The 110,054-nt window shown below is 38.5% G+C and overlaps 12 protein-coding genes, 1 long non-coding RNA gene and 2 pseudogenes across 18 annotated transcripts; 6 read left to right on the top strand and 9 right to left on the bottom strand.

Moving 5' to 3' along the window:
• Positions 1 to 16,247: 16,247 nt before the first annotated feature.
• Positions 16,248 to 21,121, bottom strand: LOC121801150. Its single transcript, XM_042200599.1, has 9 exons — positions 20,638 to 21,121; positions 20,361 to 20,555; positions 20,057 to 20,274; positions 19,800 to 19,975; positions 19,190 to 19,281; positions 18,762 to 19,046; positions 18,559 to 18,659; positions 17,877 to 18,345; positions 16,248 to 17,008 (listed from the first exon to the last, which is right to left on the bottom strand). The coding sequence occupies exons 1-9, from the start codon at positions 21,119 to 21,121 to the stop codon at positions 16,248 to 16,250; spliced, it is 2,781 nt and encodes a 926-aa protein (XP_042056533.1).
• A 322-nt stretch (positions 21,122 to 21,443) lies between these two features.
• On the bottom strand, positions 21,444 to 24,003 carry LOC121800140 (protein STAY-GREEN homolog, chloroplastic-like). Its single transcript, XM_042199725.1, has 4 exons — positions 23,793 to 24,003; positions 23,166 to 23,351; positions 22,922 to 23,089; positions 21,444 to 22,023 (listed from the first exon to the last, which is right to left on the bottom strand). Exons 1-4 carry the CDS (start codon positions 23,889 to 23,891, stop codon positions 21,775 to 21,777), a joined length of 702 nt encoding a protein of 233 aa, XP_042055659.1. The 5' UTR covers positions 23,892 to 24,003; the 3' UTR covers positions 21,444 to 21,774.
• A 3,576-nt stretch (positions 24,004 to 27,579) lies between these two features.
• Positions 27,580 to 34,049, bottom strand: LOC121800142 (agamous-like MADS-box protein AGL19). 3 transcript variants are annotated; one of them, XM_042199726.1, is made up of 7 exons: positions 33,057 to 34,049; positions 32,147 to 32,228; positions 29,532 to 29,599; positions 29,353 to 29,452; positions 28,741 to 28,788; positions 28,574 to 28,615; positions 27,580 to 27,952 (listed from the first exon to the last, which is right to left on the bottom strand). In XM_042199726.1, exons 1-7 carry the CDS (start codon positions 33,236 to 33,238, stop codon positions 27,851 to 27,853), a joined length of 624 nt encoding a protein of 207 aa, XP_042055660.1. In that variant the 5' UTR covers positions 33,239 to 34,049; the 3' UTR covers positions 27,580 to 27,850. The 3 variants fall into 3 exon arrangements, with proteins under 3 accessions (XP_042055660.1, XP_042055661.1, XP_042055662.1); XM_042199727.1 differs by having other exon boundaries at positions 32,147 to 32,225; XM_042199728.1 differs by lacking the exon at positions 29,353 to 29,452 and having other exon boundaries at positions 28,741 to 28,782; positions 29,516 to 29,599.
• A 1,696-nt stretch (positions 34,050 to 35,745) lies between these two features.
• Positions 35,746 to 38,615, bottom strand: LOC121800139. Of its 4 annotated transcripts, none has more exons than XM_042199722.1 (6): positions 38,466 to 38,602; positions 37,744 to 37,876; positions 37,410 to 37,567; positions 37,169 to 37,300; positions 36,508 to 36,909; positions 35,746 to 36,129 (listed from the first exon to the last, which is right to left on the bottom strand). In XM_042199722.1, exons 3-6 carry the CDS (start codon positions 37,550 to 37,552, stop codon positions 35,991 to 35,993), a joined length of 816 nt encoding a protein of 271 aa, XP_042055656.1. In that variant the 5' UTR covers positions 37,553 to 37,567; positions 37,744 to 37,876; positions 38,466 to 38,602; the 3' UTR covers positions 35,746 to 35,990. The 4 variants fall into 4 exon arrangements, with proteins under 4 accessions (XP_042055656.1, XP_042055658.1, XP_042055655.1 ...); XM_042199724.1 differs by having other exon boundaries at positions 37,410 to 37,561; XM_042199721.1 differs by lacking the exon at positions 37,744 to 37,876 and having other exon boundaries at positions 38,466 to 38,615.
• A 114-nt stretch (positions 38,616 to 38,729) lies between these two features.
• On the top strand, positions 38,730 to 44,261 carry LOC121800138 (ubiquitin carboxyl-terminal hydrolase MINDY-1-like). The gene is made up of 12 exons (XM_042199720.1): positions 38,730 to 39,049; positions 39,557 to 39,675; positions 39,856 to 39,962; positions 40,179 to 40,266; positions 40,621 to 41,620; positions 41,754 to 41,808; positions 41,901 to 41,982; positions 42,636 to 42,716; positions 42,801 to 42,905; positions 42,974 to 43,020; positions 43,453 to 43,603; positions 43,959 to 44,261. Exons 1-12 carry the CDS (start codon positions 38,881 to 38,883, stop codon positions 44,034 to 44,036), a joined length of 2,082 nt encoding a protein of 693 aa, XP_042055654.1. The 5' UTR covers positions 38,730 to 38,880; the 3' UTR covers positions 44,037 to 44,261.
• A 9,706-nt stretch (positions 44,262 to 53,967) lies between these two features.
• On the top strand, positions 53,968 to 57,085 carry LOC121801148 (phospholipase D beta 1-like). The gene is made up of 8 exons (XM_042200598.1): positions 53,968 to 54,861; positions 54,930 to 55,043; positions 55,116 to 55,310; positions 55,396 to 55,707; positions 55,773 to 55,920; positions 55,998 to 56,323; positions 56,399 to 56,596; positions 56,792 to 57,085. The coding sequence occupies exons 1-8, from the start codon at positions 53,968 to 53,970 to the stop codon at positions 57,083 to 57,085; spliced, it is 2,481 nt and encodes an 826-aa protein (XP_042056532.1).
• Positions 57,086 to 64,096: 7,011 nt separating this feature from the next.
• LOC121801326 (bifunctional dTDP-4-dehydrorhamnose 3,5-epimerase/dTDP-4-dehydrorhamnose reductase) lies at positions 64,097 to 66,444 on the top strand. The gene is made up of 2 exons (XM_042200796.1): positions 64,097 to 64,626; positions 65,755 to 66,444. Exons 1-2 carry the CDS (start codon positions 64,177 to 64,179, stop codon positions 66,205 to 66,207), a joined length of 903 nt encoding a protein of 300 aa, XP_042056730.1. The 5' UTR covers positions 64,097 to 64,176; the 3' UTR covers positions 66,208 to 66,444.
• A 760-nt stretch (positions 66,445 to 67,204) lies between these two features.
• LOC121800521 (cucumisin-like) lies at positions 67,205 to 71,070 on the bottom strand. Its single transcript, XM_042200087.1, has 9 exons — positions 70,982 to 71,070; positions 70,812 to 70,900; positions 70,601 to 70,698; positions 70,376 to 70,516; positions 70,191 to 70,290; positions 69,596 to 70,106; positions 69,191 to 69,519; positions 68,795 to 69,120; positions 67,205 to 68,700 (listed from the first exon to the last, which is right to left on the bottom strand). Exons 1-9 carry the CDS (start codon positions 71,063 to 71,065, stop codon positions 68,036 to 68,038), a joined length of 2,343 nt encoding a protein of 780 aa, XP_042056021.1. The 5' UTR covers positions 71,066 to 71,070; the 3' UTR covers positions 67,205 to 68,035.
• LOC121800522 lies at positions 70,317 to 71,367 on the top strand. Its single transcript, XR_006050526.1, has 2 exons — positions 70,317 to 70,434; positions 70,580 to 71,367. It is a non-coding gene; the product is annotated as an uncharacterized LOC121800522 (long non-coding RNA).
• Positions 71,368 to 72,284: 917 nt separating this feature from the next.
• LOC121801725 lies at positions 72,285 to 72,456 on the top strand (annotated as a pseudogene).
• A 1,845-nt stretch (positions 72,457 to 74,301) lies between these two features.
• On the top strand, positions 74,302 to 77,327 carry LOC121801147 (annotated as a pseudogene).
• Positions 77,328 to 77,387: 60 nt separating this feature from the next.
• On the bottom strand, positions 77,388 to 80,605 carry LOC121800137 (sucrose-phosphatase 1-like). The gene is made up of 7 exons (XM_042199719.1): positions 80,464 to 80,605; positions 79,064 to 79,147; positions 78,693 to 78,992; positions 78,464 to 78,565; positions 78,046 to 78,240; positions 77,666 to 77,956; positions 77,388 to 77,533 (listed from the first exon to the last, which is right to left on the bottom strand). The coding sequence occupies exons 3-7, from the start codon at positions 78,849 to 78,851 to the stop codon at positions 77,453 to 77,455; spliced, it is 828 nt and encodes a 275-aa protein (XP_042055653.1). The 5' UTR covers positions 78,852 to 78,992; positions 79,064 to 79,147; positions 80,464 to 80,605; the 3' UTR covers positions 77,388 to 77,452.
• Positions 80,606 to 80,729: 124 nt separating this feature from the next.
• On the bottom strand, positions 80,730 to 84,842 carry LOC121800136 (hydroxymethylglutaryl-CoA synthase-like). Its single transcript, XM_042199718.1, has 12 exons — positions 84,583 to 84,842; positions 83,849 to 83,955; positions 83,088 to 83,220; positions 82,816 to 82,959; positions 82,459 to 82,617; positions 82,234 to 82,307; positions 82,081 to 82,156; positions 81,921 to 81,976; positions 81,748 to 81,835; positions 81,497 to 81,637; positions 81,241 to 81,390; positions 80,730 to 81,157 (listed from the first exon to the last, which is right to left on the bottom strand). The coding sequence occupies exons 1-12, from the start codon at positions 84,643 to 84,645 to the stop codon at positions 80,966 to 80,968; spliced, it is 1,383 nt and encodes a 460-aa protein (XP_042055652.1). The 5' UTR covers positions 84,646 to 84,842; the 3' UTR covers positions 80,730 to 80,965.
• A 10,188-nt stretch (positions 84,843 to 95,030) lies between these two features.
• On the bottom strand, positions 95,031 to 96,104 carry LOC121801146. Its single transcript, XM_042200597.1, has 2 exons — positions 95,562 to 96,104; positions 95,031 to 95,480 (listed from the first exon to the last, which is right to left on the bottom strand). The coding sequence occupies exons 1-2, from the start codon at positions 96,102 to 96,104 to the stop codon at positions 95,031 to 95,033; spliced, it is 993 nt and encodes a 330-aa protein (XP_042056531.1).
• A 2,362-nt stretch (positions 96,105 to 98,466) lies between these two features.
• Positions 98,467 to 100,377, bottom strand: LOC121798343 (molybdenum cofactor sulfurase-like). The gene is made up of 2 exons (XM_042197284.1): positions 99,308 to 100,377; positions 98,467 to 99,215 (listed from the first exon to the last, which is right to left on the bottom strand). The coding sequence occupies exons 1-2, from the start codon at positions 100,266 to 100,268 to the stop codon at positions 98,719 to 98,721; spliced, it is 1,458 nt and encodes a 485-aa protein (XP_042053218.1). The 5' UTR covers positions 100,269 to 100,377; the 3' UTR covers positions 98,467 to 98,718.
• Between the last annotated feature and the right edge of the window lie 9,677 nt (positions 100,378 to 110,054).

Raw genomic sequence — 110,054 nt, 5'->3', positions numbered from 1 at the left:
GATTCAGGTTCCTCATCCGCTGATTTAGAACTAGTGGCTTCTTCTTCCACTGGTTTAGAACTAGTGGCTTCTTCTTCAATTCTTATCTCAGAATTGGTTGAGACTTTTTCCTTGTCTTTGCAAGGAAATGTATTTTCGAGAAATACAGCATTCCTTGACTCAATTGTTGTTCATACTGTAATAGTCGATATTTCAGATTTGTGAACAACAAATCGATATGCACTACTGTTAAGTGCATATCCAATGAAGATACAATCAACTGTTTTAGATCCAATTGTAACTTCTTTGGGCGGGGGAACCATTACTTTTGCCAAACACCCCCACACTTTGAGGTATTTGTAAGATGGCTTCCTTCCTTTCCACGACTCATAAGGAGTGACGTCTTTTCCTTTGCGTGGGATTTTGTTTAGGATAGAGTTGGCTGTCAAGATAGCCTCCCCCCACATGTTCTGGGGCAATCCAAAACTAAGTAGCAGTGCATTCATCATTTCCTTTAGAGTTCGATTTTTGCATTCTGCAACACCATTAGATTGTGGTGAATATGGAGCAGTAGTTTGATGAATTATACCACTTGCGTTGCATAACTCCTCAAACGGGGCTACATATTCGCCTCCTCTATCGCTTCGAATCGTTTGGATTTTACAACCAAGTTGATTCTCAACTTCGTTCTTATAATTTTTGAACGTTTCTATTGCTTCATCTTTAATTCTTAAAAGATAAATATAGCAATACCTTGTGCAATCACCTATGAAAGTGATAAAGTACTTTTTACCACCTCTAGTTTGCACCATCTTTAAATCACATACGTCCGTGTGAATTAATTCAAGGGGTTTTGTGCTTCGTTCAACCGAGTGAAACGACAACTTAGTCATTTTTGCTTCAAGACAAATTTCACATTTATCTTGGGTATCCACTTCATTAGCCTTTAGTAAATCTAAATTCACTAATCTTTTAATGGCTTTTGAATTTACATGTCCCAATCTACAATGCCACAAATTTGAACACTTAGTCAAGTAAGAGGAAGTAGATGATTTATTATTATTTTCCAACGGATTTGAAACACTACGAGTTGCCACACTGAGCTTGAAAAGTCCATCGGTTACATAACCTTTTCCGAGTGACTTTCCAAACTTGTACAATGCAAACCTATCAGACTCAAATACAAGTTTAAACCCCTTATTAACTAGTATTGATCATGACACTAGGTTCTTGCGGATGTCCGGGACATGCAGCACATCCTTCAAAGTGATAGTGACTCCAGACGTCATCATGAGAATCACGTTGCCAATGTCGAGGGTTTCGAACGATGCTCGATTCCCCATGTTGATCTTTCTACCTTCAACAGCAGTGTAGGAGACAAACTTGCTCCTATCTGAGCAGACATGAGCAGTAGCGCCGGTGTCGATATACCAGTCACCCTTGTTATCAACAATGTTAACTTCTTCAGTGACCACAACAATGAGGTCATTTTCATCCGTCTTTGAACTCCTTCTCAACGACGTGGGCTGCCGGCTTCTTCTTCTTGCTGCGGCAGTCCTTGGCAAAGTGGCCAGTTTTGCCACACTTGAAGCATTCGCCTTCAAATTTCTTTGTAGGCTACTTTCCTTTCCCTTTATCCTTTTGACTTGGGCGAGGGCGTTTGTTGGAGGGACCGCCCCGCTCCAGCAGATTGGCTTTGGCTTCAAGTGGGCTAAAGCCCTTAGCCTTTTGGTCGCTTTTGCACACATTAGCCTCAATGCTCAATTTCACGATCAAGTCTTCAAGGGTCATCTGCTTTCGCTTGTGTTTGAGATAGCTCTTGAAGTCCTTCCAACTAGGAGGAAGCTTGTCAATGATCGTGCACCTTAAGAATTTGTCGGGCAAGGTCATCCCTTCAGCCACTAGTGCGTGGATGATCATTTGGAGCTCTTGAACTTGCTCCATGATGGGTCGAGAGTCGACCATCTTTTAGTCCATAAATTTGGATTCTACAACTTGTTCAGTACCTGCAGCATTAACTATGCTATACTTCCTTTCCAGGCTTTCCCACATCTCTTTTGATGTGGTTACAACGGAGTACACATTGTACAAACTATCATCTAAAGCACTTAGAATGAAATTTTTACAAAGATAATCTCATTTTCTACAAGCTTCATAGTCCGCCATGACTTCGAGCCTAATCTCTTGATTGCTTGGCGCGGGCGGGTCGTTTTCAGTGAGGAAGTTGGCGACGCCCAATGTTGTCAAGTAGAACAACATCTTTTGGTACTACCTTTTGAAGTCAGATCCTCCAAACATTGGTGGCTTCTCGGCAGGTGGCATCATTCTTGGTTCTAAAGGTGCCGTACTTTGTCCATGGAAGGAACCAATTCTGCCCCCGAAGGAGCCAACAACGTGGTTGGTCATGGAGCCCCCACCATTCATGTTGGGCATAGAGCCCGCCATGGTCGTATCAGCCCTGAAGGAACTAGCATCCGCGTGAGACCCGAAGGCCCCAACACTCGATCCATTAAAGGATCCGAATGAACCACTAAAAGTGGAACCAACCGATCCACTCGAGGTGGATCCACCAGTGGGCCCAAGAGGGATAACAATTGTGTTTTCTAAGAGGAGGGATTGACATTTTTATGTTGTTAACATCGTTAGAAAGAGATCATTTTAATGTTTAATTTGTGGGTTATTCACCAATAAAATTTGGATTTCATAATAATTGACACAATTTCGCCTTGTGTTTAAATGAGCATGCATGTCCTTGTTGGGATTCTAATTCAAACAAGAGATAAAAGCCGGACGTAATACAACCCAAAGAAGGAATACAAAAGAACGAACTCAACCGAAATTACAATTGAAAAAATCGAAACAGTAAGAACGTAAAAGTGTTTAGCCGAGTCGAGGAGGCCTCTTTCCGCAAGACGAGATACGCCCCGGTAGTGCTCTCGGTTTAGCGTGTCGTCCCCAAAGATAAAACGGCTACGTCTCTGGTGAAGCAGCACCGCAATCAACAGAGCTCCGGCGAACTGGATGGAGGAGAGGGCAGAGCTTTTGACAGAAAAACAATGCAGGAGAGGGAGAGAGCTTATGATGCCATATGCTTTGCGAATGTTGTGTAGAGATGCATGGAATGGCTAGCCTATTTATAGGCCTAGTCCACTGCAGGGGTCAACTCAGCCTTGATGGTTGTCATCATGGCTCATTATGGCGGGGCAGTAACCGCCTGCCATTACGAGTTTGAAAGCTGGAGTGGTCGACGTTGAATCTAGACGTTGTACACGCCCTAGTTCAATCGTCACGTGTGGACTTCATGAAGCGACTTGATCAAGACACTGATCAAGCCATCGCTCAAGGCGCAGCAGGCCGACTTGATCAGACTGCTGATCAAGGCGCAGCATGTCAAGTTGATCAGGCTGCTGCCCAAAACTGAGGTGGTCCAAAACATTAAGTCTGGATCCAGGGACAAGCCCAAGATAATTACTAAGTGTAATAAGTCACTTAATAAATACACATTTAAAGATGTGTCTCATCTCCTATGTGGGATAATTAACACTAGTTAATTACTCCATACAATTTCAACTCATAGCTTTATTAAAAGCTACAATGTGCTCAACTTTAATCCACTATTTCTCACTCACCGTGAATCAGATTTGAGAAAGTGAATATACTACGGTCATCTACGTGGAACGTAGATCGACGCTATATAATTTAATTTTCCAAAATTAAATGTCTCGTCACATTTATTATTGGTCAAACTTCGTTGATCGGACATCTTAAAATCAAGATTCCAACCGTCCTCACATAATTTTTCATATATTGGAACTTGGAACTCCATGTATATATATTTTGATCAACTCTCAATAGAATTGGAATATGAATATACGGTAAGAGCCCTAGATAATTAATATAATGCTTCAACATAAGTATTAAAGGTAGTGAATCAGGGTATAATTTGATATTATTTATATTTAGTTACATGGTAACTTTATTTAAATATGATAGTTGGAGGTGGTGCATGCCATGGTGACCAACAGCAACAATAATTATTACATGTTCAATTGTTGATGCGAACAAATCTAATAGGCGCCCCAGTCATTGCTCCGTTAACCTGGCCAGTACGTCTAACGAAGGAAAAAAGAGTGCCGCCTGTATTGGACAAGATGAAACAGGCATCAGCGGCGGGGACCGGAAGCTGCACGGTGATGTAGCATCTACTGAAAATAGTGAGGCTGGAGATGGAGTAGGTCGTTATGTTAGCGGAAATGCTGAAGATACCAGTAGCAGTTGTTGTGTTGCTGATGGACACACCCGGGTTCAGTAATGATCCCAAACAGGTCAGCGTCACCGTGGCTCCCGCAGCGCCTGTCCCAGGGCAGTTTCCGTCCGGGGTGCAGCACACCGGCCCCGTCACGATCCCAGGTACCGGGATGAAAATGGTGGCGTGGGCTCCTCCGCTCTCCAACAGGAGAACCGACAGAAGCACGATGAGAGAAACACTGATTCCGGCCATCGTCCTACTCGTAATTTTTTTTCTTTATAGTATTGTTTTTTTGATTTGGTGAGTTCATGTCTATGGAAATCACCTACCTCTATTCATAGTTTTTTTTAATTAAATGTGTGGGGTATGTAGTATTATTTTTCGTGGAATATTTGATATGTAGGTGACAAGTTTGATTAGGTTATAGGGTTTGGCTGCTCTATGAATACACTTAGTCAATCACCCTACAAATCTACTCAATTATTTGCCTTTTTGAGTTCAAAACTATAATTTATTTCAAGTAAAAACTTAACTATATGAAAACCAAGTGTGATTCTTAGAATTCTGAAAATCAGGCCTGATTTCAGTCCGATCCATATGTACATGTTCAAAATAAGGAAAGTTGTTATAAAACTCACATATTTTGGTTAATCTTATAAATTTCAAATTCTGCAAATTAGACCTTAACTTTTTCACACCACATGGCCAAAGCTCAGGCATTGTGTTCGTTTTGCTTTCTATATTCATGATAGTATTGATGATTTTCAAATACAATTTTCTCTATTTGCATGAAATTTAAATTGTGACAAATCACATTTGTTTTTCAATGTGGGAGATTACAAAATAGGCTTCGTTTATTCCATCTAAAAACCTTGCTCAATTCGAAGTTTGCTTTTTCTACACCTTCTTCAAACCCTCCATTAAAATTCAAATTGTTCCAGTTTATCAAATGTCACTTCTCCATTTAAGATCGGAGGGACCAGAGTGCTCGATTTTGTTCTTCCTGCAGTTCTTGTTGTCTTTGCACAACCACTGATTTCTATTGAGAAACCTCTTGTGATAATAAAACCAAGTGGTTTCATCCCATGAACTTTTTTTCCTTTTGGAAGCTGTCTTACTAAGACATCCACTTATACCCTCATTGCTTCCCACCAATATTTTCACCTCGAACACCAAAGCCAAAACCAATCCCTTTCTAATGACGAGCCCGAGTTAGCGTGACGAGTCTTGGTACTAGTTTCCAAGGCTAGGTCCGGTGACTTCCCTCTTGAACCATACGAAGGCTGACTCTGCCAAATCTGCAAAATTATTATTTAATTTGCTTAATATGTGTAGGGATCAGACTAGTCCGGATTCACTAATTACCGAGACCTCTTTGTTCTTCTTACAAGAGAGCTCAGTCAAACTCTCAACCACGCTGACTTTAATCAAGATTACAAGATTGTTTACAAGTAATATAATCATGCTATTACAACTTTTTGCAAAAACCCTAGCTAGCTCCTTGATTAATCGAAGCATGCGCACTAAGCACACTAGTTAGTAATAACATGCAAGATCCTACTGGATCTAAAGATATTACACACAAGAAGAACAAGAAACAAGTAGAAACTGAATAGATCACAAGTCGTGGCTCAGCCACCCGCCGACAGTTCAGATCTATTCAACCAGAAACTAGATCCAAGGGAGCACCGTCGAATCCAACCAGAGATTCACCTCTCACCGTCGATATCAACACCACACAACTCCTTCACACCGGATCTAGAACCACAGAACACACTCTCGCACACACCAAAACCCTAGGTGACGGACCCAAGAGAAACCGCCGGAGAAGTCATCGGAGAAGAAGAGATAAGTGAGAGAGAGAGAAACACTTAATCGAGTGAGTAGACAGAGAAAGAGAAGTGTAAAGTGAAAACACAAACCGCCACACCCATCTCACATATTTAACACAACCTCTCATCCAACGATGCAGAATCAAGATCCCAGTGAAGGTAAGACGTGGCAACCATCTGACGGTGGAGAGGAAGAGTCGCGAGCTAAAGGGCTCAGCAACTTGGTCCAGGCCCAATCAATTTGGCATTGGGCCAGAATTAATACATAGCCCAAATAAATGTCCACCAACAAATATTCAACATACTCCACCTTGGACTTTTTTCTTGGAAACCAATCTGAACTATAGGCTAAGGTTTTAATCATCACCGCCTACAAGGCAGCCCCCTCAGCTCCAAAGAACTAAAGTTCACCAGCATTAGGGAACCCACCAGGTTACCTTCAGACACCAGAGGGCTGACACCCATTAGTCTAGAAGGACTTCATGCCTCCAGCTACCTAACACCCTTACCACGACTGATAAGGTAGCTGAGGTCTTTCATTGGGACATGCAACCTATCCTAAATCAAAATGCAAATGCTTTATGCAGAAAACAAGTTTTTCAAGTGGTAAACTCTTAGTCCGATTTCTATCAGTATGCACCTTTTGAAGAAAGACTTTACATTTTTCTACAATATCTCTAATATAATGAAACCTTACATCAATATGCTTAGTTCTATCATGGAATACAGAGTTTTTACACAACTGAATAGCAGATTGAGAATTAAAAAACACAGTAGGAGAGGATTTCACAAACTTCTGTTCAGAAAGTACTTCCTTTAACCACACAGCTTCTTTCATTGCCTTTGTTATGGCAATATATTCTGATTCAGTAGTGGACAAGGCCACCAACTGAGACTTCCAACTAATGCAAGACCTGCAAACTGTAAACACATAGGAGGTGGTGGACTTCCTCTTATCCTGTCATTAGCATAATTAGAATCAACAAATCCAGTTAGTGAAATACCTTCATCACATTTAGAATAGCACAAACCATACTTAGCAGTATGCTTAAGATATCTCAGAAGCCATTTCAAAGCTTCCCAATGGACAGAGCCAGGATTTGCCATATACCTACTCAGGCAGGACACTGCATAAGCAATGTCAGGCCTAGTACTAACCATCAAATACATCACTGAGCCAATGGCATTTGCATAGGGAACTTTCTTCATAGCTTCAATATCAGTCTTAGACTTAGGGCACATATCTTTACTCAATATAAAATGAACAGCTAAAGGCACAGAGGCGGTTTAGCATCAAACATGTTAAATTTCTTCAGAATTTGTGCACATAAGGTTCCTGATGAAACACAAGAATACACTCTTTTCTGTTCCTGAAAATATTTATTCCCAATATTTTCTAAGCATCACCAAGATCCTTCATATCAAAATTCTCACTTAAAGTAGTTTGCTCAACCTTTATAGTTTTCAAACAGGGACCCATAATAAGCACGTCATCAATATATAACAGTAAGAAGTTAGGCACATAATCAAGTTTTTTCAAATATAAGCATGCATCAAAAGTACTTTTCACAAGGCCCAACTTATGCATACAAGTATTAAACTTGATATTCCATTGTCCAGGGGACTGTTTTAAACCATACAAGGCCTTTTTCAACAAGCACACATGATTGGGATATTTTGGATCAACAAAATCTTCAGGTTGTCTCATATAAATAGGTTTATCAGGGTCACCATGCAAGAAAGCGGTTTTGACATCCATTTGTTTCAGTTCCCAGTCAAAATGAGCATATAAAGCAAGCATCAACCGCACATTAGTAAATTTAATAACATGTGCAAAAATTTCAGTATAATCTACCCCCTCTTGTTGAGTAAAACCTTTGGCCATAAGTCTGGCCTTGTGCCTAATACCCCACGCCTCATTTTTCAATTTATAGAGCCACATGCAATCAACCACAGATGCACCAGGGGGTAAAGGTACAAGGATCCAAGTAAAATTAATTTTCAGAGAATTCATCTCCTCCAACATGGCTTTATGCCACTTACGCCAGAATGTGGACTTGAGAGCTTGCTTATAAGACTGGGGTTTTTCCCCATCAGATTCATACACATTGAAAGTCGAGTTTATAATAGTAACAAAGCTATCATAGCCATCATACCTATGTTGGGGTTTGGAGCCCCTTGCACAGCGGAAGTCATGCAATCACAAATAAATCATACATACAGATCTATTTAACCGATTATGGAATTAATTAACTACATGAAACACAGAATTGCATCCAAGAACGCACATAATTCATGTAAAAGGAATTAAAACCTAAAACATGAATTCCTACGGTTTAGAATTACCGATATGATTCTCCAAAGAATCGTCGATTACTTGCACCTTCTCCACGTGATGTTCTTCGTACTCAACCACGAACCTTCTAATCTGTATCCCGAACTCAGAATCCGACCTTTGGGTGGGAAAAGCTTATCAGAATCGAAAAGGGCTTGATTAGAAAGGAGACAGAACTCTAGATCTGTGAAGAAGTGATTTTTTCATCCACTCCCAGAGGGGAGCACGAAATTATGAGTGTTAATCTCTCTTAATCTTCTTTCTAATCTCCTTTTATATAGAGTTATTATGGGCCAGATTAGGGATCCATGGAGGTTGGACTTGGGCCAAACCTGTTGGACTTTTACTAATTAAATTGAGCCCCAATTTAATACAAGTCCAACAGAATATTATTATCAGCCACTATAGTAAAATAATATTGACTGCCCGTCCAATCCCAAATTACGAGTAATCCGGACTTTACCACTTTAATTTATTATTTCCCGTGTTTAAGATATAAATATCCATTAATTAATTTAAGCCTGCTATTTGACTTTAATTAATTAATATCTTTTTCCAAGAGTTGTCTAGTTCAAAATCTTTATTTATTATTCTGGAATAAATTCCAAACGGCCGGGTTTCTGAATAATAAAACCTTTTTCGAACACCTCTTGAGGATATTATCAAACTAGACTCACCCAGCACACGATTCATTGCAATAACAATACTAGCACCTCTAGACATTAATCACCACTACCCAAGATATCAGGATTCTTGGATTGCGAAAAATCCGCACCATTTGATAAATCAAAGTAGTGCATAATCAATATCGTATGCTCAATGTTATATCAACAATGATTAAGAAATAACAATCACCGAGACCTCGTCTTTCAGTAAATAGCAAGAATGACTTATCTCAACTGTTAGATCCTTCAGTGCTATACCACACCAGTGTCGTTTATTTCCTAAGTTAAGGAAACATGCGGACTGACACTGCAACCTTTCACGATAGGTAGCGAAAGCCTATCTAGGTTGTGAAATTCTATTTCTCTTCTACAAAGGACCGACTGCGTCACCTTCTGTGAACGTCGTTCACGACCAGTCTACTATGCAGAAGAATTAGACTTATTTGCTTCTTATACATTTAAATGTTTGAGAAACATCTTATAAATGCATAAGCAAACACTAATGTGATAAAATTAATTCTTCTCGCCTTGGGTTAAAAGTGGATTGTAGAGTTTATTGTATACAAGCAATTCTATCCGTGCAACATGCTCGAAATATGCTTTTCAGTATACCAATCCTAACAACCTAGTAGGTTTCTGAACATTAAGGCTTCTAGGTTTGTCCCTAGATAACACATAATCATGCAAATTGGGACCATCAATAGCATTTTAAATACCATTGGGGCTATTAATCACATTATGGACAGGAACAGGAGAATCATTTCTCCTAGGACTAGCATGCAAAACAAGAGGATTATCATTGTCATTGGGTGGAGGCACATTATTAACACAATTCACCTGTAGATTCCCTTCATTAGGTGTCTCATCAGGCATATAGACTGGGTGAGAATTCCAGAAAGGTTGCTCCACCTCACTTGGAGAACAGGAGAATCATTTCTCCTAGGACTAGCATGCAAAACAAGAGGATTATCATTGTCATTGGGTGGAGGCACATTATTAACATCATTCACCTGTAGATTCCCTTCATTAGGTGTCTCATCAGGCATATAGACTGGGTGAGAATTCCAGAAAGGTTGCTCCACCTCACTTGGAGCATCAACAGAATGCTCCATATCAGTGGGTTGTTCTGTTGACTCCACCTCAATTAGAGGATCATTGTCCACAGGGTCAGGAGCAGGGTTACTTGTCACTTTTAAGCAAGGGAATTCATCTTCATTGAAGACCGCATCCCTGCTTATCAGGACCTTGAACCCAGGTTCATATCTCAACCAGACTCTATAATCTTTAACACCTTCAGGATACCCTAGAAAAACACCATTTCTAGATCTAGGTTCAAGTTTATTAATTTTAGTATGCACAAAAGCAGAACAATCAAAAACTCTTAGATGAGAAAGATTCAAGGTTTTTCCGGTAAAAACATGTTCAGGACACTGTCCTAACAAAGGTACAGAGGGAGATCTATTCACCATGTAAGCAGCAGTCAACAAAGCTTCACCCCAAATTTTTTGAGATAAACCAGATTTAGCGAGATAAACCAGATTTAGCAAGCATGCATCTCACTTTGTCAAATAAGGTACTATTCATCCTTTTAGCCACCCCATTTTGCTGTGGGAGAGCAAACCATATCCCACATCAAAGAATGAACAAGAGTTGCAAGAGCATATAAGGGCTACCCCAACTCCATTAGTATGAGGCCTTTTGGAGAGTACCCCAAGAACAAAACCGTGAAGGCTTTGCCCAAAGTGGACAATATCATACTAATGTGGACCCAACAATATGAAATTTATGTGATTGATGAAGTCAATAAAAACTATTACGATTCTATTAAATTAGCAATTTTCTATTTTTTAAATATTAGTGTAAGATATAGTGTTAAGGAAGAAGTTCCTCAACGATAGATTCCGCGTCGAAAGTCGCGGGAGCTTTTTCCCGTCGATCACTCCGGCGTCGAAAAATAGGGTTTGTGCGTTGTGTATGATGAAAAAGAGAAGAGAGTGTGAAAATATTTTATTTCTTGATTGATTCTCAATTATGAAATATTCCCACATATTTATAATGTGGAATCCTCAAATAAATAAATCTAATCTAATATTAACCAACTAAGCAAAATATATTGTAAAGATATTAATTACTAATATATGGGAGATATGGAAGATATGTCTCGTATCATGTTGTAGAATCAGCAACAAGAAGTAAGAACACATCAAAAAACAAGAAGTAAAGTAATGTAAGAATGAAGTGTTTTGATGAGAAACAATGCAAACTCGATTACAGTATTCTGTTGAACACAACTAATCCAAGAAGAAGTCGTATATGTAGGGAAGGGAAGAAAAGAAACAGTTCTAAACAAACTCTCGAGACTCCCTATTCATGATCCAAAAAGCGCTTATATATGAGCCAACGACTCTTCCTTGATCCAGCTGCACCGAGTCATCTCGCATTCGCAAGGCTGAGTGTTAAGAGGTCTTTCCCTTAACCACAATTCGACGAACCTTGTCGTCGATCTAACACTCGTCCGGCGCCCTCAACACGGGGTCGGAGGAATCCAGAAGCTGCTGTGCGCGAGAGCTCTCGTCGGGCAGCACGCTTGCTAGAGTTTCTTGATAGAATAGTTACGAGTTGTGCGCGGGATCTTCCCGTCGGGCAACGCGATAACTAGGATTTGATAAGGGGTCACGTAAGTAGAGCAAAATAATATTCTTTTTATTGATTGAATGAATTGATCACATTCCTCCCTATTTATAATACTAAGTCCTAACTTATCGAACAAGAAACAAATATATGTAAAGATATGCAAAACCCTAATAAATCTAAACTAATTAAATGAAGAAGGAACAAATCTAAACTAGACGAAGGAGGCTCGTATCAACTCTCCCCCGGTTAAAATCCACCTTGTCCTCAAGGTGGAAACCACGAAGCAACGATGATAGTTGAAAGCTTTGGCGATGCGTATCCTCCGGGATCAAACACATATCGAACAGTTGAATGTCTTCCCTCACACAGCAGCGCCATAAACATACACTCATACGTAGCATGCTCTAGTTCTGCGTTATCAATGCAAGCCCTCATGAGGGAGAGATCCATTGCGAACGTTTCCCCCACACCACAAAGCTTCTTGTTGATCAAATCATAATTCGAAGCATGACCTTTCAAGATAAGCCCTGTCTGTGCCATAGAAGATAAAACATTCTCAATCACCTCTCCATTGTTATATCTGCAAGCACCATCTAAACTCGAGCTGTAAGTACCCAAACCCGGCTTGATTCCTTTACCAATACAACCACTCTCCTCCTTATCTTCTAACCATGTCTCCTCCTTATCTTCTAACCACGTCACCTCCTCTTCACCAATCTTCTCATCATCTTCATTACTTAGCTCTGGACCCGCCTTAATCAATTGCTTCTTGTTTTTGGCATGTTCCTGGTTGATTTCAATTTTGGACAGGTCGTCGTCTGAAGAAATGTCGTTGCTGTCGAAAAGCTTCAAACGATCCATTTCTGGGGGATTTCGTGGCGGTACGTGTGCTACCTCCATGTCTGCCAAATCCTCCGTCATATCCTTCTCCAAATCGACGTCATCCACATCCTCAGCTAGATTATCGTCATCAATATTCTCCTCAAACACATCATCTTCGTCCGCATAACATAGGAGACGATGGTTACACACGTGCCCCATTACCCCTTTTTCGGGGCAATTCCAACACAATCCCAAACGGGAACGCTCCGCCTTTTTCGCCCGAGAAACCCGAATTAAAGGGCGGCGCTGCTGCTCCGGAGCCCGTCCTGAACTCTCCTGTGACGGCCCCGTACCAGGTGTAGACCGAGTCGGAGGGTGTCTGCTGTAGGTCACCGTCGTGCCACGGTCTTCCCTGCTCTGCCACGGTCGACGAGGATCAGCGATCGGCTGGGGTTGAGGAGCCCTGCTTGCTTGAGAGTCAGCAAATTCCAATGTGTGAGCCATTGTTGCATTCGCGAAACTCTTCCTATCAAAACGGTGGAGCACATCTTCCAAAAATTCTTGCCACGTGACGAATTCAATATTTGCACAATAATTAAACACCCACTCCGAAGCCGGGGGGTCAAATAACATCACCGCATAGTGTATTCGTTGTACCTCCGGTATCATCAAGTGATCAAAATAGTAATGAACCATGGATACCCAATTGGTTGCATCACTGCCATCGAAGCGCGGCGGCTTCGTTGACACTTGATTCTTGTCAAACCCCGTCGCCGCAGCATGGTAACGATGGGAGGGGTTCCAGCACGACGTACGAGGCGTGAATCCTTGCTGAAAGTCTCCAAACTGCTCGCGCTCGTAGCGATTCCCCGGCGGGTCCCATCCCGAGTTATTCCTACCCCTCGCGCCGCGACGATCCCTATCGTCGAACGCCGCATCGCGAGAACCCCAAGTAGGGATACCGCTGCCTCGATACCCCAATTTTCTCCTCCTACCGACATCATACTCCTCATCATCATCGTCGATCCCCAGCGGAGGCTCTGTCTCACGCGACAGATATGGGTCCAGATTATCAAAGCGTCGATCCGTCTCTTCCCTCCATAAACCTAATTTATCCATCTTCTCCAGCAAGCGATCTAATTTCCCACTCACGGTATCATCATGATGAGAATCACCGTGTGGACGCCCCTCCAATTCATCATCATCGAACGGTTGCCGTTGAAACACCTCGTTACGTCGGATGTTGAAATTTGGACGACGCGAGGCTCTGTTCGCGAACGTATCTGGGCGATGGCTGCTCCAGGCTGTTTTGTCGTTGTTGTTGAATCGATTCATGAGTACACAGGATGAAAGCACCAATTGTTAAGAGGTCTTTCCCTTAACCACAATTCGACGAACCTTGTCGTCGATCTAACACTCGTCCGGCGCCCTCAACACGGGGTCGGAGGAATCCAGAAGCTGCTGTGCGCGAGAGCTCTCGTCGGGCAGCACGCTTGCTAGAGTTTCTTGATAGAATAGTTACGAGTTGTGCGCGGGATCTTCCCGTCGGGCAACGCGATAACTAGGATTTGATAAGGGGTCACGTAAGTAGAGCAAAATAATATTCTTTTTATTGATTGAATGAATTGATCACATTCCTCCCTATTTATAATACTAAGTCCTAACTTATCGAACAAGAAACAAATATATGTAAAGATATGCAAAACCCTAATAAATCTAAACTAATTAAATGAAGAAGGAACAAATCTAAACTAGACGAAGGAGGCTCGTATCACTGAGCTTGTGGGTTCACTTCAACACTATATGTGCCTCGAACCGCAAAATGGCCTGATTTCAACTCAAAAGTTCCACTCCCAACACCTCATCATTAATGGCCCAACTCAAAAGTTCCACTCCCCAACCCCAATAATTTAACACTATTTACCCTGGATTTGCAGGCCCATCCGGGTCGGCCCAATCTACTCAAACCCTAACTACATAATGCACAATAAAGCTATATTATTATTATTATTATTATTATCATAGGCTAATTATTTTCTTTATTCAATCCTATATATATTGATTCAAATTCTTAGAACAGCTTAGTCATGCATATTTCAAATTTGGCTTTGGTTCAATTATTGAGCAAGAGCAAAAAATCTTCAGTAGGACGTATTAAAATATTTAAATCGTGTCTGACATATTTGAATGGTGACTATACAATTAACAAGGACAGTCCATAACGTGGCTGCATGTATTTTGTTTTCGTTCTGTCAATTTCGAGTTTACGAGAATTAATACTCCTATTTATATTTCAGGTAATTATGGAAAATAGGCCTTGTGTGGATATAAAACGCCACTACCTCTGATATTTTCAAGACCCACCTATAAAATTCATATTTAAATTATAACGTATGAATTTTTAATTTAATCCATGAAAAAATAGTGTTTTCACGTTTTTAGATTTCTGAAAAATAAAAAATATTGCTACTCCAGTATAGATCTCTTCTTTCCCTGAAAAATAGACATGTGGTAATATTTCATTTTCCGATATGATGATATTTTTCATTTCTATAGAAGGTGGAGACCATATTTTACTGGAACTAAATTTGAAATTCACTTTTAAATGACTTTTGCAATATAACACAAACTTAAAGATATTATTAACATTTGATTCAATCATGCAATTGTAATACCTCCGTCAGCGAATAAGAGTCCCGGACTCCCGGTTCACTTTTACCATAAATGGTAATAGGGTCTCACCTTTCACTAACTCATTTCACTCACATTTCATTTAAAAATAATATATACAAGTGGGACCTCTATTCCACAAACTTTTTTCCACCCACTTTTCTTAACATTTCTTAAACCCGTCGCCAATGAATGAGACTTCTAATAGCGAACGGAGGGAGTAATAATATACCTAAATTGCAGCAGCAAAAAAGAAATATAGGACTAAATGAATATGCATTTATTATATTTCATGTTTGATACACCGAGCTCATTAATTAATTTAAACTTGTCAAACCAATTATCATTATTCAATTAATGTATCAAGGGAGAGAAGATATGGGTTTAGCCCCTTATCAAGTCGAGAGATGGAAGAAAGTAGTAAGGAAATCGAGCCTCGTCGATCAATCCAGAGAGATTAGGGTTTATATGCAGAAAATTAAAGAAAACATTAGACAAATACATGTTATTTTATTGATTGAAAAGAATAACAATAAACCTTATTTATAATGCTAAATACCATATCTTATGCAGATATGCTCTTATAAGAGAATTATGAAAAACGCCGCAATGTGTAAAAGCAATAGTTAGCTTATATACCTAATATGAGCAAGTGACTGAATTTACTGTGAATCTCATTTCAATGCTATAACCACATCAAAATCATATGTTAACTCAAATAAATACTATTAACGATTGAGTGATCTTCTATGATCTTGGATCCATCCAAAATACTAATATAGAATATATAATATAGAATTGTTTGCCCACAATTATAAACTGGAATATAAAAGGCGAACCAGTGACAAATAACTCCATTCTCACATATAAAGGAAATCAGATTTTAAAATATATACAAAGCAACTTGTAGAACAGTAAAATATAGAGACATAATGGAGAAAGTAGTAGTATGTATTTCATTAGTAAACATAGGCCACATATATATAGTACAAGAAACTAAGCTAGGCTATGTTACATAACCGATGTGGGATAGAATTCATATACTATATTAACACTCCCCCTCAAGCTGGATCATATATATTGATCAAGTCCAGCTTGGTACAAAGTTCTGAGAAACGCTTCACAGGCAACGGTTTTGTGAAGATATCAGCTATCTGGTTAGACGATGAAGTGAAAGGAGTAGTAATTGTCCGATTCAAAACACACTCTCGAATGAAATGACAATCAACTTCAATATGTTTAGTCCTCTCATGAAAAACCGGATTGTTCGCAATATAGATTGCAGCATGGTTATCACAATGCATAGGTAAAGGTTCATTGAAAGTGAACCCCAATTCTCCAAGTAGATTCTTGACTCCGATCATCTCAGTAGCAGTATGAGCCATAGCTCTATACTCAGCCTCGGCAGACGATCTCGCAACAATATGTTGTTTCTTAGTTCGCCAAGTTACAGGGTTTCCTCCCAAGTAGGTGCAATATCCAGAAGTAGACTTTCTATTAGGCTTAGAACCAGCATAATCAGCATCAGAATATCCTTCAATTTTTAGATGCACATTCTTTTTGAATAGCAATCCATTGCCGGGAGATTTCTTGACATATTGAAGAATTCGAATAGCAGCATCCCAGTGAACTTGCTTAGGCTTATCCAGAAAACGACTGACTAAGCCAACAACAAAGGAAATATCAGGCCTTGTTACTGTCAAGTAGATAAGTTTTCCAACTAGACGTCTATACTTAGCTTTATCCTCCAAGACTTCTCCACTGTCATCCCAAACACTTGGATCAACCTCCATAGGAGTATCAACGGGCTTTGCTCCAAGTAGTCCTGATAAGGTTCCTTGTGAGGGAATCCTTCCATGTGCCCAATAAATACCCAAAATAGTGTTTGATCTCACTTTTTAGTTAAGATAAACAAAGATAAGTTGAGCTAGCCACAAAAACTAGGCTCAAAATGGATTTTGATAGAGAGAAAAGAAGGTGAGAAGAAAGTGTAAAGAAGGAGGAATCCTCTTTGAGGACCTATGACCTCCCACAAAAAGATGTGGGCAACCCTAGGCTACTTTTACCCAAAGCAAATACTCCATTGGCTCCACATTCATGACTACACAACCATAAATGCATACCTATACTTGATTTAGCCAAATGAACATAAAACAAGCAAACTACAATGTAGGAATTTGGATAGAAATCTCACATGGGAGATGCTCTCAAAGGAGTCTTCATAATAACATTCATCAAAGTCTGCCCTTAAAGTCTTACAAAGAGGATATTTATAGTTAGGGTTGGAAACCCAAGAAAAGGGCTAAAAAACAAGGAAAAACGGCTGTAAGAGTTGAATCGCCCGGCCGGGCGTTTTGGGAAAGTGAAATCGCCCGGTCGGGCGAACTTTCTGGATTCTGCGCTGCTTCTTCAAACGCCCGGTCGGGCGTTCTGGGATGGTGAAATCGCCCGGTCGGGCGAACTTTCTGGACTGTGGACGATGCTCAGCGCACAAACGCCCGGTCGGGCGTTTTGGAGGTGTGGATTCGCCCGACCGGGCATTCCATCTGCCTCCTCCATTCCCCTCCTAATGAAGTTTGAAACGCCTTCCCGAAGCCTTTGTCTCATTGATCTCGTGACGGGCCTTCCGAGCAGCTTAAGGGGAGTCGTGGTCGAGTCAGCCCGGGACTTGGACTTCCCGTTTGTATCAAGTCCAGTTTCTTTCAATAGATCTGTAGCATACTTTTGCTGAGATAGAGACACTCCAGAATTTTCGTGTGCAATTTCAATTCCCAAGAAATACTTAGGACGGCCCAGATCCTTGATAACAAAATGTTGTTGCAAATATTTCTTAGTTTCCTCAATTCCACGAACATCACTTCCAGATATGAGTATATCATCAACATATACAATGAGAATAACAATACCCGATGCTTGATGTCGCACAAAAACCGAATGATCAGACTTGCATTGCTTAAAACCAATAGTTCCAAGGACACTGCTGAACTTATCGAACCACGCCTTGGGACTTTGTTTAAGGCCATAAATTGCCTTTTTGAGACAACAAACTTTAGTAGCATCCTCCCCCTGAGCAACATATCCCGGAGGTTGCTCCATAAAGACCGTCGGAGTCAAATCACCATACAAGAAAGCATTCTTCACATCAAGTTGATACACGGGCTACGAAAGATTAATAGCCAAAGAGAACAGAATTCGGATTGAATTCATACGAGCAGTGGGCGAGAACGTCTCAAAGTAATCAATACCATAAGTTTGCGTGTATCCTTTGGCCACAAGCCGAGCTTTGTAACGATTAATACTACCATCAGTAAGAAATTTTATGGTAAACACCCAACAACAAGATACAATATCCATCGAATCAGGGGCATGTACCAGAATCCAAGTACCACGACTCAAGAGAGTTCGCATCTCCTCATCCATAGCGGCTCGCCATAAAGGGTGTTTGAGTGCCTCTTGGTAAGAAGTTGGAATCACTGTAGACAAAAGGCAAAGAGCAAAGGCACGAAAAGGAACACTCAAGCGAGTAAAGGAAACATGATTAGATACGGGGTGCTTGGTGGTACAAGTATGTTTACCTTTGCGAATGGCTATGGGTAACTCATCAGAAGGAGGTGGATCTTCAGAAGCTGGAGGTGAAGATGACTGTGGCAGTGGACATGAGACTGTTGGTACTATTTCAGGGGCTTCAGGGGTTGTTGCAGGTCGATGACGTCGTGTATAGACCTGTAAAAGAGAAGCCGGAGGAGCAGAAGACATAGGAGAAACAAAAGTTTGGGCAGGTAAAGGAGTAGGATATAACTGGCTGGTTGATTTAGTTTGAGAATGAGTAAAATAAGGCTGAAACTCAAAGAAGGTAACGTCTGCAGAGATATAATGACGTTTGGTAAGAGGGTCAAAACATCGGTATCCCTTTTGGTTCTAGAATAACCAAGAAAAACGCACTTAATAGAGCAAGGAGACAACTTATCCAACCCAGGAGTCAGATCATGAACAAAACAAGTACATCCAAAAATGCGTGGAGGAATATGATAAAGAGGTTTATCAGGATGAAGACACGAAAAAGGAATATCCCCATGCAACACACTAGATGGCATCCTGTTAATAAGGAAGCATGCAGTAAGAACAGCATCAGACCATAGATACTTAGGCACATGCATGTGAGACATAAGAGTACGCGCAACATCTAAAACATGACGATGCTTACGCTCAGCTACCCCATTTTGTTGAGAAGTGTGAGAGCAAGAGGTCTGATGAAATATACCATGAGATTCACAAAAAAAATGAGATAGATTGTTGTGTGAACTCAAGAGCATTATCAGTACGAAGAATACGCAGATCAACAGAATATTGGGTCTTTATTTCATGATAGAAAGATTTTAGAACAGTAGGGACTTCACTTCTGTGTTTAAGCAAATACAACCATGACATACGGGAATAATCATCAACAAGAATTAGAAAATACTTGAAACCCCCCTGGACTCAATCCTACTCGGACCCCAAGCATCACAATGAACTAAATAAAAACAGAAGAGCTACGAGTCTCGACTCGAGAAGGAAAGGAAGTGCGATGGTGCTTGCCCAACTCACATGACTCACAATTAAAATCAACAGACGCAACTGGAACTAAACTACGAAGACTAGCAGAAGACGGATGACCAAGACGACAATGCCACTGATATGGAAACACAGCAGCAGAGAGAGCACTAGGAGAGACAGGTGAAACAGTATCCAAGTAGTACAGACCGCCACGCTCATGTCCTCCACCAATCGTCCTCTTCTTCTGCAGGTCCTGAAAGATACAATATGAAGGATAAAAAGTGACAGAACAATTGTGAGTTTTTGTTAGCTGACCAATAGATATTAAGCTGACTGGAAAATTTGGGGCAAACAAAACATTATCAAGGGTAATATGAGTAGTGGGTTTGACAACACCAGTGCCAGTTACAAGAGAATAGTTGCCATCAGCAAGACGAACATATGGGAGAGAAGATGGAGAAAAAGATGTCAAAAGGGATTTTGTACCAGTAATATGGGTAGAGGCACCCGAATCCAACATCCAAGACTTACCAGGAGACACAGCAAACGCAGCTACAGAGGTAGAGGCATCAGTAGTAGTAGATGAAGAACTTGGCGCAGTAAACTCAATGTTATTAGCCCAATCTAGTTTGCCAAACTTCTCCCAACACTTATCAGACTCATGATTCGAACAACCACAATGATCACATAGTCGATCATGAAACCCTCATCCTCGACCTCGGCCACGTCCCTATCCACAGCCACGTCCACCATACGAACCTCAACCGCGAGCAGACATAGCTGAATTATCAAACGAGGTGGATTCTGTGCGCCCGGTGGAGACACGAAGAACGCTAGACAACACATTAGACAATGTTGGAATGTCATCATTAGCCATTAAGCTATCTCGAAGTGGCTAGAGATCAGCATTAAGACCTGACAAAAATTTTGCTACCATGAATTCCTCCCATTGTTTTGCTCTTGTTGTGGCATCACAGGAAAGAAGATGATAAACTAAGATCTCATCAGCAAGGCCTTTCAAGGTAGAGAAGTAATCATTGACTGACTGAGTATCCTGAGTATGAGAGAAAAGTTTCTCATATAATTCAAATACCCGAGAGACGTTTTTGTCATTGAAGAACATCTCCCGTAAAGCATCCCACATGGCTTTGGCACTATCCAAGTACATGATATTTTGACTGATGGCTGGTTCTAGGCTATTGAGAAGCCAAGTCATGACGGAGTAGTCATCGGCATACCAAGTGTCGTAGTTGGCATCTGTAGTAGCAGGCGGGGCAGTTTGAACATGGCTTTTCTTCTTCTGTGATCCCAAAAATAGGAGAAAAGCACGGGACCAAAGCATATAGTTGGAACCATTCAGCTTAATGGTGGTTCCAATAGGAGGTCTAAAATCAGACATGATAAAACGAGAGTAAATCCGATGCAGAGCAGCAGACAAGAGCGCAAGCCAAAAAAGAAGTAGTGGGCAGCAGCGCAGGCAGATGATAGCGCAGAGCAACGGAGTAGGAGTAGAACAACAAACAGATAAGGTTGCAGGCAGATAACAGTTGCAGAGCAGCGGAGCTGGAGCAGAGCAGGAGCAGCGGAAGGAGCAGTTGCAGAGCAGCGGAGGCAGGAAAAAAACCCTAATTTTTGAAACCCTAATTTTTGTTTTTTTTACTAAACTAGTGACGAATTCGAACCCGCTGTGATACCATGTAGAACAGTAAAATATAGAGACATAATGGAGAAATTAGTAGTATGTATTTCATTAGTAAACATAGGCCACATATATATAGTACAAGAAACTAAGCTAGGCTATGTTACATAACCGATGTGTGATAGAATTCATATACTATATTAACATAACTCAAACACACGCTTTCAATATACATACTACAACAATCTCCCACTTATACTTAAAATATGCTTCTAAATATACTCGTATCTATCTTCTTTCCAATTTTCAATCAAAATAGTTCCTTGATGCATTTCACTTTAATACTTCACAATCTAGCAAAAATACATGACAATTATAAATTTATAAATAAAGAGATTGGAGACATCAATTAACTAAATGGTGGGTTTGGAGACATTAGGTGTGCAACATGTGCAGCAATGCTGACATGGCTGGTGATGCATCTCCATATCATCATAGAGGTGGCAGTGGGGCCCGTTGGTAGCCAAGTATAGTGGGCCCCAGCACTCGACCTTGTTGAATTCTGGAATGTTCGAATGGAAGTAAACCCAAGCCAAAGCTTCCTCCAATTCTGGGTAATTCTTGAACAACTTTTCATCTCCATGCACAAATGCCTTAAGCACCTGCTCATAACTCATTAATTACTAATAAATAAAACACTTTTAAGCCCCTGCAACTACACATAAATACAATTTAAAGGGTCATAAATAATGAGTCAAAATTAAGTAGTCCGAATATATTTTCGTGCGATGTATTCATATATCTAATCTCAATTATAGAAAGAGGAAAAAAAACAATGAAAACATAAAATATTTCTACAATTGTACTTGTCTAAATACATATATGTCTAAACTACTAAATCTTCTGTCGGAGTAAAATAGCATACGACAACAATCAATAGTCACATACTCCCTCCGTCCACGAAAAATAGGACACATTGTGAATGACACGGGTTTTAATATGGAATTGGTAAAGTAAGAGAGAAGGGAAAAAAGTAAGAGAGAAGTAGTGTTAGTTTTAAATGTACTCTGTTTTTCGTGGACAACAAAAAATGACAAATGTGCTCTATTTTTTGTGGACGGAGGGAGTATATAATTATCCCAATGTGGAATAGTTGTGTGTAATAACGCTAGAAACGTCATGTAATTAATGTCCGGAACAAACAACCTTAGCTTTGCATAATTCCTTGTGTTTCTCCATAATTACCCCGACAATATAAAGCACCATCAAAAAGTAACAAAATGAACGTATAAACAACCTCATCCTGGTCTCGGACACACTCAAGAGGGAGAAGGGGCTTAAGCCCCTCCTACATTTTCGATCATGTTTTAAAATATGAGAAATTATTAAAAGTTATCTTTAGCCATAACTAAATTTATGCCTACACAATAGTAAAAACAAGGAGCACCCTACTAATATCTTTTCTGCGGTCTGCCACTATTTCTACCAAAGAACAATTAAAAACCACAGCACACATCATCCACGAGAAATTAGCGATTAATCCCTATATATGAAACTTACCACAGGGAGTTCTTTGCAGAAGATATAATATCTGAGCTTAGCAAAAAAGTCCAAAAGAAAGTGTCCACCACTAATGTGACAATGTACATGCAGTGACATTTTCCCTCTGATCTTCTTCCAAACACCTACCACTTCATCTCTTTGCAATTTGTTGTACCATCCTTGCACCTAAAACCCCAGAGAAATCATAATTGTATCAACTATATGTGAAACTTAAATTAAAATTAGGGTTTTCAAAAGTTGCCTGAGAGGTGTTGATGGTTTGTGAGATTTCAAGAGTGAGCTTAGAGGTGATGTCACAGTGTGTGAGTGTGTAAGTTCTTGGAAGTTTTGGAGGCTCCATTTTATCTTGGTTATTATTGTTAACCCCCAAGTACACAACTTTGAGCTTTGATGCCTCAAAAATCGCAGGCCCCACCAACCTGGCTACCTGCTCATCAACAAACCAATTTTATAAATCAATTAAATTTAAAACGACAATTTGCCGGAAAAATCATGAGTTTGGTCAATTTTTTTGGATGATCCCGCAATTTTAAAAAATAGTATTTGATTTCACATATATATATCATAGCTTTTACATTTTTCTCAATTGTGTCATGATATCAAATTTGGAAAAAATTAAGTCTGATGTGGTAGACGGAAAACACACCTAGTTGAAGCCAGATCATTAGTTTTATAAAATAAAACAACGTCATTTAATAAGCCCTGTTAGCCGCATTCATCTATCTTTTAAGTTTCACCATTGAAAAAATGTCAAAGTTATAATTGTCTATTTTTTTATAGTTGCGGCCTTGCTGGATTGACCAAACTTTATGTTTTTACAGCCAATTTGCGCATCAAAAAATAAAATACAATAATGAGATAAACTTACTAGTTCTTTCTTCTTGTTTTTCCTTGTGACAAGAAGAGAGGAAGGGCAATTGGATAGCTTTAGCTTTGATGGAAGTAAAGAAGTTTCTAATGTCACCATATCAAGAGAGAGAGAGAGAGAGGAAGGGAGATAATAACTCAATTATATTTGATGGAATAAATGAGAACGCCGAGATAATAAATAGATTTGAGAAGTTGTTGTATTTTTTGTGATCTGGCTTGGTGTGGGTTTGCATGTATATATAATGTATATACATATATAAAATTGAAGCACGTGGTCATCATGCCTGTAAGTAACATCAACGACGTGTGATGAGTCGACCAATCGCAAGGTGCCAAGGAGGTAGGCGTGGTCCACCTAATCGCCATAAAATATTGTTTGCTGAGCTAGAGTTATTTGTAACGAGGGTGAAGAAATAAAATCTCAGTTTAGGAGTATTGTCATGTAAAATGATTCAAAATTAATTGTGAGAGTAATGATATTTTTAGTAACAATTAATGGTGAGCTAGTGTACAAGAAAAAATAAAAAAGAAACGTGCATGTGCTTATAAAACGAGCATGCTTTTATGTGCCTAAATAGATTATATAAGATTTAATAATATATATATAAGAAAAATATAAATTAATTAGGTACGCCACTATATTTGAATATAAGTATAACAATAAGAAGTGTGAACTAATTTGGTTACTGTGTTAAAATGGATTTACAAAGATATTTAGTTGATAAAATATCTACTTCTTTTGGTTTACGTGACACGTTTGAATCAATATTGATTTGTCTTAAATATAAAACATACTGCGTCGTACATATATATATATATGAAAATATAAGTCAAATAAGATTATGAAAAATACAATTATAACCGACCATATTAAATATTGATAAATTTGTGATTTTGTTGGTATTAAATACTAGTAAGAAATAATATATTTAAATCCCATTAGTATGCTAGTAGTTCATTTTGCATTCCCTTATAAATTACTCTCTTCGGTAGGTGACATGTGTCCCATTTTTTCATAGTACTTGCATCATTGCGCGGCTTATTTCTGGAGTATTTTCTATATTTAGTAACTATATAGATCATATTTCCCTTACTCATTTTACTAATTTTTTACATTTTTATTTTTTATATTATTTTTTAAAACTCATGTCAAGTTAAAAAATAGGATATATTTTTACAAATGAAGTATATATGAAAATATACGTCAAATAATATATATATATGTATATATATATATATATATATATATTATTTTGCTACATGTGAAATTCTGCTGATTTAAAAATGTGATAGTCTTTTGATTTTCTAGCAGAGTAATTTGTCTGATCCTATAAGAATTTTTGTTTGATTCTGTTGGCGTGTGTGCTCTCCAAGATTCCAACCACTGCATTTTAACATTTTCCATGTTATTTTACAGTTTTTCATATTTGATTGTATATATACAACGTTCTATACTAGATATCCGTACATGTGAATTATTTACACGTCAAAAATATTACTCTCTCCGTCCCGCTTTAACAGTCCCAGTCATTTTTGAGCACTCGTTTTGTAAAAACGATAATAAATAGTTAAAGTAGAGAAATGGTAAATTAAGAGAGAATAATGTAGATAAGACTCTTTTCTATATTATTCTCTAACTTACTTTGCAATTTCTCCACTTTAACTATTTATTATCATTTTTACAAAATAAGTACTTAAAAGTGACTGAAACTGTTAAAGCGAGATGGATGGAGTACTTAAATAATAAAACTTCAGTACCGTTTGATTACTATTTTCTTCACGTGTCATGTTACACTTACCACATGTCTCATTTTTGTCTCGAAAATATATGACAGATTTTAAGTGGTATTCGATCAATGCACCATCTCATCCACTCACCATGTCTCATTTTTGTCTCGAAATGACATTATTTTTATTTAGCTCGATTGGTGATTCAGATATCTTAATTCGTGGTCGGTAGTCCAATATATTATCTATTCATATCATCTATATTAAAATTCTACATTTTGAATTACATAAATTATACTCCCTCCGTCCCATCTCATATGATGGATTTATTTTCGGCACGGGAATTAAGTAAATGATATGTATTGAGTTAAAAGTGTAGAGAGTAAAGTATGAGAGAGGAAAAAATAAGAGAGATAAAGAGAGAATAAAATAAGAAAGAAATAATAAGATAAGAGAGATGAAATAAAGTAATAGATGGTTGAAGTTTTGTTTTTAGCTAAAAAAGGAAATCAATCAGTTGAGATGAGACAACCAAAAATGGAAAGTTGATCACTTGAGGTGGGACGGAGGGAGTATTCATTTTGTACATCAAATAAATTAATTGTCCACTAATATTTACCTATGATTAGCTCATTGCGTAGATATTCATTTTAATTAAATAAATAGCCTTAGGGCAACACAATAATAATAGTAGTACTAACAAACATGTGGAGGAGAACAAGTATTTTATCAAGGAAAAGATATAAATATGCATCGTAAAATTTTATATTGAGGGTCCAAAAAAAATTAGAACCAGTTTGTGTTGGTGTGAGACGAGGCACATGACTAGTTGAACGGCCTGTAAATTCCACAGTTTTGGTCGATAAAGCCAATTTCTCTGCTTATTCTACCAAAACATACACAATGAATTGCATAAATGTAGAATTTAATAAATTATCAATATGCAAGACATATTACTTTTTCTGTTGGGCCTTTAGTTACTTTAGCTGGCCCATTTATAATAATAATAATGTTTGAAAAAGAAGATGAACAGTCAGTTGGGCTAACTTATTACTTTTTCTGTTGGGCCTTTAGTTACTTTAGCTGGCCCATTTATCATTTGATTGTTGGGAATAAATAGGCACTTTATATCCCAAATTTGAAAAGGGCATTCAAATATTAGAACAGGTATACTGTGTGTATGCGATGAGAAATTCCTTTTCATTGCTCTATTCTTTTTTATTTATTTTCACTTTCACTTTTTTATCAAGAGTGAATCATCAATATCATATATTATCTGATTTAAATTATTTTTTTATTATTTAAAACCTTAATCAATCAAGTACTATTAAACTTTGTTCCATACTTTAACAGGCTAACAGCTCAAAAACAAGAAATTAAAAATGATTTAATCTTTTAAAATTTTCCAAACTAATTAATTTCAATAATATTCTGTATTATTTTAATAAAGTAAATTCTAGGCTTGATGACTTGTCAATAAAATGAAAATGAGACTATTCTTCTACGGTTTAAATGCATGACGTTCGTCGAAAACAATTATCATCAAGTGGCCAGTAAAAGTTGTAAGAATATTACTCCCTCCGTCCCTGAAAATTTGTCACCTATTTCCTTTTTCGTCCGTCCCTAAAAATTTGTCACCTTTCACTTTTACCATTTTTGGTAGTGGACCCTACATTCCACTAACTCATTCACACTCACATTTTATTATAAAACTAATATATAAAAGTAGGACCCACATGCCACCAACTTTTTCAACCCACTTTCTATTACATTTATTAAAACCCGTGCCGGGTCAAATGGTGACGAATTTTGGGGGACGGAGGGAGTATATAGAAAATATATTTTATTATTATTATTATTATTATTATTATTATTATTATTATTATTATTATTATTATTATTATCGTGTTTTTAGTTTTTAGCACTAGCTTATTTAAGTTTCGGATTCCGATTCAGTTAAGAACATCTTGACTGAAGTAGTAAATTCTAAGAATTTTGCAAAAGTTTTATACAAGTTAAATATGAATACTTAACTTAAGGAAGGAAAACAAAAGCAATCAACGAGAGACTAAAGATTTATTGTTACAAATAGATTTCAAACAAATCTGTGCAAATGGATTATCAATCAGTACTATGAGTTCCAAAACTCCCTGTAAAAGGAGTACTACGTACTATATTGCAAGTTGTAACAATACACAACTCAATACAAATCATCAATTTCAACCACAACTCTATATTCTTCAATTCTATGTTCAACTTCGTTCTTTTAACAATATTTATAATTGGTGACACCTAAGTTTTTTTTAAATTTGAATGTTATGTATATAATCATGGCGTTTGCCGGTGCGTTTGGAAAGGTGGTCCGATGAATAAAGCGGTTTCCACCGTGACCGGTAGCGGCGGCGCAGCTGTCAAATACAGCATCTCACTCTACACAAACAACAATAGACAATTAGAATGAAGCTTTACCGAATAGGAGTATTAAACACACACACGCACATACAAACGTGGGATTTAAGAAAAAATGTTTTAAATGAGTTAAGTAAAAGGAGAATAAAGTAGAAAGGAAAAAGATAGATAGATAAAGACGAGTAAAGTATTTTTTGTTAAAAAAAGAAATGACTCAGCTACAGTGGGGCAATCCAGGATAATGCAAAAAGGAATAAGACTCAGCTACAGAGGGGAGGAGGGAGTACTGCACATGGAATGAGTGAGTCAAAAATAAAAAAGGTCTGTTATTGTAAGAACTTAAGAACAGTTGAATTGAATATATAAAGTAATTGCATTCACAATCAGAATCAGCTGCACTGAGAAAACTAAATTTGTCACTTCAAGTATTCGAATCATAGCAACTTGATATGTGTCATGACTCGTGAAAACTTCAATTTGTTTGAAAAAAATAAACAGTAGCTCTATCTAAACATATAATTATAAATTTCGTATTTAAATGATGTCTTATATTTATAAATAATGTATTAATTTACGTTAAGTTTAATGGCATCAAAGTAACGAAGATATTAGGTAAATAAGTCTGGAAATATTCTTACATACCTTCTTCCTTAACTCTGCGTTTTCTCTAGTCAGTTTCTTCCCCTACATGAAGATTCATTTTCGATCAAACCTCTATATACCAAAACACATAATCGTAGAAATACATGTAAATAATTGAACTTGATAAATAATTCTCTTAATCAAAGACTGTAAAAGATTTTAATTACCTGTTCCTTGAGCTGATCAATCTGCTCGTTCAATAATTTAGTCTGGTACTACAAGGAAAACATCATTCCAACTGAATAAGTTTAACATTAGTCGAACGTATATTCAATTAATTGATATGATCACTTGAGAAAGAATTAACTAGCTATCAACTTGGTAAAAATTTATCCTACAGTTACTAACACAAGTTAGATTTTGAGCTACGTACATTAAAATTGCACATGTTTTACTGAAACCCTATATAGGATTGTGATCAATACCGAACCACTCTTAAACCTTAAACGCCGAACAACATCATTATATGATAACATGGAGTTCATTATAATGAACTAATAACTAACATATAATGAACTTCAGATTTCTAAATTATGCATGATGATGTCATTGTTTTAAAATCTTAGAATTCCCTATAATGAACTACAAATAAAGTTGTAATGAACTCCACATTATTATATAATGATGTGTTTGGCGTTTAGTGTTTAAAACTAGTTTGGTATATAATACAACCCTATATATATATATATATATATATATATATATATATATATATATATATATATATATATATATATATATATATATATATATATATATATATATATATATATATATACCTTCGTAGCTCTGATTCTTCTTAAGCTATGTTCTAACTGTTGTTCGAGCTGATCTAACTCTTCCGTTGAACAAGAATCTAAACCCTCTCCCAAGAGTCTTCTGAAGCATACGTACATGCATGCAACACTTAGATACATAAAAATCAAGAAAGAAGTGACTAACAAGGAAGATATATAACCTCTTATATTCTTCTAGAAACTCCATCTTCTTAAGCAAATCATCACTGCTCTGATCATCTGTCCTTAGCTGTCTCAAATCCAATCATAGTACAAAATTTAGAACGTGTCTCACGGTTGATTAAATTTGTACCAGTTTTGTGGTTTAAATCTGAAATATCTTGATTCAAACATATTATACTCCCTCCGTCCCCAAAGAGTATGCACTTTCAATTTTGGAAACTTTTTTCTCTCTAATGAGGTGTGACCCATTCTCCACTAACAATACTTAAAAAACTTTCTCTATCTATCTCTCTCTTACTTTACCAATAATGCATTAAAACTCGTGCCGAACCTAAAGTGCATACTCTTTGGGGATGGAGGGAGTATATGATTCCAAATGCAAGCTAAAGAATTTGATCAATATTTCACACATGTTGGTTAATTTCTTGCATGATATGTTTCAGACTTCACAAACTATGGCAAAATTCATGTTTTTAACCCAACTGAAAAAACTTCATAAAAATAACACAAACTTTCTAAATTTTATTGGCCAATACTCAAATATTTGGAGTCTGATGGGTAAGCTGAAAGTACCATTTGAAAGCTCTGAATGATAGCTTTCTAATGGTCATGGTCACCGAAACTGATCCGAAATTCAGATTTTTATACCATGTACTGTTAGAAAGTTATCGTTGAGAGCTTCGCACCTTCGGATTTCTCATTCGACTTCCAAGAATCGAGTTATTGGTTGATAAATTTTGGGATCGGGTCAAATTTGGAAACATCTAATTTGGGAGCATTTTTTTTAACAACATAATCAGGTTAAAGAAGTTGTCATATTTATACCCATGACAGAGTTAGGGTTTCCAGTTAATTTTTTTTTATATTTTTATGTCTTATTTTGATATGAATTTCTGGAGAAGAACAAAGATTCGAGGCTTATTTTCGAGTATATTGTTTTAATAATATTTTCATTTGATTTGAGTTGTTTAGCAGTCACAAACCTAATTTGCAATATACTTTTATTCTAAAACTACTAGAAAGTGGATAGATTTGTTTTAGATGAAACTTTACTCAAGTAGGTTCTATTTTTCTTCTTTATAATCTCGATTTGATTATTTTCTTTACATAGAAAAGTATGTCATGATCTAAACTCAAAACAATATACTTTTTTACATATGTGAGATACAATCACGAGGTTATTAGTACGAGCTCAAAGTATAAAGAAATTAATAAAGCTAACTGTTATTAATTGTTATGTTGTAGTTTGATTGATCATTTGATTGGGTTATTTCACATATTAACTACTACTAAATTCCCCACTCCAAACTTTCAGCAAACACACCATCAAAAAACTGAAAAAAACCAAACTTACTGTCTGAAAAAAATTCAAAACATTCTATCACACTTCAAACTTCCGACGAACACCAACAAAAACCCACGCCCACCACCACACGAACACGCAGTGGCGGATCCGGGACCCGAAAATGGCGGGGGCGGAACTTATATTTAAATATTAAATATTTAATTTAATATTATTTTTAATAATAAAATAAATAAATATTATATTAATATTTAAGTAGCACTACTGCACTAGCTTCATTAATAAAATATAAACATGCTTCAGCTTGCAAATATGTATTATTCATTTTAAAATAAAAAATTATATAAATATAAACATGCTTTAGCTTGCAAATATGTACTGTATTATTCATTTTAAAATATACAATTAGTGTAAATATATGTACATTTAAAATCACTGTAATATTATATACAAAAGTGATATAAGTAGAGCACTAAATATTTATATTTTAAAAATATTTAAAATGTTTATTTTGTTACATAAAGAATAATTAAGATGCATGGATCAAATTATAAGTATAAAAAAGACTTTAACACAAAATTAAAAATGATTTTAACTAAAGAATAAATATAACAACATAATATGTGCAACTTAGTAGTATTTAAAGGTATTATTTTGATAATAAGAAGAAATATGAATTGATAAAATAAAAAATAAAAAATGAAAATAAATATATTTTTGTTGAGGATTGAACCCTAGACATCTTAGTTAAAAATCCAGCAACCAAACCATTGGACTACTACATTTTATATGACATATATCAAAAACAAAAATATTTCTACACTCTACGGAGGGGGCGGATATCCTATTTTCGGATTGATTCAATGAAAAATTTAGGCTCTCCGGACGGTCGGGTAGGGGCGACCGCCCCCACCTGCCCCCCTGGATCCGCCACTGCGAACACGCCCAACGCCCTACCCCACTCTTGAATCTTGTTGTTATAACGCCCCCTTTTCATTTTTAGTTTTTGGATCCGCCACTACATGTAGTATTAAGTTGAAATCGGGAGCTCAAGAATTAAACTGTAATTTGCATTATAAATTCTAATACACATGCATTAGTTCGATAAAAACAAAGACGTTTCACCATAACTTTTTCACGAACTCCCGGTCTATTGGTTAAAGGAATGATAAATTTAGTTAACCTTTACCAATTAAGTTGTTTCATCACGACTTTTTATACTTTCTCGACCAAAAGCGCAAATGCCATTTTTCACTAAAATAAAATTAAGTAGAATCAATATTTCAAATCAATTCGTTGAAGAGTTCTGACCTTGAGATTTTCTTCCATGTTGCTCCCACTTGAAATGGCCGCATTTGCCATATATCTTTCTATGGTCTTATTGATCCCACTGCTGAATATGAAGAGTTGCAAATGAAAACATTAATCATCAAAAAGCAACCTAACGTTTCATAGAATGACAAATTTAACAACAAATTAGTACACAGTCTTATATTTGAACACAGTGCATGGCTAATCCTGAGACTTTCCCATTTTCCTCAAGTGTTTGAAATAAACTTTTGATGAAATTCTTGGTATAACGGATTAGACATTGATATTAATTAGAGCTAGCATAAAATTAATGAGAAATAAAAGACTTCTAAAATTTCCTAAAAGAACAGACTACTAATGTAACATTCGAGGGAAAAGTAGAGAGTGAGCGCTAGTGCATAGGGCACGGACAAGGAGAGACTCCACAGTGGAGAGATATTACGAGAATATGACTTCATATTTGATGAGACGAATGAATATGTAGGCACTAAACAGTACTGCAAAAAATCTCGTGCCGAAAAGAAATGTTTCGCTCTGAACGAGACAAATGAGTAATAGTTTACATAAGTACCACTAAATTAGTCTTGTTTAATTTTTGTACTTGTTCATTGTGATGATCTCTATATTTTGTTGAAGAGAATCGCATTGGAGAGAACAAACTTTGGGATTTGGACTTAGCTTATTTCCAAACCTTTAAAGGCGTTGGAGCTTACAACATTAATTCAACCGCATTTCATAACTATAATTAAAGTAAAACAGCAGAAAATAAATAAGCTACCAACCAAAAAAAAAAAGTAAAAGAGAGAGGAACCCAAACAAATGGGGAAAAAATAGACAATGAATTGAGTGAAATTTTAGATTGAAATAGTAGTAGTATATAGTAATTAGGTAATTAAAAAAGTGATGGTACCTTGAACTCGAGAATTCACATAATTTTCCAGTGGAAGAGAAGACCATGAGAGCAACTTCAGCATCACACAGAACTGAAAGCTCAAATGCCTTCTTCAACAGACTGCTTCTCCTCTTCGAGAATGTAACCTGTCTGTTCGTCACGTTTTCGATTCTCTTCAGCTCAGTCTTTCCTCTCACCATTGATAACTTTTGTTCTCTCTCAGATCTGTGGCAGTAATTCGAGAGAGAGAGAGAGAGAGAGAGGATTTTGTTGTGTAGAAAAGGAGCAAATTTGGAAACCCTAGATTTGGAAAGGATGATGAGAGATGATTTTGGGGTTTCTACTTTTAGGTGAGTTTTCTACCATGGAATAGGAATAAAGATGCTTTAGGAAAGGCCAGGTGATTGGTGAAGCCAAATAGTGACCTAATCCATTTCTTTTTTTAGTAAAATTAGACAACCTGAAAAGAAACACTAAAATGAATGGGAATAATGCAACAAGTGGAGACCTGTCGGAGTTGTGAACTCCAAAATTCCGGGCCCACTCATCTACTCATAAATATTAATATCACTAATATTTTTTCAAATATACATACATGCCATATCTCATCTACCCATCAAAATAGTCAAAATATCCCTCAGTCTATGTCAGATTCTGGTATGAAAGCAATCAACTCATTTCAAATTTACCATACTTTATTGGTTGGTAAATTGTTTGATCTGTTATTAAACAAATTGATCCATCTATTAACTAAAAAAAACGCAAACCTGGTAAGTGGTAACCAATTAATCACGTTATGGATATCACATAAAACATTGCAATCATTGATTAGCAGTTAATCGATTAATTACCAATCGATTCTGATTCGCTTATCTTTTAGTGAAACTATTTGTCCATCCATACCACACTTGTAGATATATTAATCCCGGTAAAAACTCAGGGATTTGGATCCCTTGATGTGGCTAACAGCACAGCAGGCACATCCCATTATTTTAATTTAAAATTATAATATTAAAATATTAATATATTTTATTATAGAATAATATGCTCTGTGTGTAAATATTGGGCAAGGATCCCCTGCTGTGCACAGCAGGGGATCCTTGCCCAAAAACTCAGTCGATTTATTTCAGACTTATATTAGACATGCACACTTTATAATCTTGATAAGAATACGATCAATTCATTATAGTCTTACCAGACCTGGTATTCTTAGTACGAAGTCAGTAAGCCTCGGTTTATAAATAAATATCCATGGTTCCGATTTGAGACGAGTTATAATTAAATAGAAATAAATTTTAAAATTATTTAAAAAAAATAATTCCAACTATAGTAGCGTGACTAAGTAGAACAGATGGATTAATATATAGGGTGCATTATACTCCCTCCGTTCCACCTCAAGTGATCAACTTTCCATTTTAGGTTGTCTCATCTCAAGTGATTGATTTCCTTTTTTAGCTAAAATCAAAACTTCAACCCTCTCTTACTTTATTCTCAATCTCTTACTTTATTCTCTCTTTCTTATTTACTCTCTCTTTATCTCTCTTACTTTTCCCTCTCTCATACTTTACTCTCTTCACTTTAACTCAATATATATCATTTTCTTAATTCTCGTGCCGAAAAGAAATCCATCACATGAGATGAGACGAAGGGAGTATTTAAATTGATTTAAAATAGTTGTATGCGATTGACTATCTACTTCGTCATCTACTCCCTCCGTCTCACTCTAAATGAACTATTTTCTTTTTTGGGATGTCTCACTCTAAATGATACATTTCTAAAAATAGAAACATCACTCACAAAATAACACTACATAAAATCTAGTACCGGAATAGAAATGTTTCACTTAGAGTGAGATGTAGGAAGTATTATATTTATTTTTCACTTTTTTTAAAAGATGGTCAAGAATAACTTTATTTACGTTTATGAGAATTTAATCCTCGATATATTGGTATTTACTTTTATAATAATTCAAATCCTCAAAATATAGGATGGCAAGAGGAATATCTTATTAATTAAATCATGCTGATGTATATTAGTCCTATTGATTTAATCTCTTACTTGTAACGACATCTTTTAACTTACGTATGCTCTATAGCTCCTCCACATAATTGCGTCTTGATATATTACTAATTGTTTGAGAGTATGAGTTAAATGTTTCTTTTATATAATCGATAGTGTGTACAATTTGGGGCTCGGATTATAGATGCAACTCGTCATTAAGAGCATAAAACAATGTCGCCTTTTCACAATCGCATTTAAAAATTTAAAATATTTGTTAGACTGATCTGAAACTCAGAAATCCAACTAGTATTATGGAAAAGTTGATTTGTCCCTTTCTAATATCATTTCATAGAACAGTTTGAAGTGAAACTGATTTAAACATATAGCGATGATAAAAGTCACAGAATTCTGAACTCAACACTGTATTTTTGTATGTAGAAACAACAATTCATTTTTCTTTCCCCAAAATGCACTTCTCTGAAATTCTTTAACTAAGCAAGACATCACTGACCACCATTCTAATTTTTCTTCACAACGAGTCAACGACGCCTTCACAAACCCAACTCACCCAAAATTTGGAATTCCTTCCATACCCAATTTTTTTCTCTTCACATTTCGAATCTATTAGCATTGAGTTTAAATTCGATATATCAACAATCTCCATCAACTCAACCTTTTAGCAAATTCGTCAGTATAAAATCTCAGGTTTCATATTAAGTAGGTGAATTAATTACTAAAAATTATTTTTAGAAGATCCACTTTGGAGAAAACAGCATTTAAATTCCCAGCAAGGACACAAGCCATGCACAGCTACACTTTTTCATGTTGGGAAAACTTACATTGATGAAAAAGGCAGACGGACGCCGTTTTGTGCAATGAATAACGTAGATGGTACCCGCCCTGACCTATTCTGTATCTGTTCACATATAACTTTATACGGCTGCAAAAAGGTCATGGAAGGGCAGGCAACTCGACTTTGGTGAACGACAAGAAACTGACCCTCCCATGCTCGACCACGTAGAGCTTGAGAGGTATTCGACCACAACATGTCTCAATGTCCTCAATCTCTTGTCTGGATGGTGGGTGGCCACTGCACAAAAAATGGTATCTTTGTGTCACTATATGCAAATGCAGGTCTTATCCATACTGAATTTTACACAAAAAGAAATACTAAAACAACTGGAGTTCGTATAACAGTTTGTGTACTAGCAAGGATCCTAAACCTGATCAAACTATAGAGGGAACATTCAGCACACAAATAAAATGATCGTCTTTAAAGAAAGAAAGACGAAGTGTATTTCCATTTCTCTTGCCGTCAGAAATCATAGGATAACAAAATGAACAAAATTAGCTTGCATTTTTTATCCAGACTAATACCACCACAGTATTCATCATAGATGTGTTAGCTGTTGAAACATTATTGAATTCGAAGGAAAATGAGCTGACCAAGAATATTTGCTGAAGTTACCTGGTTCGGCACAACATAAAAGATGGATCTCCTGAGGAAGACTTTCTGAACTTGCTATTAGGAGGGAAAACATCAAATATTGGTCTGGTTCCGCCAAGATGCATGTTACCAAACATATCTGTGATGAAAGTGTAGTCTACATTTCCCTTATCAATAATACTGCAGGACTCTCCCACACTGTCATCAGCATTGGTTTTATTTTTCACATTCTTCATGGACCAAGCCACACCATGTCGGCCAACAATATATCCGAGAGACTTCAGGTACCGGTAAACCTCAAAAGACTCCCAAGAGCATCCATACTTTTCCCGGTCTTCTGCTAGCTTTGCATACAAATCACTCAAGGGAAGAGGAGTGTCGTCAACATTCAAGACATCCAGGGCACCAATCTCAGCTAAATATCTACACCAAAGAACAACAATAACTAGAGTTCTTTACTACCCAAGCAGCAGCATTTTATTTAATCCAATACTAAAATCAGTTATCAACTGAGGCCATAACAGGATTTAAGAACACTATTTATTCTTTCTGGTAGCAAAGAGTGATAATTGTAAGCAGAACGTGACAATAAATAAACAAAGTAACCAAAGATAAACAGAGTCCATAATACACCTAAAGATAACAATGTCGGAATTGAAGATGAAGAAAATGCAACACATACAAAGTTTCTTCTATTGAGCAATATGTCTTCCCATTCCGACTTATCCCAGTCGTGATCCACATTTTACCCTTCTTCTCCAGCACCTCAGCCATTCCCAGCTCTTCAATCCACCGCACCTTCGACCTCTCTTTCCTGCAGTGCACATGAATATTAACCATAGTCTCATAAATTTTAAATAGCCATTTCCCACTCACAGCACAGAGAAACTAAACTCCACATCACTTGCTTTTCAACAACATACCTAAATTGCAGCTTGGGGAAGTCGCCAGACGCGAAGCAAAGCTCATCATCAAGTGAATCCTCGACAAAACCCTCCGAACCACTATCACAATCATACACCCCATCATCAGACCTAAAGCTTTGCGAGGCATCTGTTTCCATCATTCAGACAACCTGGAACTTCAAAAGACAAAGAGAATGTATATATACTTAATCTTTCACAAGAAATATGATATCTTGCAAAATGAATGCAACAGTCCATCTCATTAACACTGATACACACAAATATCCTAACTTCAACCACAAAAAACATTTTTTTAGTAGTTTTTTGGCTTCAATATCAATTTATAACTAACCAGTCAAAATTCTGCAGCAAAATCTTGAGCCAAGTGCCGTTAACTTATTGGGAAAGATTGAGACTTTATGGATTTTAAAGCTTGCAGAGACTGAGTCTTCACAGTGCAGAGACATTGGCTTACCTAAGAAGTTCTGCACCACTACAAATATCAGTTCCATTTTTTGATTGAATGCGCAGTTTTGTGAAGTAGTAATTTTTTGTATGCTTATTTTTGTCACTCTCGATGTTATTAGTTATAGAATCTAAAAGGGCAGAAAACGCCTCAAGTAAGAAGAGAATTAGGTGAGAAGAGTTGAGAGAAAAAATGGAGAATAGATGAGAAGAGGGAAGAGAAATGGGAGGGGAAAAGAATATCATTTTAGTAGCTTTCCAATATGAGTGGTGTTTCCGAGCAGAATCAAGGGCACCAGTCCACCTCCAGCTAATTAAATGTAAAAAGCTTAAGCTGATTAAATCTCTCATATACACAGATGATGTAAAAAGCAGTGTAGACTTTTAAGCTAATTAGATATCTAGAGCTGATGATGTAAAAAGCAGTGTAGAATTTTAAGCTAATCAGGGGCACACAGATGCATGTCACAGTGGATGCGATTTCCGTTTCTAATTTGCTACTAAGAGAGATTGATTGTAGAGGTAATCAGTTTGTGTGAAGTACAAGAGCATAAACATGTGCCACTTTTGAGAGCAAATTGAGAAAAGAGAATGCGATGTGTGTATTACCTAGGCCGTTGGAGAGGGCGTTGAGTAGTTTGGAGTAGTAGCTCCTGATCTTTTTCTCCGCCGGCGGTACTGAGATGGAGCGGCGCGAGGCCGAGGCGGAGGCGGAGGCGGCGGCGGCGAGAGGGAGGAAGGTTTCGTGTTTGGCTATCAATTTAATTATAGGAGTACTATTTATGATTCGGATTGATAGAAAATTTTTGATAATTAATTAAAAATATGTTATCAACGACAGTCAATCTAAATAAAGTGAAATTGCGACAACATTTTCAGAAAACTCCCAAAATCATTTCTTCTATTTCCAGCCTGTAACTGCTATCGTCACTCCACCGCTGTTTGTTTGTGTTTTGTAGTAACAACTTCTGGAGAAAAGCATAATTGATTTGATCGCTTCAGAATCTGCGAAACAGCTACACGAATGGATTCTTCGCCTCAGTCCGGTTCACCCTCCGCCGCCCCGCCGCTTGAGCTGGAGGCCAAGCGCGAGAAGGAGATGGTGCATAAGACTAAAGTCATTCAGTTTCTTGGGCGAACCGCGCCTATCATTCTCCAGAACGACAACGGCCCATGCCCTCTCCTCGCTATCTGTAATATCGCTTTCATTCTCTCTAGGTCCTTCTAATTTTAGCTCTGATAAGAGTTGACGTGATTCTGATCTTAGATATAACGTATTTTTGGGTTTTGCACGATTGATTTCATGAAACTGCAAACTGCGGAAAATGAAAAACCTGAGTGAAATTCGATTCAGAATTATTACTACTGTGTTAATTAGTAATTCTGACTCATCTTGTCTAAGTCTTGAGGGCTGCTCATCACGTTTACTTTTTGGTTGGTGTGTGGATTGTGTGGAATGTGGGCATATGGCTGTGTGAGGAGAACCTAATTTAGGGATATATTTTCTAGATACATATTTAGTCGTAGCTGTTTATGTTTTGTTTAATTGGTTTGACATCGTGAGTATTGAGGCTTAGGATGAAAAACTGATCTTGTATACCGGTCTTGCTAGAATTATGTTCACAATAGAGGTTCTAATGCCGAGCCTTTACGTGCATCTATCCTTGTTTGACCTAACTTGATGTTACATATGACGATAGGTAATGTTCTTTCCCTAAAGAACAGTTTGAATCTGAGCCCAGATATTCCAGAGGTTTCTCAAGAAAAATTGCTTTCACTTGTGGCTGAGCGGTTGATCGACTCAAACACTAACACCGATGTAATTGTTTCTTTTTTTCAATATTCTTGCTAATAAATTGGTGAGATTGAGGCTTTTGAGTTGGGAAGAAGATTTTTCTTTGCAAATTCATATCTTTGTAATTAACTTGAGCTGAGTATAGTAGTTTGCCTGCTTCCTCTCCTTTTATTGATTAATCTAATCTTGTGTCTCGGACGACAGAACAAAGACACTGGGTATGTAGAAAATCAGCTGCAAAATATTGCAGATGCAATTGATTTACTTCCAAGGCTTACAACAGGCATTGATGTGAATTTGAAATTTAGAAGGTATACCACTTGTTTGCTTCTCCTTTGACCTGTCAAATGCTACAATCTACTTTTATGTGCTTTGAGGCTAAATTTTTGTGGTCTCTAAATACTCTAGTACATGTGTTATTCAATTTTATTTTGGGGGTAATCCTTGCTGTAGTGCGGTATGATCTGAGTAAACTAGAAACTGCGTCTATATATAATTTTTTGATGAATTTTGTCTGAAATTTTCAGAATTGATGATTTTGAGTTCACCCCAGAGTGTGCAATCTATGATTTATTATATATTCCACTCTACCATGGATGGATTGTTGACCCACAGGTATGGTTTGTTTCTCTATCTGACTGGCTAAACTTGCAAGAAATTTGTGAAACATAGGGTATCCAACAATGTGAATCTTTCTCCTCATGTGACATTTTGTTGTAAAATATATGCCGGTATTCATTGTCTCTTGTGTACTATGGGTGTCAGATAAAGAAGTGATTTATTGAATCACTTATTTATAATTCTAGCATAATGGCACTATCATCTGTTCATAACTATTCTTCAAGCATGTTATCTAACTTTTAGCAATAAGTCTTATTTGTTCTTTCATAGCTCCCATTATCTATTGTATAACCGGTGGCCTGTGGGTTGATTGATAGTCAAGTAAATGTTTCTATGCATGCGTTTCAGGACCATGAAACTGCTGATGCTATCGGGGCTAAATCATATAATACTCTCATGGGGGAGCTTGTTTCATTAGAGGCAAAAAGTATAACGAGTGAACAGAAAAAGAATTCTGAAGATGACACTGTTGATTTTGTCGCTGCAACTACTGCAGCTCTTGGAATTCCTTCTCCAAGTCTTTCAAGAGGCCAATCCTTTAATGATTCTCCTCCACAAGCAAGGAAAGGGGACATCGAAGAAGAAGAAGAGCTCTTAAGAGCCTTGAGATTGTCAGAGATGGAAAATTCTATTCCAATGGCAGATGGTGTTGTGTCTGATGGCCATATGCATGAAAGTCCTTCGATCAACAAGTGTGAACTGCTCGCATCGCCGGAAATGGTTGAAACTAATTTTGCTGTCGAACCCGCAAAGACTGTGGCATTGATATCCGATGATAGCAATGCTCTGGGAAAGCTCCATGTAGATCCAGGCTCTGAAGTGGTTTCACATGAAGCCCTTTCTTCAGAAACTGATGAAAAGCAATTGTGTGCTCAACCTCCAGATGAAGAATCTAGAAACGTTGTTGATAATGTGATTGGTTCAGACAAGATCCAACCAGTATCTTTAGGACAAGATCGTCTACCTGCATCTAATGACTCAAAGCATGAATTGATCATTGATAATCATGCCCAGGATCAAGTCACTTCTACCTCAAACCCAGAAGCCGAGAAAAATTCTTGTGATGTATCTGACGGAAAAGATTCACCCAGTTTGTTGAATAGTGCAGATTCAGATTCATCTAGCAGCCAAATACACCAAAATGATAAAACTGAAGCCAAGTCTTCCAGTGTTGATGATAGTGAACCAATTTATGAAGGTGAAGATCGCATATTGGACTCAGGTACTGATGCTTATGCTAACCGAGAGCCTATGTATGAAGGGGAGGTGGTACTTGCGGAACAGGTTGATACAGGTTTTGTGGAAAATGGTGACTTTGGTAGCAAGGACACAATTTCTGTAAAAGAAGGTAAAAAGTGCTCTAGATCAATGATAATAATTCCCTGGTGATTATTTTGTTTTATTGAATTCAAGATTAAGACAACTCTATTTGTTTAATTTTATTAGACCTTTATGCTAATGCATGTATTATTTCTCATTAGGGGAAATCATCAAGAACTTCATGAAGAATAGTGCTAGTCAGTTGACTGTATATGGGTATTTATGTTTGCTACATTGCCCCATTGGTTAAGAAGATATGCTTTGTTTTTGCCACAAGAATCTCCTGATGATTGGTTGTCTTGTTGCAGCCTATTTTGCTTGCAAGACCAAGTCAAGGAACGTGAGCTTTGTGTGTTCTTCAGGAATAATCATTTCAACACTATGTTTAAGGTTAGTACCTGCAATTTGCTATGTTATTTATAATTTTTCTCTTCAACAATTATAGTGATGACTCGGTAATACTTGTAAGTTTCCCATGTGAAAACATTGATTATATATGACTCACTGATGATTAATGCATTTAACAACTTTTTATTGTTCAAGATTTATAATGTTGTATCAGTTTCCTGTTATTCCAGAATTCTTTCATATCCATAATTCCATATACCCTTTATTGCATGTAAAACACCTTCTGAGGAATGACAATCCATGACCTAAAAGGTTTTTTATACTTCTTTTCTATTCATATTGCTTGATTGTATGTACCTGCCCATGTATAGTGCATTTCCATATATTTAGATCCTATGCCTGTAGCAAAGCATGATATATTACATCACATAATATATTTGAAGATGTGGTTCAATCTTGTGATATTATGTGTTTAATTCTGCTCAGGGGCGGATCTAGAGTGTAAGCAGGAGGGGTGCCCTCCCTCAAAATTTTCATATATATATTTATAAAACCTATTATAGGGGTGGGAACTTGTAAGGATTAATTTGGCATCTGGAATAGAATTTCTCTGGAATATTGATGTTATTTGCAACTGTGTATTGGTATCAGACCATTTGATTACATTTGTACCTGATTAATCGGTTAATTTGCAGTATGAAGGTGAATTGTACATTTTAGCAACTGACCAAGGGTATCTAAATCAGCCAGACTTGGTGTGGGAAAAACTAAATGAGGTAAGCTGATGTTTCTTTTTAGTGCATGGAAACCTAGATAGTGGTGACTATTTATGTTCTGTTAATTTGATTTTCATGTTTTAGGTGAATGGTGATACTGTTTATATGACTGGGAACTTTAAGCAATTCAAGATGGATGAAAATTCCAGCAGCACATGGGATGAACAGAATGCTAGGGCTACTACTGCAGTATGTAGTTTCTTGTTCTAGATCTTATGTGTTCAAGTGCAAACCTTATTTAAATCTCTTCTTTGCAGGACTACCTGGCTAGCATTGATAGTTCCGAACCAAATACAAGTTTCAAGTAATTCTATTTCTTTGGCTCATGATTTGTTGTTCTCTTAGTTTAGTTATTATGTTACATATTTATGATTTAGTTCACTGTGACTACGGAATGTATTGGTATCTGAATATTTCATGACCTGCCTACTTTGGTCTTCATTTATTCATGTACTTTGCCAATTAACCCTTTATTCATATATATATTTTGAAGTCATTTTCTCTTAAAAAGGTGCTTTTTGGATTTTCTTTCTTTGTGGGTATTATTTAAAAGACACTCATTCGATGTTTATGTCAGCTTGATTTATAATTTCTTCAACTTATACTTCAGATTCTTCCTTTTTATCTAGTACTACTAATTTTCATCTCATGCATGTCATAATGGTGTTCAAATTTAATTTGATTTATTTTCTAATAGAGCAAGCTCGTGAGTCTTACTTGGATTCTTTTCTGGCAGTTCTGATTTGCAACTGGCGATAGCTCTCCAACAACAGGAATTTGATCAACCGCAGCAGGAACAGCAGCGAGAACAGCAGCAGCAGCGTAATGCACAGCAGCAAGCCGTCAGCGGCAGTTCAAGGCTGATTGTCGGTCCTCCCCAGCCCCAGGTATGTTAAAGTTGAGATCTTACTGTAGTAACTACCAAATCTTCCGTATTAATAATAATAAATAATCCAGCAAATCGTACTAATCCTGTGACATCCCTATCAATGCTTTGAGATGGTTTTGGCTTCTGTTACATGAGCAATATTATGTGAAATTGATACCAGAAACACCCATTATTAATTCTAGCTCGAACATAACATACATATTCCCGTTCTTAATCTTATGCATCCATTTCTACGGGCACGTGTATTTAGTGCCAAACTAAATGGAGCTTGCACTTTCAGCGTAGCTTCATCATCTGTTCATACAGTAGTTGCATTATCTGATTTAGATATGCTTCTGTGTCTCCGAGTGCAGGCTCCGCGGAACAGTGGGAAGCACACGGGCTCCTCAAAGCAGGAATCGAAATCGAAAGAGAAGTGCATCATAATGTGAATGCTATGGGTGTTTCTGGTTTAGTTGCAACTCTTATCCATTTACCTCTTTGTTGTAACACTGATGACTCGTTATAGTCTTCTGTTGTAAATAAAAACCACTCATTTATAGCATAGACAACTACTCACTTTGTCGTGGGATTTTGCTTTCTGCTATTTTTCTGCTTACTCAATAATTAGTTTCATTTGGTGTTATGTGAATAAAAATAAGGACCTGGTTTGATGAGTGTATTTTGAAGGAATTATATGTTTTTTTTATTTTAAATGACTTGAATAAATATGATTGTTCGTTTGTTTCAAATTTTTGCCGTTTATAAAATTATACAGATTGTAGTGGCAAGTTTGAACTTGTCGATGTGAAAATGGAGAATTATATTGCTGATAAAGTCATTATTATTATAGGCTAAAGTTCAATTATTTTATCTTAGATATTTGGCCAAAAAATTTGGTCCTGTATGTTATGTTTGACACCTTTTTCCTACACAATATAAATTGGTCTAAAATTGATAATATTTATAAATTGGTCTATAATATTTTTAAGAGTAAAGGGCAAAATTGATCCGGAACATATGTTCATTTTACAATTTTGATCATAAACATTATTTTTAAAATTTTTGGATGCCGAACATTTTAAATCAGATCACAATTGGTTCTAAACTAACAGTTCTGTCAAATTTTAAACGGTCAACGTTTTTAACCCGATTTTTACTAATTAAAACTGTTAAGTATAATTACTTACTTCCTAATTATATTCTTAATTATTTTAATAAATTATTATTTAAAATATAAAACAAATGGGTGTTCTATCAAAACCCTTGATGTGCAACACAAGTGGTACTACTTTTTTCTCAATCTGGGAATGTGATAGTGATACAGCTGGCGGTTGTGACGGGACGGAGTGGTGTTGAAACTGCGAGAGAGAGATTTAGACGGAGGGAGGCGGACGGTGATGAGAGCATTTATCCATCTCCGGCGGTGAGATTGAAGGAGGCGACGATTTGGGGATCTAAATTTGGGGTTGTTCCTCAATTGTGTGGAAGGAGAGAGAGGTATAGCCGATAGTGGAGGAGGGAGTGTATATGGACCACTTCTTTTGGGCCAACAAATAACTTTAATAGTTGGGCTTGAGGGGGTATCGGGGCTACCGACCAGCGATTCGTGGCTGACCTCAACAAGCGGTGCATTTCCGGGAAGCAGAAGCGGCGGGTGGGTGGCGACGCCGGAGGAGGAGGAGTTGTTACGACTTTTCCCCGAGACTTCCCTATCTTAGCTCGTAACACTCGAACCTCAGCGATAGCACGCAATCACATCGAATGAAGAGGAACTCTAGATCCATGATCTAAGCTCACGATTACACTCTTAACAAAATGAACGACAAAGCAATTGAAAGAGCAACTACACTACTTATACTATGCATCTTAGCTCACTTCTCTCTCGTCTTAGTCATCTTCCACGTCGGATCACTTTACACGTCATAGCTTCCTTCTCATTGGTCAATAACATGTCATTGCCTCCGTCTCATTGGTCAGAGTCTCTTCACTAATGCCACGTCATAGCTAGCTCAATATGATGCATGCATGTGTGCGCGCCCGTTGCATGCATGTGTGTTGATCAAGTTTATAGTCATGCATGCAACAATACCCCCCTCTTAAAGTTCCCTGTCCACAAGAAACCATGGAAATCTTGCCTTAATTACCTCATCAAACTCCCATGAAGCATCAGCCGACGATTTTCCTTCCCAATGAATAAGCCATTTTGTTGCTGCCTGATTCTGCCTTTTCACCATCTTCCTGTCGAGTATAGCCTAAGAAATAGCATCATTTATATGAGAAATCTCAGGTAAATCAATAATGGGACCTGTTGGTGGAGAAGTCGGTTTCAATAGAGACACATGAAACACATTATGAATTGTAGCTGAGGTTGGCAGATTGAGTTTATAAGCTACTGCTTCAATCTTGTCTAGTATTTGATAAGGACCAAAATATTTAGGCTCAAACTTGTGATGTTTCCCTCAAACAGCTATACTCTCTCAATTTCAACCAAACCCACTCTCCTATCTCATGTTCCTTATCACTCCTGTGTTGATCTGCTCGTTTTTTCATCCTATCGGCCGCTTTCTGCACATTTCTCCTAAGTATAGCCAGCATCTCTTCTCTATCCTTTAGAGCAAGGTCTACTGCTTCAACATTGGAATCACCCGGCAAATAAGGAACATGTAGAGGAGGTTCAAAGCCATATAAGGCTTCAAAAGGAGTCATTTGAATATTAGAATGATAGGTAGTATTGTACCAATACTCAGCCAAGCCTAGCCAATGGAACCAAGTGTGTGGTTTCTCCCTCATAGCACAGCGCAAGTAGCATTGCAGACTTCTATTAACTATCTCAGTTTGGCCATCAGTCTCTGGGTGATAAGCCGTGGAGTATAACAACTCAACTCCTAACAAACTCATAAACTCCTTCCAGAAGCTTCCCACAAAGATGGCTCCTCTATCACTCACAATCTTTATTGGCATTCCATGTAATTTAAAAACAGAATCCAAAAATACCTCAGCCACCTTCTTTTCTGTAAAAGGGTGCGATAGAGCCATGAAATTTGCATACTTACTTAGTCTATCCACCACCACAAATATAGTGTCATAACCTTGTGAGCTCGGCAAGGCCTCAATGAAATCCATTGAGAGATCTGTAAAAAGTGCAGTAGGAACTGGAAGAGGTTGTAATAATCTAGATGGAGCAGCATTACTTGGTTTATATCTTTGACAAGTAACACAGACTCGAACAAATTCTCTGACATCCTTCCTTAATTTTGGCCAATATAATAGAGCAAATAGCCTCTTGTAAGTTCCCAAAACTCCTGAATGGCCAGCCAAAGCAGACCCATGAAAGGTAGATAAAATCTGAGCCTTTAATATCAAATCATTTCCCACCACTAGCCTGTCTTTTCTTCTCAACTCATCTTTATTCCAACTGAATTTTGGATGGGACTCTGCATTCTCCTGTTTCTCTTTCAAAATCTTCTGTATCAGAGGATCTTGTTTCCATGACTCTTTGATCTTTGTAATCAACTCAAGAGGAAACACAAATGAAGTTAAAGCATAAGTCATCACCTCTGGAACTCTGGATAAAGCATCAGCCACTGAGTTTTCAATGCCTTTCTTATATCTAATTTCATAATCAAAGTGCATTAGCTTAGTCATCCAAGCTTGTTGAGTCGGAGTAGTTAACTTCTGATCCATCAAATACTTTAAACTCTGATGATCAGTCAGGATGATGAACTTTTTACTTTGCAAAGAGTGATACCACTTCTTAACTGCCATTAGAATAGCCAGCAATTCTTTTTCATATACTGATAAGATTTGATATTTAGGAGATAGAGACTTACTGATAAAGGCTATGGGGTGTTTATCTTGAATCAACACAGCTCCAATTCCAACTCCAGATGCATCAGTCTCCACAACAAACTCCTTAGAAAAATCTGGTAAGGCCAACACAGGAGTTGTAATGATAGCCGTTTTAAGATTCTGAAAAGCTTCATGTGCTTCTATGGTCCATCTAAATATATTGCCTTTAATCACCTCTATCAATGGCCTAGCTATCACCCCATAGTTGTGCACAAATCTCCTGTAATATCCAGTTAAGCCTAGGAAACTCCTCACTTGTTTAACAGTTTTAGGCTGAGGCCACTGTTTAACTGCCTCTATTTTCCCTTCATTAGTTGAAACTCCTTCATCAGATATAACATGACCAAGATACTCCACATTTTTACACCCAAAAGTACACTTACTTCTTTTAGCTAGCAAGTTGTGCTCTCTCATCAATTCCATGACCACTCTCAGATGTTGTTCATGAGCTTCTTGGCTACTGCTATATATCAGAATATCATCAAAGAATACCAATATGAATTTCCTCAAGTAATTCCTGAAGATTGTGTTCATCAAATTCTGAAATGTTGCTAGAGCATTTGTCAAGCCGAATGGCATAACTAAAAACTCATAATGTCCAGAATGAGTTTTAAAAGCAGTCTTGTGAATATCCTCTGGCTTCATCCTCACTTGCCAATAACCAGATCTTAAATCGATTTTAGAGAACCAAGCTGCTTTACCCAGCTCATCCGACAACTCTTCAATAACAGGTATAGGATACTTATCTTTGACAGTTATGGCATTCAAGGCTCTATAATCCATACACATTCTCTAAGTAGAGTCTTTCTTCTTAACCAACACAATTGAGCTTGCAAAAGGCTCCCACTGTGCCTTATAACTCCAGCTTTAAGCATATCCTCAATCATAGCTTCAATAACATTTTTTTGATGTGCAGCATACTTGTAAGGTCTCATATTGGCTGCATCTGCACCCTCTTTCAATGTAATTTTGTGATCTTGCTCTCTCTGTGGAGGTAATGTTTTTTGCTCCTCAAATACTGCAGCAAATTCTTTAAGAATCAAGTTGAGATTTGGCCAAATCTCTTCAACACTAAGTTCATAACAACAATTTGCATCAATCTCAACAGAAGGTATACACTGACTCAGTTTTCTTTGATTCACATCCGTCTCTTCTGGATTCAATATGTGTAAAAAATTTAATTGCTCAGCCTTTGGCAACCATCTCTCTCCTTGTAACTTCACTTCTTCACCATGGAGATTAAAAACCATACTGAGATTATTAAAATTCCACCTAATATGAGGTCATAGGTTTCCAGAGTGATAAGATAAACTTCTCCATGAAACCTGGACCTCTGCATCTCCCACTCCAATCTATTACATTTTTTAGTGCACTGTAGAATCTGTCCATTTGCCACTTCCACAGCCTTTGAGTTAACAGGAAGCAGTTTGCAGTTAACTTTCTTAGCCACTTTAGCACTTAAAAAGTTATGAGTGCTGCCAGTGTCTATCAAGATCCTTAAAATCTTTTTCTGACATTTTCCTTAATTCTCATTACTTGAGGTCCATCTTTTCCCCAGACCGCATGTAAGGAAAGCTGCAATTCAGACTTCTCCTTCTCATCCTCTTCATCAGTCTCCCTCTGCTCTTCACTACTTCCTACTTCTCCTACATCAATTAATTGCACAACGTATGATTTCCTTTTACTACAATGATGGTTTGAAGTAAACTTCTCAGTGCACCAAAAACATTCTTTCTTTGCTCTTTTTTCAACTATTTCTTTAGGAGTCAAGTTTGTGTTGGCTCTAACTCCTCTAATTCTGTTATTCTCTTTGTTTCCCCCACTCCAATTACTCAGAGTTCCCACCTTATTAGTAGCAGTTACAGACATAGGTTTGCTACTCGAGTAATAGCTATTATTAGCTTGCACATTGTTCTGACTTCCTTTAGCTTTATCTCCTAAAGCCTTAACAGTAAGTTCTTGTAGCTTGGCTAAGGAGTAAGCCTCAGCTAAAGCCTTAGGTCGAAACATACGCACATGCATTTGTAATTCATCAATCAATCCAGATAAAAAGAAACTCAAAGCTTGATCTTCCTTAATTCCAGCTCTAGGATATAGTTCATCAAAAGTATCCATATAATCTTGTAGCGTACCTTTTTGTTTGAGATTCCTGAGATCAGCTAACGGATCTTCGTAAGCATGAGCACCAAAACGCGCGGCTAAGGATGAGCTATAACACGACCAGTCAGCATAAGCCATATCTCCATGTAAGCTCTCAAAACCTCGATGCCACTGCAATGCTCTTCCTTCCAGATGAATCGCAGCTACTCTGACTTTCTCTTCCTCTGGTACTTTAGCTACTTGGAAGAAATATTCAGCTCTCATCATCCAATCTTCAAATCCATCGCCATCAAACTTAGGGAATTCATAACGCGTCGATCTTCCCCATTCTCCATCACCTTGCTTTCCTCTGTTACTACCTTCATCATTCTCCATTGCTTTATTTTTTTGATTCTGCAAATTAATCGCAGCAATTGAGTGTGTCAATTCCATAATTTTGATCTCGTGCTCTTCTCTCATCTCATGCATTCTCTGCTCCATCATCTCCATCATCTTCTTCTCCATTTCCGCACCTCGAGTCACCGTTCCGACGTCCGGAGATCGATTGCTCTGAATACCAATTGTTACGACTTTTCCCCGAGACTTCCCTATCTTAGCTCGTAACACTCGAACCTCAGCGATAGCACGCAATCACATCACTAATGATCAGCAAATGGATGTATTATTAATCACGAATGAACGTTTATCCAATTGAGGAATAAAGAGGAACTCTAGATCCACGATCTAAGCTCACGATTACACTCTTAACAAAATGAACGACAAAGCAATTGAAAGAGCAACTACACTACTTATACTATGCATCTTAGCTCACTTCTCTCTCGTCTTAGTCATCTTCCACGTCGGATCACTTTACACGTCATAGCTTCCTTCTCATTGGTCAATAACATGTCATTGCCTCCCTCTCATTGGTCAGAGTCTCTTAACTAATGCCACGTCACAGCTAGCTCAATATGATGCATGCATGTGTGCGCGCCCGTTGCATGCATGTGTGTTGATCAAGTTTATAGGCATGCATGCAACAGGAGTGAGGGTCCAGAGGATTGGGGATTTTTCGCGGGAGGAGGTGACGATGGTGTCGGAGTTGTCGATTGGTGCCGCGGAGGACGAGTTGTTCCTACCCATTGCCATGGTTGCGGCTGCTAGGGTTTTGGATTAAGTGTTTGATAGAACATCAATTTGTTTTATATTTTAAATGATAATTTATTAAAATAATTAATAATATAATTAGAGAGTAACTCATCATACTTAACGGCTTTAATTGGTCAAAATTGAGTTAAAAATGTTGATCGTTTAAAATTTGACGAGACTGTTAGTTTAGGACCAATTGTGATCCGAGTTGAAATGTTCGGGATGCAAAAATTCAAAAGATAATGTCTATGACCAAAATCGTAAAATGGGAGGATGCGGCTAGTAAACCCGGCCACACGCCGTTACAGAAGTGCACTGTCGCAATCAGGCAGCTGGCATACGGAAGCGCGACCGACATGTTCGACGAGTACCTCCACATCGGCGAGACGACTGTCCACGATTGCCTGAAGTATTTTTTGTTAGGGCGTTAGGGAGATATTCGGGGATAGGTATCTGCGGAGGCCTACCCCCGAAGATTGTCAGGCTCTGCTGGATATACACGGGAATCAGCACGGGCTTCCGGGGATGTTAGGCAGCATAGATTGTATGTACTGGGAATGAAAGAATTGTCCGCTGCCTGGAAAGGGATGTACACTACTAAGTTTGGATCTTCAAGGTGTTAAATCAATCAGAATGAGACATCATTTCTCTAATACCTAGTATGAGTTCCAAGCAAAGCGCAGAAGTTGTTGCCTTTAAGATCTTATGGAAGTGGCATATCCTGAAAGGACAAATATCATTGATGTGAACTCCATATAACCCAATAATGGAGAGCAAGGCTATGTCTAAAAGATGGTTGCAACTCAATCTCCGATCCTCCAAGAACAACATGATACATAGACATCACCAAACCGAACCGGCCTGGCTGAACCGGCCCGGAACCGTCGGCGGCGGTTCGAACCGTGACCGGAACCGGCTGTTCCGACGGGCCGGTTCAGGTTCAAGAAATTTGCGAACCGTAACCGGCGGTTCTGAACCGCCGGTTCGCCGGTTCCGACACCTTTTCAGGCTACCACCGGCCTATACGTAGCCTTTTCAGAAACCGGGTCAGAAACCGCCGGTTTTCGTTAGAAAACCGTTGACGAAACCGGCGGTTTCTGACCAAAAACCGGCGGTTCAAGGAGTAAACCGGCGGTTCTGCCGGATTTCAAAATTTTGAAATTTTTTCTTTTTTTTCTTTTTTTTAATCACATTTTTCCCCTATAAATACCCCATCCTCTTCATTTTCTACTTATCCCATTCTTGTGTTGATAAGAATTTCTCTCTCAATCTCAATTTCTCTATTCTCCATCCTCATTCTCTCAAGTTGTTTACGTTATTTGCGCTCATAATTTACTCACGTTGTTCTTGTTCACGTTATCATATTCACATAAACACTACTCTCTATTCTCTACTTCCAATTTCCATAATATCATGTCTTCATCTCGTCGTGGTGGTGATCGGGGCAACGGTAAAATTGCAAATTACAACGGTAAAATTGCAAATTACAACTTTAAAATTACAAATTACAACTTAAAATTTACAAATTACAACTTAAAATTACAAATTACAACTTCAATATTGCAAATTACAACTTATTACTTAACATTACAAATTACAACTTTAAAATTACAAATTACAACAATTACAAATCAAAAAATTTAAATACAAGTTACTTACAACAATTACAAGTTACTTACAACAATTACAAGTTACAACAATTATAAATCGAAAATTTTTAATATAAATTACAACAATTACAAGTTACAACAATTACAAATTTACAACTTACAAGTGTTGACAAAAAAGACTTAGAATATCATTAAAAGATATTCCTCATTTGATAAGTATCTTATTGGTGAAAAAGTGGGTAATGGGTATCTTTGGGGCAGATAGTACTGGAACACAAATTTATATATGGAATCTGGATGAATGGGGATCAGATTATAGTTTAAAATGGGAAGCTGGGTTCACTGGCGGGAGTTCGTTTCATCAGGCCATCAGGGTGGTATATTCATCCGAGTGTGACGACAGAGTGCCTTCAGACGCTCCAGCGCTTCCGGGCGCGCCGACTGCGCCGCCCTCCTCTGGTGTCATCTTGCAGGCTCACTAGCTCAGATCGGCGGCGGTTTCAGCCCACCAAATCTGGTGTTTAGGGTCGCAGTTTGTAAGCAGCGGCAGTTTGATTTTGGCGCTAAAGTATGCCAATCATAATTAAGAATATTTATCAAGATAACTAAAATATCACATTTCCATTTTTAAAAAAAAGATCAATTATCATTAAAACGTCAACTAATAATAACCTTTTTTACATTTTCTTTTTCTTCATTTTTCCTCTTGATTACATTTTTGTTAATTTCATTGGATTCTCTCTCTCTCTCTAAGTGTACGTCCCCTGCATGCATGTATCATTTACATCTTTTAATATATGAAATCTTTTGTAATATTACTCTGTAAAGCTTTATGCTATTATTGTCGTTTGTAAAGATTTTTATAGTAAACATGCACTCTATATTTTTGTAATTATATGTATATATTGCATTACACAATTACTACTCGTATCGAATAAATTCACATAAATACTAATTGGATAAATTCCGCTTACAACGCCCCTCCCATCATAACTTCAGAAACCTTCCAAACTACGTGAAAATACAAAGACTTTTCTCCATAACCTAACACCCTTTTTCTCGATCAAGAATCTAATTCCATTACATTTTCTCGAGTCACATATATTTGTATTTGAATCATCCTCATTCAATTAGAGAGTTGGATATCCATTTGAATGATTATTGTGGGGGGTTTTTTTTTCATCACAATGTGCAGCTCGATATATGCATATATCTACATTGGGGGGGTTTGAAGACTAAGTAGGAAGTGAAGTTATTGAACCAAATGCTCTAAAGATTGAATCTTGATGAGTTTTATGGTTGTTTTAGGAAGGCCCTCTTTGAATAGTGCCTTTGGGGTTATGAAATCATAGCCTCATTTGCAGAACCTAACACCCTTTTTCTTGAGTTACATATATTTGGATTTGATTCATGCTCGATATGTTTATTTAGAAAGTTGCATTTTCTTTTTAGTATCCATTTGATGGTTTATTTTGGATATTTTGATATTGAACTCCCTGCATGTTGATCACATTATGCAGATAGATATATGAGTTATATAAGGGGCGTTTGAATATTGATGTAGGAAGTGAAGTTATTGTAAAGATTGGATCTTGGTGAGTTTTATGGTTGTTTTAAGAAGGCCCTCTTCAGTTAGTGCCTTTGGGGACATAAAATCATTCTCGTACTTTAAGACCAGGGAGGAGAGAGTGCAATGGCCAACATGGCTCCATTGACCTATGGCTCATACCATTGTCAGGAAGTGCAGATTGTCCCATTCAAGACCTCAATGACGCCGTTGAGCATATTTTTACTTCATGGAAATCTGGAGATTTATGTGAAGGGAGCCAAGAATCTCCCCAACATGGATCTAGTCAACAATAGCATAGGTGACATGATAGGCACTTTTTGTGGAAAAATCCAAACAAGTGACCCTTATGTCACAGTTGCCATATCTGGTGCTGTAATCTGCAGGACTTTTGTGATAAGAGATGACGAAAATCCTGTCTGGGACCAGCATTTCAATGTCCCAGTAGCACATTACGGCACAGAGGTGCAGTTCCTCGTGAAAGACAACGATTTTGTGGGATCTGAGGTCATAGGGGCTGTTGGGATCCCTATACAACAACTAATCACTGGGGCACGAATGACTGGAGCTTACCCCATCATTGGTGTGAATGGGAAGCCGTGTAACCGGGGTGCTTCCTTGAGCCTATGGATTCAGTATATACCAATGGAGTACATGTCAATTCAGCATGAAGGCGTGACAGGTACCTATTTTCCTCTTAGAACAGGAGGAACTGTCACACTCTATCAAGATGCTCATGTCCATAAAGGTTCACTTCCTAATGTGGTGTTGAGTGATGGAACAGTCTATAGAAATGGTAACTGTTGGCGCGACATATATGACGCGATATCTCAAGCCCGTTGGCTAGTTTACATCACAGGATGGTCTATTTACCATATGGTTCACCTTGTTAGAGACGATCCTCTTGTGACCAACAGTAGCTTGGGTGAGCTTCTGAAGGCCAAGTCTCAAGAAGGAGTGAGAATACTTCTCCTAGTTTGGGATGATCCAACTTCCACAACCATATTTGGATATAAAACAGTGAGGACCAACCAACCATCTCTGTTGTTTTCTTATTTCAATGTAATGTCTCAACATAATCACTGCAGGAAGGGGTTATGAACACCGGGGATGATGAAACGAGACGCTATTTCAAGAATTCGTGCGTTAAAGTACTGTTGTGTCCCAGAAGTGCTGGGAAAGGCAGCTGGGCTAAAAAGCAGGTTTTTTTATACTTGTTTAAGCTATGCTTTAATTCAAAATCAAAGTGGTATAATGTGTTGTTTTGTCATTAGGAAACAGGAACAATCTACACTCATCACCAGAAGAGTGTGATCGTAGACGTAGTCGCGGGTAACAACAGAAGAAAAATCATGGCATTTGTTGGAGGACTTGACCTATGCAAGGGAAGATATGACACTCCACAACACCCAATCTTCAGCACATTACTAACTGTTCACAAAGATGACTATCACAATCCCAATTTTGTGGTAATGTTTGTCTAAATTCTACTTGATGTTTGATGTTGATGTTGCTTATATTTATTCTTTATTACACAATCATGATATCAAACAGGGGCCTACTGTGGGATGTCCTAGAGAGGCATGGCATGATTTGCACTGCAGGTTTGACGGTCAAGCAGCGTGCGACGTCTTGAGAAACTTTGAGGAACGATGGCTAAAGGCCTCAAAGCGCCACAGCCAGATCAAGCTGGCACACGATGATTCCTTACTCAAGCTTAAACGAATCCCCGATATATTGGGACTAGAAGAGTCGGCTAAAGTGACAGAAGGTGATCCGAAGGCATGGAATGTCCAGGTATTCCGTTCCATCGACTCCAATTCCGTTAGGGGCTTCCCCAAGGATCCAATAAAGGCTACAGAAAAGGTACAAGAACACAAAGTTTACACTTGTAATGAAGGAATTAATTAACATTTAGCTCTATTAAACAGAACCTTATGTGTGGGAAGAATGTGTTTATAGACATGAGTATACACACAGCTTATGTAAAGGCAATCCGCGCGGCTCAGCACTTCATTTACATCGAGAGCCAGTACTTCCTCGGGTCATCGTACAGTTGGTCTACTTGCCAGAACTTGGGTGAGGAACTCAATGTGACAGTACTTGGAAAGGGGTTGTGTGTTCATTTCGATCAGTTTATCCATTTCTGTTTTTAGGTGCAAACAACCTAATTCCTATGGAAATAGCTCTCAAGATTGCCAAGAAGATCCGAGCAAGGGAGCGTTTCGCAGCATACATTATCGTCCCAATGTGGCCTGAAGGAGTCCCCTCCAGCACTGCAACTCAAAGAATTCTCTTTTGGCAGTATAATACAATGCAAATGATGTATGAAACAATCTACAATGCTTTAGTAGAAGCAAGGCTGGATAGAGAGCAGACGCCCGAGGATTATTTGAATTTCTTCTGCCTTGGCAGTCGGGAGCCGGATTACAAGAGGTGTCCGTCATCAAATAGCAGGAACTCCACAGGAAATTCTCCACAAGTACACTATCCATCCACCCATCATGCTCTAATGCTTATTAGTATCCTTCTGACTAGTGGATGTATCACTTCCTAGGCCCTGGCTCGAAGAAACCGCCGCTTCATGATCTATGTCCACTCCAAGGGAATGATAGTGGATGACGAATACGTGATACTGGGTTCTGCCAACATCAACCAACGCTCGTTGGGAGGGACCAGAGACACTGAAATCGCCATTGGCGCGTATCAGCCTCGTCATAGATGGGCTAGCCAACAAGCTCACCCGAAAGCACAGGTAAAAAAACTAGATCACACCAGGTTACAATCTTCGTTGGTTTAGTTAACACTTGAAAGAATAATATGGTGTTGAGTTTTTTTTATGAAGAAACACCATAAAATAAGAGTATCTTGTAGTGGAATCTGGGTTAAAGCTGTCGAGAAAACCTGAAAAATCATATGATAAAAAGTTGGTAAGATGGTGGTGATGCAGATATATGGATATAGGATGTCACTGTGGGCGGAGCACACGGGTACTTTGGAGGCGTGCTTTGAGAATCCAGAGAGTTTGGAATGCGTGAGACGAATAAGATGGATGGGGCAACTGAACTGGCAACAGTTTGAGTCTGAAGAAATGAGTCCATTGAGAGGACACTTGCTTAAGTATCCTGTGCAAGTGGATGCAACAGGGAAGGTCGGTCCTCTCCCCGGTTGTGAGACCTTCCCGGACATAGGTGGTAAGATCATCGGCACATTCGCAGGGATTCAAGAAAATCTCACTATTTGATCATTGGAATTTTTTTATGTTGTTCATCATCTTCTTGCAACTTTGTTCTTCTTCTTCTTGTTGTTTTCTACCTTTTAGGGAAGCATATTAATATCTTAGTTTTGGTTATGTGCTGACTTGTAGTAATATTCATAGATGCATTTCCATTCCTTTGAAAAAGTGCAATGGTTTCATGTGCCTCAAGTTCATTTTTTTGTTATTCTTGATTTTTATTATGTAGTGAGATTCTTATTCTTATTGTTCTTGATCATTTAAAAAAGGGAATCTGCAACCCATTTAAAGCTGAAAAGTGGATAATGCTTCTAAATTTTCCTGACTATTTTGTTTAATCTTTATTACTATTAATTATATAATTTCTCTACTAAGTTGCCTATTTTATTGCAAAATATCCGTAAACTGAATTTTAATTGAAAATTTTATGATACATTGACACATAATTTCAATTTGATTTCAAGGCAGTTATGCAGATCCAATGAAAAAGTTACTATATTGTTTTCGTAAATCCATGTATATTTTTTTTTAAATAATATTTTCTTAAATTATTGTAAAAGGACAAATATATAACACATTAATTTATCTAAAATTAATTAACACATAAAAAATCGATTTTAATATCTAGAATTTCCAGTAAAGTACAATTTATGCACATAAAATTTAGTACTACTAGTTTTTCTAAAAGAGAAAGAAAGGAAGAGAAAAAAAAATCAAGAAAATGATGGATTGGGTGTGCAAACGGTCAAAGATCCGATCTCAGATACTTGAAAATGATATTTCCACTCTCTATTTTGGAGAATACAAACTCTTCTTATGTTAATTTATTATTATACCCTCGACATCAATGCATCTGCAACCGCATATATATATATATACATAGTAGCTGCGAATCTGAGATTATATAATTAATTGGAGATTATGAAATCTTAAAAAAGGATTAATACCCTCTTAGTTGACTACCCCTTTAACTTTATTGTAAATTCATATAAACAAGAATAACCACACTAGACGCAAAATGGAATAGTTTATGAGTTTAAGCAACTTGATGATCTTCTTTTATGGAAGACCTAAATAGAATTAATGGACTCATATGAATGTGATATTTGAGGATGTAACACTCATATGCTATAGCATTTTATAATCTTACCGAATCGAACAAAGGTTTGTACGTAAACTCCATATTTGCATTACTTTGGCTTCACAAGTCGAACCCAACTCTAACTAACCCTGAACCTCGCAAAATTATCGTGTCATTAATAGGTCGACCCGATAAACATAAGAACACATTAAGGCTTGACTATGACCAGTTAATTTCATGCATGTTCATGTTGTATTTTTATATTGCGTTATCGTTAATCCTAATTTAATATTTTGACTATAGTTTAATACTCCTTCCTTTCACGGTTTAAAATCTTACTTTAACTTGGTGCAAATTTTAAAAAGTTTGAATGAAAGTTGGTGAAAGAAATGAGTCTCACTTTATATAATTAATTTTATAATAAAATGTGAATTTAATGATTTGGTATAGTGACGGAGTGAGTGGTCCATTTATCCAAGATGAAAAAATGGGACCTTAAACCATCGAATTCCGATATACTAATATAATTCCTCCGTCCATAAAAATGTTGTCTACTTTTGCTATTTCGGTTCATCCACAAATATTGTCCACTTTGTCTTTTTACTTTTTGGGAAGTAGAACCTTAATTTCCACTAATTCATTACACTCACATTCTATCATAAAACTAATATATAAAAATGGGACTTACATTCCATTAACTTTTTTAACACTCTTAACTTTAAAACTCGTACTAAGTCAAATGTGGACAACATTTGGTAGACGGATGAAATATGAAACATAAAGATATACTATTCTTTATATCTCCCTCCGTCCCTCACTAAGTGGTGCATTTTTTTTCGACACGGGATTTAAAAAACGGAACTTTATTAGTTAAGTGGAAAAGAATAAAGCAAAAGAAGTAGAGAGGAAAAAGTAAGAGAGAAAATACTTAAAAAAGAAATAATTCATTTAGCTTTGGATATTTTAAATTAAAGGAATATGAAATACTTAGCACAATAGACTGGATATTCATAAAATAAAAGCATAAGAGCATCCACAACCGTGCTCTTGCCAGCGAGCACGGTTGAGGGCCCGGACCCACTTTTTCTGCCTGCTCTCTGGCAAGAGCACAACACGCACAGTTGTGCTCTTCCGCAATGACGAACACAATTCAATTTAAAATTCAATTAAACAAAAACATTTCCATAATATTAAAATTCATTAAAAAACCTAAATAATATTACAAATGACAAATAAAATAAAAACAACATAATTAAAATCCTAAAAATTAAAAATTACATAATTAAAATACTAAAAATTAAAAATTACATAATTAGACTCCTAAAAATTAAAAATTACATAATTAAAACCCTAAAATTTGAGATTGAGAGAGTTGTTTGGTATAGTGTCATTTTTTTGTGTTTGAAATGAGACTATTTATAGATGAAAGTATGAATTTTGGGGTAAAAATAATGAAAAAAAATAAATTAAAAGTGTGGAAAAAATGGATATATTTTATTAGGAAGTGGGAAAATATTTTTTTTATTAATTTTGAATTTTTCAGATTTTTTCAATTTTTTTTAAAAAATAATAAAAAAAAATGATAAATCAACGGGCCAATCAGAGCATGCCACTCCGACGCCTCTTGCTCTTGCCGTTGGCACGGACGTGCTCTTAGCTAAGAGCACATTCGTGCCAGCGGCAAGAGCGCAGCGGCGGCGGAGCTCGTCCTTGCCAGCGGCACGAACGGACGGACGTCGTCCGTCCACCGTTGTGGATGCTCTAAAAACACTATTGGGACATATTTTAAGAACTAACTCGATTAGTGTAAACCAACGCGATTAAGGTATCGACAGCCAATCAAGCTTGTAATTAATCATAGTATAAAATAAACAATGAGGTGCCCATGCCATGATCTTCATCGTGACTTAAACCTATTATTTAAAATTAATATAGTACAAAATTTGATTAATATAACCTGCTGGGTTCCAGCTATTAGGTCATACTGTATCCTCATGAATCTTTTGGCAATCGAATTATTTAATTTCTCTTAATATTAATGTAACATTGCGTTGACACAAAAATAATAATTTAAACAAGCGTGTTAATTACTTTCGTAAATGATCAGAAAATAATACTGCTCGCCGCTACGCTCTTGCCGCTGGCGCGGCGCTGCTCGATGCATCGAGCACGTCCGTGCCAGCGAACAGCACACGTGTCAACGCCTGATTGGCCAACGGTAATGCCGTTGGAATTTCCTTTTTTTTTAAAAAAAATTGGATTTTAATTAAAAATCCGATTAAAAATAAAAAAAATAATCCCACTTCCCAAAAAATTATATCCATTTTCTCCCCACTTTTAATTTATTTTTCAATTTCTTTTCCCCAAAAATTCACATTTTCATCTACAAATATCCTCACTTCCACACAAAAAATTTCACACCACACTACACAATTCTCATCTAAATTCTCTCATTTCCATTCTTACAATTCTCAATCTTTCTTTCACTCTTACAACAAAAAAATGTCCGGCTCTGGCGATCACCCCTCCGGTTCCCATGGTTGGAACCACGAATGGTTCGGCTCGCAACCATTTCCTAGTCCGGAAACGGAATTTTCGGCCTCTCCTCAAACCAAAGTTCGCAAGCTCCGGGTGGCTATCGGCCTTACCCGGTGGACGACCAAGATGCCCCCGATGGGCAATACGGGTGGGCACCCGAACCACCCGTACCTAGAGCGGGAGGGAGCGACAGCTCTCAAACTCCTCATCTTCCTACTCATGGTGTCCGCACCCCGTACACTCCGGGGGAGATGGATCAATTATTCAAAGCATTTTTGTCTGTCTCCGAAGATCTAGAGATTAACACGAACCAATCCGGGGACCATTTATGGTGGCGCGTCTGTCGCCGTTACAATCAAAACCGGCCGGCTGGAACAATCGGGCGCAATGAGAGTATAGTGCGCAATGCCATATGCATAGCCAACGAAGAAATCCAAAAGTTCCAGGGGCATTACCTCTAGGAAGAGCGGTCGGCGGGGAGCGGCAGAAGCGAGGTCGACATCATCAGTGTCGCGTTGGCGACCTACCAATCCCAACACTACAAACCGTTCAAGTACCTCAATGTTTGGCCGGAGGTGCGTGTGCATCCGAAGTATATGGGAGGCGTATCATCATCCTCTAGCTCCTTTAGCAAACGGTCGAGGTCGGTATCCCTATCCAACGCCGGCTCCGATGAGGTGTCCACCCAGCTCGGCGGAGCTAACTTGGGTAGCCCCGACGCCGGCCCAAGTAGTTCCCAACGCCGACCGCAAGGAAGGAAGAAGTCGACGGCCAATCGCCGTTGCGCCGCGACTCCATCCGCCCCCCGATCCCGCTCCCGCTCCCTTTGTGCCACCTCAACCCCCCACCAACTCGTTGTGGGGGGTTTTGGCCCAATTCAATTCGGTTGATAGGTCAACTATGACCCCCGAACAACTTCGATCGCATGTGGCAATGATACGGGGTCTCCAAAGAACATTGGGGGTAGAGCCGGATGAATAGTCTTCCACGGGGGTATTTTTAGCCTTTAATTATATAATTTTTATTTTTTTAGGAGTTTAATTATGTAATTTTTATTTTTTAGGAGTTTAATTATGTAATTTTTATTTTTTAGGAGTTTAATTATGTAATTTTTAATTTTTAGGATTTTAATTATGTACTTTTTAATTTTTAGAATTTTAATTATGTAATTTTTATTTTTTTAATAATTTGTAATAGTATTCCGGGTAATTTTAATGCATTTTAATATTGTGGAAATGTTTTTATTTAAATTGAATAATAGAATGGTGGGACCCTTGAGCTTGTCCTTGCGAAAGAATACGGACGTGGGTGTTGTGCTCTTGTCTAAGGACATAGAGTAAAAGTGGGTCCGGGCCCACATCCGTGCTCGTTGGCAAGAGCACGGATGGGGATGCTCTTAAAAAGATGGAGTTTTAAATAATAATCTTTCTAAGATAGATGTTATATTTTCTTTTAGTACTACTCATATTTTTATTTTTTATAAACATAAACACTAATTAATATACAATTTATCTTTTCTCTTTTTTTTTTTACTTCAATTACCTTTTTCTTCACCATTAATATCTCATAAACACTAATTAATATCTCATAAACTTAACTAATTAATATCTCGACTACTTTTTTTCTCTATATTTAACAAACTAAACAGCATCTCATAAAATCTCGTATCATTATTTAATTGTTGACTTACGAATCTCAACCTTTTCGATGCGACACTCGACTAATGTCGAACGAATTCAATCCCAATTATGGGTTGGCCTATTAAATTTGTCATACTATATATTTTAGCAAAAATATCAGTGTGTAGATACTTACCTTACCATTTTTTGATATAATAAATTTCTATATGGCCAATTTTAGTACTGATATTTAGGGGTGTCGAAACTAGGACAGGGGAAAAATACAGAAATACCAGCCTTATCGTACCGAAAAAATACCAAAAATACCAAATTTTTGATATACCTTGATTTTCGGTATGGTATGATACCTTATCGAAATATTTCGGTAAGGTAAAGGTATGAATTTTTATATACCGCGGCATACCGAAATTCGGTATATACCGTAAGTTATGAATATAATAATATATAAAGTATTTTATATATTTTTAATTTATAAAATTTATTGTGAAATATAATATAATATGAATAAATATACTAGTATTTAATACCCCGTATATTATTTAAATTACTATAAAATATAAATAATATTCTAAAAACTCAAATATTCAATTTTCATTGATATTGAAAGTAAGGTATACCGCAAAAGTATGGTATACCGAACTTTGGTACGGTATACCAAAAATGAGGTACGATATCGGTATGAAAATTTTCCATACCGAAAATAAGGTATACCGAAGTTCGGTATACCGAAAATTTTGGTAAGATAAAGGTATGATTTTTTCGCATACCGAATTTACGGTAAGGTATACGGTATGATGGTTTCGGTAAGGTATACCGTACCTACCCACCCCTAGTCGAAACGGGTACCTGCGGGTACTTGCACCCGATTTCGACCGAAAATTTAGTCCCGATACCCGTCCCGCAGTTAGTCGGGTATTACCCGATACCCGAGTCGGGTATGCCGCACCCGACACTGCGGGTACCCGACCCGAAACATATTTTTTTCAAATTTTTTTTTCTATTATTATTTGTATATTTTAGATGTTTTTTTTTTAAAATTCTACTTGTTGAATGTAATAGTCTCATTTGAAACTTTATTTTTATTATTTAATTTTGTTGAGAATTGAGACGAAGACATGTAATCTTTAATTCTTTGTCTTCGTCTATTTCTAATTTTTAAGCTAAAAATCTTAACATTTTATATACATCTAAATTCAAGAATAAATAAGGAATTAGAAGATTAAATAATCATATGAGCTGCACAAATGCTCATTTGAATAAATTTTAGGAATAATTGAGAACTTATATTTTTTTTAAGAAAAAATGATAAAATAAAATAAAAAATAATAAAATATTAATATACATATCGGGACTATCGGGATACCCGATACCCGCAAAACCCAAAATAATTATACCCGACTTCGGCCCGTTTTCCGATTCCGTCGGGTATCGGGTCGAGTTCGAGATTACCCGTTACCCGTTACCCGCTACCTGTTTTGACACCCCTACTGATATTGTGTTATTCGTATCAATGTTCGGAAATTCAATATTATTACTGTCCTAAAATATTTTGATACAAATATAATAATATATCAAAAATTCGATAATTTTTAGTACAATATACTTGAGTACTATTTTTTCTTATATATTTCAACATTAAATATTAATAACAATCAATTAGTACATTATCACATTTCAATTGACCATGGCAATTCCGTCATTGCACAGGAGATGATGATAGCCTATGAAAGTTTGTCATTATAAAAAAATGGAGCATCACATTCATTATTCATTCATACATTAAATCGAACTGTCTTCACCACATCCCTCCATTTCCCCTATCCCGATTCCAAATCTCGACCATGGGCGCCACCGCCAACGGCACCTCAGCTCAGCCCTTCAAGTTCCTGATCTACGGCCGCACCGGCTGGATTGGCGGCCTCCTCGGCAAGCTCTGCGAGGCCCAGAACATCGACTACGTGTACGGGTCGGGCCGCCTCCAGAACCGGGTCGACCTCGAGGCCGACATCGCCTCCGTCAAGCCCACCCACGTTTTCAACGCCGCCGGCGTCACCGGCCGCCCCAACGTCGACTGGTGCGAGTCCCACAAGGTCGAGACCATCCGCACCAATGTCGTCGGCACGCTCACGCTCGCCGACGTCTGCAGGGAGAAGGGCCTCGTCCTCATCAACTACGCCACCGGATGCATCTTCGAGTATGACGCCGCCCATTCTCTCGGCTCCGGTATCGGCTTCAAGGAGGAGGACACTCCCAATTTTATCGGATCTTTCTATTCCAAGACCAAAGCAATGGTCAGATTTGTTTTTAACTGCTTTTCCTGAAAATCCAGCTACAATGTTCCTCTTCTTTGGTTTTTAATGTGGATCTATGTTTTCGATTTGGTGCTTAATATGGTGAAGAAAAGAAAGGTCGGAAATGTGGATCTATGTTTACGATTTGGTGCTTAATGTGGATCTACAGTAATTGCAGCTTGTTTTGGTAAAAGGTTTTTGTATGGGAATAGAATGAACATATTCCATTCTTTTTCTTTGACTCCTGTTACCTGGGAGATGGACAATATACCAAAGATTTCCTTTTTACAAAAGTCAACTCTAGATAGATCTTATTTTTGTTTCCATGATTTGCACCTCTGCTCTATACATAACGATATCTAGCGGTTTTCCTGAAAATCCAGCTACAATATTCATTTTCTTTGATTTCCGATGCGGATCTCTGTTTTCGATGTTTGTGTTGCTTCTGATTTGGTGCTTTATTGGAGAAGAAGGTGGGGAATTGTTTAGGTAAAGATATGATTTTGATATGGCCCTACATTTAGTTGCAGTAATTGAAGCTGTTTTGGTAAAAGGTTTTTGTATCGGGTGATTAGTAGTACTCCACTTATTAAGGTGGGAATTGAATGAACATATTCTTCATTTTTCTTGGACTCCTTTACTAGGTAGATGAAGAATAAAGTGTATAAACCTAAGATTTCCTTTTTGCAAAAGTCAACTCTAGATAGATCACATTTTTTGTTTCCATGATTTGCTTGCCTATCATTTCTTTTTTTGTTTATCTGATCGTGCGCTTGCACACTAGATCGGTAGTGTTCTTGTCAGCTGCCTGGATCTCATCATTTGATATGTGGATCCGCTGCAGTTAGGTTCAATTGAGTTCTAATTCGTATAGTATATGTTTTACTCACGAATATTTAGTGTTCTTAAATTGTCCTTCTCCTCTCCAATTTGGATAGGGTAATATTGTTCATGGTACATTTTGTGATGTTAAGATAATTGGATCTGTTGTGTATGTTTACTTCATATTCTCATAATTTTTGTGATGATTTATCATGAATGGAAGTCAATCTGTTTCCATCTTCTGACACTGAAACATCTCTTGCTTATTGGTTTATCCTGATTTTAGTTTTCTTTAACTGTTGTCAGGTTGAGGATTTATTGAACAACTATGAGAATGTCTGCACCCTGCGAGTCAGGATGCCCATCTCATCTGATCTTTCTAACCCTCGTAACTTCATTACAAAGATTACTCGATATGAGAAGGTTGTGGATATACCAAACTCCATGACAATCTTAGATGAACTTCTCCCAATATCCATTGAGATGGCAAAGAGGAATCTCACTGGAATCTACAACTTCACTAATCCCGGAGTTGTGAGTCACAACGAGATTTTGGAGATGTATAAGGAATATATTGACCCTAGCTTCACTTATAAGAACTTCACTCTTGAGGAGCAGGCTAAGGTGATTGTGGCTCCGAGGAGTAATAATGAGCTTGATGCCTCAAAACTGAAGAAGGAATTTCCTGAGCTCTTGTCCATCAAGGAGTCCCTCATCCAGAATGTATTCAAGCCAAACCGAAAGACTCCTGTAGTTTGAAGAACAGAGATCCTAATGTTTGCCATGGGATGGCATCAATTTCTTTTTCTTTCCTTTCTCTTTTTTTTTATCTTTCTTGATCTGGGCTTGAATACATTTCCTCTTTTATTCTGTGCTTGAATGCAATTCCTCTGTTATTCCTGTTACCATATTACATGTAAGAGCTTGTTGTTTATTTGTTGATTCCGTGTTGTATTAAATTGCTACATTTAATAAATTAGATGAAATTTTAAATTACTTTTGTGGAGCTATTTGTTTCACTGGTTCTATCAATTCTTTTCATAATAAGTGTGACATGCTACTTGTGAATCTATTTCCCTGAATCCAGAATTTTTTCAACTGTGTTGGCTGGTTATATAAGCTTCGTAAAACATCTATTGACTGAACAGATGCTCTGTTTCAAGGGTAAAATTTATTCATTGTATAATGTTCAAATAATGCATGGTTTTATGCTCGGATGTGCAAACAGACAGGAAGAGAGAGTAATTCATGTGTTTCTTGATTTTGGCAACAGTCTTATTTAGTACAGTACTCCTATATTTGTAAGTGCATGACACAAAAAAAAAACATTGTTGCCATATGATGAAAATTGAAAACGCTATCTAACACCCTGGAGGCCTTGAGTGCAGTTTGGCAACATTTCAGGGCTCACTCCCAGGTAACAACAGATCATTATTGATGCATTTAATTAGAAAATGTGCAGCTTAATCTTAGTGCTGCCCTCTCATTGCCATGGTTTCTTGACAGAACTATGGGAGTGGTTTGCGATGTGCGACGCACCCAACTTTCTGGTACACAGAAGAGCGCGCAGATACTGAACTATCATCAAGACTGTAAGGAGCACCCGGGATATAGTTGTAGACCACGAGTGGGGCCCTGACCATATGCGTTCCGCTTGCTTCCACCAAATAGATCGCAGTTGAGGTGATTGGCTGCTGTGATATGGCTCGTCCAGTCACATTAACAGTGAAAGTTTGGGTTTCTCCAACTGCTGAGAATTATAGGGTGGTGGGCTCAACTGTAACATTGAATAGTGATGGCCCTGGAGCGCCAAAGAGTCCTCCTGGGTTGGTGAAAGCAACGTAGGTTGAGTTTGCTGCTCCAACATTAGTCACTTTTCTGGTGAAGGTGGCATCAATCTGCTGGCCATCTTCGACATACAGTGAGAATGAGGGGTAGTTGAGATCCCATGCTCTTCCAGGTGATATACCGTTGCAGGTACTGTTGTCTCCTGTCACTAACCTGAGAGTGGAACTGTTGTATCCCTGTTTGCAGAGGAAGTTGACGTAGTCTGCTTCTGATGCATCGAATACAAGTCCAAGATCGACTGCAGCAGCTGGGTTGATCTGACCCGAACCATACGCAAATTCAAGATCCTCACTTTTTGTCGGGTCCATGACATAAACTGATAACCAAGGAAGATTATCATGAACAATACTTTTCCACATTGTTTGATAGTATTAGACGTAGATAAGGCGAGTCACTTCACCTGTAGTCATGAGGGCTGATTTAATGGTTTTCTAAAGTTTATTGCAATCAAATAGACAAGGAAGAGAGAGTATTCAACCAGTCTGTGCTTGAATTTAGACAACTGTTTTATTTAATACAAGTGGAAACAGCTTGGCTGCTCGAGACATGGGACTGAACAGCCCCTTTCTTGTTGCCCTAAAATGAAAACACAATCTAACACCCTGGTGGCCTTGAGTGCAGCTTGGCTACGTTCAAGGACTCATCCCCAGGTAACAGATCATTATTGATGCATTTAATCAGAAAATGTGCAGCTTAGTCTTGGTGCTGCCCTCCAATTGATGAGTCTTCCCCAACAGAATTATGGAAGTGGTTTGCGATTTGCAATGCCTCCAACTTTCTGGTACACAGAAGAACGGCGAGGAGATGCAGATACCGAATCATCCTCAAGATTGTAAGGAGCGCCGGGAATGTAGTTGTAGACAGCAAGTGGCGTCCTGACCCTATGCGTCCCATTTTCCTCCACCCAAAAGATCGCAGTTGAGGTGATTGGCTGCTGTGAAATGGCTGGTCCAGTGACATTAACTGTGAATGTTTGGGTTTCTCCAACTGCTGAGAATTTTAGGACAGAGGGTTCAATTGTAATGTTAAACAGATGTTGTGTTGGCGTGCCGAACAATGCTCCTATATCGTAGATAGCAGCGTAGGTTGAGTTTGCTGCACCAACGTTGGTTACTTTTCTGGTGAAGGTGGCGGCAATCGGCTGGTTGTCTTCAACATATAGTGAGAATGAAGGGTAGTTGAGATCCCATGCCCTTCCAGGTATTATACCATCGCAAGTGCTGTTATCTCCTGTGACTAGCCTCAGAGTGGAACTGTTGTATCCCTGTTTGCAGAGGAAGTTGACGTAGTCTGCTTCTGATGCATCGAATACAAGTCCAGGGTCGACTGCAGCAGCTGGGTTGATCTGGCCCGAACCATACGCGAATTCAAGATCCTCACTTTTAGACGGGTCCATGACATAAGCTGATCATCAAGGAAAGATTGTCATCAACAAAAGTGTTCATCAACTCTTCAGACATATTTGATAGTATGAGCGCAGATAAGGTAATTCACTCACCTGTAGTCATGAGGGCTGATTTAATGGCAGCCGGCGACCATTTGGGGTGAGCAGCTTTGACGTAGGCAGCAGAGCCACTGGCATGAGGGCAAGACATGGAAGTGCCAGAAATGATGTTGAAGAGTGTGCTTCTCGTGTCGCCATAGTAGATTGATGATGGTGATAGAGGAGACCATCCAGCCAGAATGTCCACACCAGGTGCTGTGATGTCAGGCTTGAGAATGTCTGGAGAGATGGGGCTCGGCCCTCTGGAAGAAAACGAAACAACATCGGGAGCCATGGCGTCTTTCCATGCATCAGTGAAGAAAATGGTTGCTATGGGTTTCCTGAAATGGGAAAATGTGTTAAATAATCTGTTCTTGATTATGGAAGAGAGTTAAATTTACCGTTACTCACTCTGTGCTTCTGATGTATTCAAGAACGCTCTTCCCTTCTGAGGGGCAGACGAGTGCAGTTGGCAGAGGCCAGCTGAAGGCAACGTCGAGGTTTTCAACGTTTACATCGGACATGATGTTTCCGACACCATTAGCTAGAAGAACACCAGAACCATCCCAGATTGTGTCACAGTACACAATTTTACCAGACACTATATCAGCATTCATGGCTCCGGTTAGGCACCAGCCGGCGATTTCTGGATTGGCACCGACAGTGTAGTTGGCAGCATCTCCTCCCCATATCAGAGGGTACGTAGTCCCATTGAGCTCAAAGGTATTGATGTTGATTCCCTTCATTTAATGAAGTTCAGTTTTTGGATTCAAAAGATAATTTAGTTTTTAAGAATGTGTTCTGTGTGAGACTTACAGTGAAGATTTGGCCATTTCCGAGTTGCACTCTGGCAACTAATTTTCTGTCAATGGTGCTAGCAGCAACTGTGAGACTCCATGGTGAATAGTTCGAAACTGACACAGGGAAAGGACCAGAATTTCCAGCGGAGTTTGATGTGAGAATTCCATTCTTCATGGCGTGGAAGGATCCAATGGCGATACAGTCGTCAAAGTAATCAAGAGGCCAGCCCGCTCCCAATGAAACGGAGATGACATCCACTCCATCTGCGATTGCATCATCAAAGGCTTTAAGGATGTCTGCATCACCGCACCCATCCATCCAGCAGACTTTGTACACTGCAATCCGTGAATTCGGGACACCTCCTCGGGCTTTTCCTGCTGCTACACCAAAGTAGCTTGCATCAACCTCAACCCCTGCAGCAGTTGATGCTGTGTGTGTTCCGTGTCCTTCTGTGTCTCTTGGTGAAGGGACTTCTCCTTCATAGTAATCGTCGCCGCTGTGATAGAATCTTGCTCCAATGATCTTACTGCACTCATAATGGCAAGATAATTTTGTATCAGCCAATCAATAGCATCTTTATGTATTGTTAGATAAAGAAGACAATGCTTACTTATTGCAAGTGAAGTTTGCTCCTGTGCATGCTCCCTTCCATTTAGTTGGTGGAGAAGTGAAGCCGGAGTCGTTGAAACTCGGATGCTCTGGCCAGACTCCTATAGACACAGACACCATTCAGAGGATGCAATAACATAAAAATTTATATTATAGGAAATAGAAACAGCCAGTGAAGTTGGTTACCAGTGTCAAGGAGGCCGATGACAACATCTGATTCAGGTGCTGCTCCGAGCTTGTCAGTGGTGAGATTCAAGAAATCCCAAGACCTCGTTGTGTGAAGCTTGTGCTTGCGGCTTGGATTGACTGAAACCACTCCTTCCATTTCTGCAAGAATCTATTTGGTTAAAACCGATACAGTCTGAATGAAAATTTTTTCCTGTTTTGTAGCTTCAAGATTGGTTAACTCACCTGAAATTCTGGCGGCTTCCTCAGCAGTGAGCTTTGCTGCAAATCCATTGAAACTTCTTCCATAGCTGTGGACTAGTGAGTCTTTAGCTGCCGAAGCACTGAACCATGTTTCAAGCAAGGATCAGTTCTCATCTATATAAGTAGTAAGGTAGATGAAGCTATAATCTTGATTCAATAAAATTAGTATTCATGTTTATGTTCGGAAGAAAACCTTCCAAGTACTCTATGCAACATCCCATGATGCTTGGAAGCAACTGATAGTCCTTCTTGAGGTTTATCTCCCATGTAGACAACATGAAGCTGCAAAGAGAACAGCTACTTACATTAGAGAGAGAGAGAGAGAGAGAGAGAGAGAGATTTGTAAAATTTGGAGTTACTTACCTTTCTTTCTAGGCAGTGGCAGTTGAGCACAAGGGCTGCAAGTAACAAAGGATAGAGAAGGGAAAACAGCCCGGTTTTCGCCATCTGGAATGGACTCTGTTGGTTTGTTGTGGTGGTTTTTATCTTCTGAAGAGCTGTGGTTTATATAGGAAAGGTTTTGGTGGTTGTTTCAGATCTTAACTGGCAATCCGATGCAGCATGCAGGCTTCCTCTATCTTGGTTTTGACACATTGCAGCCTGTATTTTCATCGTATTCATAGAATTTCTTGTTCAACAGGTATATTATTATAGATTCAATACTTTCGAATGGTTTCTGTATAATAATGTGTTTACAACAATGTGAAAACAGTGTTTGCATGTTTTGTTTTACGTGTTTGATTTTAGCTTGCCTTGTTATTTTGATGAAGAAAGCGTATGATCTAATCAGGCTACTATAGTACTATGAATTCCATTTATCTAACACTAAGCATGAGTACATCCAAATCTAAGGTGTATTTACAAAATAAGTATTCACCTCTTTACTCATTTAGGGTTTAGGGTGCATGTTTGATAGGGTTGATAACTCATATAGAGATAGAATCCTATAAATAAAAATGTCATTTTTTTTTAATATTATTCTATCCCTAGATGAGTTATTAACCATACCAAATATTTGGCTTTAAAAAGGTGGAATAAAAGGGAGAGGTCCATGAACTAAGAGCATCCTTTACCTCGTCCCACGTCCAGGCCCCAAGTCTCCTTCATGTCATCATTCCCCTAAATTTCTGCGTCAAGCCACAACTCCCGCAACCCTGCAGGCTCCATCCAGGCCTCAACTATTAAATTGCACTATTCACAACTACAACCTATTTTACTCATAAAATAGAAAACGTTGAACAATTAAAACACAGAAAAATCATTGTTCAGAAGAAAATTAAAAATTTAAACCCTAGAAATTAAAAATTACAAATCCTAGAAAATAAAAATTACTAATCCTAAAAAATAAAAATTACAAACCTAGAGAGGATAGAGAGAAACTAGAGAGCTGGAAATTGTTGGAAAATGTTGAATAAATGATCTATAAATAGGCAAAAAATTTAAATTAAATTATAATAAAAAAATTCATAGGGCCCGGGTCCGGCTCGAACAACCCACAACCCTAGGCCGGGCCGAAAGTGGGCGCGTTCCGGGAGCACCCAACGTCGGGCCGGGACGCAACCGGGAACGTCCCCGAGACTCTCCTCCGTCCCAGGCGCGGCTCAGGCCGCGAGTCGGGACTCAGGTGCGGTCCGGCCAGCGGCACTGAGGATGCTCTAATAAGCTCATACCTCTCTCGGCCCTTTTGGCCAAGATCAAGTGTAGTATGATGTGGTTCATTGGCTCTCACGATATTAAATTTATTTTTTGTGGAGGAAGATCTATCAACTTAGCTTGCTACTTGAATCTTTGTGCGTCGCTCATACATTGCACTATTGCATGGACCTGGCTCATCCCACCAATCAATCCAAGTCCAACCTTTACCCTTATCTAGAACAAGTACTTCCTCCGTCTCTGGAGAGTATGTACTATTTCTTTTTTCGTCCGTCCCCAAATAGTATGAACATTCCAATTTTGGAAACTCTCTTCTCTCTAATGAGGTGGGATCCATTTTCCACTAACAACACTTAAAAACTTTCTCTATCTCTCTCTCTTACTTTACCAATAATGCAATAAAACTCATGCCAAATCCAAAGTTTATACTCTTTGGGGACGGAGGAAATATAATTTTTGTGTAATATACTACGAATATGGAGTACAATATACTCCCAAGTTCAATCTTCACCCTTTGCAACAAATATAATTTTATGTGTAATATACAAAATATACTCCCTTCGTTCACGAAAAATAGGACAAATTGTGAATTGCACAGGTTTAATGCGGAATTGATAAAGTAAGAGAGAAGGGGAAAAAATAAGAGAGAAATAGTGTTATTGGAATCTGAGGTCCATATTATTAGTAAGAGAGAAGAAAAAAAAAGTAAGAGACAAGTAATGTTAGTGGAATGTGAGGTTCATATTATTGGTAAGAAAGAAGGAAAAAGTAAGATGTGCTCCATTTTTCGTGGACAACCAAAAGTGTCAAATGTACTCTATTTTTCATTGATGAGGGAGTATATAATACTCCAATATTAGTATTAATTTAAAGGATTCATTTAAAGGATCCACAGAAAATTGCAGAAATTCTTTCTTCCAATAAATCCAATAATTCCTTCAATTTTAATAATCATGTAATCTTTCTATACTAACACCTGTTTTGATTATTATCCTTTAATCGATTAATATGTAACAATGGAATGGAACAAAATTATACTCCACTTAATAGACTTGGTTAATGATTTAGGGGCATTTACAATTGAGGTGCAACTTAAACAGATAATGATAATATATGCTAAATCATTATTTATCAAGATTTATTTAAATTTCGAAATATCCCATGCAAGCCTTTTTTTTCCTTTTTTTTCCCTTCCAATATCCCATGCAAGTCCCTTGGATAATATTTACTCACTATATATAAGTAAACCTACCTTACTCAAGTACTAATATATAGTGGCGGATCCAATTAAGGACAAGGGAGATATAATTGTATCCCCAAAATTGTGAGTAGCCTAGTGGTAAAATTTTCATTTTCCTAGTGCTAGACCCGAGTTTGAATCCCCTTGTGCGCTATTTTTTGGCTATGCATACTTATATTTATGATTTGTGTGATTGGCTATAATCAGTTAAGTAGCTAGTACTCCTATTATTTATGTTTCTAACTAATGTATCATTAAATATAATAATTTATTATTGTCTTTTTATTTGATTCAGTTTTTTTATGTATGAATGTATTATAGGCTGTAATCATTCAAGTATTATTTATGTGCCTAACTAATATATATATTAAATATAATACTAATATATTATTTGGCTTTTCATTAAATGGGGTTGGATATAATCTTTACTACTACTATTTACGTTTTTTAATTATGGTCATATACGATGCATTCTGTTTTATTCAAAAATTTTAAAAACTTTTCCTTAACTTCTAAAATAAATTCTCCATTATATAATAATAATAATCTATTTTTTAAATAGTGAAAATTTTTCAAGTAATAAAACACAAAAATTATGTTTTATACTATATAATAATTTAACTCACTTGAAAATAAATAATTCAGGTTATAAAAAAAATAATAATTAAGATAATAGAAAAAAAATCGTTTGAATATTAATTCTCTAGGTTAATGTAATTATTTATCGCACCCGAATCTAAAATTTCTGGATCCGCCACGGCTAATATAGATTATCAATTATGAAAAGTAAACGCCGATTAAGTTATAAAAACAAAGCATCCTCACGCATTGTTTGTAACAAACAAGAGAACCCAAATATATTAAAATCCACTCAACAATAAATTCTTCAAATACTAAAAAAATACAGAAGACAGGAAGCCTGCTGCTGCATTTGATTGCCAGTTAAGATTATCAAAACCATGCGGAGGAAACAATCATCAAAACCATTCCTATATAAACCACAGCTCTTCAGACTATCAAAATCATCTCAACGGACCAACTGAGCCTATTCGAGATGACGAAAACCGGGCTGTTTTCACTTCTCTATCCTTTGGTGCTTTCAGCCCTTGTGCTCAACTGCCACTGCTTAGAAAGAAAGGTAAGTAATTTCATATTTTACGAATCTCTCTCCCTCTCGATCTCGATCTCGATCAGAAAGTAAGTTTTCTCTATGCAGCTTCATGTTGTCTACTTGGGATGGGAGATAAGCCTCAAGAAGGACTATCAGTTGCTTCCAAGCATCATGGAATGTTGCATAGAGTGCTTGGAAGGTTTGTAACCAAACATACACATGAACATAAATAAGTTGAATCAAGATTATAGCTTCAGCTACCTCACTAGTACTTAGATAGATGAGAACTGATCCTTGTTTGAAACATGGTTCAGTGCTTCGGCAGCCAAAGACTCACTAGTCCACAGCTAAGGAAAAAGTTTCAATGGATTTGCAGCAAAGCTCACTGCTGAGGAAGCCGCCAGAATTTCAGGTGAGATAAATTTATCTTGAAGCTACAAAAAACCCAAAGGTATTCATTCAGACTGTATTGGTTTAGACTAAATAGATTCTTGCAGAAATGGAAGGAGTGGTTTCAGTCAATCCAAGCCGCAAGCACAAGCTTCACACTACGAGGTCTTGGGATTTCTTGAATCTCACCACTGACAAGCTCGGAGCAGCACCTGAATCAGATGTTGTCATCGGCCTCCTCGACACTGGTAACCAACTTCACTGGCTGTTTCTATTTCCTATGATATAAAATTTTATGTTATTGCATCCTCTGAATGGTGTCTGTGTCTATAGGAGTCTGGCCAGAGCATCCGAGTTTCAACGACTCCGGTTTCACTTCTCCACCAACTAAATGGAAGGGAGCATGCACAGGAGCAAACTTCACTTGCAATAAGTAAGCATTGTCTTCTTTATCTAACAATACATAAAGATTCTATTGATTGGCTGATACAAAATTATCTTGCCATTATGAGTGCAGTAAGATCATTGGAGCAAGATTCTATCACAGTGGCGACGATTACTATGAAGGAGAAGTCCCTTCACCAAGAGACACAGAAGGACATGGAACACACACAGCATCAAATGCTGCAGGGGTTGAGGTTGATGCAAGATACTTTGGTGTAGCAGCAGGAAAAGCCCGAGGAGGTGTCCCGAATTCACGGATTGCAGTGTACAAAGTCTGCTGGATGGATGGGTGCGGTGATGCAGACATCCTTAAAGCCTTTGATGATGCAATCGCAGATGGAGTGGATGTCATCTCCGTTTCATTGGGAGCGGGCTGGCCTCTTGATTACTTTGATGACTGTATCGCCATTGGATCCTTCCACGCCATGAAGAATGGAATTCTCACATCAAACTCCGCTGGAAATTCTGGTCCTTTCCCTGTGTCAGTTTCGAACTATTCACCATGGAGTCTCACAGTTGCTGCTAGCACCATTGACAGAAAATTAGTTGCCAGAGTGCAACTCGGAAATGGCCAAATCTTCACTGTAAGTCTCACACACAACACATTCTTAAAAACTAAATCATCTTTTGAATCCAAAAACTGAACTTCATTAAATGAAGGGAATCAACATCAATACCTTTGAGCTCAATGGGACTACATACCCTCTGATATGGGGAGGAGATGCTGCCAACTACACTGTCGGTGCCAATCCAGAAATCGGCGGCTGGTGCCTAACCGGAGCCATGAATGCTGATATAGTGTCTGGTAAAATTGTGTACTGTGACACAATCTGGGATGGTTCTGGTGTTCTTCTAGCTAATGGTGTCGGAAACATCATGTCCGATGTAAACGTTGAAAACCTCGACGTTGCCTTCAGCTGGCCTCTGCCAACTGCACTCGTCAGCCCCTCAGAAGGGAAGAGCGTTCTTGAATACATCAGAAGCACAGAGTGAGTAACGGTAAATTTAACTCTCTTCCATAATCAAGAACAGATTATTTAACACATTTTCCCATTTCAGGAACCCCATAGCAACCATTTTCTTCACTGATGCATGGAAAGACGCCATGGCTCCCGATGTTGTTTCGTTTTCTTCCAGATGGCCGAGCCCCATCTCTCCAGACATTCTCAAGCCTGACATCACAGCACCTGGTGTGGACATTCTGGCTGGATGGTCTCCTCTATCACCATCATCAATCTACTATGGCGACACGAGAAGCACACTCTTCAACATCATTTCTGGCACTTCCATGTCTTGCCCTCATGCCAGTGGCGCTGCTGCTCACCCCAAATGGTCGCCGGCTGCCATTAAATCAGCCCTCATGACTACAGGTGAGTGAATTACCTTATCTGCGCTCATACTATCAAATATGTCTGAAGAGTTGATGAACACTTTTGTTGATGACAATCTTTCCTTGATGATCAGCTTATGTCATGGACCCATCTAAAAGTGAGGATCTTGAATTCGCGTATGGTTCGGGCCAGATCAACCCAGCTGCTGCAGTCGACCCTGGACTTGTATTCGATGCATCAGAAGCAGACTACGTCAACTTCCTCTGCAAACAGGGATACAACAGTTCCACTCTGAGGCTAGTCACAGGAGATAACAGCACTTGCAACGGTATAATACCTGGAAGGGCATGGGATCTCAACTACCCTTCATTCTCACTATATGTTGAAGACAACCAGCCGATTGCCGCCACCTTCACCAGAAAAGTAACCAACGTTGGTGCAGCAAACTCAACCTACGTTGCCGCCACATTCATGGAGATGCTTTTCAATTCCAGAAGGATGAGCAAAAATCCCAGATTTACTCTGCAAGAGCATAATTAAGGATGAAGCCTGCGGCAAAGGACTTCAAAATGAAAACATTAAACAAGCAGTAAGACACAAGTTAAGAATGAAGTGATTGTCGCAGAATTGGTCTAATGAAGCAACAAAGGAAACATAAGTTCTATTTAAAATAAAAATGTTGGATGAACATGTAAAGCCAAAGATCTCTGGTGAATATATGTGACAGGAATCAAGAAGTTTAGATCCTGCACATGATAAAAGGTAAATAAAATTGGTTTCTTTTCACACTTCAACAGAAAAACAGAAATTAAAGAGATACCATATATATCAGTGCATTTGGACTAGAAACTAAAATTGAAAAGCAAAGCCAAACATACACAAACTGCCTTCAGATTTGCCAAATAAAGCTCCGAATTTTCAACTTCAGCAAGTCTCCACCGCTCATAAAACAAGTAAAACTTCACTACTTCATAAGCAGGATCGAAGGTCTCTAACTTAGAATCAGATAGGTCTGTAACATCTCTAGGAGATATACTTGGACCTAGATTGAAGTGGCCGATGGCTTCTATAATACCCGCTGCACATCTCTCCTTTGCATGAATTATTTTAGGATTGTTTTTTGCATATATACCGTGCCACTGCAGCAATTCTTCCTGGGCATTACTGACCTGCATACTCAATAAAAGTTAGAAAAGCTTCCCTTTACAGTTTACAGACTAACACAAGCTTGCTTCACAACTTTAGGTGAAATACTAACCATGACACCATGTACATCTGGGATAGTATATAGATCAGCATCATTTCCAGAGTCACCACAAACAAGTGTGTTTTCAGGTAATTTGCCCTCAGCCTTAAACTTATCGTGCAAATAAGCAAGTGCTTGCCCTTTTCCAGCACATTGAGGCAAAATGTCCAAGTCCATACCTCCACTATATATTATTTTGACATCCAACTGAAAAATCAGCATGAAAAGGCTATAACTAGTGAGACCAAAAAAAAAAAGAAATCTGAGGTAGGGACTGACAATCTAGCTAGAAGAAATGACTATATTGCAGTAGATGTATATTTGACAACAAGCACAAACTGGAAAAGTTTGGGGCAATGTGAATGAAATTCAAGACCGAAATAGAAACGTGGCACCATCAAAGTTTGAACTATTATACTGCAAGTCATACCCCACGTTCTTTTAAGCAAGTCGAAACAGATCTTGTAATATCTTCAGCCCTGTCTTTCTGAACATAAAAGCTCACTTTGTGTGGTCGTTGCTCTGTCTCAGACTGCATCATGCCATAGAATAAGTAACCTCATGTATAGCCAGCTCAAACATTAGGACATAAAATAGTGTCATCCCCTTGTATGCCAAATATGGAATAACCAAGGTTTAAGATATTCCAATAGCCATACCTGAAGAGTAAGCTCTGAAACCTTGCTTGTCTCTTCAAGAACTATATTCCTATCCCATTTCTGATTTAAACATTCAACCCAACCGTTATCCGGTTCCATAGAGTTACCGTAGGTTATTTCAGTCCCCACAGACATTATTGTGATATCAGGGGTTAGCATGGGCTTCTCTTTCCTCTATTCCTTGTACAGTGTGAGTGACCTCCCGGTGGAGAACACTAGCAAAGAGTTACCACGGTAATTTGCTTCCCACACGGTATTGAATCTAAGAAGTGAGAGATTCTCGGGATCATGATGATCAACCTGCAGTATATCATCGCTCATTCGTGCAGTCCCCTCTGAATAAAATATCAATATTTACTACTGAGACTCACCATCGTATGATCAAGATCAGAGACAATCATGAGGCGTGCATTGACAGTTAGCCGGTCCATTATTTTTCTAAAGCTATATTCACTCTGCAATGAAACAATAAGGCTTCATATAATTGGTTAAACATCACAAGGGATCAGCTTAACAACTTAGAAATTTAGCCAGCAATCATCCCAGCATATTTTTTCATGATGTAAAACCAGAAGCGCAACAAGATAAGTAAGTTAAAATGTAGCCATATAATATGATGAATTCAAATCTGTTCTCCACAAAATATAATTTAGAGATGAAGCATTTATATTTTCAGATGCAATGCAACACGAAAACAGAACAGTCGTAATCTCAAACGTCAATTAAAATACCTTTACTACATAGGCTCCATTTATCTACATATAGACTACTATTTTACTTTAACAAAATTTGAGAACAGTAGTTTGAATTTTGATAGCAGTTCCTTTTTGCACCATTTACTAGGGATATTTTCGTCATTATATAAATTGCCAGGAAATTTATTGCAAAATATGAATGTGATCATGACATGTTATTTCACAGATCAACATAAATAGTAATCTACAATATACAACTATCTATTTCAGCCACATATCAGATTTATAACAAGAGTAAAGGCCAAAACTGGTCCCGAACATATGCTCATTTTATGATTTTGGTCCTATACTTTATCTTTTGAATTTTTGCATCCTGAACATTTCAACTAGGATCAAAATTGGTCTTACACTAACAATTCCGTCAATTTTTAAACGGTTTTAACCCGATTTTGACCGATTTTGATGATTTTAACAGTCTCATTCGGGTTAAAACCGTTTAGAAATTGACGAAATTGTTAGCGTAAGACCAATTGTGATCTGAGTTGAAATGTTCAGGATGCAAAAATTCAAAAGATAAAGTATAAGACCAAAATCATAAAATTGGCATATGTTCAGGACCAGTTTTGGCCTTTACTCTTATAACAATAAAAAGGTGCATTTCGTTTTCTTTAAGTAGATGTGTTTATGGGTTCAATTATCACTTGCAAACATGAAAACATTAAACTTTATTATGTCAATTGATTGACATATCTACCTTAGATCTTCTGAATCTAGTACAACTTTTTCGCAGCTTCTGTCAGATTTGGCATAGGTGAATTCAGGGGATATGAAAATACATCAGATAAATATGTTGAATCGATGTTTAAGTGGGTTTTTTAGCTCGGACAAAGAGATTAGAAAATATAAAGGAAGAAAAGGTTAGAACAACACAATTAGGGAAATTGTGATTCAGTAATCTGAAACATTTCCAACCGCAGATTGACCACCTAACATAAATGCCTTGTTTAAATTTGATAATTTTTTTTGTAAATACAAGGAAGAGAGGTGCGAAGAAGAAGCGGCGTTGATGATGATACCTGATCAACAGCGGCGGAGGTGGCGATTGCGTTGTAAAACGTGCAGAGAGAGGAGTGGTGGTAACATGGAACCGTTTATTTGGATCTCCGCCTTTCAATTTTTGTTTGGCAGTTGGATAATTTACCCTTTTTTATTTTAGTACAAATTGCCTGAAAAATCACTAATTTTAGATTTGTTAACAGTTATTTTTGGTGAAAATTTGGATTTATTAGCAATTTTTTTGTGAATAAATGGATTGGATAAAAAAGATGGTGCAAACTTTATGTATGATTAATTGAATCCATTAAGATGTAGTAGAACAGAATACACCCATCTATGATGGTTCTTTTCCAGAATCAAATAGAGAAAAACAATGAAATATAAACTCAAATAAACTACAGATAATAATTCATCTGTCAAACCAACTCAAATGCTTGTTATCAAACAATGAAAATAGATTATTTCTCTATGTGCTGAATTAACTAGGCAGAAGAAAAGCCAGCTTTATGGCATAAGACATCTTCAGTGGCCGTTGGCAACGGTGCCGTTCGCAATCGCCTTCTTGGCATAGAATCTCCGGTATTTGGAGTCGACTTCAGTGAGATAGTATGTACCTGGTGCAAGAAGGCTGCAGTCCTTGGTTGTGACGAAGTCTTTGCCTCCATATCTGTGCTCCATGAGCTGCATCAGTTCGACGAATTTTTCTGGTGGGAACTGCATATGGGAAGAGTGTTTATCAACAACTATCTCCACCAAGAATAAACATTTGAACTAAGAGGCCTAGACTTCCAACATACCTCATGCCTCGACTTCAGCTTCTCCGAAACGTTCATGACAGATGCAATGTTGGACAGGCTGAAAGGCTTTTCTCCCTCGGTGAAACGGAGAGAGAACATAGTGGCTGACAGACCACTCCCATAGGAAAACAATATGACCCTCTGCCCAGCCTGAAGAAACATATGACAAAATCTATCAAATGAATATCTCATATGTAGTACTGACAGCATTCATAAAGCCAACGAAGCTGATTCCACGAGATCAACGGATGTTTACCAGGGTGCTGCTTTTGTTGTGGATGAGGGAAGCAAATGCAGCATAGAGTGATGCTGTGTACATGTTCCCAACTTGTTTTGGGATAAGAGTAGATGGTTGCACCTTGGTCTCAAAGAAAGGTTTTGCGACTTGTTGAGATGCCTGTAAAAAGATTCACGTTAGCCCACAGATTGTTTGTATCTTAGCAAAAAAGTTGTATTGCAATAGACTATCATCAACATAAATTGAGAAAATGGGAAAATGATTCAGACCTTCTCAAGATCGCGACTTTGGTAGCTTTCCTCATTGCTCAATGATGAAAATGGTGACAGCTTTTCTTTAGCAGCCTCATCGATGGAACTGAAAAATCATACCATAGAGTTAGATAAGCAGAAACTTGTCACTAGTAAGTCGTCAACACTCTAGAGATGAAGATAATGTTCACCTGGCCTCCCTCGTAAAGTCATTGAACAACAATCTAGAGAAGCTCTTCTGTACAAGCTGCAGGTTTCAAGAAAAATGTCAACAAAGCATTTTTCAGGAGAAAACGGGAACACTAAAAACTCTGAACTCTGTTAAGCAGGACCCCGGTTTACATAAAGTACCTTGTTGTATGGAGAATGAAATACAAAGTAGTCCCCATCCAAGATCGAGAACTGTTTGCCCTCCTGCTTCTCAAACCTATATTGTACATGAAAGTTAATACCAGTGATAAAGAATAGAGACGCAAAAGCAAGTCAATTGTCAACTGAGCTTACTTTTGACAGAAGCCTTTGTAACAAGCATCCAGTGCCATAAGGTAACAAGTCTGAGAAAGCTTGCCATCAACAACCTACAAGCATAACTTCGACCGTAAGAGAAACAAACAAAAAATGTGGTGAATTTGTATGAGTATATCATTTTCATAACACCAACTACAAGATTCCGGTATTTCAGACAACAAAAGTATGAGTGAGAGAAAAAGGGACTTAGAATAAAATTACCGGATATTCACTGGCAAGGTCAGGCTTGTAAAAATCATAAACATGAGCCATGTGACTCGACCTAAGCTTGCTTTCAAAAGCAATAGGCGCATTTGGTCCTATTAGCATGGCAATGGCTGCAGCCCCACCAGTAGGCCTAGCTGGTCCCTCGGCATATACCTGTCAATCGATGCAAACGGGTAAAGAACAAAACAAGAACATGTGATATTTAATAGAATCTAAATCAGCACCAATGTTTTATCAACAAATAAAGATCAAGAGACACAAAAAAATGGCTACTTTTATTTTTTGCTTAATCATTTAACACCTTTAAAATTTAAATCCAAATATAGAAGGTAATAAAGATGATGATCATACGGCACTGTCGGTGCAGACAACAAGCCCATATCTTCCATCCCAAGAGCTACTTTCCACCCAATTGACACAGTTAAATAGTGCTGCTGTCCCTCCGTAGCAAGCATTGCTTGAGTCAACACCTTCGATGTCAGTATTGCCACATTTCTGTTCACGCACATGGAAAATTTATAAGCTACCATAATATGACCTCTAATATATTCATGATAAACCAGAAAAGTAGAAAATGTTATTGTAGCTTGTGTATTTCAAATGTAGATAATAAACCAAAATACCTCGAAGATCGGCATCAAAAATGTCTTGATGGATTTACTTTTGTCGAGTACAGTCTCACTTCCCACTTCAAGACGTCCAATCTGCTTAGGATCAACATTGTACTTTTCTAGAAGTGAAGTAACCGCTGTCATGCTGAAAGTTCAAAGAATAAAATTAGCTAGAAAATTCAAGGTAACCATAATCTTATGGAGTAATTCTTATTTACTACTTTTGGCTTGTGTTACTAAGCAAGTGAGTGGAAGGTAGAATATTTGTTCCAAGTTCATATACCGTGAAAGTTCTTTGCCAAGCCATATCTATTCATCATCTGATGCCATAGATTTGTGAAATAATTATTCCCTTCTGGTTACATTTTGGAGTTAGAGCAATATGAAAACATCTTACAGAGAATATAGAGTTTATGACATACACACATAAAAACTTTGTAAATTAAGATTCATCAAAAAAAAAGGAAAAAGACAGATAGATTACTTTCCAACTTAAGGGTATTCTATCCAAGTACTACATAAATCGATTGATAATGAACATTCACTTTTTTCAACAGAAAAATTGGATGTAAGATCATGTCTTAATCCAGAAAATCCACTTCAACTACCAAAAAAGGCCTATATAGTCATCATGCTACCAAAAGCCAACCATAACCTTTCAATATATGTTCCATAAGACAATGCAGGTCAACATCATCACTAATATACAATCATACAATCAACCCAAACACAACAATGAGCTGTTTTTTCATGTGGACATATCGATTCATTACCTCATGGAAATGACATCTTCAACCTCCGAACAAAATGCCATGCAATCTTGTCCAAGCCCAATTGTGTACTTCCCTTTGCTTGCTCCATCGTGAGCTTCCAACACCTCCTGCAACGCGTGATATAACAAATTGAATAATCCAGATCAACACATACTTTTACTTAAATTTAAAAAAAAACACTAAATTCTCAAGATTTTCATTAACAATCGTGCTAATGAGTATCTAAAGATAAGAAATCACATCCCGTTCAAATAAAAAAATAAGAAATCATCTAAAGCATCAATTCATATGGATATGCTAAGATCCGCTTTCCCTCCCAACAATCAGGAAATCAGCACACAAAAAAGGAGACGAAGATGCAAAGTTAGTCCAAAGTGAATTTGAAATATGATTTTTCTCTGAAACCTGAAATTCTAGAGTCCAAAAAACGAAAACAACGGCCTAATGAGATTGATTGAGACAGAAGCGAAGCTCCACAGCAGAGAAACATTCAAATCAAGAGATGGATCCATTCAACAAATCAGAGAAATCGGACCAAAACAAACGATGAGGCACACACAATCAGATTTTTTCCATCAATAACCTATAAACATACACACACGCAAAAAATCAAACAACAACAAAGCACAATGAGCACGAAACGCACAAAACCAACCAGCACTGTTTAGGCATGCTTTAGGTGCTTCAGTTCAAAATTTGTTAAATAAAACAGAAAATCGGAGAGCTATCCTCACCTGGTGGATGCAAGTCGGGGGAAAGTAGATTTCCATGGCGAGGATCCCCACATTCTTGGCCATCTCAGTTGAGGAAGGAAAGGAAATAAGGGATCAGTTAAACAGCAGACACAGCAGTCGATGAGAGAGAGAGAAGAGAATGGATGGTTGGATTGTGTGTGAATCTGAAGGTGGTGAGAGGAGAGGAGAGTGTAGTATATATATAGGGAAGAGTCAAACGAGAGCAGAAATTCAGTATTTTTCCATTTTCTTAGCTTTCACAGTCCCCAAATGCAGACTTGGTGAATCTCCGCTCACCAACCATATATATGCTTCATTAGTATTTTATTTTTTTATTATTATTATTATTATTATTATTATTATTATTATTGTTATTATTATTGTTATTGTTATTGTTATTGTTATTGTTATTTCTTATGTACTTCGGTTCTCTCTTTCTCTTCATGCTCTAAAATTTTGTAATGTCATCATTTTTATTTACCTCTAAAAATTGAATTTTTATTTTGCAATATTTAATCTTGTTTACTTTTATAATCATATCTCAATTTTATTTTTAGTAATATATTTTATTTTGTGGTTGTTTTCGAATAAAATCACAAACTATAATCGTACTAGCTTGTATTTTAAAAATTTGTTTGTCCGTTTTTGGAGTTGTAACTGATGTCTAAATATAAATATTTGTTTGTCCTTTTTTTGAGTTGTAACTGATATAGTAGTATCTTAATATGAAAAAAAATCACTGTACACTTTTGACTGGATCTTGCATTAAATGATAAGTTGGGAGTTCAAATTGTTGATTACTTTGGTAACAAAAAATTTAATAATGATTAAATGTTTTATTCTAAATGTTTGATTATTTTACTAAATTCATGAAATATAAAATTTCAGTATTACATTTTGGACTGATAATATACAAATATTAATATCGTCTATCAGTCAAGGTACTAAACAAAGAAGACGTTTCGAAGTTTGTAATTTGAGTAGTCCAATTTCATATGCCACGCGTTGAAATGTTGCACTAGGTTAATTTAATCAAATTAATACTTTTCCAATGCAACTTGAAATACTAAGTTTTAACTATTGTATTCGAGTGATATCTATTTTTTTTTGTCTTTTATTACTTTAATATATTTAATAGTTTATGCATTCGATATCGACAAGGAAACATTAATCTGATTTTAAAACTGCCAAATGAGACTCATTATATTTTATGCCAATTTATTAGTATTATATACTTCGAGTTATACTTGTAATTTGAAAGAAAAAGACATTTACAAATTTTTGGTGTAGCATTTCATTTAATTCCATATAGCAATGCGAAAGTAGGTTTTTGCATTTCGTTCTGTAAAACTGAATATTCATATAATTAATATTCATATTTTCAATTATAATAGTACGAGTAATATGTTTCAACACTGCAAAAACTAAGGTTTTACAAGGGTCTCTTTAGTGAGAGGTCTCGGGTTCACCAGGTAAAGCTTTTGAGTTCAATTTCCGTTTCCTACAATAGTAAATATTATATTTAACATAATTAAAATAAAATCTTTAGGACATGTATGGATAAATTGTGTTTAATAAGATCAAACTATAAAGAATATACAAACATAACAAAATTTTATACTCCATAAAAAAATAAATGAAACTTATTCATTATCAAATTCATTTTTACTAAGTGAAAACGAATACTAATATTTGTTTCAACAAGAAATTGCTAGTTATCAAAGTATGCTATTTATTACTCCAAGGCCCATCATTTAATGTCCTATTAGTTAGATATTGAAAATGATAATAATTTTTGTATTTATTTGCATGATATAATAGGTTTGTAACTTGTCGAGAAATAGTCTTTTTAACATTTCCTTAATGCAAAAACTTTGATGCGACCGTCAAAAGAGTGTGAAATGGCCGCAATTATAATTAAATCATTCATTACTTACAAGTAAGTACTAAAATAAGGATTGGTTGATGTTTTGATTAGAGTGCATTTATGTTCAATTGAGATTTGGTTAAATCTATAATTAGAGTTTTAAATAAGTTTATTGGTTCTACATTGCGAATTTATTAATGTCTAATTATATTTATTAATTAAAATTATTTTTTTTAATTAAGATAGATGCACGAATTTGCCATCACATGTCTCGTACATACTTGAATTCTGATATGCCCAACATATAATTTTTTTTAATAATTACATTTGAACTAACAAGTATGAATTTTAAAATGATTTAACAAACAAATGGTTTAACATGTTTGCCATCATACAATGCAAATTAAAATTTAGATCACGAGCTGGAAAAAATAATGCCTAATTAATCTGCAAGTCGAGTTATATATAGTTCTAGCGTCGAAATATCAAATATGTGAAGCATGACATAAAGATATCTCACTTTTTTTTGCATATACTAATTAATAAAATTGAGTTATTCTGGTGAAGTTCGATATAGGTGATTAGTCAAAATTGGTATTCCAATAAATTTAAAACCGTCCTTCAAATAATAAAGTAATTCCATTTGCACATTGGGAAATGTAGACAGCCAAAGCTGACTACTTAAATTAATGACTAACGATAATAATCATACAATATGTCAAATGCACACACTTGTTTATGGAGTATTAAAATAATTGAGATCGTGATTGGTTACATTAATAGTATAAATTTACGAGCTTTAATTTTATTTTATTTTATGACATATTTGATAAATTACTGTAATATAACATAACTTTTCAATTTGTAGTAAAATAGACATGCTCAAATTTCTCAAAAACTTGAAATTATTATAGGTATATCTGTCACATTATTCATGAAATAAAAACATTAAATCAACATAACATCATCGATGATATCAAAATTCAACGATCATGTCTATTTCGTTACAAATTAAAAGGTGATATTATACAACAACCTATTATAGTACGTATTAGAAAAAACCAAAATAAGTCAAAGTTGATGAAATTTGTTACACATCAATCATAATTAAATAACATTAGTGCCTCGTCTTTTTTGCTTCACGAATTGGATGATTTAAGAATACATATTTACTTTGATGGAATCATTATAAATATAATTAACCATTACAGCAATTAAATCGACGTGATCAGTGGCGGACCCAAGTGGAGGGGGTGAGGGGCTTAAGCCCCTCCCAAACTTTTTTTTATAATAAATTTATACTATAAAAAATTTAACTTTCTTAGAAATTATCTTAAGCCCTTCCCAAGCTAATATCTTTGGGGTTTAATGGGAAGGAGGGGCTGAAAAAATAAAATCACCGAGAAAATGTCTTGGAACCATGGCAACCGCATATAATGGGAAGAAGAAGATAGAAATAAATAAAAGCCGTTAAACTTAAATGAATACAATATGATAATAATATTGAAAAAGTGAATCCCTATTCCCTAGTTAAACGGTGGCACGATCTTGCAAGTGTAACTACATTTTAATGATCTTACTTATAATAATAAAACTTTAAAAATTGTTTCCTAAATTTGCAAGAAATATTTTTCTATTGAACAACGTAATTTACCGAAAACTAAAAAAGTTTTTCCCTTATACAGCCACACTCCATTTAAATTTATTCCAAACGGTAGAACAAAAAAATATTGAATTTTTCTCCTACAAATTTCAAACGAGAATTACAACTTGTCTTCTTTACCACTTTAATGGGTTAGGCCAGGTCAATTTTTTCCTTTTCTTTTGTCATAGTTCACAAATTCAAATTCATATTTTTAATTAATATAAACATATTTGTGTAGTTTTGATTGCCACATAAGCTTTAATTCGCCACCTATGTTTTGATTTTAGATCTAGGAGAAAAGTTATAAAAATCAAAAGTTCATATATTTATATTCAAATTTTAAAATTTACGAGATAATTATGCATTTTTTTATGTAATATTAGATACTTATTGCTTTAGCAAAACAAACACAACAATTTTCTTTTTCTTTTTGTTAATATAAAATTATATTCATCCATGAATACATGTCTCATTGTTCACCTGCTCGAATTTTAATGCAAAATTGGTAAAATAAGAAATGAATAGAAATAAAATGTGTTAGTGGAAAATGGATCCTTAATTAGAGAAAAAAAATTTCCTAAAATGTAAAGTTTCTATTTTTAGGGGGCTGACAAAAAAAACAAAAGAATTTATATTTTTAAGGGACGGAGGGAGTATGAAAATTTTTAGTGAAGCCCCTGCCAAAATTTATTTCTGCGTCCGCCACTGGACGTGATGCTTAGTTTTTTTTCGACATTAGTTATGGGGTAGCAAGTTGGTTAAATTAGAAATCAAGCTAATTAATTAATTGTATTAAATTTCCACAATAAATTAAAGAACGGCCATAGTAGATGGCATTATTTCAAGATTGGACTTCCACCAAACAAAGAGGGTCTTAATGCAATGATAATAAGTCAATTTAGACGTGTGGAACTGTAGCTGGTCAAGTTTGACAATATTCGCATGCATAAAAATATAAAATAACCTTATATTTATTTAGATGTCAAACAATAAAATCGATCGCCCCCTTTGACGAATAAATAAGGCTTGTTTGTTACAAGGATACACTATTATGGTCTATACGCGACTTAACCCCCTCATAATATCACGAATTTTAGTTAAATTATGATTCATTCGGTAACTTTTAAAAATCGGAGACAAAAAGCAAAAGAAAAAACAAACTATGAATAAATTGGGCCAGGCTAATTTTGGGCAAAATGGTGTGAGCCTAATGATAGACTCGACTTATCTAGTGAGGCTAACTAATTATGGGCTAAAAGTTTGATAAAGCTAGCCCAATACTATACTGACTGATTATTTTTCTGAAGACTAAAGGCCCATTTTAGTCCTTAACATATTGCGATTTTACGATTTTGGTCCAAAACATTATCTTTTGACGGAATAAAAACGGATCACATTTGGTCCGAATTTGACGAAACTGTTAAAATTTAACAGTCAGCGGATTTTAATTACATTTTGACCGGATTAAGTTAATAAATACTCCCTCCGTCCTCGATTAAGAGTCACACTTTTCCATTTCGGTCTGTCCCCGATTAAGAGTCACACTTCCTACTTACTATATTTAGATATCAAAAATACTCTTATTGTTGGCAAAATTTACACAAAATGCCATTATATACATTAAAAAAAAAGAAATGGATGTCATACCCTGCACCAGTCAACTCTCGATTATCTCTCTCATTCACTCTCATCTACTCTCTCACTCTCGATTCTCTCTCTCATTCACTCTCTCACTCTCGATTCATCCGCCTTACTCACTCTCCCCCTCCGCCTCCCTCCTAATCGATGGACTCTGTCGTCCCTGAAACACCGACCGACTGGGTTGACGACGACAAAATTGGTCGTCGGTTCGTGGTTCACGGTGTTCCACCGTTCATAGGCGACGACGGGGCTGACGTTCTGACACCCCCCAATTGGTTCTTTTACAGATCTAAAACTGAAGCTCCGTCCAAGGGTTTCAACGGATCTGAAACTGAAGCTCCGTCCAAGGCTCTCGACAGATCTGAAACTGAAGCTCCGTCTAAGGGTTTCGACGGATCTGAAACTGAAGATCAGTCCGAGGGCTTCTACGGTTCTGAAACTCTACCTCTGTCCCTATTAATCTACGGATCTGAAACTTTACCTCCGACTGTGGTGTTTGACGAATCTGAAACTCAGCCTCTGTAGCAGCCGTTTGACTGGTCGGAGACCAAGTCACCTTCACATCCTGTTAATTGGTGGGAAAGTGAACCACCTTCCATGGGCGCAGCAATGCCGCTGGCGGTGGAACCAAAAAGGGAGTACACCGACAATGAAAAAGCAATGCTATTCATCATTTTTCCTTGCCTCAAGGATCTCATCTAACTAGTGAGTTTATTTCTTATTCAAAGCCACACTTTTTAGGGTTTGGAGGCTTCTGATTTTAGGAAAATGCAGCCTATTTATGATGTAGAATGTTTATGTGATATTGAGGCAATGGGAATTGATGATGAATGTTTATGTGATATTGAGGCAGTGGGAATTGATGATGAATGTTTATGTGCATTACTGTGGCTGTTGTAAGTGTAATGTGTTGCCCCTTTGCCTTATGTTGTTGTCCATATGCTCTGTGATGAAGCTTTTCTGAGGGAAAGCTCAGCCACCCCTGTGTATGGTTTGGAGGCTGTGTTAGTGTCCTCTGAGGTCCCTATGCATTGTGTTGTTGTCCATATGCCATGTGATAAAGATTTTTTGTGGGAAATTTAAAAAAAGCCATCCCCTATGAAGGGTTTAGAGGCTGATTTCAAGTGATAATACCAAAAATATTCACTAATTGCTTAATAGGATGTATAGTGATGATGTTTATACAAAATGCAGCCTAGTTAGTTTAGTAAGCCACCCCCTATGAAGGGTTTGGAGGTTGATGCCATGTGATGAAGATTTTCTGGTGGCAATAACAAAAAATGCAGCTTATGCACAAAAAAAAAGTTTACATCTTAAACACAAACATATGTTGGTGCTTATACTGTAAACTTCATCCCTAATATTATGTCTAGAGATGCCCAAGGTTTTCAGTTCCGGCGGTTAACCGCAGAACCGTAACCGCCAGTTCTGGTTCTGAACCGGAACCGTGACTTTTTTCTTGAACCGGAACCGCCATATTTTGAACCGCGGGCCGGTTACGGTTCCAAATTTTACGAACCGAAATCGTGCCGGAACCACCGGTTCTAGACGGTTCCAAACCGAAACCGTGAGAAACCATCGGAAAACCGTGAAATCTAGCCGGAACTGCGAAAAACCGCCAGAAACCGGCGGTTCGGAACCGTGAAAACCCATAAAAAACCGCTGAAAAACCGACGGTTCGGAATCGAAACCGGAACCGGAACCGCTGGTTTTTGAACCGAAACTGGAACCATGAAATAGCCTCACGGTTCGGTTCCGGTTCCACATTTCTCGAAACCAGAACCGGCGGTTCCGAACCTGAACCGCCGGTTTACGAACCGTGGGCATGTCTAATTATGTCTAGTACCCTAAAGCATGGTTAAGAGTGTCACGACTCTAATTTGCTAAGGATAGCGAAAACGGGTAATCCGCGACCAATAAGAGGGATTAACGAAGCGGGGAAAGAAAAGAGGGTAGAACTCAAGAAACTTGCCGAAAATGCCAAATCGATTAATACCATAAGATAGAAGCCAAGTATTCAATTACATGGTCTCAAAATAGAATAATCATTTCATCAACTAAATCAGAGTTCGAATGTGAGACTTGAAATTCTCACTAAACAAAATATAGCGAAATAAGTCCTTACTAAACGACTTCGTGTATGAAGACACGAATCGTCAAGAAATCCACTTGATTACTTAATAACATCGACTCCGATCCATACTCCCTCCTCTTGACGTTCAACCTTCACATTTATAAATACATGCAGGGCTGAGTACAGGAGTACTCAGTGGACACGTGCCGAAAACAAAACATACATTATATAGTTGTCATCCATCAACAGTATCACACGGGGTTTTTCTTAAAAGGCCCGAGCATACTAAATTCATTTGTGATCTTAAAAGTCCGACTGCAGTCTAAGTTCTTAAAACTGATACCATGTCTGAGAATCGTGTACCGTGAAGGTGGCCAGCTTGCACGGACACCATGGCCGGCCAACCTCTCTATGATGGCTCACGGCTCTTGTGCACATTATTTCGAATAGGATTTGCGGTCCTATTGGGAACCGAATTCGTTACTTAATTTTGGCATCGCCAAAACCCTCGGCATATAGCCCCAACAGACAGGCCTCGAAAACAAATATTTTATGGCATGACAACAACTTTAAAATAATCACAGCTTCATTTTGAGAAAAGATGATATTTCATAATTTCACAAGTATTTGCTTTATATCCACACTATAGTGTTGGATATTAAAAGAAAGCCCACCTGATACACTTATCTCCAATTAACAATTCTCGTCTAGCCTCACTTGCCCTTGGATAATTTATCCTTTGAAAACAAATAGCGTAGCACGCTAATTAGTAGTTGGATTAATTTTCTTGAGAAAATAATGCATGCATCCTAAAGGATAGCACCTATATCTTAGTCTCGGCTCATAGGATTTTTCTCAATCCTATTCTCGGGCTTCACTGCTCTGCATAATTTAATTATTCTCTTTACTAATACCGGAAAATTCTATCTTCTCTAGCACAATTATTTGTGCTCTTATTAATAAAATATGGATTCTTGTAAAAAAAACCCTTCTAATTCTTTTCTTCGAATTTTCTTAAGGCTGCCCATGGCGTCGCGGGGCAACGCCGATCGGCCCTTCGCGTCTCAACTTTATCACTTTCCATTTTAATGATTTATTCGGGAATTAATTAATCAAGTTCCAACTTGATTCTTAAATTAATTCCAACCTCTCATGATTAAGTCTCGGCCAATCCTTAATTAAATGAATGACCCCATGATCCATTTTAACAAATAAATGGTGCAGCCCATTTATTCCCTTAATCCACTTCTAGGCCCAAATCCTCTTAATTAATTAAAGTGGCCCAATCCTTGAATTAATTTAGTGGCCCAACTTCTTAAATGGAAAAGGCATGAAGCCTATACTCTCCCACTTCAACTCTCGGTTCTCATCTCTCTCTTCCCTCAAAAATTTCCAATTCACTCTCTCACTTTTCAAATTTGTGATTCAATGGCAGCTCCTCCTTCCGCCTCGTCTCGTCGCCACACCCCGGCGAGTTCGCCACTGCCGTCACTCCTCTCCGGCGGGTCCACGCCGGAGTGGCCTCTGTTCTCCCTTTCTTCCTCACCCCGTCCTTCCTCTTCCTCGGCGGAGTCGTCGTCCGTTCAGCTCGGTGGAGGTTCGCCGGCTCCGCCTTCGCCATTCACCACTGTCTCCCTTGCGAGGCGGCCACGACTCTCACCGGCGAATTCACGGCTGGGTTCCCGCATTCTCGGGGGGAGTCGCCGATATGGAAGGAGGCGTCGCCTCACCTCCGTGCTCCGGAAACTCGTCGTCTCTGTCCTCGCGCTGCCTCTCCGGCAGCGCCGCCTCCTTGGGCGACTTTCCGGCTACGTTGTCGCCCGAGCCTTGCCGGGCAGCTTCTCGTGCCTAAGCTAAGTCCCCCTTTCCCCCTACCCCTTTCAAAGCTTGGTCTTTTAAAAACCTTATGTTCTCGGCTGTAGCTTATTTGGGGTGAAAGATGTGATGCTTTAAATTTTGCATGTGGAGCCTACTGTGTTGATTGGTGCCTTTGTTTATTGTTGTGGACATTTTATTGAGTTTCTATGTTCTTGGCTATCTACTTGGTCTATATGATGCGATGGTGTGGTGTTGTGGGGATTACCTTAGTTTGGACGGTTTTTCTCCGGTTTATGCTGTTGCCGGACTGCTCTCTTGTCCTTGCGCCGCTGCCCTCCCGTCGTTCCTCTCCCTCCCCCTCGGTTGTGTTCCTACCGTGATATGTGAAATTTGGTTGTTCAAAAACAGGGGAGGGAGAAGGTGGTGAGGGGCTGCTTATATAGCCTCAAATCTTAGCGTTTTGTGCCTGAACTTTGGGGGATTGTGCTTCTATTTTGAGGCTACACACTTGGCCTCCTTTTGAGTTTGATGATTGTGTTCTTCTTGCTAATTTGGTGAATGTCTGGGCTGATCTCCCTTGGCTGTTTTCTCAGCCTTGGACGATGGGAAAAAGGCTCTGATTCATGTTCATTTTGAGCATGTACATTGGGCTCATTCTACTATGCTCATTTGTTCTAACTTCTACTTTGGTGTAAGATGGGAATGTGACAAAATGGCTCTCACTGCCTAAAAAGGCAGCCTCTTGACTGTACCATTCGGCCTGCTCCCCCTCCATTTTCATTCGAGCTTGCCCCTCCCTCCCCTTTTTTATAAGTTCATTTTCTAACCCCATTTTGTGCTAACTTTGCAGGTTTAGGGGCTGCCCCTTTTTGGAGTGTTGTGGAGGTGGAAATCGAGAGAGTATGGAGGACTAGAAGAGAAGGAATCTACTACATCACTCACTTTGTTTTATTGCTAAGTTTAGTCATTGGTTAAGCATTAGGCTTTGAGTAGCTTTTGACCAAGTCCTAGTTCAGCAACTAGTTTGATGTTAGCTCCTCTCAAAGTTTAGAATAGGGTGAGTTGTTATTTTGTTCTCACTGTATGGGAATCGAGGCATGTACTACTTTGTATTTAAATTTTCCTCCAAGCATTTTTTTCAAAAAGATCTCTACTATTATTATTGAAGTAAAACTTCCTTGCACTTCAATTTACCCCAACAACCGTTCTTAATTTATTCCAATGTCGAAAATTACAGCAGAAATTCTTCGTCCACACGCCTTCTAAATGAAATTTAATTAAACTAATAAATCCGATTTATCTCAAAAGAAAGGAACGAAATTCTGGGGCGTCACAAAGAGTCCCTATGTCATACGTGTCTCTAGCTTTGTTCTCAGGCAACTTTAGGTACTCCAAACTCTCTCTCACCAAACCCTCTTCAACATGAAGTTATAAAGGCAGCCCCCTGTTCTGTGCAATCTGTCCTTGTTTAAGTGAGGGATCTTGTAGTCATTGTTCCCATGCACTTCTAATATTGCTGTGAAACAGCTTTGCAATGTGATGAAGACTCTATTGAGAGTTTGTGGTGAGAGTTCTTCAAATGAGGTAAACACATTCCTCAGCAAGTCATCTACATTGGTGGCTATTTTGTCATCTTGAAGTGATTGTATAGCCCTAAAATACCCAAGGTCTAATACATTTGTGTCTGGGGAGTTGGGTGGTTGGCTAATTAGATGGAATTCAAACCTATCAGTACTAGCAAGTGACTCAAACTGTTGGTCAGCAGCTCTTAGGTGAGGTTTGACATTATCTTGCTGGATGAAAATCTTCTTGCTTGCATTGGCTGGCCACTTGACCTTGATTGTTGGTATAATCTGTGAATGATGTGTGTATATGACTAAGTGATGACATTAATAATGTCCGATAGCTTTAATGACAGAAAAAAATTGGCATACCTGGTTTTGGAGACAAGCTTTCACGACTTCCTTGTTAATTGATTGAATAGGCTTTGTCTCAATTGTCCCTTTTGGCCTGTTCTTTGAATTTCTTTTGGCAAGTACTTCCTCTATGAACGGGAATAAGCCTATTTTACCATCAAATATGATTTCCCCATCACTGCCAATAAGTGGCCTACTGACAGCAGCCATGAACATTACTTTAGTGCTGAATCTCTTAGACTTATAGGACCTATAAGGCTCATCCTCATCCGGCAAAAGGTAGTATCTGTCTGATGCCTTTGTCATGTAGAACCACTTCTCGTCAATATGAACAATGTTGTGCATTGAATGGTAAAGAAGTTTACCTTCAGCTAATGTTGGCTGAATATGAGCAGGACACCATTTCATCCTTGCAATTTTGTTGGCTTCAGTCAGTGTAGGCTTGACGGCACTTGTATGAGGTTTCAGCTGATTACTCTTAATAAATCTACCAATTGATGTCTTGCTTACTTCCATCTTAGAAGCAACCTTCCTTATTGTTGATCTCTCAAGCATGGACATGTTTATAAACTTTTCATCATCTAGCATGAGTTTATCTTTGTGTTGATAACCTATTGTTTTGCCTTTCATCATAACAGGTTACCTTCTGTCTATTTGCTGCTTGCCAAGCTTCCAAATTCTCATTGTTGTCCTTCTATGGATGTTGAATCTTTTGGCTGCCTCTGTAAAGGAACCTCTTGGCAGCACTCCAGCTTTACTTTGCTGTAGAAGAAACTGCACAATGAAGTTTTTTTCTTGGCTGTTCAACGCTAATGAGACCCGCTGCCTTCCACCCTGCCCCTGCTCCTGCTGCTCCTGCTCATGGTCCAACTCTCGGACCACCTCCTGCTCCATTGGCCAGTGATGAAGATTTTCTAAGGGTATTTCACTTTAAATAGGTTTTCCTTTTTTTTTTGTTTTGGTTGGAGGAAGTGAATGGAGTAGAAATGAATGTATTTATAGGAGTAGTTGGAGTTTGAAATCCCTTGTAAATTTTCCCTCCTTGTTTGTACAAATTCCCTCCATGGAATTGGAGGCATTCCCTCATTTTTTGGGATAATTTGAATGGCAGCTTTGTTTTTTCAATCTTCTTCTCTCTTCATTTGAATGGCAGTGTAGTTTTTTTTTTCCATTCAATTTTGCTAACACCAAGTTTAATTAATCAAATGTAATCAATGAAAATTATTTAATCATTACACCATTATCTCTTTATCCAAAATTTATTTGCACATTGAATAGTTCTAACAAATTTATTACACACAAAAAGTTAAAGAGGTCTCACATTCCACTATCTAACTCCATTTATTACACATTTCAACACTTCCTTAAAACACGTGCCCGGTCAAAGTGTGACTCTTAATCGGGGACGGAGGGAGTATGTTTTATTAATGTCTAATACTCTAATTAACCCAAACCTAAAAAATTACAAATTAACCGACGCCTCACAATTCCTACACTCAATCGCGTCCATCAGAGGAGGCGCCAGAATCGAGTCTAAAGCTTGAATCCCTCCGCATCAACGAGTAGTAAAACTCAACAACCTTCGGAACTCTCCTGACCTTCGCCAACGCCGCCTTCGATTTACCCCCCTTCGGAGGTGGTGGTGGAGGAGGAGGAGGCGCAGGCGCCTTAGATTTTTCCGGAGGCAGTGGCGGAGGAGGAGGCATCGCGGTACCCCCCTTCGGAGGTGGTGGCGGAGGAGGAGGCGCAACCACCTCTGATTTCGCCGGAGGCGGTGACGGAATGTTGGAAATCTCCGCCAATGCACGGTCAACTGAATCAGAAAGAGAGGCGGATGAAGACTGAGACGACGACGGCAGCGGCGGCGGCTTCGGAACCCATAGCGCGGGATTGAATCGCGATCAACGCTTCGAAAGTTTCGGGAATCTCCTCGGAATCGAAGCGGGAACTCTGAGGCCGCTCGGCGTTCTCCGCCGCGCCTCCAAGGTCGCCCTTCTTCACGCTAGAGATGGAATCGCAGAAATTCGAGGCAATGTTACTCTGCGTGACGCATTTTCTCAAAACCTTGGCCGTGAAATTGGATTTGTGGTAGTTATTGGTGACATCGGCGAGCTTCGGCGCTGCGTGATGCATTTTCTCAAAACCTTGGCCGTGAAATTGGATTTGTGGTAGTTATTGGTGACATCGGCGAGCTTCGGCGGAGAAGAAGAAGAAGAAGAAGAAGAAGAAGAAGAAGAAGAAGAAGAAGAAGAAGAAGAAGAAGAAGAAGGAGGAGAAGAAGGAGGAGAAGAAGAAGAAGAAGAGATAAGAAGAGACGAAGAATAATATAAGAAAAGAATACCTAAGAAGAAAGAACCCTATCCCAGCCCGACTACTCAAGAGGATTCTCACCTCTCAGCCTTTCGTCTTCTTCTTCTTCTTCTCTCCTCTTCTCCTCCTTCTCTCCCTTTCTTCTCCCCTCCTCTCTCATCCTCCTCCTCCTCCTCCTCCCTCCTCCTCCTCCTCTCCTCCTCCTTCCTCCTCCCTCCAAAGAAGAAGAAGAATTCCTCATGCTCGGTGACCGCCCGTTTAATATTGCACAATTCGGCCTGCATGTATTTGATCTTCTCTTCGTATTTTTGATTCTGATTGGTCAATTCCATGTGTAGAAACTCGTTTTCGTTCCTCAGCCGCTCATTCTCCACCTCCAGGCACTCGATCTTCTTCCTAAACCGCTCAATTTCACAATTATTAACTTAATTCGGTCAAAATGTAATTAAAATCCGTTAACTGTTAAATTTTAACAGTTTCGTCAAATTCGGACCAAATGTGACCCGTTTTTATTTGTGAGGGACTGAATAATTCAAAAGATAATGTTTTGGCCCAAAATCGTAAAATCGCAATATGTTAAGGACCAAAATGGGACTTTAGTCGAAAAACAAAATTGACAAACAGAAAAAAAGTTGAAATTTGATAAAATTATGATTCATTCCATAATTTAAATACTACTATTAAGCAAAAAAATAAACTAGCTCAGCTGGAAGAAGTTCCAAAAAATTTTAATTGTAACCAGCCTTGACATCAGTTCCAGTTTCGATTCCCACACCAATTTTGAAGCATGCTTGAAAAGCGAGAAATTAAAGTGAATAAAAATTGGTAAGAGAAAGAGAAGCGGAAACGGAAGCAAGAGTAGATGTTAAAGCTCAACAGTTGTCTGATTAAGCGCAGTGTAACGCCATTTCTCCTTCTCCACAAAATCAGCGTCCAAAAACCTAGCAACAAACGCCCATAATCTGTACACATCTTGGAAATCGCTCAGCATCCCCAACGATGCCGACACCACTCCCAGTCCCACGCCGCAATCCTCTTGGCTTTTCCTCTTCTTTTTCCATATGTTGTTCAAAAATCCAATGCCGAGAGAGATGTTGGTCCGATCAGCCAGCTTCTGTACCAATACGGGGTCCACCCTCTCCCCCTTCCAATCACACACATTAAAGGCCACCGCGGCCCCCCGGTCCACCCTCACCCCCGGCCCGTACACCTCCACCAGCGGCAGCCCCTGATCCCCCGGATGCCGCAGACTTTGCAGCGCGTTCACCACCCAGTTCACCAGGCACCTCACCCTCCTGCTGATCCCAATCAATCCTAATTCATCCGCATCATCCAGTCCCCCAAACTCAATCACCTCATCATCTGATCATACAAATAACACACCCCTAACTATCAGCACAAAACATGCTTACGTAAAACACATGTCATCAACAACATATAGCTAGTGAACATACTTGTTGTGCTATTTGTTCCATCCACTGCTTTGGGTTCTGGTACGAGGTTGACTATCCCCATGTTGGTGGATGGCCGTTTGAGAACGGAAGCGCTCGATTTCTTGACGGCGAGGCAGCAGAAGCCAGAGGGGTTTTTGCCGAAAATCTTGAAGAATGAGCAGATTATGAAGTCCGGGTGGAATAGAGAGAGGCCTAACGTCTCCATCTCCTTGGCTGCCAAAGCGGATGCATCGAGCAAAACGTGCCACCCATTCTCTCTCGCCAGATTCATCCATTGATACGAATATCGAGCTCCACTCACCTTCGACTGCAGCGGAAACGCCAGCAAACCGCCCTTTTTGCTTCTCAGAATCTTCCTTAATTTCCGTGAATTGACCCTGAGGCCAGGCCAGGAAAATGTGGCGGACTGATGCCATTTCCCTGCGGCGTCAGTCATTGGCTTCAGCGCCTCGCTGTCGTGGTCGTACACCGTGACGAGGTTCTGATGGGACTCGAACGGGTACGACTGGGCCAGGAGGCTGAACGCCGATGACTGATTCGCCGTGAACACTATCGCGTAGTCTTCTTCGGAGAGGTTCATGTATTTCATGACCCTCCGTTTCGCGGCGGCGTGGAGTTCTGTCTCCACGCCGCCGTACGCGAAGTCGAAGAAGCGCTCGTGCGTCTCGGCCTGGGCGTACGAGAATAGGCCGTGGCCGATGTAGTCAAGGGAGACGCGGCCGAGGTGGCGGTATTCTTGGGCGGCGGAGTTGTTCGAGTAGCTGGGGACGGCGGCGGTGAGGGCGGAGAGGAGCTCCCCCGGAGGGGGGAGCGACTCGTGGTTGGTGAAGACCTTGTGCGGGTGGAGGGTGGAGGCGATGGCGGAGACGAAATCGGAGGAGGGCGGAGGGGAAGTGTGGAGGAGGGGAGGGGAGCAGCAGGTGTTGAAGCATGCCTCTCTAATGCAATTTGGTGCTTGCATGTTTGTGAGTTTTGAGTTTTTGGGTTGATTATGACTTAATTCTAAGTAGGAGTACTATGTGTTTGGACACTTGGGTTTTCAATTTCCTGTTTTTGTGTTGTTCAAATTTGAATGTTAGTGTGGATGGCCTGAGAGCTTTGGTTGACTAAGTCTTTAACAATTAGAGTTAGATTTTCCATTAGTTCGCAATAGTAGGTTGAGATAATTACATGTGAATTGTTCGACGTTCAACATACAAATTTAAAAGATACTATCTAACTTAACTGGTTTTAGATTGAATTTTACTATGGATTGATTATTCTCGTCTTCACATATCAAGTTCAGAAATTAGTAAAATATAAAGCCCTCATAAATTTAATAGTACTATGGTCTATGGTAATGTGCAAATCCTTTCATACATTTAGAGAAGATTGAATAGGGGACTAAGAAGTTTCAAACTCCCAGTCCATAAAATCTATGTTTGGTTCAAAAAAATCTATGTCAATAATTGGTTTGGAAAATATCTCGAGATTCAGGCAATTTTAGTTGATATTATAACTAATAGTATAAATATATATCCCTCGCATGTCAATATATTTCTTTTTTACTGGAAATTACTCTTACTTTTATTCAGTACATATAACTATAAGATTTACTATGCATTTGATCGATTATAATGACAGAAGCCTCCTGTGTCAATTAGTTTTAAAAGGAATTTCATTGCACTCAGGTTTGTTCCCTTCCATATATGATCAAATAGTATGTTTTAATGAATCAGATCATATTTTACATCTATATAATATAAAACCTATTTTCATAGATTTCTATCACATCCATTTACTATCAAGATTTTTTCTGTTTTCGAAGTGGACACGTAATTTTGTAACTATTTGTTGTGTTTCATCTCATATTCACATCGAACAGCATAAAAGTTGTTAGATAATAGTCAAATTTGTTTAACTATATATTTAGGAAAATATTAGCTTGAGCGACGACTTCGTAAAGTCCACTAACAAATGGTGTCAAGTACGATTGAATAGAATAAAAAAAGTTGATTGACATTATTGCTTTTGTGAGATGCAAAAAAGGGCAAAAAAACAAATAAATAAGACGAACTGGGAATTATGATATGCCCCAATTATCTTTGCTGCCCAAGAAATAGACTTTTTTATTAAAAAAAAATAAAATAATACTAGGAGTACATTTTAAGTTTATGACTAGAAAGAATTAAATAAGGCCCCTTCAAAAGTGATAATAAAGTATATAAAGTCAAATATTTTACTCCATTATTTTTTCACTTTGTTTCGTTTATAGAGTAATAAGATCCCTACAAAAAAGTAGTTTGATGGATGTGATAGCTATAATTTTCATATAATGTATAATTAAAGTTACTAACATTGACCTAATTCTTATGCAAAATAGCTTCCATTTGAGAGGGTATTATAATAAGTTGTGCATGCTTCACTGAATCGAACTAAATCAAAATACTATTAAATTTGGATTGAATTTTAGATTACAGATTATATTTTCCCTACACATGATACTTCCGAGGAAGACATCGGCTTCACTTTCGACCAAAAAATCCCAAAATTCATGTATTTATATTAAAAAAACATTTCAAATATATAGTCAATTGGTCTTAATTTCTAGAAGAATCATGAGCAAATATAATATTCAATGTGTCACATGTGAATAGCATTTATAATTACGTGGAACTCACGGAACCTAAACTTACCTTATGGAAAGGCTGTTCTTCTAAGTTTAATCAAAACAATAAATGTTGCTATGAAAATTCGTAAGATATAAATGAAAATGATTCGTGTGGTCTAGATTTATCACAAGAAAATTAAAGTGAAGTTGCATTGAGAATACCGTATGAGACTAAATTTGGTAGATAAGTTCGTTGTGTTATCGGAGCTAACCTTCTTTTAAAATCAAATCAAAACAAAATCTAAATTTTACTTTTTGATTTTTTTCAAAACTTCAAAATTTTATTTTACTATAGCTTCTTAATTTTAATCATAAAATTAAGGAGAATTACAAAGATAAATACATGAATTAGCCATATGAAGTTCTTTTAGTCAAAACAATGTGCAATTTGGAGGACAAACGCTTCTATATGAAACAAACTCCCTATTTTCAAATATTTTTTAATTAAATAGAATAATTTTTTATTGAAAGTGATAATTTACAAGATTGTAGCTAAAAATATCAAATCAATCTTACATGAATGTGAGGGATCCAATTAAAAACTCATTAAATTTCAATCCAATATACAACATCAATTTATACTTTTTCTTTAAATAGGCGAAATTACGATTAAAAAGTCCATCAATTTTAACCAATATGCTAAACATATTTTTGTCAGTTGCAACGCATGAAAAGAGATAAAAAAAATCAATGTAATATGATAACTGATGGATCCGCGAATTTCTGATGTTAGTAAATGCTGGTAGAGAATAAAGATCACGACACAATGAATTACGTGGTTCGATTTACTGAAGTAAATCTACGTCCACGGGAAGAAGGGAGGGCAAGATTGTATTGCTTGATCTGGGATTACAGCTTACAACACAGACTTGCTATATGATATTTTATCTCTAGAGAGCTTAACTTTTTTCTATCTGATCTAAGTTCTATTTATACATTGAACTAAGATCGTGGCTTGCATCACCACTAATGATGGTTGTGGATGTCGTGGAGGTCATGGAGGTCCTGCATGTAGCGTAGGTCATGGCCTACGATCGTGGCCTGAGTTGACACCACGTGGTAGTGGGTGTGTTGGAAGTTGTGGAAATCCTGTATGGGTCCACTAACTCCTTGTTCGGTCGAATACTGAGACCGAACTGCTTTGGTTGCCGATCTGAGAGTAGAGCTTGATGCCGACCTGAGAGCAGAGCTTGATTGGTTGGCTTTTACCGAGCTGTAGGCTGAGGCCGAACTCTTTGGTAATGCCGAACTGAGAGTAGAGCTTGATGCCGACCTGAGAGCAGAGCTTGATTGGTTGGCTTTTACCGAGCTGTAGGCTGAGGCCGAACTCTTTGGTAAAGCCGAACTCATACTCTTCCTTGGGCTTTGGGCTGATGGGCCGTCATTGCTGTTGGGCTTGTTTAGTACGCACCCCATCACTACCCCCCCCGAAGGGCGAAGTGAATCACTTCGGCGAAGTGAGTCACTTCGGCATTCTGGATAAAGGCAAGGGGGAGGCTGATGTCAGGGGACGTGCCTTGCATTAAATGCGACAGTAAAATCCGGCCGTTGAATCCTGAAAAGGTGGGATTCGAAACGGTGCGACGATTTTGAAATCTTCGCCGAATCTGATAAATACCTCCTTTCTTCATCATTGAAGCACTTTAGCGACTGCTTCTTCTGCACTCTCTCTTTTTTGCGAAAATTCTCTCTCCGCTTTCAAGAATTTCTTCAGACTTTCTTCACCTTCAAAAAGTAAGAAAAATGTCTTCTTCTTCTTCTTCGGAGTCGGGTAGCGGTAGGAGAGGCGGTAAGGGGTCTTCTGGCCGGAAAGAGTCCGGGGAGAAGACCGTAGAGTATTTCCATAGTATTTTGAGTAAGGATACTGTGATATCCCTACCCGAAAAATACTTTTTTCCTGGGGGGAAGGCGGTGGTACCTGACGGTGATCATAGGTGATGGAGTACGTACTAAACAAGCCCAACAGCAGTAAAGCCCATCAGCCTAAAGCCCAAGAAAGAGTATCAGTCCGGCATGACTAAAGAGTTCAGTTCGGCACAACCAAAGAGTTCGGCCCCAGCCTACAGCTCGGTAAAAGCCAACCAATCAAACTCTGCTCTCAGGTCGGCATCAAGCTCTACTCTCAGATCGGCAAAAGCTGCTCGGCAATAATTCAGCAGTTCGGTCTCAGTACTCGACCGAACTAGGAGATAGTGGACTCATGCAGGATTTCCACCTCCACTACACCCACGATCTATTTAGTGGTGTCAAGCAGTCATTAACTCATGCAGGATAGTGGACCCATGCAAGATCGCCACGATCTCCACGACATCCACTACCTAGTAAATGGTGCTGCATGCCACGATCTTGGTTCAATGTATAAATAGAACCTAGATCAGATAGATAGGGGTAGACTCTCTCGCTCTCTAGAGATCAAATATAAAATAGCAAGTCTGTATTGTAAGCTGTAGAAAACAGATCAAGCAATACAACTCTGCCCTCTTTTCTTCCCGTGGACGTAGATTTACCTCAGTAAATCGAACCACGTAAAATCTCTGTGTCGTGATCTGTATTCTCTACCAGCATTCATCACCATCAAAAATTCGCGGATTCATCACTGGCGCCGTCTGTGGGAATCGAGAACCAAATTTGTGATAAAGCGAATTTTTGACCCTTTTTCCACCCAAAAAAATGCATACCAGATCACAGAACACCCGTAATACCGTTCGTAATAATCGTGAGGAAGCTAGTCCAGCTCGCAGGTCTGAAAAACGGCCTCGAGAGACATCTACCTCCGGTTCTCACGAAGAAGGAACAAGCCACTCCAGGAGTCATCGCACCGAGTCTTCCCAGCAGCCCGATTTAAATGAAGCTGTCAAGCTGTTCTTGGCCGAGAAGCAGGAGGAGTTCTTAATCTTCCTGCAGAAGAGCCAACAGCCGGAGAAGACAACGGCGGATTCTCCCTCCTCATCCAGACATAAAAGTCACTACCGCAGTAGTGACGTGTCTTCCAGGAGAAAGAATCCTCAACCCCGACATGTTCCTGTTCCTCCTCGGTACCGGAACCACAGGAGAACTCCATCTCCTCCGTACCGAAGAAATATCGGGTTCGCCATGTACGGAGCATTAAAGACTCCGTTCTCGGACGATATCACCCGAACTCCTTTGCCGCGGAACTACCGGACACCGTCAATGACTTATGACGGGTTGGTGGATCCTCATGACTTCCTGGGACGCTATCAGTATAACATGGCGAACCAGGGTCTCAATGAGGTCCATATGTGCAAGCTGTTCCCTGAGCTGCTCATCGGGAACGCCAGAAGGTGGTTCGACAGCCTTCCTCAAGGCAGCATTAGATCCTACCGAGATCTAATGGATGCTTTCCACAGGAGGTTCTTTCAGAAAGCGGAAGCCCGAATTACTTCGGCTCAGCTGCTTTCTATACGTCAAGGTCACGACGAAAAGATCAGCGACTTCCTGACGAGATTCCATAAGGAATGCCTACAAGTAGATAATCTCAATGATCTACTTGTCATTTCGGCATTCCAAAATGGAATCCTGCCCGGAGCTCTCTACAGAAAGCTCGTGGAATGCAGTCCGCAAACAGCTCAAGAGATGTGGGACATTGCGGACCAGTACTCCCGGGCCGATGAGGCAGACCGTCGCAAACGGTCGTTAGACAGCTCATCGTCCCGAGGAGACAGAAGGAAGCCCGATCATAGCGATCAGGGGCATCCTCGCCGGACTCCATTTGAAAGAATTCAAAGGGCTCCGGTGCAAGACAGATTGGGACCCCGTCTCAATCCCGAGAAGCCGCCCGCTCAGTTCGTACCGCTGAACAAGTCAAGAGCGGAAATTTTCGAACTACATTCCGATATGTTCGAAAGACCAAAGCGGATGACGAAATCATCCGCGCGCCGACCTCAGGATCAATATTGCTCCTTCCATCAAGACTACGGTCACGATACCGAGGAGTGCCGACATTTGGCTGCAGGTATTGATGCCCTTGTGAAAGCAGGGACGTTAAAAAAATACCAAAGCAAGCAGCCGAAAAAGAACAAAAAGCAGGGAGGTGCGAACTGCGCTCCTCAGGATCCGAAAAGGCAACAGGATCCCGAAGACGACAACGAGCCGCAATATGATGGAGTAATCCTAACTATTGACGCTCTCCCTGCCGGGAAGACTAAATCGTCTCTGAAGTCATAGAGCAGAAAAAGGCCTTTGACGAGCTCAAAAGTTATCTAGCCGAGCTTCCTATTCTCTCTGCTCCAACCGAAGCCGAAGTAATATTCTTATACTTAGCGGCATCCGATCAAACCATTAGCGCGGTGCTTGTACGAGAAGAAGGCCTAAAGCAGTTTCCCATCTACTTTACAAGCCGAGCATTAAGAGGTCCAGAAACAAGGTATCAACCTCTGGAAAAAATTGCTCTGGCGTTAGTAAATGCAGCAAGGAGACTGCGGCCATACTTCTATGCTCACAAGGTATGCGTCTTAACCGATCTGCCTCTTCGGCAAGTTTTGACCAAGCCAGAAGCATCAGGCAGAATCGCCAAATGGGCCATAGAGCTGGGAGAACACTCAATCGAGTATCTACCTCGGAAAGCCATCAAGGGACAAGCCTTGGCAGATTTTCTTGCAGAAGCAAAGAACGATCAAGCAATTCCTGTTATTGCCGAACAGAAGAATTCTGCCAATGCCGAACTAGCACAGCCCTTGGAATCCGAAGTAGAGCCGCCGGACTGCTGGAGCGGATTCGTAGATGGAGCTTCAAACAAAACGGGAAGTGGAGCTGGTATTCTGCTTATCGCTCCCGATGGACGCGAGGTAACCTATTCACTTCGGTTCTCATTCCCAACCACTAATAACGAAGCCGAATACGAAGCCCTCCTTGCCGGACTCCAGTTAGCGCAAAGTCTGCTCGTCAAATCTCTCAAAGTCCATTGTGATTCACAAGTCATAGTAAATCACATGTTGGGTACAAGTGAAGCTCGTGACGAGAGAATGAAGAAGTATTTGGACAAAGCGCAAAGCATCAGCCGAAGTTTCTCCTATTTTCGGATAATCCGCATTCCCAGAGCGGAAAATAGCCGAGCAGATACCTTAAGTAAGTTGGCCTCAGATCCGAGCTCAAAGGCGGAAGAATTAATGCATCGAAGCATTGATGAAGCCGAGGTACATTCAGTATCCAGCTCGCCGAACTGGATGACGCCGATCTTGCAGTATCTGGATCAAGGACAATTGCCCGAGGATAAGAGAGAAGCTCGGAAGATCACGTGCCGAGCACTTCGGTACGAACTTCATGAAGGAGTCCTCTTTAGAAAGTCTTACCTCCAGCCGTTATTGCGGTGCGTAGGACCAGAAGAGACGGACTACATCCTCAGAGAAGTTCATGAAGGATCGTGCGGTAGCCACATCGGAGCCAGAGCTTTAGCTAAAAAAGTTCTGAGATGGGGATATTATTGGCCAACCATGGTACAAGAGGCAGTGCAGCTCGTCAAGAAGTGTACGAAGTGCCAAATTCATGCAAATGTCCCAAGGATGCCGCAGACCGATCTATACACTATGCAAAGCCCTTGGCCTTTCATGCAATGGGGCATAGACATAGTGGGACCACTTCCTCAAGCTCCTCGGCAAATGAAATTCCTTATCGTTGCCGTGGACTACTTCACGAAGTGGGTGGAGGCTGAACCATTAGCTACGATAACGAGCTCAAAGGCATTGGACTTCGTCTGGAAGAACATAGTGTGCCGATTTGGCATACCCCACATCCTCATTTCGGATAACGGGACTCAGTTCACCGACAAGACGTTCAAGAATTGGTGCCAAGAGCTGAATATTCAACAGCGGTTCACTTCGGTCTCTCATCCACAAGCAAACGGACAAACGGAGGTAACAAATCGTATCCTGGTGAAAGGGTTAAAAGCTCGGTTAGAACAAGCCAAAGGACAATGGGTAGAAAATCTCCCTCAAGTCCTATGGTCCTACCGAACTACACCCACAACCTCCAACGGTGAAACTCCGTACAGTCTTGTGTACGGCACTGAAGCCGTGATTCCGGTGGAGATCGGCATACCCAGTCCCCGAACTCTAAATTTCTCAGCAGAAATGAATGACGACGGACTGAGAGCCGAGCTAGATCTTGCCGAAGAAAGAAGAGAATTGGCATGCATAAAAGCAGCCAAGTACAAGGAGCAAGTAGCCCGGTATTACAACCAAAGGGTGAAGAAGCTGCAATTTCAAGTGGGAGATCTCGTCTTGAGAAACAACGAAGTAAGCCGAGCAGAAAAGCTGGGCAAGCTCGAACCCACATGGGAAGGTCCGTATCGGGTGTCAGAAGTCCTCGGCAAAGGGTCTTACAGATTGGCTCACATGTCAGGAGAACAGGTACCCCGAACATGGCACATTTCCAACCTCAAGAAGTTCCATTTGTAAGAGACAGTCCGGTCAGTCAGTCTTGAGTCCTGTTCGGTCAATGTGCTTTCTTTGGTTTGCTTGGTCTTTGTTTGTCTATGTGCGTTTTGTCTATGTGCGTTTTGTCTGTCTATGTGCGTGTCGTCTCTTACAAATGTTACTGAGGTATCTTGTTCTTCGAAGGCTGATCCCCTTCTTAGAACATATACAAGCCAACGATTGTGAAGTCAAAGCTTCTAAAGAGGATACAAGACCACAATTCAGCTTAAACAAGCAGTTCGTCTGAAACGAGCTGCAATAAGCCAACGATTGTGAAGTCAAAGCTTCTAAAGAGGATACAAGACCACAATTCAGCTTAAATAAGCAGTTCGTCTGAAACGAGCTGCAATAAGCCAACGATTGTGAAGTCCAAGCTTCTAAAGAGGATACAAGACCGCAATTCAGCTTAAGAATCAAGCACTTCGTCTGAAACGAACTGCAACGAAAGTCCGATTCTCGCGATAAAACTTGCCTGAATTAGGACAAGGGAAAGTCCGATCCACGCGATAAAACTCGCCGAATTAGGACAAGGGAAAGTCCGATCCCCAAATTAGGACAACGGAAAGTCCGATCCGAGCGATAAAACTCGCCAAATTAGGACACAAGCTTAGTCCGGTCAAAGATGTTTATTTCATCAACCCAAAGACGAGTTCGGTCAAAGATGTTTATTTCATCAGACCAAAGACGAGTCCGGTCAAAGATGTTTATTTCATCAACCCAAAGACGAGTCCGGTCAAAGATGTTTATTTCATCAGACCAAAGACGAGTCCGGTCAAAGATGTTTATTTCATCAGACCAAAGACGAGTCCGGTCAAAGATGTTTATTTCATCAGACCAAAGACGAGTCCGGTCAAAGATGTTTATTTCATCAGACCAAAGACGAGTCCGGTCAAAGAAGAGTTCACTTCATAAGACCGAGGACAAACATCAACTTACCCCGTACCTTTATCCAGAATGCCGAAGTAATTCACTTCGCTTTCCGGGGGGGGTAGTGATGGAGTACGTACTAAACAAGCCCAACAGCAGTAAAGCCCATCAGCCTAAAGCCCAAGAAAGAGTATCAGTCCGGCATGACTAAAGAGTTCAGTTCGGCACAACCAAAGAGTTCGGCCCCAGCCTACAGCTCGGTAAAAGCCAACCAATCAAACTCTGCTCTCAGGTCGGCATCAAGCTCTACTCTCAGATCGGCAAAAGCTGCTCGGCAATAATTCAGCAGTTCGGTCTCAGTACTCGACCGAACTAGGAGATAGTGGACTCATGCAGGATTTCCACCTCCACTACACCCACGATCTATTTAGTGGTGTCAAGCAGTCATTAACTCATGCAGGATAGTGGACCCATGCAAGATCGCCACGATCTCCACGACATCCACTACCTAGTAAATGGTGCTGCATGCCACGATCTTGGTTCAATGTATAAATAGAACCTAGATCAGATAGATAGGGGTAGACTCTCTCGCTCTCTAGAGATCAAATATAAAATAGCAAGTCTGTATTGTAAGCTGTAGAAAACAGATCAAGCAATACAACTCTGCCCTCTTTTCTTCCCGTGGACGTAGATTTACCTCAGTAAATCGAACCACGTAAAATCTCTGTGTCGTGATCTGTATTCTCTACCAGCATTCATCACCATCAAAAATTCGCGGATTCATCAATAGGGCTGACTC

This window comes from Salvia splendens, chromosome 4 (genome assembly GCF_004379255.2).
Source record: "Salvia splendens isolate huo1 chromosome 4, SspV2, whole genome shotgun sequence".
Taxonomy (NCBI): Eukaryota; Viridiplantae; Streptophyta; class Magnoliopsida; order Lamiales; family Lamiaceae; genus Salvia; species Salvia splendens.
Note: the sequence above shows the minus strand (reverse complement) of the source record. Positions and strands in the feature narration are given on the sequence as shown.

Coding starts and splice junctions, on each gene's coding strand:
- LOC121800139 (XM_042199721.1), bottom strand. CDS start 37,552: ATGATGGAAACAGATGCCTCGCAAAGCTTTAGGTCTGATGATGGGGTG. Junction 37,301..37,409: donor TTCCCCAAGCTGCAATTTAG/GTATGTTGTTGA, acceptor TGTGCACTGCAG/GAAAGAGAGGTCGAAGGTGC. Junction 36,130..36,507: donor TTTATGTTGTGCCGAACCAG/GTAACTTCAGCA, acceptor TTTTTTGTGCAG/TGGCCACCCACCATCCAGAC.
- LOC121801146 (XM_042200597.1), bottom strand. CDS start 96,104: ATGTCCATGCTTGAGAGATCAACAATAAGGAAGGTTGCTTCTAAGATG. Junction 95,481..95,561: donor AAGCTTGTCTCCAAAACCAG/GTATGCCAATTT, acceptor CATCATTCACAG/ATTATACCAACAATCAAGGT.
- LOC121798343 (XM_042197284.1), bottom strand. CDS start 100,268: ATGCAAGCACCAAATTGCATTAGAGAGGCATGCTTCAACACCTGCTGC. Junction 99,216..99,307: donor TGGAACAAATAGCACAACAA/GTATGTTCACTA, acceptor TTGTATGATCAG/ATGATGAGGTGATTGAGTTT.
- LOC121801148 (XM_042200598.1), top strand. CDS start 53,968: ATGGCCAACATGGCTCCATTGACCTATGGCTCATACCATTGTCAGGAA. Junction 55,311..55,395: donor ATCACAATCCCAATTTTGTG/GTAATGTTTGTC, acceptor GATATCAAACAG/GGGCCTACTGTGGGATGTCC. Junction 56,324..56,398: donor CCACAGGAAATTCTCCACAA/GTACACTATCCA, acceptor ATCACTTCCTAG/GCCCTGGCTCGAAGAAACCG.
- LOC121800138 (XM_042199720.1), top strand. CDS start 38,881: ATGGATTCTTCGCCTCAGTCCGGTTCACCCTCCGCCGCCCCGCCGCTT. Junction 39,050..39,556: donor ATGCCCTCTCCTCGCTATCT/GTAATATCGCTT, acceptor ATATGACGATAG/GTAATGTTCTTTCCCTAAAG. Junction 42,717..42,800: donor TGTGGGAAAAACTAAATGAG/GTAAGCTGATGT, acceptor TTCATGTTTTAG/GTGAATGGTGATACTGTTTA.
- LOC121800140 (XM_042199725.1), bottom strand. CDS start 23,891: ATGGTGACATTAGAAACTTCTTTACTTCCATCAAAGCTAAAGCTATCC. Junction 23,090..23,165: donor AAACCATCAACACCTCTCAG/GCAACTTTTGAA, acceptor CTGGGGTTTTAG/GTGCAAGGATGGTACAACAA. Junction 22,024..22,921: donor TCTGCAAAGAACTCCCTGTG/GTAAGTTTCATA, acceptor AGTTATGAGCAG/GTGCTTAAGGCATTTGTGCA.
- LOC121800136 (XM_042199718.1), bottom strand. CDS start 84,645: ATGGCCAAGAATGTGGGGATCCTCGCCATGGAAATCTACTTTCCCCCG. Junction 82,157..82,233: donor TACAAAGGCTTCTGTCAAAA/GTAAGCTCAGTT, acceptor TGTACAATATAG/GTTTGAGAAGCAGGAGGGCA. Junction 81,977..82,080: donor TTCATTCTCCATACAACAAG/GTACTTTATGTA, acceptor TGAAACCTGCAG/CTTGTACAGAAGAGCTTCTC.
- LOC121800137 (XM_042199719.1), bottom strand. CDS start 78,851: ATGCTAACCCCTGATATCACAATAATGTCTGTGGGGACTGAAATAACC. Junction 78,566..78,692: donor TTTCAGAGCTTACTCTTCAG/GTATGGCTATTG, acceptor GGCATGATGCAG/TCTGAGACAGAGCAACGACC. Junction 78,241..78,463: donor CTTGCTTAAAAGAACGTGGG/GTATGACTTGCA, acceptor CTGATTTTTCAG/TTGGATGTCAAAATAATATA.
- LOC121801326 (XM_042200796.1), top strand. CDS start 64,177: ATGGGCGCCACCGCCAACGGCACCTCAGCTCAGCCCTTCAAGTTCCTG. Junction 64,627..65,754: donor ATTCCAAGACCAAAGCAATG/GTCAGATTTGTT, acceptor AACTGTTGTCAG/GTTGAGGATTTATTGAACAA.
- LOC121800142 (XM_042199726.1), bottom strand. CDS start 33,238: ATGGTGAGAGGAAAGACTGAGCTGAAGAGAATCGAAAACGTGACGAAC. Junction 29,600..32,146: donor ACATGGAAGAAAATCTCAAG/GTCAGAACTCTT, acceptor GATTTGAGACAG/CTAAGGACAGATGATCAGAG. Junction 27,953..28,573: donor ACGCAGAGTTAAGGAAGAAG/GTATGTAAGAAT, acceptor TTGTTTGTGTAG/AGTGAGATGCTGTATTTGAC.
- LOC121801150 (XM_042200599.1), bottom strand. CDS start 21,121: ATGTCTGATTTTAGACCTCCTATTGGAACCACCATTAAGCTGAATGGT. Junction 19,282..19,799: donor CGTAGTTTAGTTCCAGTTGC/GTCTGTTGATTT, acceptor CCTTATTAACAG/GATGCCATCTAGTGTGTTGC. Junction 18,346..18,558: donor GTCGTGGTACTTGGATTCTG/GTACATGCCCCT, acceptor AATCTTTCGTAG/CCCGTGTATCAACTTGATGT.
- LOC121800521 (XM_042200087.1), bottom strand. CDS start 71,065: ATGGCGAAAACCGGGCTGTTTTCCCTTCTCTATCCTTTGTTACTTGCA. Junction 70,699..70,811: donor TTGCATAGAGTACTTGGAAG/GTTTTCTTCCGA, acceptor AACATGGTTCAG/TGCTTCGGCAGCTAAAGACT. Junction 70,107..70,190: donor GCAAACTTCACTTGCAATAA/GTAAGCATTGTC, acceptor TTATGAGTGCAG/TAAGATCATTGGAGCAAGAT.